Here is a 130,933-nt window from a genome sequence, read left to right on the forward strand (position 1 = left end):
ATGGAATACCACACAGCCATAAAAAAATAACAAGATCCTGTCCTTTGCAGGAACATGGATGGAGCTGGAGGACTCCAGCAAACTAATGCAGGAACAGAAAACCAAATGCCACCTGTTCTCACTTAGAAGTGAAAGCTAAATGATGAGAACACACGGACACATAGAGGGGAACAGCAGACACTGGGTGCTTCCTGAGAGTGTAGGGTGAGAGGTGGGAGAGGATCAGGAAAAACAGCTAACGAGAACTAGGCTTAATACCTGGGTGATGAAATAACCTGTACAACAAACCCCCATGACATGAGTTTACCTATTTAACAAACCTGCACATGTACCCCTGAACTTAAAAAAAAAAAAAAGTTAAAAAAAGAAAAATCACTTGTCTTATAATCACGGGAGAATCTACCATAATAAAATGTATACAATATATACTTACTAATTGTAACTGTTAACATGTCCTACTTTCAAGAGCTTTCAAATAACTTCTGTTTTCCAATAGTATTTTCCAGACAGAACTTAGGCTATTAAATGAAAGGACAGGAAGCATAAGCACAGTGTGAATTTCCCCGAAAATGCATGTGGCGTAACTTAATTGACAATGTGAAGGTATTAAGAAGTACAGCCTTTAGGAGGTGATTCAGTTAGGAGGGCAGAGCCCTCATGGATGGGATTAGAGACCCTACAAAATGGCTTGAGGAAGTAGGTCTGTTTTCTTCAGCCCTTTTTCACAGACACTGAAAGAAAATGTCATCTGTGGAACAAGCCCTCCCCAAACACTGAATCTGCCGGTGCTTCCTAGCCTCCACAACTGCCAGAAACACATTCCTATTGTTTATAAGTTGCCCAGTCTGTGGCATTAATATTTTGTTATAGCAGCACAAATGTACTAAGAAAGTCCTCAAAATATGGCAGCTATTATTAGTGTATCTACTTAATCTAGACACATAAATATTAATCATGTTAAAAAATATCCGCAAAGACAATAGCAAAAATCATCATCATGCTATTGAGTGTCATTTTACAAAAAAGCACAGAAAGGTTAAATAACGCCCAAGGTCATACGTTAGTAAGTGATAGGGCAGGGGTCAGAATTGAGGAAATACGGCAGCCAAATTCACACAACTGGAACACAGGGAACGAGAACATCTGCCAACTGAATGATTAAATTAAAAAGTATTTATTCAGGACAGTTGTGCAAAATGAGGCCTTCTTCCTCAAGAAGCTGAATGTAATATAATTTCACAAGGATTAAAAACACATTTGAGTAAGAAATAACCTTCTCCCTTAAAAAGCTGACAATTTAGTGACAGAGTTAAGGTAGAGATGAGATTTAAAAATTAGGTAATCCAGTGTGTATCCTGGCTGTCAAAACAAATAAATAAACATTAGGTAAGAGATAGGAGTGTATGTTCTTTAAAGTACTTTCCATATCTGGAAGATTCTGTAATTCTCTTTGCTTTAAGTTTTGCCATGAAAAGTTAGAAAAATTTTAAAAGCCAGCTATATACATGAACCACAAGCACAGGGATTCATTCAAGTGAATCAGGAATAACCTCTGGTTTGGTATTATAATTCTGCAAACTGCAGAAGTTGTCTGAATATGAACACCAAATCAGCAAAATCTCATTCCCCCTTGCTAACAATAGAACTAGTTTACATCATATTCGTTTGCACAGTTGCTTTGAGTCCAGTCTCTAGAAATGCTCCACCTTACCTAAGTATCAACAAAGGCAGGAAAAACCTTGTCCAAAGATATTTTTAAGTGGTTGATGTGGGCAGATGGAAACAATGGAATACTAGATCTACAGAATAGCTGGTAGAGAATCTGGATTTTGATTGTTTGTATTTGATGGGATTTTTAAATTACTTTTAAAAGTAAGTCATAAGTGCCAGCCTGAATTATCGGGGGAGGACTCTCTAGGGACTCCTGCCGTGTTTTGAGAAATGTGCTTGGGAGCACAGTGCACCTTATCCCCACAAAGGAAAAGTGCCCTTGAAGACTACAAGCAGCAATTTCTATCTTGCCTCCAATATGACCAGAATAGGGTGGACCCACAGGATTTGACTCCCCCTGGCTATCATCAGGGGCCCAATTACTATAATCACTAACTTAATGGGATCCTGACTAACATCATTAAGGGCACAGTAGGCAATAATGATTATAAAATAACCTGGTGAAATTCCCTAGGTAGACCATGCCTGGTCTAGCTCCCTTATCTAATACCATCTGTGGATGCATAGATGACCTGGAAATGGAAATTGTGTAACTAATAACTTCTAATTGAAAGAAATTTAACTGAAGTCTATTTATACTGCACGGCATGTTATATCTTAGTTCACACCTAGGGAATCTAAACTAGTTATTGCCAACCTCTCTGGAACCCCAAAGCTCAGCCATCATTAAATTTCACAACACTTACTTGTACTAAGTGAAAGAGTATTTTAAAAATTCAGTTGAAGGGTAACAGTTTTTGTTAGGAGAATTTTGCAACCTCTTGAGAAATGAGTCAGGGTGCCAAACAGAGTGGGTTTGTTTTTAAAATGCAGATTCTTGTCCACTCCCCAGACCTAATAAATCAAAACCTCTGAGGGCTGGGGCCCAGGGACCTAAATTTTAACAAGCTCCCCAGGTGATTCTTATGTACACTAAAGTTTGAGAATGTCTGCCCTAGGGTATCACCAACCTAAAGATAAAATCACTTGTTACTACCAAATGTTATAAAATGTTGCACTGCTAGCACAACTTTAACTGGCTATAGGAAACCAGCAATTCTTAGCATTAGAAAAATTTCCATCACAATTTGACTTTCTCATACTTAGGGGTGTGACTTTATATGTAGCGATGCTGAAGAAATCTGGCCCATCTTGTAAAGGCTGCTGGTAACAGGCTCCTCTTCTGCCCATGCATACCACTGGTACCATGATTGGTATGTCCCTAATGTAATCACAGTCCTCCTCCTTCATGGCATGCTCTGCTCTCTCCTCATCTCTAAAGTAAGGACAATTGTTATTCCATGTGCAACTGCTGAAAATTGTTTTTAAAAAAGTAAGGACAATGTTAATTTTGCATAACTCATAAAAGCCAGTACACCTTTCCCTTATCAATATTTTAAAATTTATATTTCTTATTGTTCTTTCATTATATTTACAACAGCTTGTCCTTATGGTTGTAAACCGCTTCAACCCCTTAACAAACTTTGTTTTTAAATAATATTCATAAGCTTATCAGAGCTAAGAAAATGACAAAAACAAAGCAAAGGATGAAACTGGCTTCAATAGCGCAAGAGAAAGGCCATCCCCTCAAGATATATGAAGCTATCTCCTCAGGCACTCAATAATACTTTCACCAAATCCAAATGTAACAAGTCATATCTTAGGCTGGAAATGTTTTGCCTTTTGCAGAATATGAGAAGCCAGAAAGCTTGGAAAACTATTAAAGAATTCATAACGCAAGTATCTTTTTTAAGAGAAGTTACCTTGCTTGTTTGTTTTTCAGGAAGAAATAATAGCCAGTACAAACACTTGATGAAAACAACATTTATCTTTCTATTGAATTTCCACAGAAACTGGAAATTGGAGCGTACCTGTTAAAATAAAAAGTTCAGTTGCTGAGGCACTAGAAATCAAACTGCTTTCAAAAAGAAAATTCTCCCAATCAGACACCATTCAGCCAAGGTCTATTAGCGTCACTTCTCAAAAGGCAGAAATCTTAAGTGGGATGAATCATAACAGCTGGTTCCCACCAACTGACGCTCCACCAGACAGGAAGCTGGTTATCAATGGATGGTAAGGTGTCACCACTGTCCAGGCAGCTTGGTCAGAGTGATGGGGCCTGAAAGAGGTAGCTCCCTGGGAAGCCCCTTAAAGGAATGTCTGCAGATGATAGCTCAGTAGATGGTTTTTGGTTTGCCTGTGTGTGTGTGTGTGTGTCTGTGTGTGTGTGTGTGTGTATGCACGTGCAAATTTTTGCATTTTAACTTCAATACAGAGAAAGCTCAACTTAAATGCTATAGTGTACAAGGGTCTTTTTTCTATCCAGGGAAAGGCTACAAGTATGGCTACAACCTTTCTGAGTCAATATATAAACTGAATGAACATTGAAGATAAAATTGTTGAGAAATAATCCATTTGCTTGGATAAGAAGACTGAAAAGGAAACTGACTAGGGTGCTTGAGAGAATTTGTTTCTTTCTCACAGAGATGTTCTAAAGTCAACTGTACTATAAAGCTACAATAATTGTGACAGTGGGTACTGATGAAAGCAGAGACACGTAGATCATATAGTATAGAGTGCAGAAATAGATCCATACAAATACTGCAGTCAACTGATTTTTTACTTGGGTGTAAACACAGTTCAGTGGAAAAAAAGATTGTCTTTTTAACAAACAGTACTAACCCAAATGCCAAAAAATCACCCTAGACACATATTTCACACCTTATACAAAAAACCTGGCTCAACATCCTACCCCCACCCCTGAGCCAGACCCTGCTCTGCTCACACACCCATGCTGGCCATCATTCAGCAGCTGAGAGGACAATAGCATCGAGTGGATAGCAAATGCTTTGATGAATACATGATGGAACTAGGAGTAGGGATAGTTCTGTGAAAAATGCATGCAATGGCCAGAACAGGTTGTAACATTTCTTGTGACAGCAAAAACCACCATAAACACTGAGAGCACTCTGAAACCAACACAGTTCTCTCGTACCCTGAGGGAGAAGTTTGAAGAAACTACAGCTGATAGCAGAAAAACACAGACTGTCACAACTTCATACATGGCACATTGGTTCAACATCAGGAATGGAAAGGAAAGGAAAGCACAATAATAAGAAAGTTAAAAAAACGGGAAATTAATGGTGGACTGCATCCTGAACAATGTCACCTGTACTCAGGTCTACGAAAAAGTAGAATAAAAATTCTGTCATCACTTTGGAAAGTAATTAGCTGAGAGAATGAACAAGTTCAGTTCAACAAGCAAATCTCCACAAGTATCTTATGTGGAATTATTTTAAAGTGCTGGTTTAATTAGGATCATCCCTTTGGTTAGTAAAGAAATATACTTGTGCTAATAAAAAATTAACTTGAAATGGTCCATAAACTTAAATGTAAATGTAAAACTGTAAAACACTTTGAAGAAAATGTATAGGAAAATATTTGTGACCTTCAGCTAGGCAAAGAGTTCTTAGATTTAACACCAAAAGCACTATAAGAACAAGGAAAAAAAACTGATAAGTTGAACTTCATCAAAATAACTTTTTTTTTGTTTTGCAAAAGATACTTTAAGAGAAAGAAAAAACAAGGTAGGGACTGGGGGAAAATGTTTTTGAATCATATATCTAGATTACATAAAAATCATCAAACCTTAAAATGAAAGCAACTCATTTTTTTTAAAAGGACAAAAGATCTGAAAAGACACTTCAACAAAAAATATATACTAAAGGCAAACAAACACACAGATATATGTTCTATATTACTAATCATTAGGGAAATGGAAACCAAAACTACAATGAGATACTACTATGCATGCTCTAGAATGACTTAAAAAAAAACCTGGCAATGCCAAGTGCTGACAAGTACACAGAAAAACTTGAATTTTCAAATGCAAAATGGTACAGTCACTATGAGCAATAGTTTGGCGGCTTATTATAATGTTAAATATATACTTACTATACACAACAATCCCACTTTTCAGTATTTACCCAAGGGAAATAAGACTTGGCTGAGCATAGTGGCTCATACCTGTAAACCCAACACTTTGGCAGGCAGTTTGAGACCAGCCTGGGCAACACAGTGAGACCTTATCACTACAAAATAAAAATAAAATAATTAGCTGTGTTTAGTGGCATGCCCTGTAGTCCCAGCCACTAGGGAGGCTGAGATGTGAGAATGGCTTGAAGCCAGGACTTTGAGGCTGCAGTGAGCTATGACTGAGCCACTCCACTCCAGCCTGGGTAACAGAGGGAGACCCTGCTTCAAAAAAAAAGAAAAAAAGAAAGAAAGAAAAGAAATAAACAAAGAAGACATATTTACATAAAAACCATTTGTGAATGTTTATAACAGCTTTATTCACAATCACCCAAAATCAGATATAATGTAAATATCCTTCAAGTGGCAACTAAACTGTGAAGGACCCGTAAATGGAATAGTATCGAGCAATAAAAGGGAACAAACTGTGGGTACCTGCAACAACATGGATGAATCTCAAATGCATTATGCTAAGTGAAAGAAGCCAGACTCAAAAACCTACATAACGTATGACTCCATGTATATGACATCCTAGAAAAGGCAAAACTATAGTGATGGAAAACAGATCAGTGGTTGTTAGGGGTTAAGGGTGGGGGGTAGGAGGATCTGACTACAAAGGGACAATGTATTTTCAAGGAGTTCCTTTGGGGAGGTAATAGAATTGTTCTGTTTGTCGAATTTTTGGTATAAAATATATACCAAAAAGAGTAAATTTTACTATATGTAAATTAAAAATACATTTTAAAAAGTTTACCTGCGGTAACGCTTAATTATTTTATAGTAAATTTTCTGGGATAATTGTCATTGCAAACTCAAAAGTGCCTTCAAATTTTCTATTTTTAAAGTACATTTCCAATGCCATGCTTCTGTTTTGGCAAATATTCAAAAATTACATTTAATTAATCTGTGCAAACCTATATGCTTACAATGAGTATATAAAATATAGGGTAATTTTAAAAATACAAGATAGAAACTTAAAAAAAAAGATTCAGGAACCTAAAAATGAGGCAAATATACTTAGTCAATATACCAAGTCAGAATCTATTTAGGAAAGACTTTTTCCTCTGTGCAAAAACAAAATTTTTCAACACTTGACAAAGCTAAATCATGATGCTTGGCTTTCTATGCTATTGAAGTTTACAATCTGCTGACGCTAGTCTCAGTATGCTCATCAGGGGTCACAGTCATAATAGATCATCAACATTACGAACTGTTGTTTTTGAGAAATGTGGATAATCCCCGTTAGAGGCTAATACTCTTTCTGCAGGTAAATCAAATTATACCTTATACTTCTTATATTTTTGTGCTGGTTTAGTTGAGAAATATTGGAGAGAAAAGTCACAATTCAAATACTTGATGCTTTTAAATTATCCAGAATCATTTTATACATAAGTGATTTATTCAAGGCAAAGATCAGAGGGACAGAATCAGAAACAGAGAGCAGTTCTCCTTATTCTCAGTTAATAGCCCAGCTTCTAAAATCAGATCACAGGTTATTAAACATATTTCTGTTCATTAGTCATCATTAAAGTTCATTTGTTATGACAATTTGAAAGTGGCCTTATCTCTGTTAGTACTATGCAATAATATCAGCTCTCAGAGATAATTGTATTCCTTTCCTTTTCCAGTTGTATAATATTCCCTAGGATGAAACTGAAATTTTGAGTCATTTAGGACAGATAATATTCAGTGCACACTCAGCAAACTTTATTCAATATGTGGCTACTACCAAAGGCAATGATCTTTCATTAAATGCTTGTGGCAAATTATCATTTAAGCTTCACATTGTTCATTAGTTACACTGGTAGTACCCTATTTCAGATTCCCAAATGACACAGAGCCTCCTCTGATCATTGGTCTCTCTACTTACTTTCTCCCTAGTAAACTCTTTTGTTCCCTTTACTTTCCAGATCAAAGTGCCTTCAGGCTTCCCAGTAACTGCCTACAACAGTGAATGGCCTTTTCTGCCATTCCCAATAAGTAAGGTAAGCAAAGTGAACACATCACGATGGGTGTGCACCAAATAAATGCAATGCGTAAGGAGTGGTTATTAATTCCAAAGCTTTTTCCTTCACTCAAAAAACATGCGTGAATGCAAGTGACTTAGAGTGATGTTATCACTAGGAAAATCTTGGAAATATACACAGGGATACATGCAAACATCCCTCAGGCATAAGATAGCTGTGTCAGTAAGAGTGGTCCACCATAGTCATAATTCTAAATAAGAAGGAAGTGTGTCGCCATTAGAGTGGGCATGAGATTTAGGAATATTCCCAATTCTCTTTTTCTCATCCTCTTTCCTCATAACCTCCGTCAGAAAACTGGCCCAATTTCACAATCTCTACTGTTATTCAATGGGTTGACTCTGAGGCCTAAGACTCACATTTTCAAATGCCTGCCAGACATTTAATCCACTGATACCACTAACCTAAAAAAGGTCTTTCTCCTGATTCCCTTGTTTCTCTTCATATAATATTATCTTCTAGTAAACCGAACTTGCAGCTGGTAGTTATTTTTAATTCCTCATGCTCACTCATCTCTCATACTCAAATAAAGCTGCTAAATCAACCAACTCTACCTTCACAGAGCCATGATATTCTCCTTTTCTCCATTCCCATCATTATACCCTAGTACAAGGCCTCATTACTTTCTGCCTCCTAACTCTGCTCTCTTTTGTCATTATCACTCCCCCTACACTGGTAGTACCTTATTTCAAATTCCCAAATGACACAGAGCCTCCTCTGATCATTGGTCTCCCTGCTTACTGTCCCCATAGTAATCTCTTTTGTTCCCTTTACTTTCCAGATCAAAGTGCCCTCAGGCTTCACAATAACTGCCTAGAACACCGAATCCATTCCAATCCATTACTTATACTTTTGTCACTGAATAGTCCTAACATATAGATTAGATCATGCTACTTCCTGGTCAGAAGCCTCCAACAGTTCCCCATTGCTCACAGATCAAAGTCCATATTCCTTAGCCCAATACTAAAAGCTCTTCTCACAATGTGTCTCCACTCCAATCACCTTTACGCACCACATATTCCTGTGAAAACAGATCACTGTCTTTCCCCCAAAACACCTTATGATAGCTCGTAAGATCCTCAAACTTCAAATATTTTAATACTCCCATTATCACAGCTAGAAAACTTTGACATTCCAATGCTAACTCTTCCATGGAGCTTTTCCCAACACCCTGAGCTGAATATGTTCTCACAATCCAGGACTCCTACATCACTGAATTAGTCCCTGAACAGTGCTTATCACCTAGTAGGTCTTATCTTCACCTCTTACATCCTATATTAGACTATACTGCTTGTTTCTAATTCTGTAAGTATTCTAACCTATAAGGGTCATATTGGTTTTTAATTTTCCAAACCCCAAAGCAAAAGCAAACATTCCCAATATTGGAGGCCATAACAGATGCAAAGGTCAAAGATGATAAATATGATACTTGAATAAATAGCTGAATGAGAATAAGATGAAATCAGCTACAGCTACAATTCTAACTCACTAGGTCACAACAAAAAGGTCTTCTGTGTCCATATGTGTTCATATATTTCTTCTCTGCTTTTTGTCACATGTTCTGGAAACCATGTCATAAAGTAAGAGATATAGTCCCATGGGAAAAGTGATATTATAGGGGATGTGCTTTTGACCAAAGATTCCTTATTAAATAAGCCGCAGATATGAATAACATGCAATAAAAGCAAAGATATAACAACAGTAAATCTTTACAATAATTTAAAATCATAATCTGAGCTTTTTCAAATGGGCACCTATGCACTGTGCATATTTGTTATACCAAGGGTTCTAATATATCACAAATTATATGTATCACACATAAAAATAGAATTAATTTTCATAAATCTCATTAAAGTCAATATGCTAGCTATAATAAACCAAAGCTGAATGGATCATTTTATTTGCCTTGTTGCTATTTAGAAAGATATTGGGTGTTTGTGTGGAAAGAGTGATTCAATGACTTAAGTCTTGCTTTCAAGACCAACAAAAAAACCAACCCCCAACCTGCCCACAGAAGTAGAACCAACCATTTTAAAACTATTAATTTCACTGTGATAATCCAACACATTTATTATAATTCCTCAGACCTTAGGGTCATGTTCAAAGGTAGATATACGAGATTTGGAAAAGGAAATCTCAGGTTCTAGCCTGGCTCTGTCACTTATCAAGTGGGTGATACACACCCTTTCTGAGCCTCAGTTACCTAGAAGGTAACTATAGTATAAAACAATGGCTACCTTAGAGTTATAGAGAAAATTCAGAGATAATGTAACTAAATTGCTTTTAAACTTCAAAGTCCCATCAAAAATAAGATTTTTTTATTTATGTATTAGTCCGTTCTCACACTGCTAATAAAGACATACCCAAGACTGGGTAATTTATAAAGGTAAGAGGTTTAATTGACTCACAGTTCAGCATGGCTGGGGAAGCCTCAGGAAACTAACAATCACGGTGGAAGGGGAAGCAAATACGTCCTTCTTCACATGGCGGCAGCAAGGAGAAGTGCCAAGCAAAGAGGGAAAACTCCTTATAAAACCATCAGATCTTGTGAGAACTCACTCACTGTGCCCATGATTCAATTACCTCCCACTAGATCCCTCCCACAACATGTGGGGATTATGGGAACTACAATTCAGGATGAGATTTGGGTGTGGACACAGCCAAACCACACAAATTTACTTCTTTCTTTATTTATTTTAGAGATAGGGTCTTACTACATTGTCTGGACTGGAATGCAGTGTCTATTCATAGGAAGGATCATAGTGGACTGCAGCCTGAAACTGCTGGATTCTAAGAATCCTTCTGCCTGAGCCTCCTGAGTAGCTGGGACTATAGTATCACACAACTGCACCTGACAAGAATAAGCTATTATTAATTATCAAAATCATTCTTGAGACTGATGGCTTTTGGTCCACTATTAGCATGTTTAAAAGTGAAAGGCTAAACATTCCCTCCCCACCCCATGTCTTCCTAACTCCTCAGTTTATTCAGAAATACATGTGTTCCTTTTTAGTACAAAACAGCATGGAAATGGTAATAGTTGTTAGGTCATTCTTTACCACTCTTCTCCTTTTCAGAGCTGATAAGATATCTTTCAGGGCACTTTGCACTATGGTGAATAGCCATAAAACAATTATCATGTGGGAAAATGGCCACTTTGGTCACTATGCTGGACACAGTTCAGTTCTGTGGACAGGACATTTTCTTCAATCAGGGAAGAAGGGGAGAATTTTCTTGGTGTTTAGAGGAATCAAATCCGAGCCCTTTTGCCTCCAAAGGACACAATTTCCTAGAGACTGCTCTTAATGTAGAGAAAGGCAAGGAATAGAGAGAGGGGAAAAAAGCTAAAAAGGTATTAATGAAGACTGAGTATCACCATCTTAGGAAGCTAACGTGTGTGTGTATTCAATACATGTGAAAGAAGGAGAGATAGCCCTGGCCACCTAGCCTTCTATTCAGCCCCACTAAGAGTGAAGAAGGGCTTTGAACTGGAGGGGAGGAGGGACCTTCCTCACTTTCAGATCACAATTTTTTTTTTTAATAACCAGACTGTTCTAGAAAGAGAAAGGAACTTTGGAGAACAAGAAAGTGTAGAGGTAGATGTCCAGAGATGGGTTAACATCTCCTAATCCTGGGAAGAAGCTGAGGCTGCCAGCCCCAGGAAGGGTATAGCCCAAGTCCAGTGTCCTTTCTGTACCTCAATAAGTATACACCTGGGGAGGGAGGCTGGACTTTGCTGAGGTTAGTACCCCAGGGCTGCCCGTTTCAGCAAAGTTCTCAGATAAGCGATTCCTTTCAGAAAATCATGTGGACGTGGTCCATCATCATATTACAAGGCTAGGGAGAGTTTCAGCCTCCCTTCTCATAATCACCATGAGTGCCACCCTTAACCCTACCCCCATAAAAATACACAACATAAGTAAATACAGTATGTTTGTTCTACAAATGCACTTTCAATTCAGGTCCTCTGTTGCCTTCTATCTAGGTTGTGTTCCATCCCAAACCCTTCCTAAAAAGAAATTCTTGAGCCTCTAAAGGAGTATAACAGCAGAGATAGACCTAGATTAGAGAACCCTCCCCATATATTCTGGAACCTTTGAATGACTTGTAAATTTACTGTCCTACTACTCAGATGGGGAACTCAGAGTCAAATTTAGCAATAATGATGATAATAATAATAATAAACAATGCAATGTAACATTTCTTGTACTTAAATATTCACACAATACAATAAAAATTATTCAACTTAAAACCTGTGTTTATATAACAAAATCTATGCCCTAACTATAGGTATCTCACTTTTATTCTCTATAAATATCTGCTGAAGTACTTTTTAAACTATCAAGCTTCTACTTCAATTGTGTCCAAGGCAAGGAAATTTAGTACATTTTAGATTTTAGTATATGGCTGGGCAGTCTTGAAGGGAGAGTGGTGTAATAGTTGGGTCAAACACAACCATTGCACAAGGGAGCAAGCAGCATTGGGGAAGAGAATTCAAAAGGGAAAGATTTTCTCTCTGGAAATTCTGCATCAAGAGAGCTTCTGTGCTATAACTCTATAAGGTTCTATGTTCTCTTTCTGTAACAGAAGCCATTGCCTTGTATTAAGACATTAATAAGCATTCACTTTTTGTATAGATGGGTTTGAGAAATAACCTCCAAACTGCTAACACAGGTATAAGACAGAATGCACTTCTGCATTGGCAGTCACTACAGAAGATCTGGAAAACTAGAAACCTGTGGGCTAACTTTGGCCTAAAACTTTTTTAATGTCCAGAAAATGTTTATTAAAATTTTTACCTGGCAACAGTCAGCTGAACCAAGATATCACTCAGCCCTTAAATGCTCCCAGCTCACTACAGTCCAGCGTCTTCAGTGCCTATGACATTGTATCTGCCCTGTTTCACTCATTTGCGTATCCAATAGTCCCTGAAGGCATCTGAATTGGTGACCACTGCACCAAAGATGTGAGAAACAGTCATTAAATATGCAGCAACCTGGAATGAGGGGTGGCCCAGTATTTGAAGGCCAGAGAAGGCCTTGATGTTCACATATCCCTTGCCAGCACTGTATATTAGACATGAGAGATGGAGCAGGCCCTGCATCAGATTCCTTTTAGCCTTTTTCCTGCACTGAACTGTCTTATACGACAGATTTCTTCTCAGTTATTAAATCTAATCCATAGCTACTCAGTGTATATAAGGACTGGAAGGACACTTAAAGAGCTGATTCCGACCCTGCCTCTCCTGGTTATGTTAGGCAGGTTGCTTTTAAGTTAATGGGAGTCTCCGTTCCTCCTTCATAAAACTAATGTATTCACCTGGAATCATCATTAAGATCATTTTTAGTTGGCCTGTCTCCATCTATACCACCTCCAACTTATCTAGAATCTACTCAACCCTCAAGAGCTGTTCAAGTACTATCACTTTCATGAAACCTCTTCAGACTTCTCCTTTCTTTGAATTTTTGAGCTTATCACCAACACCATCCAAATTAGCATTTACTAATTTTCTAATTGCTTTGCTTTCAGTATACTGTCCACTTGCCACATTGAAACAGAAAATTCCTTTAGACTTTACAGTTTAATTTTTAAATCCTCTACAGCATGTTATACTTAACTGACATTCAATGATAATTTAATTATCTAAATCAGATAAAGATACAGAAAACACGTATAAAATGGCAGCCTTCCCAAAAAGCACCTTTCATAAGCCTCCTCAAAATAAATTATCCTTACCAGCATCATAACCTGACCATCTGATTCAGGCAGGCATAGTGTACTATACCTGTGATACATCAGTGAAAAGACGCTAGGAGATTTACCATATTGCTTTGTACTTGATCATTTCCTCCTTCCACAGTTGAAAAGCTCAAAAGGGGAAAAATACAAACAAACATGAACTCACTACAATAATATGTTAATCCCCGAAAGATTTGTTACCCACTAAAATAGGGCATGGGAAAAATTTTCCTACTGTAATTTTTCTTAAAAAATCAATTACTAGTAAGAAGCTATAGGTCAGATATTTGAAAACTACAACGAAAACCATCCTTACTCCTCCCCCACCCGCTTGGATGTCATCAGAAATTCTGAGTAAGAGTAGGCCAAGTTAGGATATCATGTGGGTGGGGATTTACCCACATTCACCGGAAAAGCAGTAGGATACAGGTTTTACTTGTTCCGGTCAAACCTCCCTTCCCCCTCGCCCCCCAAATAATTAAGGCTTTAGCTATGTGCTCAGTCCTTTAGTATCAAAGCAAAAAAAAAAAAAAAAACAGAGAGAGAAAAGAAAAATTCAAGTACAGAATTATTTTTAGACTACAGTCCGCTTAGAGATGAACTATTTGAATAAGGTTTCTACTTTTGGAAAGCTGAGAAAACTAGGTAATAAAGCCTCTATTTCCCTTTTAAGAGTAAACTTTTTAATCCAATTTGATGATTCCTTAATTTCTCTACTCAATGAATTTAAGATAACTTTGTATCACCAAAGTAAATGAAATTAGCAAGCGTTAATTACGTCTCAACAGCTAGCCAATCTTAGTGGATTGAAATTAAGTCAATTTACAAACTGTTTTCCTGTGATGGAGCAATGCTTAATACAGGTGTTTCCACTTAAACCATGGAAAGAGAATTCATTCTGTAATTCACATTATACACCTACTTTGTTTGAGAGTCTGAATCAAAAGGGAGTGTACACGTACGGTGGGGAAGGCATTTATTGGGAGGGGAGGACATGGAATCATAGCCATAATCCTATTTAAAGTAATGAAAAACACTGATTAAATACCTATAAACTTTCCCGGGGGATCCCAGTAGAACAGAATAAGGTTTTATAAGCTGAGGGTAAAAACAAGCGTCTCAGTTTTTTAATTAAAAAAAAAAAAAAAAAAACTTTTTAAAACTGACTTTCAACAGTTTGAAAGCTTTCAATGGTTTGTTTTATCTGGTGTTTCTGATCACCCAATTAATCCATCCTCTGACAGGAACCCATCTGTCAGTCTATCCACACACAACCTGAAAGGGACTGCAGATTAGGCTCCCTCTTTTAGCCACGCCTACACAGGAAGCATCCTGTGGATGGAATGGAAAGTATGCCAGGCCTGTGCACACGCCTCACGCCCCCATCTCCTTCGCTTATCCTCGACAGCCTATCTCTTGCCTTTAAACCCTAGCTAGGTTTTCACACAGCCCTATCAAATAAAAAGGACAGAACTCAAAATGAATCAGAGAATGAGAACTGTCGACGTTTCTTTTAATTTAGAACCATGCCAGTTTTACTCTTCCAGAGTCCTTTTTAAGGAGATACCATCCCAACCAGTTGTGATCCCAGAGAATCACAACAGGGCATGGCGAAGTAAAGACCTCGAACTCAATGATCTATTATACCATGCCCACCATACGAAAGGCATTTAACTTCCCGCGTGATTTTGTCCTTAAGATGCTCCACAAAATCTAACGCAACTCCTACATCTAACAGTCAACTCACTAATTTCAAGGGTTTTTGGTTTTGTTTTTATAAGCTCTGCGTGTAGCACCCGACAACTTCAAGTTTCGGGTGAGCAGTCTCCTCCCAATCCCGTCTGCTCAACTACAGTACCAGGAGTTTTGAGGAGCAGATCTCTAGCGAGTCCGCCTACTGCGTCCTCCCCCACACGCACGCACCAAGTTCCACAGCTTCCGCAGCCGTCGGGGAACAAAGTCCTTATTTGGTCACGGCCATCCCCTTACACATCGGAGGGGGAGATCCTCCTCTCCAAGGACCACCCGCGCAGGGCGAGATTCCCCAATTCTGACTTTCCACTACCATCCCCTACAGGGGCGGGGCTCCAACTCCAGGTAACCAGACCAGGCAACCTGGACTTCCAACTAGCAGGGGAGTCCCCAAGCCAGCCTGGCCAATCGCGGCCGGCGAGCCAAGACGACCAGACGTGACGTCAGACGTGATTAAGTTGGCGCGTCACCGAGACGTCAGCCTGTTACCTCTCGGACGTCCCGTCCCAGGAGCAAAACTCCGGCGACTTTGGGCCCCGCCCCAGTGAGAGCGGAGCGCGGCCGATGAGGGCGGCTCTGAAGGGAACAAGACCAATGAGACGAGCCCGGGGCGGGGCGCGGGGCCGGAGGGTGGGGCGGGTGGCGGCGGTGGCAGTCCGAGCTCTGGCTCCGCGCAGTATATGACAGTACGTCAGCAGCGGGATGGCCCTAGCAGTGGCGGCGGCTGCTGAAGCCCAAGCAGCCGCGGCCGCAGTGGAGGCTAGAGCCGGAGCGGCGGCGGCACCCCGGGGAGTTTAAGATGGCGGCGGGGGGGGCGGCCGGCCTGCGGGAGGAGCAGCGCTATGGGCTGTCGTGCGGACGGCTGGGGCAAGACAACATCACCGTACTGCATGTGAAGCTCACCGAGACGGCGATCCGGGCGCTCGAGACTTACCAGAGCCACAAGGTGAGGGCTGGGGGAGGCAGAGCGCACCCCTCACGGCCTGGCCGCGTCTCGCCCTGCCCGGGTGCCGGGTGCGGGGCCGGCGGAGCCGGAGCTGGCAGCTGCCGCCGTCAGCGCCCGCAGCGGCCAGGCAGGGCAGGGCCGGCTGGGTGGCTGACGCCGCGGTCCCGGGCCAGCCTGGGCGTTGGGGAAGCGGGCAGGCGGGCGGCCCCTGGCGGCAGGGCCGAGGCAGCCGCAGCCCTGGGTCGGCTGCCGTGCCGCTGCGGGACTTTCCGACGGCGCACGCGGATTTCCTGGCTTGTTGGGTCCTAGGGAGGGAGAGAGGCCCCGACGAGAGAAGTGAGATGACCACGCTACCCTCTGCGGGGAAGGGGGTGGCGAGCAGCGTGCGGACAAGGAACCAGGGACCACTCGCGGACACCAGCTGTCCGCGTTTTCTAGTTACATGGGCACGGTGGATCCGCAGAGACTGGACTCAGGCGCTCCGCATGTGGGGGTGGGACACACCTTGTATTCCCAGGGACTTGGGGACACATGCGCTTCACGTATCAGGGGACACACGGTGTGCTCGAAGGGATGGGGACTCGGGCGCATGGTGAGGGGCGCACGGTGTACTCGTAGAGATAGGGACTTAGGCAGTCCGTGTAAGGGGGCGGCGCACACTGGAACGGCAGGGACCCTGGCGCTTCGCGTACGGGGGGGAGGGGACACACCTGCATTCTCAGGGACTCCGGGACACGGGCGCATCGCGTTACTGGAGACGCGCCGTGTCCGGGGGCGGACACAAACCAACACGGCGTCCCGGGGAGAGACCTGAGGACTCACACACACTTAGCGCTCCCCGGGAGTAAGACATCGGGTTCTGAGGATAGAGGTTCACCGACGCTCTACGTACCCGAAAAAACTCCCGGCGTCTCGGGTTGACTCTGGGACGTGTAAACAGGGAACGAGCCAGAAGGTGGGGGGAGGATGCAATGCATCCCGGGCCTGTCACCCCTCGTTTTCGAGAGAAGCCCATGGACATACACACCCCTCCAGTACAGAGAGAGGCTCAGATAGGCGCACGTTCACTGTAATTGCACTACAAATCCAGACGCTTTCATGTTGGAAAAAAAGTGGGAGAGAGAGGGAGGCACCGAGAAGGGACGCAGTAACCAGGGTGCATGGGGAAGCAGTTTATGGACATGCAGTATTGTGTGCCTATGAGGGAGACCGGAGTGGATACATTGCATGAGGGAGGGTTATGTCATATGGGGAAACTTGTAACGTTTTACAGGAGAAGAGAGTCGGAAGGGAGATAGAACCCACGGGGCATCTTACAAATAGCCCATTCTAGCCTGAGGAACACACTCCAACCAGTCTCATAAAACAGGCACAGAGGGGCAGAAGGACACCGAGACAGACTCACATAGTTATTCAGCTAAAAGTGGGGAAAAGAATTGACATCTGTTGAGCTCCCACTAATGCCAGGCACTTTAAATACATAGAGCGAAGTCAGAGTCTGAGGCAGAGCGGCAGGAGAGGTGTGAACCCTGGTTCACCGGGAATGTTTTCAGAGAGGCCCCCCCCACCCCGACATAAGTGTGCGCACAGAGGAAGGCATTAGTTGTGCAGGCTTTGGATAGAAAATGAACACACATGATAGGGTATTTGTAAACAGCAGTGGAGACTTTCAGAGGTGAGTGTATTGTTAGGAAGGCACTCAGAATTGGGTGGACACATGAGTGTACGTGCTAGGACACTTGTGTTACTAACCAGAGAAGCATATGGTGAAAAACACTCACAGACTTTGTGTGGTGGGGTGAGGGGGCGTCAAGGAGGAGTGTGCATGCACAGGGAGAAAGGTACCTTCCTACATACAGTGAAATCTCGGGAGAAAACCTCAAGAATGGCTGGGAGAGATACAAGAAATACAAAACTGCGTGTGCCAATAGCTACTCCTAGATAGGTGCACCTGCAGTGAAGAGACCAGCATCAAACGGAGTGGGAGGCCCATTTGGGGGAAGCCAGAAACACAGGCAGAGGGACAGAAGCAGACAGTGGAGAGAAACTCAGCCTTGAAAGATGGAAAGATAAGCTTGCCTGTTCCAAGGGAAGGGCGTGGGAAGGAATGGCAGTGGGAAGAAGGTAGGTCAGGGAATGTAAAGAGAAAACCCAGAGGCCCAGGGAGAAAGAAGTCAGCAGGAGGCGGCTAGCCCCTATTGAGGAGCAGACCGGAGGAGCAGAGAAAGACTGACACACAGTGGGTGGGAAGAGGCATCTCTGGGGGGCAGTAGGTCAGCCAGCTACCTTGGGAAAACAATAGGCAAACTGTACAGTTGATTACAGCAAGATTGACAGTGTACACTTGTGGGGAGAGGGGGCAGATGAGGAGGTCCACTTGGGGAAGGGAAAGTGAAGTGACAGAGATGCCCCCAGTGCCCGCTGACCTGCATGACCACTGGGGGCCCCAGAAGGGAGTGCTTTGTTTTCCTACCTTTGCATGGCCTTCATTTCTGCTTCCTATACCCTAGTGTTTTCATATTTGGGATTAAGTTTACAGTGTTCTAAAAAGCCCTGTATTTATATACCAGTAGCTTCCAGGAGACAGAAGATCAAAAATTCTTTCTCTCCCAACCCACCACTTAGTTCTTAATTAAAAAAAAAAAAAAAAAAAAAAAAAAGTTTTTACTTTTTAAGAGGTACTAAAGTAGTCAGTGGCTTTATTTGCTTCTGACTGCTTCTAGTACTTCTTCCATTTCTGTGCATGCACATTTATAGGTCTGGTTGGTCTCTACAGAGGCAGCAAAGGGAAAGGGGGAAGACTTTTTCCAGATCTCTCTACCTTAAAACACGGAGCCACGTAGATTGTATTGCTCCTAGGATTCCTTTTCTCCTGCAAAACTGATGGTAGAAGCAGTGGCATGGGGGGGATGGTACATGAGCTGACCATTCTTAACCAGCTCCCGTCCTCAGGCCTCACTGTCAGCTCAGCCATGGAAACACTTTTTAAGGGGTGTGGAAAAGCAAGCAGGAATTGGACTGAAACTGTCAACCTCAGTTGGATGAAAACTGGGAAGAAATCAAAAAAATGAGATAGATACCTTTCTGGTGACTGAATGTACCATTGGTACTTACTGCAGGCTCCACCCACATATGTGTCCTCAGTGCCCCTCCTTCTGACTCAGACAGACCGGTGCGCCCCTATGGGCACAGTAACAGTTGCTAGCAGTAGGCATCTGGCTAAGCTTTTATCCTCCAGTGGAAGGATATTAATTTGGTCTTTTTCACTCTCCATCGTTATTAGAAATAGGGCTCATGACTTTAAATTGAAGCTACTGTTTGGGAACATGTTCACATGGATTGGCTAATTGGGAAGAGTTTTCTAGTGGTCAAACCTGTTCTCTCTTGGGGAAAATGGTTTTAATTTCTCATATAAAACTGTCCCCCACCATTCCTGTATTCATATAGGAGGGTACTTGATGACAGGTAGCCTCGAAGCAGCTCTGGCCTATGTAAAGTGATGACTCTTATGCCTTCTCTTCTAATGACTAAGAGTCAGAAATTTCAACAGGTTAATTTGCTAAATTAAGCATCAGAGAATTCTTTTTTTGTCCAAATTATTTTGTCTATTGGAGTTACTCTTCTAAATTAACCCACTTTGATGTAAGGCTTCAAATTATGGCTTCAAAGAAGTGAATTTAAAAGTTTTTGGGTTATGATTTAGGCAGAACAGAGAACTTTTTTAGATATAATTGAGCAAATTTACAGAGTTCTTAGGGTTCATGGAAACAGAATATTTGATGAAAATTCTGAAATCTTGTTTTTTTTCAAACTACAATTCCTCACTGTTTCAAAAGACACATAATCCTACTTGACCTTCATTATTCAGGTTTCCTATTTTTAGAGAAGTAATCTTGGGAACCTTTCAAAATAGTCAGAGGGGCATTGTGAGTCCAGCAAGGAGAGTTATAGTTGGAGTAAATATCTTCTAAAAGTTGTTTTCCCACTCACGCTGAATACAGAAATGGCTTCAAGTTGATGCCAGTATCATGTTAACTGGAAAGTTATTTTCATGATTGGCAGAAAAATTTAGAGATGATAATACAGATATCTACAATATTAACCTTTTAAAACGTAGATTAATTTGAATGAGGAAAAAAGTTGCTAACTAAATAAAATCACAAATTACAACTTTATAGTCATTTTAAATTGTTATCTGTGATTGTGTGGTCTACATAAGCTCTACATATTTTAAATGAGCATATATTATTGTAATTACATATTTCTCCCAAATGGAAAACTATATTTAAAATTAAAATCCAACATTTAAAAATACATTTTAGCAAAGTTCCTCAGTAATGCAGCTGGCTTTATTTTGAAGTTTGAGTAATTTACTTTTATAACAAAAACTTTATCAAAGCATTATTTTCAGATTTTGTTGTTGCTGAGCCTGTCAATTTAGTTTTTAAAAAATGTTTACTCAAAGTTTCAAAGGTAGTGGCTCAAATACCGTTACCATATTTGCTGAACTATTACATAAAAAGTCTAGCATAGTTGTGTTTGGGGGCAGGGGCTGCTCCTGCTCTCTCCCTGAAGATCAGAAAGCAGATGCCTTTAAGTGGGATTCTGCTAGCACATTTCTCTTGTCAACTCCACTGAATTGAAATACATTTTTCTGCCTTTGTTAGTGTCTTCTGGGAAAGTGATAATGTTTTTAAAATTTGTACATATATATTGCCATTTAATTTTTCATAATTTTAGATGCTATTTACAAAGCATACGTTCTTATTTAAGCCTCCAAAATTATTGTCCTTCATAGTAGCTCCCTTCAATGTGTTACTTGACCTTTTGTTAAATCACTGAGTCCACAGGTCAGAGGGTAAGTGACTTCCTTGCCTTATCCTTTTTTTCTACCAGGTGAACTTTTTAGCATTTGATTCATTATAGTTTAAGACACAGAAAAGACTCATACTCTGCTGTTTTCTCTTTCTTTTTCTGCCTGCCCATATTTTGTGTGTGTTTTCAATAATCTGCCTTATAAATACAGAAGATTGTTCTTAAGCCACCACTTGAGCATCCAGACCTGCCAGCACAGCACTGCCACCACTGTTGGACATGTTTATTAAGTAAAACAGTGAGGTTTGCTTTAGCAGATTCTATTTGCTCCACTTTTAAAATGTAGCCAAGTTTAATTTAAATGAATTAATCCTACTGACTTTTAACTTAGACCCATTTTCAGTCTGTGCTTCATTTTAAAATGCTTTTTATCAAGTGAAGTCAAGTTTGTGCCCCATCCTTCAGTGTTTGGAAAGTGTATTCAAATGCCCAGTTGCTCAATGCAAAGGAGGGTGTTCCTCCCTGAGAAAAGTAGTAGCCAGATTGCCTAAAAAGATAGACAGGGAAGCTTGGCACCCGAATTGGGAAGAGAAAGAAAGAACATATGTGAAGGATTGGAACATGTTCAAGAAAAGAATTTAAAAGGAAAGGGGCGTAGAATTCTTGGAATGACTTACAGAAAAGCTTACCAAGGACAATCACCAGATTCAGCCTTTCCATTTGCTCCATTTGCACTTGTGAAAAATTACAGAAGCTGTGCTCATAAGGCTTATTAGGTAATTGGTGATAAAGCCAGCAGAGAGAGGAAAATGAGAATTTCAGCTGAACCAAGGCTAGGTCACTTTTAACAATTTGTGATGACCCTTTTCTCTGCAACAGAGAAGCTCAGGAGTCTGGCACTAGATCCAGCCCACCATTTGCTAGATTGGGCCAAATGTATTTTGGATTGTTTGAGAAAATGTCCCTAAAATGTGATATTATGGCCATCCTACATTGAAGATGAACTAAGTTTTATAATAAAACAACACGTATATAACCCAACATCTGACTGCCCTGCATACCGCAGCTCCATACAGAATTTCCTATGACTTATGCACAAATCTCCTGCAGTTCTGGGGTAGAATATAATAAATTAATGTCCATGTATTTAGAGCAAATTAAAGCTGGAAAACACGGCATAACTTGGGTCAGGTTACCAGCAAGGATTTCTGTCTCTGTCTTTTTTTATCTCCTTCCTTCTTCCTTCCTATTTCTTTCTGTGGCAGTATTATGGCTCTTGAGAGCTATGTTGAATCTTCAAGAATAACTGGTTTAAGAGTTTCCACTAATACTTTGCCAGCAAAGACCAAAGCTGGCATTTGCATGATTTAATGCAGGATATAAGAAAAGAGAATTTTATTAATTAAGCTATAAACTCCTTGAAGATTCGTGGATAAAATTATCACCTCGAATTGACCTCTACAGTAAGGGCATTTGGCTACTGGTTTCATAGTAACTAGATTGTTGAACAAATGGGATGAGTTTCTTTTCTTTGCGGGGATCCTATATGTTACTGGTCTAAAATCCTTGGGTCTTAGAGGATTTTAGCAAGATTTTAGCAGACAGAAACTGGATGGGGACCACATCTCCAGCAGAAACAATGGCATAGGTAAGCAAAGAAGAGTGGTAGCTAGGGCAAGCTCCAAGAATTGCCGTAAAGACCCTGTTCTGCTTAACATGGCGGTCAGGAGAAAAATGTAGTTGAGTTTAAGAGAGAAAAAGTAGGTCAGAGAGGATTCATTACCTTACTAAGAAGTTTGGATTTTATTCTGTGAACACTGAGTAGAAACATAAGGTAATTTGATCTGTGTTTTAGGATTATTGTGGCCCTCGTGTGCAGGATGACTATAATGTGAATCTGGAAGGGGATAGACAAGTTAGAAAGAAGTTTGTGGTACAGGCCAGAGATGACTGGAGTCCACCCTAGGGTGTTGGTGGGAGATGCAGGAGATGAATAGAGTCTATAGAATTTAACAAGATATTGGCCGGGCGCGGTGGCTCATGCTTGTAATCCCAGCACTTTGGGAGGCCGAGGCGGACGAAACACGAGGTCAGGAGATCGAGACCATCCTGGCTAACACAGTGAAACCCTGTCTCTACTAAAAATACAAAAAAAAAAAAAAAAAAAAAGGTAGCCGGGCGTGGTGGCGGCACCTGTAGTCCCGGCTACTCGGGAGGCTGAGGCAGGAGAATGGCGGGAACCCGGGAGGCGGAGCTTGCAGTGAGCCAAGATCGCGCCACTGCACTCCAGCCTGGGCGACAGAGCGAGACTCCGTCTCAAAAAAAAAAAAAAAAAAAAAATTTAGAAGCAGAATCGAATTGAGATTTCTAGCCATTGGCACTAGGAGGAGTACCCCTGATAGAAAAAGGGAAATTGGAAGCAGATGGGAGAGTGGAGTTGGGGGTAGGGGAGATAAAGATGTGAGTGCCATTTTGGTGAACATTCACTCAGCCTTTTAATTTATAATGAGGAGACTTGGGTTTGATTAGATGTTTTATATTTGAGAAGTATAGGAGTTTGAGGCAGACAGATATATAAAACGGTGCTGTGTTGCTTAATATGTCTTATATAAACTGTTTTATTTGGATAGAAATTTTGGAGATTGTTGATGTTTTGAAGAAAGTTGAAATTCTTTGGGAAAAAATTTGGTTTTGAGCAGGGCATTTTAAATTTTGTTTGTATTTCTATAGACTTTCTTTATTGAATAACCTCTATAAATTGTGCTTAAGGCACTGATAATATGAAATGTAATTTTATTTTAACATGGAAATCAGATCTTCTGTGGTTTCTGTCCCTATTGATTAATGAAACGTAAGTAACTCTATATAATGTGCCTGGATTTACATTTCAAGTTTTATTTTGAAATAACATAATTCCTAAAGGCCTTGAAGGAATACTTTCAGTTACCTCACATTACCTCTATTTCTGTTTTGGTGTTTTGATTCCTTTATTTCTTTTTCGTTGGTAGTTCCTTATGAAAAACAAAACAAAGGAATCATGAGTGCATAGAACTTTTGCTATACATACACATTGTAATGGAATGGACTACTGTGAGCGTTTGGTTCTTGATTCAGGGAGATAACCTAGTCTGGAAGACTTTTTCACTCAACAGTGAGCTTATTCAAGGGTTTGAACTTTCTTATAAGATTCACAGATACTTTTTAAGACTTAAATATGCTTAACTAGAAACTTAAGTATTAGCATATTTTAAGATAACATTTAATATCATTGCTTTTGGCTCCATCATTAGAAACCATGATTATTAGAAACCATGATGCCTCAAGAACCAGAAAAGGTGTCCATGTAATAAAAACTCAGCTGAGTATCTTAAGATGTTTTTTCTTTAATAAAAAATTAAGAGGTAGAAGAGTTAAACTACCAAATATTCGTTTGTTCATTCAGCAGACGTGTATTTATCTTCTGACATTTGCCAGGGATAGAACTAGGCATTGGAGATATAAAGCTGAATAAGTCATGAATGGTCCCTGCCAAGAAAGTGCTTGTCATTTTAGTAGAAGCAGGCAAATGTGAAAAAATACACGCTATAAAGTTTGTGTTCAAGGAGATGTCTTCTTTACCTGCCATCCTCTGCTCAGCCCATTGTTTCCACCACACCCGTGAGGTTATACCTGACAAAGTCCCTATTAAAGTCCAGTGGTCATCTCTTTGTTTCCATCTTACCAGACCTCAGCGGTATTCCATTCTCTTGACCACTTCTTCCTGTTAGAAACACATTCCTGATTTTCCTCCTACCTCTCTGCCCATTCTTTCTCATTCTCCTTCGCCTGCTTTCCTCTGGCTGGCCTCTGAATGTTGGAGCTCTGTCTCTCTTCTCTTTATCTGTTCAGTCTCCCTAGGTGAGTTCATTTAGTCCTTTGAATTTAAGTGTCATCTATATGTTAATGACTCCCAAATATTTATCTCCAGATCTATTCTTTTCTCCAGCTCCAAGTACTGATTTCCAATACACTGCCTCATCAAAGTTTAATAGACATCTCAAATCTTACATATCCAAACTGTGTTTTATACCCCTGTAGGAGTTTTTCTCAAGGGTATGGCTAATCATTGCAAGGAGAAAACTATCCTCTGACAATCAACTATTTCAATAAGTACAGACATAAAGGAAATTATAAAAGCATTACCTGATTTTGTTATTATAAAGGATCCTCTCCTTTGTTGATATGAGAATCCATGAGGGATCAAGTAAGATTTTTTTTTTTTAACTGTTATTTTAGGTTCAGGGTACATGTACAGGTTTGTTATGTAGGTAAATTGCATATCATGGGGGTTTGGTGTACAGATTATTTCATCACCCAGGTAATAAGCATAGTACCCAATAGGTAGTTTTTTTGATCCTCACCCTTCTTCCACCCTCCACCCTCAAGGTAGGCCCCTAGTGTCTGTTTTTCCCCTCTTTATGTCCATACGTGCTCAGTGTTTAGCTCTCACTTATTAATGCAAACATGCGGTATTTTTTTGTTCCTGTGTTAGTTTGCTCAGGGTAATGGCCTAAAGCTCCGTCTATGTTGCTGCAAATGACATGATCTCATTCTTTTTCATTGCTGTGTTGTATTCCATGTATATATGTACCACCTTTTCTTAATCCAGTCTACCGTTGATGGGCATTTAGGTTGTTTTCATATCTTCACTGTTTCTAAAAATAACTCATTATTTTACTCCTCAAATCTCTATCTACCTAAGTGTTCCCTATCTCAGTAAGTGGCAGAACTCTCTATCAATTGCCTAGAAATTGACTAGCAACCCTTGATTTGTCTCCTGTTTTCTTGACATATTTGATCTATCAGCAAGTACTGCCAACCTTCAAAATATCCTGAAGCTAACCCCAGCCATTGCTGCTATTCCAGTCCCAGTTACCATCATCTCTCCTCAGGATCACTGCCGTGAACTTTGAGGTGGCCTTCAAGTTTCTACCCTTCCCCCATAATCCACAGCAGCTAGAGTGATCTTTTCAAAACATTAAGTATGATCAAGTAGTCTCCCAGTTTCAAGCCACCAATGGTTCCCTTTGTAAAAAATGTTTTAGATGCCACATTTTATTAATTTCTAGTTTAAAAAAAAAAAAAAACTGCATCTTCCAGTCTAAGCTTATTTTACCACTTCTCCTTATACTTCTGCTTTAGAGATCATGATCCCAGGAAACAAATCTTTATTTGCATTTACAGTCAGATTTGACATATAAGCTAATTATACAATTATAAAGCCCACATTAAATCTGGGGAAAAAATGGTGGGATACTATGCTTCAAGTGTTGATTGATTGATTGATTGATTGATTGATTTAATTTTTGAGACAGAGTCTCGCTCTGTCGCCCAGGCTGGAGTGCAGTGGCACAATCTCGGCCCACTGCAAGCTCCACCTCCCGGGTTCATGCCATTCTTCTGCCTCAGCCTCCAAAGTAGCTGGGGCTACAGGCGCCCACCACCGCCCCTGGCTAATTTTTTGTATTTTTAGTAGAAATGGGGTTTCACCGTGTTAGCCAGGATAGTCTCGGTCTCCTGACCTCATGATCCGTCTGCCTCAGCCTCCCAAAGTGCTGGGATTACAGGCATGAGCCACCGTGCCTGGCCAAGTGTTGTTGATTTAAAGGCTGGTTCACAGTAACTAACTTTTTGGCTAGTTGTTTAGTTTAGATTTTTGCCTTCCATGTTCAAGAGCTATTTGAAATCCTAAAATTTAAGACAACCATATATATATGAAGATTATATATATATATATATATATAAAGTTTGGCATGTATCAGATAGCCACCGTTTTCTAGAAGCTATCTTTCAAAACAGGGATTGTGCTAAATAGATGTTGGTTTTGGTAATCCCTTATATTTCACTCTTTCCATGTGTAGTGGCTAGAAAGAAATTATTCTTTACTTCATATGTTCTTTAATCTGGTTCTTCCAAATCTGTAGAAAAGGAATTTCTTTTGAATCTAGGGTTACATTGACTCACAGGGCAAAATACTAGATTGGTTTGTGAAGCTTAATGACTTTCTTTTTGGCATCTAATAAAAGGTTTGAAGCAAAGAAGAAGATACCATTTTTTAAAGTAGTTTTGGATTATTTCTGAATTTCATATCATGTATTATTCTAAGCATGTTACTGGCTTTTAATAAGAGCTGAGTGTATTTTATTTCTTCAGGATCAGCTGATGTCATGTGCTATTTTCTACTTTTAACTCCAATTTTCTTTCTTCCTCCTCTCTCTTTGCCTAGATATTTTTTTATTACAGTGGTTAAAATATAATTATTAGATAGTCGTCTTTGGGTTCTCTATCAGATGAAGTCCTAAAGAACAAAGAAAAAAGTGACTCTTGTACAAAAGAATCATTACTACCAGTTCTTAAATAGTATAGAGGGAAAGAAAGATGATCTATTTTATCCAAGTTGCATCCCAGGGATAAGTGTGTCCACTTATTTACTTTGCAAGTAAAAACAAGTTCCCAAATTGTGTGGTATTTTCCTTCTGCCATAGTGCAAAACCAAAAAAGTGATTCTAAATTATCTGACTTTCAGTTTCAAATTTCATATTACTATTGTTGGAGGGGGACAGGAAAGACTAACTATATAAAATGCTGAATAAGAGCACAGTTCTGAGCCCCAGGTCACTTATTAGCTGTGTAGCCTTCAGTAATTCACAGGACTTACCTGAGAAATAAGAATAATATTATCTACCCCACAAGGGTGCTTCTGAGAATTCCCAGAGGTGGTAGTAGAAATTGATAGTGCCTGACACATTGTAAACACTCAGATAGTAACTGGTTAGCTATAACTGTTTGTTTAAACAATCCACTTTAAGTACTCACTTAAACCATCACCATTTATAGAAAGTTTTTTTGTTTTGAGCAAAGTTCCAAAATTATATTTGACATTGAATTTTTTTTTTTTTTTTTTTTTTTTTTTTTTTTTTTTTGCGGTATCTGTATCATGGCTTATAATGCAGCTTAGATACATAGGTAGATACCAAGTATTTAATAAATACTTGCTGATTGATTTCAAATAATTTAAGAATTCTCAAGAGTTAACCTTTAGTTAACTCAAAGTTCCATGATGGGTTCAAAAGGGAAACTAAAGGTATCTCAAAAACATCTCTAACCGTAGAGAATAAAGTTGGAAAGATCTCTATAATATTTTTTAGGAATATTGTTATTTTCTAGACCCAGAATGCTATTTCTTGTTTGTTTATTTGTAAAACTGACGGTTGTTGATAAGGGATAAGGGAAAGGTAACCACACATTTAATTTGTATACATGGATAAGCAATATGTATATAATCAAGAGATGGTTATAAACTACCTTTATAGGATAAGTAACTTTTTTGTTCAACTCCAAAAAAGCAGCTGTGCTCTTCTCCCATCCCAAAGAAATCATGTCAGAATTAACATTAGGAAAATTAATATTTCCTAGGAAAATGACTCAGTAAATTATATATTACTTTTATAGTTCTGATATATTGTGAGGAATAGTCAGTCCCTGGAAATAAGTGTGCATAGATCTCTTTGGTCATGGAGCAATTCTTGTTGCAGTAGCATTGGCTTGTAAATGCAGATGTCAAGAGTATAACCAAACTTAAGAGCATTGTAGCATTGTCTGTACTACTATTCTGTGCTTAGGAATGCCCAACATTTCATAAGAGGTATAAAGCATAAATTCAAGGAGCTCTAAGAGCAGTGAAAGTACTAAAATTTGACAGAATCTTTTGACTGCAAACCATCACTTTTGTCAGGATTGTTGATAAATCCTGTTGTTGAAGAAGTTTCCCTAGCCAATTACAATCTGCCTTTGTGTTCTTGGTTGGAAATAGATACCAGATCACTCTCTTACTTATAGCTCAAATACTATTCCCTTAAGCCCTAAAGTAACTTGATTTTCAGAAGAGCTACTTGGTGAAAATATTTAATTAAAGCAAAAGTTGAAGCCTTACCTGAAACTCATTTCTAATGGGAATGTATTCACCAAATGTTTAAAAATACAATGAGTTGAGGTCATGTTTATACGATTACACTTAGGCTAAAAAAATTTTTGGATAAAAAACTAATATGCTTTAGACGTTTGCTTATAATGGTATTGACTTCTAAACTTTTTCCTGGTGTCTCTCTTAATAACATAATGAGTGATCAGATGCAAAATAAGTGGTGTAGAGTTTTGTTTCTTCCTGTGGCATTTTTAAAAACATTCAAGAGCTGTAGCCTAGTTAACATGTTCTTTTCTAAAATTGGGATTAAAATCCGTAAAGCATTTGAGGTTGTTTTAAGTATTTTTCTAGATTGCTAGATATCTTAAAAGAATTTCTGAGTGACAATGAGCTTGTTTGGATAAGTACATACAACTCTTCCATAAATGAGGGTTTTATTATATATTAAATAAAATGGTACCAAATATTTATGTATGTTCTTTCACTATACATCGTCCTTAAAGGAAAAAAAAACTTTTTTTTTTCAGTTTTTAATCAGAAACTGAACTAAATTTTACTTTAGTTTTTTTGGAAATTTTAATTACTTTATGAAATTCATTTTCCTTGGAAACAAAATGCCAAAAGAACTGAGTGAACATTTAAGGTCTTTTAAATGTTTAGCACTAGGGGGTAACACACTTCAGAGGCAAGAGAAAGAAAGAGTACTGTATTTGGCATTCAGAGGACTGGATTTAAGGCCCAACTCTGCTAATCACCAGGTCTGTGATCCTGAGTGATGTACTCTACCTTTTAGAGACTCATTATTTATTCTGTCTCTGAAATGGGGAATAATGATGCTTTCCTACCACCCAGAGCTGGTTTTAGGAGGCTCACTTGAGACAACAGATATAAAATGCTCTGTGCCATACATTAGAAAACTAGGTAAATAGAAATTATTCTTGTTGAGGAGTCAAGCTCTATAGGTAGAACTATACACATGTCAAGAAGTCAAGTTCTAAATTCAGGGCATGAGGAAAAAAATTGTATATAGTCAAAATTACTCTTGCAAGTTTCTAAATTGTTATGAAGAATAGTACATATTGTCTTATCTGTACAGCCCTGAATAGTAATCTGCATATGTGTACAATGTATATAGTGGTACACGTCATATATAAGGAGAACATATACAAAATGATTTCACAATACTTTTTTCTTGTTTAGCTGAGCACATAATACCTGTAAGTCACATATGCCTAAGACTCCTGTGTCATAGCAATCAGGAATGAGACAACCTGTGAAAAAATACACCCAGTGTAGTGGAACAGCAGATGCTGGCATCTGGACAAACAGCTAATGAGATTTAACTCATAGTTACATAGTTCCAAGTTAGCAAAATGGTGGCACCAGAGTTTTGTTTGGCTAGAAACAGGTTTAACATTTTTAAATTTGGATATTTTTCCTTTGGGCATTCATTTTCCAGGTACTTACCACTCCTTGTTGCCCTACATCCATCTGTTCCAAAGACCTTTGGGTCTTTGAAGACATTGAAACATTGAGTCTTTGACTCCTGGTTTATCCAAAGGAAGGTCTCACTGAGGAAATTAATTTTGAGCTTGAATGTTAAGTAAGCAATACGTATGGATTGGCAAAGTAGATCTTGGGAATTTATGCCAGGTTGGAAGAACATGAAAGAGTTAGAAAGGAAAGTCTTTGCAAAACAAACAAACAAAGGTTAACATAGCTGAGCTATTGTTGGGAGGAAATGGAAGATGAACTTGGTTGATTCTGGTCGATCTTGGTTGATAGCGGATGTGTTTTCTATTTAGTAGTTGGCTTTGTTTTGACAGACAGTGATAAGAACTACGGTGGGCCGACAGTGGTATATGAGAGAGGTTCTGCCGGCTATTTGAACAATTTGGAAGGACTTCAAGGAAGGGAGAAAGCCATTATCTAGTTGTGAGGTGATAAGGGTCTTGCTTTCAAAATGGAGACTAAGAACTTAATTTGAGGGAGTTTGGGGCAGAGTGGCCAGAGTTGGTGACCGGGAACCCTGGAGCCACGTTGGCATCATCTTTCTTTGGTGTCTGATGTTCAAGCTTTCAGCATATCTTATCATTTTTCCTGGGGAATGTCTGCTGTGTCCACCATCCCCGATTAGCTGCAGATACAGTCATACTAATTTAGGCCTTTTTTACCACTTCCAGGGTATTTCTAAGCATCCCCCCGAACTGTGCACTAGCTCACTTCTCCAGCCCTGCCCTGCCCTGATCCGTCTCTCTCCATCTATTTTGCACATGACTGAAAGAGCTTCCTTCCCCCAAAACACTTCTGTGAGCAACTCTCTTATTCAGAAAATTGAGAGAGCCTCCAACTGTTTATCAAGTTAAAGACAAGAGTACAACCCATCAGTGAGGGGTTAGGGAGGGGATTAGGGCAGGATTATTTCAGAGTGATAAACTTTTTAAACAGAGTCATCCTGAGGTCTGAAATTTAAATTATTGCCCTATTCTGTAGCAAATAGAAACTAAAAATGAAGACACATTTTGAGGATAAGGAAAAATTAGGCAGGAATTTGCAGATCGGATCTCATCCTTGCTGTTGTATATCAAGTGGGAAAGAAGCGTACACATACAGACCTGCCCTCTGACCATACAGTGTCCATTCCTGTATCCTTGCTTTTTTCCTCAGGGTATTGTCTTTCCTCGGAACTTACCTTTTCTAAACTGTGATTTAAGAGCCACCTTTTCTGTAAACAATTATCTATTCTAACCTGTACTCTCCTTTTTGAGAATTCTTACTACGCTTCCCACTGCTACTTAGCCTAGTACTTAATCATTCTCAAATTTTCCCCAACTAAAAGATGAACTCTCTGGCGTGAGGGATTAAGCCCCCACACTCTTAAATACCCCATTAGCAGATGTGTGTGGAACACAAGGTAGTAGAAGAAAAGCAGCATGGCAAAATAGGGAGATTGAGTCTTGGGTTCTGGTCCTGTGGGGGATAGGCACCAACTGTATTATCTCTAAGGCCTCATCTGGATTTGGAATCCTGTGATTCTAGTGGCATGTAGTATGTAAATGACTAATAGAATATGAAGTCAGGGAGAGAAGAGACTGTAAGTTAATTTTAAGGTGGTGAGCCTGGAGAACCAAGAGGATAAAAGTACCTTTGCCAGAAAAGTAAGAAAGAGATGATGGTTTGGTTGGGAAGGCTGGGGATAGGGGAATTAGTTTCATGTTTGCCAGTCATTGAGATTTGCTGCCATTGTGAGTTTCTAATGCAAAATGTCCTATCGGCAGTAGTAAGTAGCAGGCTATGGAGAGGTGCCAGCTGAGGAATGGAGAAGAGATTCAGAGTTATCACCCAACAGGTGCAGTGAGCCTCCAGGATGAAGTGGATCTAGAAAAAGAAAAGGAAAGGAACTTGCCTTTTGGAATGAAAGGTGTGATCAGAGAACTGGGAGGACTGCTATCTCTAAGTGCAAGAAAGAGGTAATATCCAGTGGGGATATCAGCAATTTGAAAACTAAGAAGAAGTTTGCATTTATCTGACCAAGAAGAATCAATGAACTTGATGGAGAGAGAATTTCAAATTTCAATGACAAGCTGAAGACAACCTCTGAGTTGCCAGGATTCAAGGAGGGAAGTGTAATGAGCCTGAGGTTATATTCAGTGCTTCTGATTTGGAGGGACATTCAGAAAGCAGGGCTGATGGAAATATTGTGAAAGCTGGAACCTGAACCTGTATAATCTCAATTGTAGGGCCACCTTACTCTTCCACATGAAGAGGGGTCCCAAGGCCCCTGTGGGCTTGCTTTCATTACTTCAGGAAGAGTGAGTTTAGCCATGGAAAGTAGTTTGGGGGTGGTGTTTTTCCCCTTAAGAAAGTTAATGTATGTTTATATTTTCATAAAAGGCAATGAATTAGAATGAAAATCTACTAAAAAATTAGGTTTTAAAAATTCAGGTGCTGCCTTTTTATTTTTCCTTTTTAAAAAGTTCACTTCTCCCATACCAATAAATGAATTTGTTATTCAGTAGTACTTAGATTCTGCTGATAAGTCTAAAGTTAAATGATCTTTTATGGTAATAGAACATTAACAGTATCCATTATAATGTTTTCTCCAAAAAGATACTTGTTTATTCATTTTTATAAATAATAATAAGATAGCTAATGTTACACTTGATTTTACATTAAGGTGGTCTGTCTTTTAAAGAAGTACTTATCTTTATTTCTTTTTCTCTTTCATTGATTGTAATCCCTATTAGTAAACTTTTAAGTCTGCAGAGAAGTTTTGGGAAGCGTTTGGAAGTAGTAGGTGATGTGCTGTAGCTGAGGTGAGGAACATTATTAGTGCCTCTATATTTTTATTTGGGGTAGAGATGAGACCAGAAACCACTGTTTTTGTACATTGGATTTGAATATGAAGGTGTAAGTAGTTTACAGGCTGATGTACTACCATTAAACATTACCCAAATCTGATTTCTTCATGGGTTTCTGTTGGCAATTTGGAAAAGCTTTCCCACAGAAAAATATGCTGGTGACTATGAACACAGGAAATCATGCAAAAGACTATGGCTGACATTTACGATAACAGCTTTTCTTCCAAATGCACAACTCTATGATAAAATATTGAAGTTATCAAGAAGAAAAAGCTCATAATAAAAAACACTGATCTAGAAATTACGTTCTCCTGGTGAGAATCATATGAGAGAACTGGTAACCTGTTTGGCTGTCTATTAAAAACAAATCTCTGATAAAATGTCAGAAAATGGAAAACAGGTTTATTCTCAAATATTTAATTTTATATTTCTAGCATCCTGTTACAGTATTGCAAAGTTCCTCCAATTATCTCTTCCCTCTTCCCACCCCTATTAAAAATATACCAGGAAACTATGCAACAATACACTTTTTTTAAGGTAAAATTGAATTGGTATACTAACCATTTTTTGCCAAATCATGTTGGTCAGTTTCAAAAACATGATTAGCTGCACTGCCAAAAACTGTATTTTGTTTGTGTGGTTCAGAGAGAAATGTAAATAGTGTGATATTGTTCATCCAAGGTATCTTAATATAGTAACATGCAAAAGAATGTATATAATGAAAAGAGATTTTCACACATTATGACACTGACCAAATACATATTTTTTTTTTTCTTTCTTTCTTTTTAATAGACATGGGGTGGGGGGGGTCTCACTGTGTTGCCCAGGCTGGTCTTGAACTCCTGGCCTCAAGTGATCCTCCTGTTTCAGCCTCCCAAAGTGCTGGGATTAGAGGCATGAGTCACTGTGCCTGGCCCAAATAATATAGATTTAAAGTTTAAACATTTAGTTCTGTGTCACAGTAACCAAGGTTTACCTGTTTGTTTCTTTTAATAGAATTTAATTCCTTTTCGACCTTCAATTCAGTTCCAAGGACTCCACGGGGTGAGTACTCTTCTTGATTTAACAAACAAATCTAATGTTCTTGCACACTATTCAGCTTTTAAAATCCATTTTCAGTTGACCCTTTTATTATAATCAGCCACTCATTCTGTGAACTTTGTGACTAAATGAAAATGTCTGACATCTTTAAGATGCTTGAATTCTCTTATTTTCTTAATCTACTTTTTAAAAATTCATATATGGTTATTGATATTGACAGTCTTTTTTATCCATATCATGAATAATTGCATGTTTGAACCTTTTTATTGAAGTATAACGTACATCAAGGTATTATGTGAGTATGTTTTATCACAGCTTAACATCCATAAGGGATTATTTATTTCAAGCCAGTTATGATTATGATTGCTTTTACTATTAACAAAATTTTGTTGTGTGTGTACTTTTTTAAGTTGTATGTACTAGGAAATGAAATATGTAAGTAGAAATTGAGTTTTTCGTATGTACAGAGTAAACAAAGTTTTCTGTGTATTTTATTACTGCATTTAAAAGCACAATAAATGATAATGCCTAATAAAATGGACCTATGAATTTTGTCTTTATAATAGATGATAAAGTTTACAGGAATAGAATCAGTACTTTAAAATTATTATTAATATTTCATAATAATAAATAGACTCAATTATTCTTTTTGCTTCCTCATTTAAATTAATATGTATTCTATATTTGCCTCTATATATTAGCTATAATATGGAAATTTGTAATTTCTGTAAATGGATTTTTAGAGCTATAGAGAAAACATAAGCTGAGGGAGGAAGATTCTTGATTATTGTAAATCTGCAGACTTCTGAATTTTTGTTGTCACAAAATGCGAAAGTGTCAATTTAAATAAATAGTCTTTCTAACCTTTATAACTTGAAAACAGTTCAAGAGTCAGATTAATTACATCATTCAACACAGACCAAGAGTACTTCTAAATGTGTTGTGTAATGCTTACTTGAAGGAGATGTTTGTGTGGATGTCAGAGTTTTGCTTCTACATGACAGCTTTACAATGAAGTCCTGTTTTTCCTCTTCAGTGACTAAGTGTTCATGAATGGGATCCTAATTGGAATAAGTATTCTTCTGAATTTTGTTGTATAGCTTTTTAGTAGGTAGTCATTAGCACATGCTGATTTTCTATTCAAGGGCTTAGTTCAGGTGTTTGTTTAAGGCTTCTTGAGTTTTCCTGCAAATTTTAATGACATCAATAATATCTGAAGAGATGTGCCAGGGTCAGGCCTAATTCTACCAGCCCTGGAGGGCTCCATGAATTTTCACTAAAGGATTATCTAGGGAGAAGAGGGCTAGAGGAAGACTGTAAGGTTTGAGCTGCTTTTCTCTTACTGGGAGCAGTAGGGTTCTGGGGCTGATGCTTCCCTTAATTTTTTCTGCTGGGAAACGCAAGTAAAGGATGTTTTCTAAGGAGGCATCAAGTTATGCCGAAACCCTAAATCATGGAGCACCAGTATGTGCAGACTTCCAAACTCTCCATTCTGACCCTTGCAGCTTTTAGCAGTCTAGGAGGGAGTATGGTTTTCTCTAGCATACTAGTTGCCCCTGGGCCCTAAGCAGCATTGCAAAGCAGGCAGTTTATATTTGAAACCTTAGACCACCTTTTCTAAACTTTCCTCCCTTCAGCTTTCCTGTCCCATGTGTCCAAGTGCCCTCAGTTTATCTTTGCCTGCTCCACTTTCTCCTCCTACTTTATTCCTTGCCTTGATATAGTTCACTGATGGAAACAATTTAGATATAAATGACTGATAGGTTTAAATCTTAATGGGTGTTTGGATTTTAACAGATAAGCTTTTTAATCCAAGGGAATAGTAATTAGATTTGCTAGAATAGATGAGGAGTTGGAGGTACTATAGACTGAGAGCTATAGGATGTTTGATCCTACCTTGCTTATTCTAAGTCTGTCTCTTCAACCCCCCAGTCTTTTCATTATTCTAACTGGGAACAAAATATATGGACTCAGCATTGTTTTAGAGCCTGCAGCTGCATTCCATCCACCCCTCCCCCCTTCTTTTTGCAGAGCTCTCCCCAACCCTTTGGGACTTAGTAAAAACAAAGAGGCATTACTGGGGAGAGAGTGGGTTGGCACAGCCCACAGGGAAGACGCAGAGCTACCAATGTGAGGGTCTTCTGTACACTGCTCCTCTGTTTTTCTCAAGAGCCATGATAATTTAACGTTGCCTTGCTATTGCTTTAAATCCTCTCTGAAGAAGTATGCTTACAGATTTTTTCCTATGTAGAATATGTTTAGGACTTTAAATTAAAAGATTTAAATTTTCCACAAAGGGTACTTTTCGTTAATGAGAAATTTTATTTGTCTTTTTATATCAAATGTGACTGAAAATGTACCTTAACTGTCATGATACTGTCATATATAGGCATATTTGAAATATGACTAAGCATTTTTAAAATATCGTTTTAAAACTGAACATGTAGTGTTAAAATCATTTTCTGTTTCCCTGATGAGACTCACGCTAAGCACTGCATCGTTATGTTCTTCCTTGTTAACTAATTATAAGTATTTTTTTTCCCTCAGTTATGTCTTTAGAAGGCCAGAATATGGGTCTTGACTGGTTAGCTTTTAAGCGTATTTGCCTCTGTGCCTGAACATGTTCTCTTAGGTTGAAGTTTTCTTCTAAATAAATGCAGACTGAAATATTAAAGTATAGCAATATGCTGCTAAAGAATAGAAATTCTGAAAGTCATTGATTACCTGGATTTTTATTATCACAGTTGGGCAGCAGCCTTTTTGCATTAAAAATATAAATTATGACTTTCACTGTTCATTCTACATCTGTTCCTTAATGGAAAAAGGTGCTCAGAAAGTTAGATGGTCATTGAGGGCATTTTCTGGATTCAGAAAAATGAGGAAATATCTATGGTAGCAGTTGATTCTCATTTCTAAACTCATGAATATCAGGAGGTGAGTAAATCATCCAAAATTGCTTTGCTGATTCTGAAGAGTGTAAATCAACCAATTCTCACAGTTCTAATCTATACCTAAGATACTTATAACTAAAGGTTTACTAGGATTATAAATCTCTCTAGACCAGCATATTTAAACAGAAATGGTAGCCAGTAGATTCACATGGGCTACTGCATTGTGATCTTCAAGTTACAACATTCAGAGGGGTGTAATGGTATAATGCACCCAGTTTCCAAAGGCAACATTGTGAAGTAAGCTTTTTAAAAACCAAGATGGTTCTATCTACTGATCTGATGCTGAAAATGTGACAGGTGAAAATTTTCCACAGATGTTTCAGTACATTTTTAAAAACAAAACTGTATTTGCATGCTTGTTGAAAGTTTCTTGTCTAAAGACACACAGTTAATAGTGGCAGTGCCATAACTACACTCTTGGTCTTCACACTGCTAGGGAGAAGTTCTTCCTGCCATACTGTAATAACAGTTGTTACTGATGCAGTTATCAACCAACGTAATTGTTCTAAGCAATAAACTATAAACAGGTAGCCTAATCAATGAATGTGCTAATAGGCTAATTTATTGTTCTGCTTGTTTCTTATTCACTGTGCAAACATTCTTTCAGCCTTTACTAGTGCCAAGTGCTTGTTATGTACTTTGTGTGAAAAGATGCAGGGATGGGCATGGCATGGGCCCTCAGAGAACTCACAGTCTTAAGAAACACATACAGACTAATACTTAGAAAATAATTCATAATGTAGGATTCTTCCAGAACCCTCCACTCAGAACTTCTATGGAAATGGGGGACTGCCAGGAACAAGGCGTATTTCTCATTGGTATGAAATAGCCTTTTAAGCAAGGGTTTTAGTAGATATAAAATGTCACATCTTGGCAACAGGTTTGTAAAATTCCAGAAGACCTATTTAAAAACTGTGTGTATACATGTGCACACACACAAAGGTAAGTGTGTGGTATGTTATAATTGAGATAAAATCTGAAATGGCAAGATTTTCAAGAGTGAATAATGCCCACATCTGCTGGCATATAGTAGCCGTACAGAGTGGAGTTGCCTCAGGCCTCAGTGACTCATGTCCAGGGAGTGATTTCCCCCGGGCAGTGAGAAATACTGCTAACTTTGTCACAGTATATGAGATTCTAGACCTCGGTATTAACTCAGTATTTGTTATGAGAATATTGTTCTAAAATTCTTTCTAATTTAGTTACTTACTTTCAGATTCAGCAATCCCAGGGGCTTTAGAAAATAGTTTTACATAACGTAATTTTTAGAAATAATAAAATAATAATTATTTTTTGAGACAGTGTGTTGCTCTCCAGGCTGAAGTTAAGTGGAGCAATCATAGCTTACTGCAGCCTTGAACTCCTGGGCTCAAGCAGTCCTCCCTCCTCAGCCTCCCAAGTAGCTAGGATTATAGATGCACAGCCATGACTGGCTAATTGTTTTTGTTGTTGTAGAGATAGGTCTCACTGTGTTGCCCAGGCTGGCCTCAAATTCCTGGCCTCAAGCAATCCTCCGGACTGGGCTTCCCAAAGACCTGGGATTACAGATTTGAAGCACCATACCGGGCCTAATTTTTAGAAATCATTTTTAAGAATTTAAGAAGAGGACTGAAAATAGAAAATATTTTCAATAAGTACCATGCAGTATCTCCTGTGAAACACTGAGTCACACACACTTTTCCCAGAATGAACAAGGAATAGCCAGCCAAACAAGTTCTAAATGTATGCCTTCTAAAAAGGCACAATGACCTTCCGAAGATGAAATTGGCATTTAACTGGTAACTTTAAAGGCTTGAATAGTGCTATAAAACTCTTTCAGTAGAGTCATTAAACAGAGGGTTGGATTTTTCTTCTTCTTCTTTTTTAATCCCCAAACTTAGCAAAGCCTTCAGAGATATTTTGTTAATTATTTATTTTACTTTGTGGGGGTTGTGGAGAAGATTGGGTTTGAAAAACTAAATTATACAGTATTTGAAGTTAGTAGGCAATTTCAACCCCCTTGAAAATGCTTCCTGCAGACTGTCCTTCCCTACCCTACTTGGTTCCTGGGGAAGCAAAGATAACTATCAGCTTGAAATACGCAGCAAAGGTAAAAATAAATCCCCAGAACTGCCAGTCCGTCTTAGATGATATGCCTTCCCTCTGACTTCTTTCCCTTGACGTTTTGGTTTCGCTAACCTACTGGTTTTGCCAAGGGTTGTGTTTAGTCAGTCAGCTCTGAATGTTGCCGACTAACAGCTACCTTGATACTCTCGGCTCTGAATGTAATTAATACTAGAAGAATGTTAAAATTATATTTCTTTATAATGGTAGTTCTGTTTTAATTTTTTTAATATTACAGACACCATCTAATATTTTTGCTGAATTACAACTCTTTAGCCACATGTTAATTTACTAAGGTGTTAATAAAATAGTAAATTACCTAATTTTTAAAAATTTTTAATTTTTATATATACACGCACACAACACATACACACACTTTTTTTTTTTTCTTTTTTTTCTTTTTGGAGACTGAGTCTTGCTGTGTCACCCAGACTGGAGTGCACATTTTTAAAAATCTCATTTTACCCAGGAGATGGGCTGCCCCTGGGGAACTCTGGAAACTGCATATTTTCTCACCCAATAATTGAATCATACTTTGAAGCTATTGTAAATTGACCAGGGGACCCAGCCTAGCCCACCCCTTGCCCTTGAAGAGCTCAGAATAGCAGAGGGTAGGAGGGTAACTTTGTATGTTTATGGTGCCTGAGGAAACTATCTCAAAGTACTCACGGATCATACCCTTACACAGGCCCCACTGTGAGTTACAGCAAGAGAAGCCCCCCAGAACATGAGCACAAACAGGGGTGCTCACCCTGCTCTGTCCTTCACCAAATTGCATCACCTTGGAATGCAGCAGCTGGAGCCATAACTAATATCTGAAGCTACCACAATTGCCATAAATTGTATTCTTAGCAATGAATGAAGCTTACTGCCTTCACTTAGCAAACATTTGTGAGTACACGATGTATACCAGGCACCATGATAGACAGATAGACAGTGTGTAGACAAGGTAAAATAGCCCATTTGTATTCCTGATATTATCTGTTTGTCAATAAAATTTGTCACTAATTGGCTTTGCTTTTTTGTTTCCCACCAAAAACTGAACTTGTGGAATTGAGTTACTTATATTGCAGGCAGTGTCACTTTAGTAGTACTTACTTATTTAAGCTTGGAAAATAATATTTTACCAGTTCTGTGATACTTTGTGGTCCCTTAAAGTTAACCATCCTTTACTCTGTCACCTATATTGGAGTGCAGTGGCTCAATCGTAGCTCACTGCAGCCTACTGGGTAGCTGGGACTATAGGCATGCATTACCATACTCAGCTAATTTTTTAACTTTTTGAAGAGACAAGGTCTCCCTATATTGCCCAGGCTGGTCTCCAACTCTTGGACTCAAGTGATCCTCCCACCTCAGCCTTTCAAAGTGCTGGGATTACAGGGGTGATCCACCACCCAGCCCCACCTTCTTGAGGAGTTAGGATTTCACCTTGGAGATCACTGCTGCTTATCTATAAAATTTCCCTGGAGAGCTATGATGAGGTTTGGAGACCTGGACTTAAAACACATTTTTTTCCCCCAGATTTTCTTAGGATAGCTCGATTCACTCTCATAAGAATGAAGAATATACATATGTATAGATATGTATACATTCTCTTCTCAAAAGAAGCTTATGACTTCCATCAATTTCTGGATAACCTCTGACCTCTCTAATGTGAGAAAACTACATCGGTAAATGAGTGCCTTCAAACACATTTACAAATAATTCACAGTAAGGCAAAACTGTTTTACATAGCATAGCTTTACACATATAGATGTAGACATTCACACTACTGAAACAAAAGTTCCACAACACAGTCTTTACCCTTACTTCATCAATGTACCCTGATATTTTCTGTTCCATTCTCTTTCATTTAAAAAGAATCCTAGTCACAATCCACTAAATTAATGCCATGACCTTCCAATGGGTCACAATCTATTATAGCTTATCAAACATGGTAGGAGATTATCAACTATTTAAAAAATTTTAGCCAGGGAGTCATGTGGTCAGATTTGCATTTTAACATGCTTCTCCAATGGCTGCCTTGACTTAGTCATTCCTGATATATGGAATTCCTTACATATGGGAGGACAAGAAGAAGAAGAAATAAGGATGGCTCTGTATTTATTACTTGAGCATTTGGTTAGGCGGTGAGGCCATTATTCAAATCTGAAATAGATGAAAGAGCAGGTTGAGAAGGAGATATGGGGTGTGTTTGGTTTGGAACATGTTATCCATGAGGTGTTCAGGTTACACTCCAATCCTCATTCTGTCAGAATGGAGCTGCCTGGGGGTATTCCCATTGGAGAATTGGAACAAAAGGATTTTCAAAAGCAACTCCAAAGGACATTTTACTGGGTTTAATTATACCTGGAACTCTAGTCGTGAGAAGAAAGAAAAGGTTGATTTACAGATGAAATTCTGATGTGAAGCCCTATTTAAAGAGTAATTTTTTTCCTAGCTGTTAAAGAATACTGGTTTACATATGAATACTGTAAGCATGAGTATTGTTACCTTTATTAATTACTAACATTTAGGGAATTTGAAGCTCCTTTTGTTAAATTGTGCCCATACTAATTAAGAACAATGACGGGCTAATAGAGATTAAGTGTGATATATTCATTTAGTGTAAGAGTATACAACAGTGAAAAGCAGTAACTTATAACTCTAAGCAGGCAGAAGAATACATATGGTATGATGCTATTTTTATAAAGTTTAATAACAGGAATAATCACACAATCTATTGGTAGGTTTACATATGTGATAAAATTATTAAAAACCAAAAAAGGGATGACAATTATGAAAATGAGAACAGTGGTTACACCCAAAGGGAAAGGCAGGCAGAGGGAAAAGGAGAGGAGGATGGGTGGATGTGTTATTGCTCACATGCTTGTTCTTGAATGGTGAGTTTACAGGTTCTCATTATGACATTGAACTTCATAACGATCAAGCTATACTTACTTTGCAGAAACAAATATGTTAAAGTTTGTTCTCATTATCATTAAAGATAATTTGTCATCTTTATGGGTTAAATAAGAAAAACCAGAACATGTTTCAATAGATGCCAAAAAGGCATTTTGAATCTGTATTTCCTAATTATTGGAGAAACATAAAAGAAATTTTTGGAGATGCCGAGTTCAAATATGACAAGACTCTAAGGAGAAAAACTGGATATTAAAGGTTTTAAAAAACAAGTTGACAAGGAGAACAGAGAAGGCAGGTCTTGTTATCTAGAGCTAGACACCAGCTAATATCTTGCTAGTCAACTACTTGATAGAGTTGCTTTGTCATCTATCAGTGGAGAAAGAAAGTTTTCTCCATCTGTGATCTGTCTCCCCAGTGGAGAGAAGGTGCAGGCAGAGTTGCTGGTGTTATCAAGGGTGTGGGAGTAAAAGCTACTTTCCTTTCTGAGTTAGCATTTGATGTTTTGGAGCAGCGGCATTGTAAAGTGTCGTAGGAAAAAGTCCAATCTAGAAAGGACAGATCAGGGAAATGAAAAGCAGCAGTTAGTTGAATTTTAAAAGATGAGGTTCTTAGGGGACTTAGGGTAATAAAACTCAGAATGCAATATGCAAGTGATTAAAGAACAAAATTGAGCCCACATCAGGGGAGGGTTGGTACATAAGCAGCCATAGGAAAAGGGCAGTTCTTTATAATACATGAAAAGCCTGGGGTTTAATAACCACTTAGTAAGTTATGTTATGGATATCTTATTTTAGAGTGAGAATATAAGGCATAGCCATATTTATGAAGGTAGTAATATTCTGCTAATCAATACTTAGAAGTTTTTGTTATGACTAATCTGAATGCTTTTTAGTTTTTCCTTAATCTAGTCATGTTGGTAATTTATAAGTCAGTTTTCAGATTAGGAAGGAAGGTATTTAAGGGTGTTCCATTTCCACTGAATAGTAAGATGATGCTTACTTACGTTTCCACAGCTGTTTGAAAGCTCTGTATTTGGCTATAACGAAAAACTTTGTTAGGAATGTTTGATGTTTTGTGTTTTGTTTCTAAAGGAAGACAGTGTTTTGTTCGTTCTTTAGAAAACTTGAAGAATAGCATAATGAGTCAGGATTAATTTGGGATAAAGTCTTTTACTTCATAATTTCTGATTCTGGAAAAAAAATCTCTAACTTCTTTCAATAGTATTTAAGGTAATTGAGTCAAAGGGTAAGTATCAATGATAACCTAAAATCTAGTTATTATTTTTATGCAGCCTTTATTGTTTTTCTGATTGAAAAACAAAGTGAATAAACATTTTTTAAAGTGTATAAAATACACATAAGAATAAAGATGAATAATAAAAGGTTCCTAAAAGTGAAAAACGGTTTTATTCAATTTCACTCTAGTCTTTTCTTCTTGCTGACATACATTTTAAAAATTGCAGTCTCAGTGTGTTTCTTGCTTTTTATATTCCTTTTTTCATTTAGCATTATCATGAGCATTTTCCTATGTTATTAAATAGTACAAGTTACTTTTAAATAGCTACCTAATATTTCATTTTATGGATGCACTATCATCTCGCCATTCTCCTATTACATGTATGGTTTCTGTATAACAATAATGGTATGATTAAAATCCATGTGCATAAATTATTATTGCTATCTTTATTTCCTCGGGATAGATTCCTAGATATGGCGTTTATTAGGTGAGAATACTTTTAAAGTTTTCAATAACTGTCGCCAAATCATTTATCCCATCCGCATCCCCCACCCCCAGAAAGCTACTGCTGTCTTATATTCTCACAGCTGTTCAAAAGTGCCAGTCACGAGGGGTTTTCCCCAGCCAATACTGGATATATGTTTTTTGAATTTCAAAATTAATCATTTGATAATGTTTAAAAACTGTTTGACAGTGTGATTTGTTTGATTATAATCTGACATGAGTAAAATATTGCAATGTTTTAAGATAGTGTGAAGTAACATCCAGTGCCTTGCTGTCTCCATCTGGTATTGCTAGAAGGAGTGGTTTTGAGTTTTTCATTCCTTTATATTATTCATGTTTTCTCCCAATATGGTGGGGAGAGTTTTTATTTTAGTAGTTCATGAATTCCCTTTGACAAAATTACTCTATTTCTCTAACTTTTAAAAATAATTATACTACTTATATAACTTTTTACATACTGTATTTTGCTATTTTGACATTTTTGTTTACCATTGTTTGTGGCCGTAATTATTTAGCGCTTTTGAATTTCTACCTTCACCTTTAGATGCCTGTCTTCTTTAAAAGAACATTGCAAACATCTCACAAAGCCTAGCGGTATGGATCTCATTTTTTCATGGAGCAATGCTGTGAGTTATTGGCCAGGGGATAAAATGTTTTACTACTTTACATAATTTCATTATTTTAGAGGGACTCTGTGGTGTGTGGTTCTACCTCCTAGCAGAATTAAATTACTATCTAAAAGATAAACAAAAGTTTTGTAATATTAGTTATTCAAATATAGTACTTGCCTTAATTACCCATACGTAAACCTTTGCCCTTTCTTTGCCAAAGTGTCTCTTTCTCTATGTGAAGGCATAGGTTTGATGACTTTGCCAATAGCCTAACCATCCTTAGAAATTTTTACGGTCCTGTATTTCTTACAATTACAAATCAGTCTATGTAAGAAATTTGACAGGCCCTCTTATTTACATCAGACATGCCAATCTCTTAGAAATCGGAACTGTAGTCTCTAATTTAGCTTTTGATGTGTTGTGCATATCAATAGCTTTATACATGTGAAATTAGAAATAGTTTTATTTTCTTTATAGGCTTGAAGAAAATTAACAAACAAATTTGACTTACAAAAACTGAATAGAAATAAATTTTATGGAGTAAACCAGACACTGCCTCAGGGATGTATTTTCAGAGTAGATGTTCGGAGAGAGATTTATAAAAATTAAAGTACTACACGTTTGGTTCATTTTTAGAGCTACCTATAGCTTGATACAAAAAAACACCCCCACAAACTTTAAAATACTGTTTGTATTTATGAAGATTGAATGCTTTCGAGTCGTAAAGTTGTGATTCCCATGAGAACCCTTAATTCTATTTTCTTTGTTTCTTTGTTGTGCGGTAGCTAGTATCTGAGACTCTGGGAATCTGAAGGCAGCTTTTTTTTTTTTTTTTTTTTAATGGATAGGGCACTTGGGAAGCAGTGCTTGCTACCCTTCTAGAGGAGCAGCAGACATCTGTAATTTTTCAGCCTTCCGTGGACACCTGTTTTAGCTGATTCATTCTCGTACCTTATCTTTCTGTATTTTGAGTTTGAAACAGTTGGAAATGTTGCTAGTTGTTTTCATTATTTGTTTATTTTTCCAGATAGTTTACTTGGCTTCCATTTACACTAACACTTAAGCTTTGACCCAGAAGACTTGTAGCCCCTTATTTTTCTCTAAATTATGAAGATTCAGAATGAGTATAGTCAACTTTTGATTATCCAAAGAGCTTGTTAACAGAAATTACTTTAAAAATCAAACACCTCATTATATTAAGGAAGGCACGTGTGTGTTAGAATCAAACAGGTCAGAATTGGAGTGGGAACTCCCCAATATTGTCTTTGTATTATCAAAGCAAACCTTTTTTGGCACTTAACTGTGTACCGGACCTTGTGCCAGACACCTTAGATGGGTTATCTCTAAACTTCACATCAGTCATATGAATTGGGTAATATCATTATCTACATTTTACAAGTATGGAAACTGGGGATTACTGAGGTTATTTGCCCAAGGTAACACAGATGGTAGATTCTGCAGCCAGAGTTGGAAACCAGGTAGTTTGCTCCACAGCCAATGATCTACCATCCTAGATGTGGTCCATTAGGGCTCTCTCTTTTCATCTGTTTGTAAAAGAGAGGTTTTCAGTTTCTTCTCAAATCATTGCGAGAGAAACAACTTGGAACTGGAAGTGCAAAGGGAAAATTCTAAAGAAAGCATTTTAAAAAGAAGAAGGAACAAGACAGCGGGATACCATTTCCTATCTCTGGTATTCTCCAAATAGTTGGCACTAATTCTCATTTAAAAAAAAAAAAAAAAGGCACAAAATGGTGCATATTTTTACACACACACTTTTGTAATGTTCATTTAAGATGTGACTACAATTTAATTAATTAAAATGATATACCCCAAATATTGTCTGTCTTGTTGCTGTTTCTCCTTCTTTAGCATAGACTGTGGTCTTGTGCCTTTGGTCCCCGGGAGGACTTACCACAGTGATCTTACCACACTGGCTGCCTCAGCAATTCCAGTCTCTCATCATTCTTTCCTTAACCAGAGCATTTCTGAGTCTGTTTGTAATACATGTTGGGTTTCCCCATAAGATTTATTTTGAAAAAAGCATTCTGTAACTTTACCCAAGTAAAGCTCAAAAACAATTGATATTGAAAGCAGAGAATTAAGAACTAAATATACTTCTAAATCTTTATGGAAATATTCTGCAGACTTAACTATTGTTTATCTTGTTGGACTTACAAGTTTTCTTGGTGACATTGATTAGTTTGGGGTGAAACCATGTATTTTACAAAATCTAGGTCTTGGGCTTTTTGAGACTTCTGTTAACCTTGAGGACTTGCAGGTGTCAGTTACCAGTCTCCCCCTAGATTTACACAACTGCTGCTGACTGCAGGCACGGATTCTAAGCCCACTTACGCTTGCCAGCAGTTCTTCCTGGCATAATGCAAAAGAACGTTGCTCAAGGCTCCAGGGTACACGAAAAGGAGATTGGCAATGAATTGGAAGTTGCCGTTCATATTTAAGATTTTTTTTCCTTGTAGAATTCAGGTTTGGGCTTTGTTTCTGAGCAACCATTTTTTAAAACAAAATTCTGCTTCCTACTTGACAAGAAGAATTACTAAACTTAGAATTATTTAGTATGGTTAAATTCTAAATTCTTTAAAATACAAAATGGTTTTAAAGAGGTTGGGTCATACTTTCAAATGGAATTTCGTGAAGCCAGAGTATTCGATGAGTGTTTTAATAAAAACAAAGATACTTTTTAAAAACAAAAATGTATAATATGAACTTAAGTCCCACAAACCCAAGAAGCCACTTGGCCTAGGTTTTGGGGCTAAACATAGCACAAGAGAGGTTAGGAACTTTCTCATCCTAACATTTGTACCACACAGCAGGCAGCTGTATGAGTTTTTTGGTTTTTCTTCCCCCCTTCCTTTCATCTTGTTATTTATTTTTGCCTTCTCTGGGGAACCCTGGTTCTCAACAGATTCTTAAGTCATGTATTTCAAATCCATTTGTAATTTTTTAGTACCCCTGACATAAGGCACCTTCTGAGTGAATTTAATCTAAGTTCCTTCAGATAAATCCAACAAATATTTATTAGGTATCTACTCTACTGTGTTTCAAATATAAGTGGGTAAGACCAGCTGGGCGTGGTAGCTCACACCTGTGATCCCAGCACTTTGGAAGGCTGAGGCGGGCAGATCATGAGGTCAGGAGTTTGAGACAAGCCTGACCAACATGGTGAAACCCTGTCTCTACTAAAAATGCAAAAATTAGCTGGGCATAGTGGTGCACACCTGTAATCCCAGCTACTCAGGAGGCTGAGGCAGGAAAATCGCTTGAACCCAGGAGGCGGAGGTTGCAGTGAGCCGAGGTCACGCCCCTGCACTCCAGCCTGGGCGACAGAGCAAGACTCTGTCTCAAAAGAAAAAAAAAAGTGAATAAGACCATGGTCCTTGCCTCCAAAGAACTCATAGTCTGGTGGGAGAGAAAGGCAAATAAATGAGTACTTAGCATACAGTGTAGTGAAGGCAGCAATAGCGACGAATACCTGGAGGTGACGAATACCTGGAGGTGACGGGACCATGGGGACTCAGAAAGGGGGCTTCTAAACGCACCTCACTGGGAAAGCAAAGGCTCCCTAAGGGAAGGACTGCTAAGCTGAATCTCACAGATAAGTTAGCATGAGCTAAGGCAAGAAGTGGGGACACAGAGTAGCGTGTTCCGGCACCCAGCAAACACGGTATTGCTGGAACATGAAATACAAGGTGGAGATGAGGCCCATTTAAACTGGTTTAGTAGTAAGAGTGCTGACAAGGAAACTCATATATACTATTAAGAAGCTTTACATCTACTACTGGTAAGTAGTAGGAAGTCATGAAGAAATAAATGACCCTTGAGACTGACGGGGTCATATTGACATTTTATAAGAATAGTTGTTGATAAAAACTGAATGATTAGATGATGGGATTGAAAACGGTTCAAAAGTAGAGGCCAAAAGCCAAGTTGTCCAAGCAAAAGGTAATACTGAGCCAAAGCAGAGGAAAGAATATACATTTAAGAAATATTTCAGAAGGAAAAAGCAGTAAGTCTTACGATTATGTGCATGTTGAGGGGTGTGGAGTAGTGTGAGAGAGAGGAGTCAAATTTCACTCATCAGGGTGCCAGTAATCTCAGCACTAAATGAATGATGGCTTATTAACTGGGCAATGTGGGAGGTGGAAAGATTCAGGAACGAGATGATAATTTAGTTCATATCAGCTTTGTATATTTAAATTTTGGAAGGGACTGGTTAATAAAACAAAAATGAAATGCAGCTTTATGATAAGTTGCTGAACCCAGTGGGAGGTTTTAGTTTTTGCCACCAAAGAAGAACTTGTGGCTTAGCCCAGCCATGACTGCATTTTGAAGAAACTATTTAGATTTTCTCGATGGCTGTCTCACTTCTCTTCCAAAACCACTTTGCACTTGGTTCAACTTTGCATTCATTTCTAAACAAAGTTTCTGTTCTCTCATGCTCCATAGTCTGTATACCTTTTCCCTGATGCAGTATCTCTAGTATCTGGTGTTTCCATCTTTCCCCTGCCAATAACTGTCATCACCCCTTTTTTCCTGGAAATACTCAACTACCAAACAACACACACTCAGACACCTGGTTTCTTCTAAATACTTTTTAACCATGAAGTTACAAAAATGAATCATAACAAAACTCCCTTTGAAGCCCCTTTTTAGCTGGCGAAACCAACATTGGTCAGTTGTACAGTATTTAAAAATAAGAAGTACACTTAACCAGTTAATGGATTCATTTACATTAAGGTGCTCATTATCACATTCAAAGTAAAAAATATACATATATGTGTGTGTGTGTGTGTGTGTGTGTATGTCTATATGTGTGTACACACAGACATACACATACTGAAACAATTCCTTTCTTCCAGGCAAAATACCCTGGGGTCATCCTTGATTTCTCCCCTTCATTTCTTATATTTAATATGTCTAGGAATCCTGCTGCCTATACCTGCAAAATACATCCCAAATCCATCCATTTCTCCCTGTCCTGGTCCTAAGCATCACTATCTCGTTCCCGGACCTTTATTCTTATGTGCCACAGTGGCGGGAATCTTGATCGGTTTTATTCACTACTATGTCATAGAAACCTAAACAGTGCCTAGCACAGTAGTACTCAGTTAATATGTGTGGAATAAGTGAATTAAGTGAAAGAATCAATTAATCCATGTCATCTTATCAGACACACTATTGGAAGGCTAGTTTCACATTAATAGAGAAGCCATATTAAGAAAGCCGAAAGTAGTTTTTTGTCATTTCAGTTACATAGCAACTGAGTGTATTGGGTGTATTTGATTTTTAAAAATTACTACTTTACTTCCATCGTTGTTATTGTGTATTTGTAATTAAAATTGGTTTTGAAATGTTGCCATCGATGATATTTTCTCCAAAATGGTCATAAATTTAAAAGAATACATTAGGGATGAGTATGCAGTTCTCAGGAATTATTTTTATATTAAGACTATATACTACAGAAATAACAGAAATAGGAAACCTCAGTATTAGGCTGCTCTACTGTTTAATCCAGAGCTAGAAATTTTAATACTGGATCCAGGGGAACTATGTGAAAAATAACAGGGAAAGCATTTCACTTTACTTTTTCCTTAATATACATCTTGCTAAAGAGGAACAATGGAAGGAAATAAATTGACTTATTTTTTCCTGAATTATTTACATTAATTGCTATATGACCTGAATTTTGGAGATAACTGCCAATATTTCTTTTTGTGCTAGAAAAATTTCAGATGGCTCTAATATGTGTTGGCTCCTCTCTACCCCCTGCCCTTCCCTGTCAGTAGGAATGTTTAGCTCTTACTGATTTCTCTAATACTTAACTTTTTCTATTGCCAGCGAAGGCTACCCTCCCCTCCCTACTCCTCCACCCTCCAGCATTGGTTTGCACATCTGGGCTGATCTGAGAGGCTTTTTTTTTTTCCCCCCTCAACCCATAATGTTTGGGCCTAAAGTCATAACTGCAGGTCTAGTTTTAAAAATAGCACATGTGGCTTTCAGGTTGAAGTTTCTATTTTCTGTTCTGATTCTAGATTATTCTGTCCCTAAACTGTGGAACCTGAATAGTGCATGCAAATATATTTCTGTAGCTTAAAGTATATTTCTAGATTTTAAGGAAATCACAGAATCAAGAGTCTAGAAATAATTTGAGAACAACAGAGAATTCTAATGTTTAAATGTTTGCAATGAGTTTATATCTAAGCTAATATATGCAGTCTATATATAGTCAAATAATAGATGTTAGATAAAATTAAGAGATGGACTGGCCTCCTGGGATGCTGGAGGGGAGGTGGTGGGTTCTGAGGCCATATAAATTGGGAAACTATTCAGTATGGAAGGACCCACAGCAAAGAAAGGTATTTTGTTTAACTTGGCATTTCCTAAATTTATTTGAGGAAAGAACCCCCCTTTCACATAAGGCAGCTTTTCAGCATGCTTCGGAAATGCTGGTGGAAAGAAAGCAAACACTTCAGTTCTAGGCCTGGCTCAGACATTAATCTACCTTTTCATTTAACAAATATGCATCGAGTGACTAGTTTGTGCCACACACCACTTGAGGTGCTGACAATATATTCAGGGAACACAATAGACAAAAACCTCTGTCCTTACAGAGCTTACATTCTAGTGGAGGGAGAAAGACTATAAACAATATGTTAATATTACAAGGTAATTAGACAGCCATGGAGCAGGGTAAGGGGATTTGGAGTACAGGGATTGTCAGTTTAAATATGGCTCTAACTTGAACAAACCACTAAGCCTTATTGTCCCTAATCTATAAAAAAGAAATTATAGATGATCTTGGTCTGCTAGGCTATATGAGTCTACTTTAACACCAGGAATTGTCATATCAAACCATGGTACTGCTGGTTCATGAGTATTTCATTGAGTGTTTACAATCACCTTATCAGAAAAGGTGTCTGTCAAAGAAGAGTTCTGTAAGTTTGAATGATTTGTAATTCCACAGAAGAACAAAACACTTAAATAAATGAAGAAAACCCTTGCTGGTTCTATTTTTAATCTAATGTATACCTCAATCCAATACTGAGTAGAAAGTATTTGACTCAAGGACAGGAAACCTGCAGTAAAGGTACCAACAGCTTTTCAGCAGATGTTAGCATTCACATATGAGAAAGTTGCAGCAGTGCGCACATTGTGCTTCTGCCCTAGATCCTTATGTAAATAGGACGTCCGTGACTTGATGTTGAAATGACCTTTCAGACAGTATTCTATTGCCACATGCCTGAGCTTGTATCCCAGAGTAATTAGACGTTTTGACTTACACATCTTGGTATACAGTGTTTATGCTAATTATAAATGTCTGAAAGTTTCCTGAAACTTTTTCTCTGTAGCTTTTTATCGAAGACAGACAGGAGGTCGGGAGGAGGGTTGTGGATTGTGGTCCTAAGCCTTTGATTTTCAGTCTCTCATTTTTGGAATGAAAATTAAAATCTGCTTTTCCAGTTGCCAAGACATGGTGGTATATTTTTATATTCTTCATCTTGAACAAGAAACTGTGTGGAATCACAGCCTTTTAATACTTTTTAAATAATATTTTATTCTTAAGGCATTTAGCTAAAAATTCAAGATCGTGAGTCCCTAAATAAAATGTTATTCCCAACTGACCTGTAGGAAAAGCTTAAAATACTAAAATTAAAATGGAGAAGTTTCTATCTCACAAAGGAACAGTCTTCCAATATTGTTTCAAAATCAGACCTCAAAACTTATTTCCTGCGGTGGTTACCTCAGTCCTCAAAAGCGGACCCTAGGTCTACCGTAGCAGTCAGTATATTTTCACTTCCTCCTCCTCGTATTTCATGAACCTGAAGGCTAGTATTTAAAAAAAATGTTTTATAAACATTTTGGAATAAAGAACTGTCTAGATACACTGTGGCATAGGCTCCTACATATCAGAGGGGACTGATGCATATCCACAGGGGTTCCTCTGAAACTGTGTCTGAGTGGCTCTAGATTAGACAAGGTCTCAGACCCACCCTAGCTCTGGCCTTCAACAGTCCCACAGGTTCTGGTCTGCTCTGAAGTTGCCATAGTTTAGTTCTAAAGCTTCCCTCTCACCAACCTGCTCTAATTGTCGTATATTACCTGCTCTTTCCAATAAGTCTCCTGCTTTCCTGTCCATTGGCCAAATTGTTACACAGCCTTACCAGCCATAAACATAAGTGCTACCTTATATACCCATTTCATTCTTAAGATACAATTAACTTAAGAATGAAATGGATATTGATACAATTAACTTTGTATCTAATTAATACATCTTCAAAAAATTAGGTGCACTAAGTCTACAAACCGTTTTGAAATTTTAAGGATGTAAAATTTGCCTGAAAACATCTTGCTCTTGAAAAGCTTCAGATTAGCTCAGACCATACCATCTGCATTGATGCTGCTCTGAAACTACCAAGAAAAGGCAATGTAGAACTCTGATTGGCCTGGGCTCCATGTCCCTTTATTCCCTAACCTCTAAGCTCCACTTCAGCTCCACAGCTGGAAAGAAACTCATGACATGCATCAGGAGTCACCCTTTGGTCCCAAAGTGAACACTATTTGCCCTGATGCCTGCCCCTGCCCTGTCTGCATACTGCTCGAATATATCCATAGTGTTACACATGGGTACGAGAGACTATTGAGAAGTTCTGCTATCAGAGGCGAGGACAGAGGTGGTTTGTTACTGATCTTTAGCAGTCTGAGAATCTTAATTGTGTATGGCATATGGTAAGAACAAGGAAAAATGGTAGGGATTGAAAGCACTCCGCGGATAAATTACTCTGTATTTTTTTAAGCTGAAAACTACGCTACTTTTTTCTACTTGTTATTGCCAGAGGCTTTTAGAGCTTAATAGGGGAACAGAATTCTCAGAGAGTGTCATTCTACCAAGATTCACTTTCATTATCTTCAAATCGTCTTTTCTTATTTTGAGTTTGTTCATAATGTTATATTTTTAAGACCTTTTTTAAAAAAAAATAACCAGAGTAGGTGTTACAATAAAAGTATTTTTAAATAATGCCCATTAAGCCATTTGTTTATTTGCTGGCTTCGTGGTACTTAGAAGAATGTGCAGAAGTTTATTTGCAGTAGGAACTTAATCTTCACATTCTTTCTATAGCTAAATATTCTTTAAATATGGCCCATGTGTGCTGCTTATCTTTGCTTTTCAATTCCTCCTGATTGGAAATTATAAAAGTAGAATAAGTATTTCAAATAAGTTAAAATAGATCCTTTCATTTGAAATAAAATGGGTATTTATTTTAGGGTACCCTAAATAAATATATTTAGGGTAAATATATTTATTTAAATATATATTTGGGATAAATATATTTATATATTTCTTTATATATGCCATTTCTCTCCACTTATTCATTGATTTTCAGAAACCAGTGAAGTCAGAATTCTGACTTCTTTTTTTTTCACTTTATTTTTATTTTTATAGAGGTAGGGTCTCACTATGTTGCCTGGGCTGGTCTCAAACTCCCAGGTTCAAGTGATCCTCCCACCTCAGCCTCCCAAAGTGCTGGGATAACAGGTGTGAGTCACCACACCCAGCCTGTGACTTCTTTTCTAAGGAGATGACCTATTTCTGTTTATAATCCAAAATTTCTCAGCCTTGGCCGAATTGATATTTTGTACTGCGTAATTGGAGGGAATGTCCTGTGCAGTGTAGGGTGTTTGGCAGTATCTCTGGCCTCCCACTACATGCCTGTAGCACCCTCACAGACCAGATGTCCTCTGGGGGACAAAATTGCCCCTTGTTAAGAACCACTGTTCTAATATCTATGTGTAACACAAGTTTCAAAACACTTTGGTGAGTACATAGCATGGATTATGATTTTTTAAAAACTTTGTTTCTTTTTAAGCTGATTCTATTCTGGTCATGATCATATTTTTTAAATCTGTGGCTTTTTTCCTACTGAAGAGACTTTTAAAAAACAAGAATATGAAAGTCTTCTGTGTCTACCATCAGGCCAGACTATAATGGTTTAAGAGAAAAAAAATGCATAGAAAGATAATTATTTTACCTTAAAAAGCATAAATGTTACTTAAGAAGTTAAGATCGGATGGTTTGGAGGATGAGACAGGAAAAAGCTACATTTAAGTAACCCAAAGGTTTGTTAAGAGCTTTCTGTAACACTCTGTTTAGTGGACATTTGAACTGAAGGACTCCAGCCATTAAGTTAAAAGTTTTCACTAAAAGAACACTGCCTATTTGCAGAATTTGAGTACAGACTCTAATCACTCTTGAAAAATAGGGCGAAAAAAACTGTACAATTCAACCTTTTAAAAATGCAATTTAGTCCGGTCGCAGTGGCTTATGCCTGTAATCCCAGCATTTTGGGAGGCCGAGGCGGGCAGATCACGAGGTCAGGAGATCGAGATCATCCTGGCTAACACAGTGAAACCCTGTCTCTACTAAAAATACAAAAAATTAGCCGGGCGTGGTGCCGGCGCCTGTAATCCCAGCTGTTTGGGAGGCTGAGGCAGGAGCATGGTGTGAACCCGGGAGGCGGAGCTTGCAGTGAGCCGAGATGGTGCCACTGCACTCCAGCCTGGGCGACAGAGAGAGATTATGTCTCAAAAAAAAAAAAAAATGCAATTTAGAGTCTCCCAGATGGGATGGTCTTCTGTTCTGTGATAGGTATGGAAGTGCTACTATATTCCCAAACCTGAGCTATGCAGTAGGGTAAACTTTAGGTCTAAACCGATGCTGGAGCCTCATAGGAAGACGAAATACCATATGGAGATGAAACCTCTTTATGGTTTTTAAAACCATATGGTTAGAAACCACTTTAAAAATTTCTCCAACCAGGTTATACAGATCTAGATGAAGGGTTAGAGGAAAAGATGGAAGTTAAATGAGTCATGCCTAGGGAGGGGATTTCATTCAGGTGTCCACACCTTCCTTACCTATCTAGGCATATCCCTTCTCTGTCAGCAGAACCCTGCTCTTCCCAGAAAAACAAAAGCAGGCATTAGTGAATACTGTTCTACCAGTATACAGGTAGACTTATGTTCTCTTGTGCCTGACGCAAGCATTCCTTTGGCTCCTGCTTACCTCTACTGCTATAGGATTAAGAAGTTGCCAATATATGTATGCCAACTAGGTGCTGAGTATGTACACCCAATAAGACAGCCTGATAAGTACCTACCTACAGAGTAAATTAAGACTTGTTCACAAAGTTACAGCACTTTAGAACTGGGGAAGCTTTTGGGAATTAAAGAGTAACGTTATTGTCCTCAAAAGATATTTATAAAATAGGTAAAAACACAGAAACTTGTGCCAGAAGTTGGCTCTTACTTAAAATAGGGAGTCAAAGATAGTTTAAATTCATGGATGATGGAGGCTCTATGGAGTATTACCTATCTATAGTATCTTTGGTGAAATTTGACCTTTTAAAGCTCTACACAAGTTTTCTGAATCTCCTTTGAAAAAAAATTTTTCTTTGACTTATTTCTTCCTGTTCATTTATTCCTTCAACAAATATTATATGGCTACTATGTACCAGATACTACAAATTGTCTCCCTTCTTACCTTTCTTTCTTTTTACCTTTTTTCCAGGGTTGGGAGGAAGGGAGGGCAGGAGTTGGTGGCTGCACTTCTTTCCTGTAGGTCAAGGTTTGGGAGACTTTTAGATTGAGCAAGTCAGAGGTTGCAGGTTGTCTTGCAGGGCAGAGCAAGGGCAGGAATCATATATGCCTGTGCCCATGCCTGTGCCCATTCATGAGTGTGTGTGCATACACACTAAGCAGCAAGTTAGCGCTGAGTCTTCAGCTTATAATGGAAAGGACAGATTTTTTGGAGAATGAGGATTATAAAACACTTTTCCCTTCCCTACTTGTCACTAAATTACTAAGACTGTATGTTTGGGAGCTGAAGTCGTATTTCACATTCTTGCCAACTAATCCCTTTTTTTTTTTTTAATATCACCTAACAGCATGCAGACCCAAAGGAGGAAAGGTTTCAGACATTAGGAAGAGTGGAGCAGTTGAAGGACAAAAGATTCCAATTGTACACACCTTTTTTGAGCCCCTACTGTGTATCAGGCAATGTGGCCAATGCAGGACCTCAGTGGTCTTTAACAACTCTGTCCCTTTGCTCCTGGGACTTCCCATCTAGTAGGGAAGCCAGCCCTTGAACAAGAATGTAGAAAATGCATCTGCCTGTGGTGAAACCCCGTCTCTACTAAAAATAGAAAAAAATTAGCCGGGCATGGTGGCGGGCATCTGTAATACCAGCTACTCAGGAGGCGGAGGTTGCAGTGAGCCAAGATCATGCCACTGCAGTCCAGTCTGGGCAACAGAGCGAGACTCTATCTCAAAAATAAATAAATAAATAAAAATAAAAAATTTAAAAACAACAAAAAAGAAAATACATCTGCCTCTTCCACAGTGTTGCCTGGGGCTCAGCCTGGGAGTGACCTACAGAATCATCTCTATAGGCTGCAGACCCTGTTTCTGTAAACATGAGGATGTATAATGGAATCTTAGGGCAGCAGTTTTTACCTGTGAATGTAATTATGGCATTAACCTTATGCTGTTACTCTTGTTCAAAAATACTACTCCAAGAAGCAGGAATTAAAATGAAATGTGTTTTTTTCTTAAAGGAGCCAAAGATTCGGATATGGACTCTATCTCAGAGACTGCTTCAATATATATAAGCTATTTAGAATGGGGTCATGTAAGCCAGACAAAACTTGTATAGCTCAAAAGAGGAAGAGCTTTTTACAAATTCACTAATAACTCTTTCATAGGAACTGTAACCATTTGCTACTTTGAAATGAAAAGGGTTCCTCTTATAAACTAACAGAAACTTTTGAGCAGAAGTGATTACTGACACTTAAACGTAGAAAATGGAAATAAGAATCTGGTGAGTTATAGGCACGTTTGCCAGATTCCTTGAATTGTTTGGTCATTTAAATGCTGTGAGGATGTATATATCAAAAGGACTTCGGTCTAAAATATTTTCACTAGAAAAACCAGTAAGTCAGTCTTAAGACTTTTCTATGGCAAATTTATAATTTGAGGCATTTCTCTCTTTTCCCCCCATTTTAGCTTGTCAAAATTCCCAAAAATGATCCCCTCAATGAAGTTCATAACTTTAACTTCTATTTGTCAAATGTGGGCAAAGACAACCCTCAGGGCAGCTTTGACTGCATCCAGCAAACATTCTCCAGGTAGGTACTTTTCAAGGTACACCAAAGGGGAAAAATTTTTTAAGATGGTTTTAGAAAATTAAACAATAAAGTACACAGTAGTCATCCATAAATGTGTATTAAATTGAATTACAGAGCTCATTTATCTGAAAAATATTAAGCACCTACTGTATAATAGAAATTTCATTTGTAATGGGGATATAATCACAACAGTTCAAAGATTTTTGGTCTAATGGGGCTTTTAAGGTATAGAAGATATTTTTTACCTATGAAAAATGCAGTTTTTAAAAACTAAAGGCAATTTGAGGATTTTTTGAGAAACATTTAATTCATTGAATTTAAGCAAGAATCTTATAGCATATTTGAGGCTCACACTCCAGAGTAAAGAAGTTAAAAATACCCATCTTGCATGCTTCTCTTCCTTCTTCCCTGTTCAAGCCATGTTCTAAGGTAGAAAGTAGATTTTTAAACATCTTTATTCTACAGCTGCATGGAAACCAGAAATTAACCCAGTAAAGCAGTCTCTTCTTCTTAAAAAAAAAAAAAGGAGGAAGGAAGAGAAGAATGTACACACCCTAGGGTACCATGGAACGCTTATCTACTTAGATCCTCTGTAAACAATAAGCCACTTGTTTCACTCTTCATTGCTTTGGTTGTTTCTGATTAAAAAGGCCCTTGAGCAGAAGGAGTTTGTTCTGCCCCTGGATATGAGACAAGGGAGGTTAGGGTCTCTCTTATTTCCTCATCATGTAAGGTTTTGACATTAGCCCCAGGTATCCTAGACCAGCATATCTCTGCGATTTATCTGTGCAGTACTTGAAACTGTGGAAGTACTTTCTCAATGTGGAGGAAAAGAAGGAAAGTTATGTTTCCAGCAGGTACAGGAGGCAGAGATACAAAATAAGACACTGACAGAGTTTTACATTTATCCTCCCATTTAAGGTGACTAAGTAACTTTTTGTTAATGTGTCATTTTCCCCAAGTATATATTCAATTTGCTTTCTGAAAATTACCCACCTTCAGACTTAAATGTTTTGGTATAAATGGCTGTATTGTAGATTATATAGACTTTTCTGTGCTGTCCACTGTGGTGGCCACTGGCCACATTGGCTATTTACATTTTACCTGATAAAAAATTAAATAAAATTTAAAATGTCATTACACATTCAGACTAACCACATTTTATGGTCTCAGTAGCTACATGTGGCTATCATAGTGGGCAGCACAGTTATATAACATTTTCACTGTTGCAAAATGTTCTATTGATCAGCACTGTGATAGATTATAGAATCACCAAGTGTAAGGGTCCTTAGTGATTATGTGAGTCAATCCCTTCATTTCACAGGTAACTAATCCAGAGTTACATAGCTGGCTAGGCAAAATGAGAACTGCGTTCTTCTAACTCCCACCCCAGTATTGTTTATACACTACATGGTACACTAATTTTTAATTGTGGTGCTTGTCTCTAGATTGTTGTTTTATTATAGTGAGCACATTTTGATAACAAATTGAACAGTGTCCACTTAGGAATTTTATTAAGGAGCTTAATTCTCTCTTCAAAACCATTCATATCATCGTAAGTAATATGGCTTTACTGTTATATTATAAATACCCTGTGTGGTTATTTCTACCTTCCTTGTTTGGAAAAGGATTTAAGGTTACTTACAAAACTATATATGATGCAGTAAGAGAATAGAAACACTTATTGTGAGAATATTGGGGCAAATGTATCCCCTCTGTTTAATCCAAGGTGCTTTATAAAATGAGTGATAAGGGTATAAATTGAAGTCTGCCACTAGGAAAACAAAAGCACTGGCTTTTGTTCTTCGGTTTTCACTTCGCAGCCTGGCAGGCTGACCTGTCCATAATCTGGCTCCACCTTTTCCATTCAATTTGATTTCCATTTTCCTTATGGATCTTTTCTCTGTGACCACAGCACATGCTCTTCAAGGTCAGAGGCTTTCTTACGCCCTCTTTCTAGTTTCACACTGCCGACTGAGCTCAAAATACATGCTTATTGACTCAACCTGGAGATAAAAGGGTAAAAACAGATGCTCAGTAAATAAATGTTCTACAAATACAAATTAGTCTTCTTCTCTATATTTTTAAACTTCCTTGATTCTCACTTTTCTCATATGTAAAATGAAATCAATCTCACAGTCAAAATTGCCTTTCAAAAATTCCTTAAATCTACCCATTTTCAGGCTTAGTGAAAAATATATAGTCTGGGACCTATAGTGTATAATAATTCACACTTAAGCGAAGGAAACGGTGAGCTAGGCTAGAGAAAGACTAGGGGAACATTTATATACATTTGTCTAAAACATTTAAACTTTCAGGGTAACTCCGTTCAGAAGGGATGAGTGAATAATTCTAGAGAGTACCTTCTTGCCTACAGGGTTTAGCTCCATTTGTTTTGCATAAAGATCTGTTTTCTGACTTTGCATGAGTGGCAGTATCTTCAGCTTATTCTCACTATGTAAATTACTTAGTAAATAATAGGAAGAGATGTTGAAATACAAACTTTCTGCCACCAGACCTTCACTCTATTGCAGTCATTTTCTCCCACTGTCCCTGCTCTCTCCCACTTCCTCTGAGGATGACCTTCTCCTCTCTCAGCATTTCTCTCTCAGTGGTTTTTTTCCCCTCTTTGGCATGCAAACATGCTCAAATCTATCTTATTAAAAAAGAAAATAAAAAAACAAAAACAACCTCTCTTACATTCACTTCTTAACCCAAAGTCTGGCTTCAGTGCCCACCATTCCACTGAAACTGCTTCCCCAAGGGAGCTGTGACCTCCCTGCCCCCAAAATCCAGTGGATGCATTATTGGTTCCTTATTATTCTGGACTTGATGCCAGTGTTGCACACTGTTGACCACTCTCTCCTGCTTAAAGCGTCTGTTCCAGTGGCTTACGTTACATGGTACTCTTCTAGTTTCCTTCCTACCTCTATAGCTGTGACTTTTCAGTCTCATGTGGTCTTCTTTTCTTCCTTTTGCTTAAAACTAGTGTTCTTCACAGTTGCTTCCCTCCTGAGACCCCTTCTCTCCTCATTCCTTCAAAGTCTCCATCTCCAACACTGAACTTAATTTCTTTGTCCCAGGCCTATCTCCCAACCTGTCCATCATCTTGTGTTCAGTGTTTCAGTACATAGCAGCTTCCATATACTTAGTAACCTGGGCATGATCTTTAACTTTTTCCCCCACCTGTCTCTGACCGTGGCTAACTACTGACCAAGTTTTGTCACTTCCACCTCCTCACTATCTCTAGAAGCTGTGTACTACTATACATTCTCACTGCCCTATTCTGGTTCACGCCATCACTTCTTGCCTGTAATCCTTCACTAGCATCCCAGCTAGCCTCTCTGCTTTCCTTCTGGTGTCCCCCTTTCTCTCAATCTGTCCTCCATCCAGATTGAGCTTTCTGCAATACAGATGAGTTATGTTCTCTCCCGATTTCAGCCTCTCGTTATCCTTTGAATAAGGTCCAAAACCTGTAACACATGACCCTCAGAGCCCTTTGTGATATATTTCTCATTCCCTCTTCAGCCTCAGCTCTAATTGTCCTTCCCAGCGTCCTTTGGACAATTTGAAAACCTTCTTTCTGCTCTTCCTAGGCCTGCACAGATTAGTTGTCCTCCCGGAACATTTTCATTCTTCTTCCCCCTTGCCCAGTCATCTTTCTAGATCACCTCAGGCATCACTTTCTCTGTGAAGTCCAGGTGAGATTACCTTTCTGGGAGTCCTCTGCTCCCTGGAATTTGTCACACTGTGTTGTGATTTCCAGTTTGCCCATCCTTGTCACCCTTGAAGGAGGGACCACAACTGTTAGTTCCTGTCACAACCTCTGTGCCTCACACATTGCTAGGCATGCAGTCCCTGCCCAATGAATATTTATGAGATGAATTAACTGGTTTGTTTTTTTTAAATACCATTTGTAAAGACAGTTATTAGCAATTTATGAAGATTTTATCAGCCAGGTGCAGTGGCTCACGCTTGTAATACCAGCGCTTTGGGAGACCAAGGTGAGTGTTCACGAGGTCAAGAGATCAAGACCATCCTGGCCAACATGGTGAAACCCCATCTTTACTAAAAAAACAAAAATTTGCTGGGCATGGTGGCATGCGCCTGTAGTCCCAGCTACTTGGGAGGCTGAGGCAGGAGAATCACTTAAACCCGGGAGGTAGAGGTTGCAGTGAGCCGAGATTGCACCACTGCACTCCAGCCTGGCAACAGAGTGAGACTGTCTCAAAAAAAAAAAAAAATTATCAACCCTTATTTCTTTTATATTCTAACACAGTTACTTATAATTAAGTTTGGAAATAGATGATCAGAGCTGTAGTGTCACTTTCATTAGTTTTATATTCCAGTTTGTTTTCAGGCCATAGCAATTTCTTTATAAAATACCAGTTATGACTGTGACTATGATCCCCCTAATATTAGCATGTTATTTTGAAACAGAGCCATCTTCTAGGTCCATGTTAATATTCATGATTATTTCAATAAAAGTTTTTTTCTTTTTTTTCTTTTTCTTTTTTTTTTTTTTTTGAGATGGGGTCTTATTCTGTTGCCCAGGCTGGAGTGCAGTGGCGCCATCTCGGCTCACTGCAACCTTCACCTCCTGGGGTCAAGAGACTCTCCCACTTCAGTCTCCTGAATAGCTGGAACTTCAGGGACACGCCACCATGCCCAGTTAGTTTTTGTAGAGATAGGGTTTCTCCATGTTGCCCAGGCTGGTCTCAAACTCCTGAACTCAAGCAATCCACCTGCATTGGCCTCCCAAAGTGTTGGGATTACAGGCGTGAGCTACCGTGCCCCGACTGAAAAAAAAAAAATTACTATAAAAATCATTTGCCCTGTGTTTTCTTCAACATTTGCTATAGAGATTTAACAAAGTAAATGCAAATTCTGCAAATTTTTAGGAACTTTTTGGACTAATAATATTAAAGTAAGCTTTAATGTTTGTCAGTATTTTAGCCTTAAAATACCCTATTTAAAATAAAGACTGTGTGGTGAGTCCATTTCAACTAATCAGTCCAAAGCACGTATATTGTGGCTTTACTAAAAGTAAACTTTTTAACTTTCCTCATATCAGTGTTAGATAATTCTTTAAAATAGTTAACAGTATAGAACTACGATGTCCATCGGAACTCTGGTCTCGCTCCAAATACTGATTTTTTTTCTTTTTCAAAATTGTATGGATTTGGTCTCTGAGAGCTCACTTCGTCCATTATATAAAGAATATGAAAAAGAGTGATGTGAAGAGGAGGATCTTAGGTATTTTAAATAACATTTGCATCTAAAAATTAATATTAGTTATTTTAGGATTGCAAACTTATTTGGGCTGTTGATTTTAGGATTATATAATTCTTGTTTGTCTTCATTGTACAAAATGAAGGTCATGTCTAACAAAGCCACTGACTTACTTGACAGCTCTGGAGCCTCCCAGCTCAATTGCCTGGGATTTATACAAGATAAAATTACAGTGTGTGCAACAAACGACTCGTATCAGATGACACGAGAAAGAATGACCCAGGCAGAGGAGGAATCCCGCAACCGAAGCACAAAAGTTATCAAACCCGGTGGACCATATGTAGGTTTGTAGAGATACCTTTCTTCCTCTTGCTGATTGATTGGAATAATTCAAGATCACCATAGGTAAATACCAGTAATATTAACTTATGAAAATACAGAAGCTAGTTTTCAGAACATTTTGGATAACATGGTGAGGAAAACAAAGTTATTTGTACTCTTCAGACTGCCGGTAAATTGAAGAGCATATTTTAAAGTTCTGTGACTTTCCTAAATCCTGAATCTTCTGTTGGCTACTTACTATTATTTTATAGTACTGGGATCTGGTCACATTACTGCGTGAAGTTGCAATCGTGGTACCGTTGTATTTTCTTTGTCACTAGATGATGCAATTTCAGTGATGGATACTATGGTTCTTGTTTTGCCTTTTTGTAGGGCTATTTTTATGGTAAAATCTGTTAGTAGAATTTATGGGTTGATAATCTCATTGTTGTAGACTTTGCTTACATTTTCAGAGCATCTTTGTACAACAAGGATTTTTCATTACAAAAATATAAAATGTGCTTATAGCAAAGCATTACAACAGAACATTAGAGTGATGTCTCTTTGGTTCCTCAGTTGTGATCCTCATCCTCATCTATCCGTTAATTAAGACCCTATCCAACCCCCATCATTTTTATCATTAGCTCACTCAAGGGTCTATCAGATTGAAGGGAAGTGAGACGAGACTTGCAAGATGAATCTCTCCTTTGTGAGCAGTGACCTGAACAAACTTTAAGGAGTCAATTCATGGTGACTATTAACAGTAATAGAATTATCAAGAGTGAGGAGGAACTCTTTGAGTCCTTGGTCAATTTAATAACACAGGTCACTCTATAGTAAATGATGAAAGGATATTAATTTGGAAACTGAAACGCTCACAAAAAGTCTCTTGAAGAATCAAGTCCCTTAACTAGCATCTTTCCAAGGTTTGGCTTCATTCTACTTCTGTGTTTTCCCATTACTGATCCAGCTACAGTACATTCAGCTTTGAGAAGCTCCTGTAGTGTCTTTAATAAGTACTTCTTTGAAACAAAGACAGTGCTCCTGGGGCTTGGTGCTTAGCTTAGATACATTTAGTTTGGTTTAACAACAATTCATCCCCTCCCCAGATATCTGTACCCATGGGGCCTAGTTCCCTGCTCAGTAAGTTACTAGCAATGAGACTTTTCACCTTCTCTCTCCTGCTGAGTGAGGTAGCAACTTCCAGCCTCCTTTCTTTCTCCTTCATCCTCAAAAGTAACTTAATTAATTTTCTGGGCTAGTAGACTAAATCTCAAATTGTTTTTTAAAACACACAAGATCTACCACACTTACATTTAAGCACAAACTATGAATGATCTACCCCTGTTGCTTGGAAAATACTGTTTTCCAAGATGGAAACCACCCAGTACCACCATTTTATAAACAGTGAGGCAAATTGTTGTGTTTGACAAAGCAATAGAAGACTGAAACCATCAAAACAATTTTTTCCTTCCCAATATAACTAGCTGAAAAAAACAAAAAATCCTCCCCTTGATTTATTCCAAAGCTTGAAAATCAGTGATGATGACTGCACTTTTCCATTGAATGGTCCTTGGGTGTCGTCTGTGTTCATGTGTTTTTGTTTGTTTTCAAAGAGTCAGGTACAGTTTGTTTATAGCTTTACACAACAGACTTCAACACCCAAAATCCCACAGTCCACATACTTCCTAATGTTACTGGGAATTTTAGAACTTGTAAGGTTTCTTTTAGGTACTACAAATAATTTACATACATTTTGGAGGTGACCACAGGAAATTTGAGGTTATCAGAGTTTACATGTGAACCAAATTACACCTCCCCTCTCCTAAGAAGAGCTGGCCTCCCTCTATACACCCTCCTCCGCCCTGCAGAGGCCTGTGGCAATCTCTGCCAATCCGGACACTCTGTAGGCCTTTTCTTCTTTGCTTTGTCCTCAGTGTCCTAACCACTCACCATCACAGCAGTGTTCTTATGTGGTCATAAATCTTGTCATTAACCTCCTCAGCCTTTTATTCTCTAGGTCAAATAACCCCAGCTCCTTTTATCTTTTCTTAGTATGGCCTGTATCCCAACCCTTTAATTATTGTATTGCTCTCCTCTGGACTGCCTCCAATTCTTCACCTCAGAGTTCAAAACTGGCCACACTACTCTTAAAAGTCTGAGCAAGGCTGGGTGCGATGCCTCACACCTGTAATCTCAGCACTTTGGGAAGCCGAAGCGGGCGGATCACGAGGTCAAGAGATCGAGACCATCCTGGCCAACATGATGAAACCCTGTCTCTACTAAAAATACAAAAATCAATTAACTGGCCATGATGGCGTGCACCTGTAATCTCAGCTAAGTGGGAGGCTGAGGCAGGAGTATCACTTGAATCCAGGAGGTGGAGGTTACAGTGAGCCGAGATCGTGCCCCTGCACTCCAACCTGGCGACAGAGCAAAACTCCATCTCAAAAAAAAAAAAAAAAAAAAAAGTGATCATTTCTGAATAAAGGGGAGCAATGGATTCAAGTATCCTGATTGGCTTTTTTGTTGTCTGTTTTGATTTTTTTTACTGTATTTTGTTAGGTCATGTTTTGATCTTTTTCTTTTAACCTTATCCATTGCTAGCCCTTTCCCATGTATTGTTTTCCTTCCAGGCAGCTCAGTCTGTATCTTTCTGCCTCTTTCGGTGTCTCAAAACTGTCTGATTCATTCATTTCTTTAAAATAGCAATCACTCTTCAATACTAATAAAACCCAGCACTTATTGAGTGCTTGCTGTGCGCAAGGCACTGGTTAGCACTCACATGTAGTTACTCATTGGAATCTCATAATCACCCTATGAAGAATGTTATGATTCTCTCTGTATTTTACATACCAAATTGTTGGTATCAGCAAATAGCAAATTATATGAGTATGATCTCATTAACAAGTTCTGTGCTTTTCTTAAGACAGTAAGATATACCCCTTTAATTAATAATAGACTATATCACATAAAATGACACCAAAAGTTCACCTATGCCAGCTTAGAGGTACCTGCATGATAAGGTTTCTTTCAACAATGTAGGCCTGGGTAGAAGACCAGTGAGAATAATGCTGACCCCACTGTGGCATGGTGGTAGCATGATGCCACCTGACAGCTAGACTAGGGAGGAAGGCCAGTTCGAGGCAGTGAAGACTGTGTTCCTAGGTGTCACCTGGCCTAATCACCCAGGAATATGAGTTTCTGCAACCCTCTTGTGGGCAGAAGAAACCAAAACCTATTTGCCTAGAGAGGAGCAGGAAAGGCTTTAACCTAGAAAACATTATCTTCAAGTAATATTTTTACTTGTAGTCATGACATTTATATCAGTGGTAAACTATGTTGTATTGTTATAATTCCTCTCCTTTGTTAAAAAAAAAATCACTAATCACCACTGCTTCTAGTTCACCAATATTTTAAGTCTGCTCACTGACTTCTGCCTAAATTCTGAAAGTGTCTTAAATTATGAATTTTTATATGTACTAATACTTATTTAGGTATACAAAATAACCAGTCTAATTTCTAGGATTCTGTTTCCAATTTTTCCAACTTCCAGCCCACCCTCTTTAGTATTTTTTTCAATTTCTACCCTTTGTGAACAAACCTCCTTTTTTTTTTTTTTTTGAGACGGAGTCTCGCTCTGTCGCCCAGGCTGGAGTGTAGTGGCCGGATCTCAGCTCACTGCAAGCTCCGAAACCTCCTTATTTTTTATGACAGACAGACAAATCATTTAACATCTTACTTTTCTCAATATGACAAAAAAAAAAAAAAAAAGGTGGGTATTTGAACTAGACAAGATCTAAGGTCCTTTATAGTGCTAACATTTTGTGAATGTTCGGTATATATATTTTGGTAGTAAACTTTTTGAAAAAGTAGTCACAAATGCCAAGTGGTGGAGATTTCCCTTGCAATGGATTATGTAGTTAACCATGACAGAGTCATGTCATTGTCATGAGCCTGCAGATGTGTTTTTAAAGCCTTGGGTCTGTGTTGCCAGGGCTTCTGGTCAGGTTTACAGAATGGAAAAACAACTGCAGAAGGTGGCTGCAGTCCCTTCTCTCTTTGTGATGGACGTTTTAACATCTTCCTTTCAGACTGTTTACTCACAGCTATTAGACTGAGGGGCAAATACTTTTGCCAACTTTATTAAATGAAGAAGCTAGAATTGGACTCCTTGTTATGAAACAACAATTTAGTTGTAGTCCCAGATTACCCAACCCTCCCGGAGCCACTGCTACTGTTTATATAAAGAGCCCAGGGAATTGATTAGCATTTGGGTCTGGGAAGAGAATTAGGTTCTCCCATAGGTTTTATTAAAATGGCTTTTTCTGAGATAAATATAAAAAATAAATCCTTTCTTCTGCCCACTTTGAACCTGACATTTTCTTGCTTTACTTTTTCATTTTTTCTTTTAGCATCTCAATTCTGTAAGTACCTTTATCACTGATGTTTTCTTCACCTGTAGCCTGTCTTTCCTTAAACCAGAGGATTCCTTCCTTGTTGAACAGGCACAGAAGAGATAGGGAGGTAGTGAACAAGTGATCTTTGAGTGTCATTCAGTGGTCCAGTGTGGCTGAGTTGTTATTTCAAGTATTTGAATGAAATATGAGGTACCCCTAACTAGCTGTCTAAAAGAAAAATGAGGTAAAGGACAAAGTGAGTGTTTTGGGGGTAGGGGATTCATGGGGAGATGACAGTCTAGCAATGGGCCCCAAGTAAGACTCCAGTTCTGTCTTCTCTCGATCAGGCTCTTACTTTCTTGCCAAACATCATACTTACATCCCTTTTAAGGGCAAAGTTAGCCTCCCTGATCTGTTTTCTCCATACCTGCTTTGGGCAAGCATGGGCATAAACCCAGTAGACCTTGGAGACCTCCTGAGACAAGGATCAGAGGTGAATCAGAGGTACAGAGGAGGTAGGGCACCTGAAAAAGTACTGTTACTTTTTTTCTCTTTTTATTTTTATTTGCCTTGCCACTTGAATTCATCCTAAATGACCAGTCCTAGTGTGTGTAGCTTAGCTAACAAACAAAACAATTCTCTGCCCATCCCCCTTCCCAGACAGAAAGAAGGGCTTCTCTGTTAGCTTGGTTTGGAGAAGAGTTAAACAAACTTCTTTTTTGCAAGACTTGTTAAGGGGGAGGGAGTGTGGAATTTATAGCATTTTCTAAACTTGTGACCTTGACTCTATTTTTAAAAAATAGTATTCCTTAAAATTTTAATAGGAAATAATATTTGTTAACCCTGTTGCAACTGGGAAATGCTGGATTACATGGTTTCCCCATGCCACATTAGAAATTTCAGTGTGTATTCACACTCTGGCAGCCTGGCAATGTGGGGAAATATGGACTGTGTTGATTCCTGCTCCTCTACTTACTTGCTCTCTTGCTGTCATTCATTTAGTCATCAAATATTGTTTCAAGGTATGCTAGTGGACAAAGCAGCCACTGCCCTGCCCTCATAGAGCTTATAGCCTAACACAAAGCAACAGCAAACATTAGGCATTTGTTTATAAAACCTTTCCCACAAAGACTTACAGGCAGGAAAATTAGGTATTAATCAAATCACAGAACCTCCCAAATGCTAAGTGAGGACTTTACCCTTTGAGCATATCCCATTAAAAGCCTCAGTTTTCTCATCTGTGAAAGGGGACGATACCTGCCTTTTCAGGTTATTGTGAGACCTAATGAGATAATATGTATGCAGCTCTTAGCACAGTGTCCCCCACAAAATTGGTGCATAAGTATCCAGCTGACGTTGATCCAGCTGTCTCTAATTTAAGAAAAATACAGAAACCCCAATCTAAATCTATCTCTAAAACTCTAATTATAACTTAAGTTTTTCTTATCATTAGGCAGTGTCCCCTTAATGCTGAGTTCCTTAGTAGTGTAATAGTTTGATATTTGCAATTGGTTTTGTACAGATAGTAAAGAAACATACCAGCCAATAAAGGTTTCAGGTTGAGAGCATTCATCTTTTTTCCCTTACTGGAGGTGGGAGGGAATGAAAACACACAGGCCTTCGGACCGGGCCTGGGGAGCCCAGCATGGACAGAATTACTACTCAGTAAAGCTCCCGCCCCAGTGAGCTGTTTTCACCCCAGACCACAGCTTATAGGAGCTGCTTTTACCCACCCATTATTTCTAGTTGTTAGTCTTGTTCCTAATTCAGTTGTCCATGTTGTATGTCATTACAAATTCTTCCCCTTCTTTAACCAGAGGGCATAGAGTTGGGGCTTGGTGTGTCCTAAACAAGCTAAAAGATTCCACCTGTAAAATCATAAAATGAGAATCTCACACAGTTTCATGCTACTTTTTGTCCCTTCAGCAAGGAATGGTTACTGGGATTGTCAGTGACCAGGCATGTCTGGATAGCTTCACACATACACATAATACCCAGTTCACCTCAGCCCACACATGTTCTAGAAGTAGCCACTTGCCAAGTGTCAGTGTTCAGTCTAAACAGCAAATGGGTTAACCACATGAACAGCACTGGCCCATGTGAGAATGGTGTGAAGGCCTCCTTTGTACCATTTTCCGTTTCTCTAACTCACATGTGTAGTCTCAGCACTGCAGAGGAGAGATTTGTTTGTGCCCTCTGAGATTGGTTGGCTGGTTGGTTCATAGTTTTGTTTTATGAATCCTAAAACTTGTCGTGGCCTGTAAAAAAAAAAAAAAGAATATCACTAATGGATGCCTCATGACGTTGACCTCCCCGCCTCTTTGTGACTTCTGAACGTGTGAAATTACTAACATAATGCTCAGCCAAGAATGTGTTCTTAGAGAGGTCTGACAGGTATTTCTGACATTTCACCATGTTCACTGTATTATAGTTTGCTTTTCAGAAATGGCATATATTTATTTAAGATAGAAGTTATCAAGTCTGTGGTTACAGTTTGTGTTACTAGTTATTATCTTTCTGTAGGGAAATCACCAAAATACATGCATAATACATATTATTTCCAAGAAATGATTTTATTAAAATGATTTCTAATTCAAATTTTAGGCCATTTATTTAAAATGCTTTCTGTTTGCATGCCTTCTTAAAGATTGAAATAAAGTGGCCTTTATTATTTCCTCTAGAAATGAAGAGGTACCTAAATCAGAATTGTGGAAACTGAGATGCTCATATTGTAACCCACAAATGTGTAACAATGTCCTTTCCACTGGACTTTAGGGAAAAGAGTGCAAATTCGGAAAGCACCTCAAGCTGTTTCAGATACAGTTCCTGAGAGGAAAAGGTCAACCCCCATGAACCCTGCAAATACAATTCGAAAGACACACAGCAGCAGCAGCAGCGTCTCTCAGAGGCCATACAGGGACAGGGTGATTCACTTACTGGCCCTGAAGGCCTACAAGAAACCCGAGCTACTTGCTAGACTCCAGAAAGATGGTGTCAATCAAAAAGACAAGAACTCTCTGGGAGCAATTCTGCAACAGGTGAGGACAGCTGGAGAAAGGTCCTTCCTCTTACCTTCTTGTTAAAATGTTCATTTAAAAAAAGTTGTTGTCATTATTATCATTATTATTGAGATAGAGAAATTTTAGGATTATTTTGATCAGTGGCATGTGAAATACAACTCGTGAATATTAAGTTAAATCATCTTATTTTAAGCACTTAATTAAAAACTAGTTGAAATGTGAGCATTGTCTTTATTTGGGACCAACAAATTTTGTTCTCAAATTCCATTAAGAAGAAAGTAAGAAGTGTTTGTTATCTGTTTTTAGTCCTGAATACACTAAAGTATTGCCTTAATTTGTATTGGTTATTGTCGGTGAAATTGTGCAGTGTATTCTGTTGGCCTTTGATTGGTATAAGACAGAACATTTTTGCCTAGTAAATAGTTTAAAATGTATCTTGCCCCACATACTTGGTGCTGCCCTTATTACTCTGTCTTTTTCTGCCACTGAGTGTACCAAGATCAGTCGCTTGTCTGCATAAAAGCATATGAAATTGTAATGTGTTAGCAGTGATCCCATGCCTTATCACAAGCTTACATGTAAAAAAGTGGGCCATTGTTTTTTAAAGTCAGTGGTTTGTTAGGCTGTAACCTCCTATATATTTTTTCTTTCTTCCTTCTATCCATCTGTCATAAATGTTTATGAACATTCAGATCCACCATAAAGGGTGGTCCATCTTTTTTATTTTTTCTAAAGAAATAACATTTCCAAAGAAGTTATTCTGAATTTCATCATTTAAAAAAAAAAAAAAACCTACAGGCTTTGATCTGTTATTCAAAGAATAACACTTTCAAGTTTTTTTTTAATCCATTATCTCTTACATTCACAACATAATACTAAATGTTATGACAGGGTAAAACCGTTGGCTCCAATTCAGGTTAACCAGTCCCAAGGTATCTCAATCAATCTTAAGGATGTTTATTAAGTCCTTTAGCACTTTTTGGAAATAATTTAAATCCATATGTCACATAGCAGTTTTACAAGCTCAAAAGAAAGGAGAGAATAAATGAGAATGAGGGTGTGTGTGTTCAGTTTGATATTTGTTGTTTTTTTTTTTGTTTTTTTTTTTTGAGACGGAGTCTCGCTGTGTCACCCAGGCTGGAGGGCAGTGGCGCGATCTCGGCTCACTGTAAGCTCCGCCTCCCGGGTTCACGCCATTCTCCTGCCTCAGCCTCGGAGTAGCTGGGACTACAGGCGCCCGCCACCACGCCCGGCTAGTTTTTTGTATTTTTTAGTAGAGACGGGGTTTCACCATGTTAGCCAGGATGGTCTCGATCTCCTGACCTCGTGATCCGCCCGTCTCGGCCTCCCAAAGTGCTGGGATTACAGGCTTGAGCCACCGCGCCCGGCCCAGTTTGATATTTGGAGAAGCAGTGAGAGTCAGGTTACAAATCACAAAACATTTGGTAACTGTATCTCCTGAACGGTTGTGAATTACATCGGTTTGATAACAGAGAGGACAAAATGACTACAGAGGCAATTCACACATAGACTACTATTGATATATGGCAGTAGTTATGTGATTATATGTACACATATAGATATCTATATAGGTGTATGTGTGTGTGTATGTATATATCTGAAAGTGTAGATATTTACCCCCAAGCAAGTGAGGCATGAGAGTTACTAGTGTTGATCATTTGATAGAATCTAGAGCATCATCTCATCCTGGTAACATATTAGAATCCCCTTGGGTAGCTTTTAAAACATGCCAGTGCCTGAACTCCACCTGAGACCAACAAAAGCCAAGTATCTGAAGGTGGGGCCTAGGCACTCATATTGTATATGGCCCTAATGATTCTAATATATGAGCTGAAACCACTAGCCTCGTGAAAACACAGATAGAAAGGCTAACAACGTCTACCACTTTTTGAGCATATACTATGTGCCAGGCACAGTGCTAGGCATTTCACGTGCACGATCTAATTTAAACTCACAAGGAAGATATCAGGCATTTCAGAACTTTGACATAAACTGATTATACCTAAATTCCCTTTCCTGAACATTGCTAGCAGCTAACAAGAAAAATAACATGACTTTGCTCTAATAAAACTGACCAAAAATAAGCACCAGAGAAAAAGAAAAAGAGCAGCAAGATACACAAATCATCCCAAAATTGCTTATTCTGTCCCAGACAAACTAGTTGGGAAACAAGTTACCTAAAATAATCAGGCTTTGCCTGTGCCAGTAGAGATAATTTGCTTACCTGTTACTTACACAGTAGTTTGTAGAACCCTGTGGACATTATTAATTCATCAAAGTAGTAGGTTTTTAAAATAAACTAAGATGTTGGCTCCCAGTGAAATTTGTACCTAAATTTAAAAGTGCTTAACATCCACCAGGAAATTTGTTCATTGCTGTTTATTATTAAACTGGTTATGTATTAATAAAACCTTTTTTTCTTAGAATGACTTTTTATGAAAAAACTAAATTTTAACAATCAGAAACTAGATAAAGTTGAATAATGTTTCCAGCTTGACATTTGGATGTTTGGTTCAAGCTCAACATTCATTCATTCAATTCAATGTATTAAGTATCTACAGTGTACCAGACACTGTTTTAAATGCTGGAATCCCGAAGTGACCCCAGTAGAAATCCTGTCCTCATGGAGCTTATTCGTGAGACCATTTCAGGACAGTGGGATGCTGAAAGGAGCTGGGGAAGGATCATCTACTTTGAGTGGAGACCAAAGGAGCTGGGGAGGGATCATCCACTTTGAGTGGAGACCAAGGAACTATTTCTCAGATGGCCGTATTGTAACTGAACTGCTGTGTGAAAGACAAGAAGATGAGTCAGCACTTGTAGGTGGGCTCAAGACAGAGAAGGCCAGAGCAGATGGAAGAGGGAGGCAGAGGTTAAATCCCAGAGAATATTTTTAGGCCAATGGTCAAGAAACTGAGGTTTTATTTTGAGTAAGATGGGAACTCATTATAGTTTTAAACAAAGATATGATGTCATCTGATTTATCAGTTTGATAAGATCACTCAGACTTCCATGGCAAGAATGGCTTGGAGGGGCAGGAGTAGAGGAGAGAGACTACTTAAAGAGCCTAATATTTTGTGGTAAGGCTCGCTAATGGTTGGGTGTAGGGAGACAATGAGGGGAAGAACGGAATCTGTGATTATAGCTAGGTTTTTGACTGAGCAACTGAATGGATATTGTGCCATTGACTGAGATGGGGAGGGATAGAAAAGAAGTAGGTTTAAGGGGGAGAAGAGGATCAGGAATTCTGTCTTACATAGACTCAATTTGGAAGATGTCTATCCAAGATGTCTATATCCAAGTGGAGATAGATGTCTATAGATAGTTATATGTAAGAGTGTGGTTGTCAGAGGTTAGTTGGGGCTAGAGTTATAAATTTAGAAATTAGCAGTATATATATTGGGTATTGAAAGTCTTCAAACTTAATGAAATCATCTTAGGAGGAAATGAAGAGAATGAGGAAAACAGAGCAGAAAACAGGCACTGAGCACTTCAGCATTTCAACATATAGAGGATTGAGAAACAGACTTAAAAAACAAAGGTCCTAGGCCAGGCGCCGTGGCTCACCCCTGTAATCCCAGCACTCTAGGAGGCCGAGGTGGGCAGATCATGAAGTCGGGAATTTGAGACCAGCCTGGCCAACATGGTGAAATACATGATGAAACTCTGTCTCTACTAAAAATACAAAAATTAGCTGGGCATGGTGGTGGGCGCCTGTAATCCCAGCTACTTAGGAGGCTGAGGCAGGAGAATTGCCTGAACCCGGGAGGCAGAGGTTGCAGTGAGCTGAGATCATGCCACTGCACTCCAGCCTGGGTGACAGAGCAAGACTGTCTTGGGGGGGGAAAAAAAGGGTCCTAAGAGAGGAGGAAACCAGGAGAATGTCCTACTACAAAAACCTAGAAACCGATTGCTGTGGCGGTAGGGGTGTTAATGTATATAGAGATGAGGGTAAAAGAAAATGGAAGCATTGCCAGTGGGGCGTAGTGGCTCACACCTATAATCCCAGCACTTTAGGAGGCCAAGGGAGGACTGCTTGAGTCTAGGAGTTTGAGACCAGCCTACACAATATGGTGAAACCCCATCTCTACAAAAAATACAAAATACAAAAGCTAGCCAGGCGTAGTGGTGTCCACCTGTAGTCCCAGCTACTCAGGAGGCTGAGGTGGGATTATTACCTGAACCCAAGAAGTCAAGGCTGCAGTAAGCCGTGTTCCTGCCACTGGACTCCAGCCTGGGTGACAGAGTGAGACCTTGTCTCAAAAAATAAAAAAGAGAAGAAAGAAAAAGAAAATTGATGGATTGTGTTTATTCCACCTCAAGAAATCTGATTGTATCCTATATTAACTTATTTGCAAATTTGAATTTTAGGATAAATCTATTTTCTCCTTCATAGCAACATTAATGTTAGACTAGTATTCAGCTAAGCTGTGAGAAGCATAAACTATCATATTTGATAGTACTTTTAAAAGACACAGAAAGAATGATCTATTCCAGTAGGAAGTGATAAGCAAGAGTAATTTTCTCCTAGCCTTAAAAATTACTTTTGTTTGGTTTGACACATGAACCCATATGTTTGTGTAGTTAGTTAATGGCTAAGCCCCGACACTCTAGGAATTGCAGTTAAGGGATGAGAAAAGATTACACTTTGGAATAAACTGGCTGACTAATAACAGTAATTTGGGGGTTCTCTAGGCATATGTTTTCATTTATTGGTTTGGGGAATTTCAAGGACTTTGAGTAAGTGGTTCTTTAGGAGAACTGGCAGATAGAAGGAGCAAGTGTGGTTATCCAAAGACAGACAAGGTTATCAGAATTGATACTATTTATGAAGACAGTGTTTTGTTGATGATTGAAAGGAAAGTTTATAACCCAACAGTTGGTCACTGTTTGGTTTCTACTTAATACAAGTGATCAAGGATTTTTATTGTGACTCAAGAGTAATGGACTCAATGCCCAGAAGTAAATAAGGATGTTGGTAATACAGTAGTCCTTATCTATGGTTTCGCTTTCTGGGGTTTCAGTTACCTATGGTCAACCATGATCCAAAAATATTAAAAGTAAAATTTCAGAAGTAAATATTTTGTTACTTTTAAGTTGCGCACTGTTCTGAGAAACGTGATGAGACCTCACATTGTCCTGCTCTGTCCTGCCCAGAATGTGAATCATCCCTTTGTTCAGCTTTACACTGTAGATGCTACCCACTCATTAGTCACTTAGTAGCCATCTTGGGCCATTATTAAGTACAGTAAGGGTTACCTGGACACATGCACTGCAATACTATGGCAGTGGATCTGATAACCCTCTGTATGTCCCGCATTAGTCACTAGCCATCTCTGTTTTCAAATCAATTGTTGTAATATCACAGTGCTTGTGTTCAAGTAATCCTTGTTTTACTTAGTAATGGCCCCAAAGCACAAGAGTAGTGTTGCCAGCATGTTGGCATAATTGCTCTATTTTATTAATAGTTATTGTTGTTAATCTCTTACTGTGCCTAATTTATAAATTAAACTATCAGGTATGTATGTATAAGAAAAAAACAGTATATATAGGGTTCATTACCATTGGAGTTCTAAGACATCCACTGGAGGTGTTGGAATGTATCCTTTGAAGATAAGGAGGGGACTACTGTACAACTGTTTTGGATTCCTTTGACAAAAATAATTGATTTTTTTTAATCTTCACTTTTTTCCTAATATGGGCTTATTATTTGATTAGAAATATTAAAAATACAATAGCCATTCAGGGGAAAAAACATTAAGCCGTGTATATAAAGCTTTAATTCCCAAAATGAAATTAATGGCATTTATTGAGATCTGGCATGTAATACAAAACTAGCAGTCCCTTTGGGGCCAATTGATGTAATTATTTTCAGTGTAAATCCTAAAGGTTGCCTGTTTTAGGTTAGGAGATGATAGTAAAAATACCTAATGCTCTGTTTTTATACCTCATACTAGGTAGCCAATCTGAATCCTAAGGACCTCTCATATACCTTAAAGGATTATGTTTTTAAAGAGCTTCAGAGAGACTGGCCTGGATACAATGAAATAGACAGACGGTCATTGGAGTCAGTGCTCTCTAGGTGAATTCTTTTTTTTCTTGCTTTTAAAAAAAATGTTTCTTTAAAAATTATGGAAATAAGTAATTATTTTAGTCATTGTTATTTCAGTGTTAAGGTGGGAAAGAGAAGCAAGGCAAGCTTTCCATCATGAACATTTTTAAATCATCTCCATAACATGTAACATGTGTGTCTTTTACAGAAAACTAAATCCATCTCAGAATGCTGCAGGCACCAGCCATTCAGAATCTCCTGTGTGTTCTAGTAGAGACGCTGTATCTTCTCCTCAGGTATTTCATAAACTTATAGAATTATAGACCTAACATAGACATTAGGGGCCTCTAATCAGGTCCTCTGATGTATAAGTGAGGGAAATGAGACCCAGAGAAGCTGGACAGCTTGCCTGCCCAAAGCCAGCTGGTTATGGCTGAGCTTAGCCTAGAATTTAGGTCTTGGCTTCCAGCCCAGAACTCTCTCCACTACACAGCACTGCTTGTCCGAGTACTTAATGTCTACCTTGCTTTCCATTTTTAAAGTTTACGTTTTGTTGTAAGATTATCTACTTTCCAATTTGGTCACTAACTAGAAGACTTACCCAGTCCCATGCAATTATCAGATTATATGGAAAATTGAAGATATTTAATTTTGTCTGTCAACATGTTCCAGAAGAATGTTTTTGGGGGAAATTGGATTTACAATCAACAAATAAACAAAAATGATGGCATGTTTCCATGTTTGCTTTTCCACTGGATCCTTATTAGAGTACTCCCAATCAGATTGTTCTCCAGTTTAGAGTTTTCCCCCAAGAAATTCAGCTTATCCTAGAAAAAGGTGAGAGGTCCTAGGCAGTACTACAGTGAAGCCTGCCTGCTTCTCAGCTGACTGGCGAGGCTCAGAACTCTCTCAGTGTTCTGGGTGCTTTTAACAGACAGTGGGACGGATCTCCCCACCCCAGTACTGCTGACACAGTGTCCTCCCTCTCTCTCTCCGGACCCTACTCCCAAGAATTAGTGAGAAGCCCACAGATGTGTGGAGAACACTAAGCATGCCCTGGGCAAACGGCCGTTCACAGATCAAAAAAATACTAGAAACTTATTTTGAGGAACAGAGGGAGAACAAAAAAGAAAAAGGAAAAAAAGCAGGTCTGTCCTTGCATATATACAATGTCTGTGGAAGTCTCACTTTTAATGCCAACTATTATGAAACTGCTTCTACTCTGATCAGATTATATGCTGGGTGCCAAATAAACGGTGTTAAATTGAAAACAAAATAATGAGTTGATTAACCATTATTTTCTTTCAAGCCAGAATACAAGCCACAGCTTTATATTTAAGCATAAATGTGAATTTATATTTTGTAGTTTTCAACTATCTAAATTTCCTTTTTAACTTAAATACTGTTATTGTTGTTGACAGATTAGGCTACTATTACCTTGATTGTTTTAAAAAAATACTTCCACCTAATTTTAATGGACCAATTATTAAGACTTATCTTCCAATCTGGTAAAGAGATATGTAAGGGTTAAAAAAATTAAATAGCATTTCAACAGTGATAGAGATAGAGAAACTCTTCTGAAAGTGCTGGTCGTTCCCACTCTAAGACAAGTGGAATGATAAATGACAGCCAAAATATTCTTAACTGGAGCATTTTAGCCCATTAAAGATTAAAATAAGTGCAGGCTATTGCCCTTTACCTAGCTGTGTTAGTTCTCACAGAGTCAAATGGTACAAATTGCTTTCTCCATTTAATATAACTAGGTCAACCATGGCCAGCAATGGAGGGTGACTGCCTCTGTTTAATACTCTCCTGAGTGGTATAATCCACATAAATCAGCATAGTCTCTCTTGGAACTTAGGATAAAGCTGTATGATTAGAAAGAATTCAGTAAGCACTTCAAGAAATATTTGCCAGATTCTGGTTTTTGACATTAAACATGAAAATTTATTTCACATTTGGTTTTGTGTTGTTGTTGTTCTGGTTTCGTTTTTGTTTGTTTTTGTTTTTGCTTAAGCATGAAGAAAGGTTAACACAACCCTGGTAATATTAAGTATTAATATTAAGTAAGGTTACTTAGTTGTTTAACCAGCCATGCATGTATTGAATTTATTTAATTTTAGTGCAAACTGGCTCACTTTTTTCCTTTTCCCTCTCCTAGAAACGCCTTTTGGATTCAGAGTTTATTGATCCTTTAATGAATAAAAAAGCCCGAATATCTCACCTGACGAACAGAGTACCACCAACACTAAATGGTCATTTGAATCCCACCAGTGAAAAATCTGCTGCAGGCCTCCCGCTGCCCCCTGCAGCTGCTGCCATTCCCACCCCTCCACCGCTGCCTTCAACCCACCTGCCCGTCTCACATCCTCCTCAGATTGTAAATTCTAACTCCAATTCCCCTAGCACTCCAGAAGGCCGGGGGACTCAAGACCTACCTGTTGACAGTTTTAGTCAAAACGATAGTATCTATGAGGACCAGCAAGACAAATATACCTCTAGGACTTCTCTGGAAACCCTACCCCCTGGTTCAGTTCTACTAAAGTGTCCAAAGCCTATGGAAGAAAACCATTCAATGTCTCACAAAAAGTCCAAAAAGAAGTCTAAAAAACATAAGGAAAAGGACCAAATAAAAAAGCACGACATTGAGACTATTGAGGAAAAGGAGGAAGATCTTAAGAGAGAAGAGGAAATTGCCAAGCTAAATAACTCCAGTCCAAATTCCAGTGGAGGTATTTTACCTTTGTAAAAGTACTGACTACATGTTAGATGAACCAGAAGTGCATGCTATCATGAGTTTGAAATTATACAGTTTATAATTAGTAATTTCTTTAGCAAATGACGTTTCATTTAATTATTAATCTTAGTGTTGTGCTTTTGAGCAGGTTTTTTTTGTTTTGTTTTTCATTTTACAGCAGTTGTTTTCCATCTCTTTTTGGCCAAATATTAAACATGGTTTTTATATTAATAAGAATGGCATTTAAAAATGACTGTCATACTTGAGACTCCTTTTTGGAAGGTGGACCTTTAACATTCTTTTCCATCTCTGTTATGATATTGCGCAGCCTCAACATGACCTATTATATGCCATTCTTGAACTGATTTAACCAGACACAGTTTGCAATAAGAATATTCATTTCCTTCTTTCTCAATGAAACAGGGTCACCCTTGCTTTAATTAACATTAGCGCAGGGGAAATGTCAACTTTTTAATAAATCAGGCCAAGATAAAATTTCATTTGCAGATCCATAACATCATCTTTATTTAGAGTGAAAACACTTTGTCTTTTACAAGGCTGTTCTGGTGTTCGCTTAATAGATCTTAAGGTTTAGGGGTTCCCCCCCCAATTTTGAGAGTCCTGTTTTAGTGAACTAACATCAATTGTTATTTGTAAAATTAACCGTTTCAAGCTTTAGGAGCTTAAATGCTAAATATCTAGGGATCCAAAGAAACTTAAAGCTTTACCTCTAAATAAAGCTAATTCATGAAAAGCTTGCTTGCCTAAGATGTACTGAGTGTTAAAAACTGACAGAATTAGATTTTTCTTATTTAAAAAATATGTCCTCTAAAACTTAATGCCTTGCATGCCATCACATAGAAGATCCAAGTTCACCATTTGGCATTGGTGCCAGTTTTAAACCCAGAATAACTAAGGCAAAATTCCATAGGAAAATATGGCTTTGGAAAAATTACTTTAATGAGTAGAGTTATAAGGAGTGTTGTCTTTTCTGTATTTTGCTCATGATTCTGAAAGTCTGTAATCCTTAGATTTAATTGATCATCTTTGCCATATGAGGGAAGCTCTATTTTCTTTTAGTGTTACTTCCAAAGAAGCCGCTGTAGAATATGATATGATACGTGCTTTTATTGATCTAGATTGGATACATTGCATGTCAAAGCATTTCTGTTTAAATATTTCAATCAATATAATACTATGTAATGGCACAAAAGGTAGGTGTAAGCTTTTTCCCTCAACACTCTTGTAGTTGAATTTGTCAGGTCAGGAATAGAAATGAAGAAGTAGAACTCTATGTTCAGAGTTCATAAGCCACTGGGTAAACTCCACTCTCCACACATTCCACCCTCAGGTGGTGCTTCTGAGTCAAAGGCTAGAGACAGGAAAACTGGATTTCAGTATGTTGAGATCTACATCAGAGTTTCAAGTGTTCTCAGAGTTGGAGACCTGGAGAAGTACACTTAGTCTCTTTGAATTCTTTACTGAGGATATAGTAACTTTCAGAACCAGTTGGGATAATTACAAATTTAGGAAAGCTCCAGACCCACATCTCCTGCATTTTTTGGAATTTATCTGGTGTCTGTGGCAGAAGGGAAGCCAGGTGACCTGCACTTAATGCCTTTCTCTTTAAGACTCAGGCTATTGTAAAAGCATGTTCTTTTACCCAGGCATGAATCAAATATATTTATAGGTGAGCAGCATGCACTCAGAGTCTATGTATTTGTATTTGTTTAGGGTATTTTGTCCTTTAAAATATTAAACCGAGAAATTATCTAACATTCACTTTTATATGTTTTGCCAGTGGGCATGATTAGGGTTCGAGTTATCAGTTTAACCCTACTTTGAATGATAAAAAATTACCCTAATAAAGAATGATAAAAAATTACCCTAATAAAAAGAATATCCTCTGGACATGGTGCATTTAAGCAAATGGAATACTGAGGGATTTACATACTTTCACTGTGTAGCCATAATGTTTAGCACTTTTTTTGTCCTTAAAAAAAAGAAAAATCTGTTTAGTGTTATGAGTGCTAGAGATTACAGGAATATAAATCGACATTCAATAATACCTTATTTTAAATTACTTTGAACCAATGGGAAAACTTTCTACCCAATTCCAGTGTCTGCATACAAAAAAGGGAGACAATAAAAATACAGTGACCAAAGCAGTCTGCTACCTGACTCTATTGTCTCATCCGCCTTGTTTGAATCCCATGAAAAGTAGATGTTGATGTAAAATTTGTATCTCCCATTGTCTGGCTGCATCTGCCACCACAGTCTTTGAATTGCTGGGCAGATGCCACAACTGTTGTTGAAAGAATAGAAGATTGACCTTGGGTTAAGATGGAATTCCTTTATTGTGCAGACACTGCAGTAGCCAGGGTGCTTTAAATGCCTGGCGTCGGTTCTGCTGGCGCTGGTCATAGGGCCTCTATTGTTCGTGTTCAATTGTATTCCTTGCTCACTGTTGCTTATTGAGATGGAAGAATAGAATTTGAGGAAAAGTGTTCCAGATGTTTCTAATCTATTTTAGAATTACAGGCATTTGATAACCTTCCTGGTTGATGAATGCTCTGATTTTGTTTTTTTTCTTTGTAGGAGTTAAAGAGGATTGCACTGCCTCCATGGAACCTTCAGCAATTGAACTTCCAGATTATTTGATGTAAGTTCATATGTCTGCCAATGGAGAGAGCGACTTAATTTTAGAAACTTTGCAAGTTCTTTTCCCATAATTTGCAAATCAGAAAAGTAAGAAGTTCCAGAAATAGAGTCCTGGAGCCACCTCTGCAATTGAAAGGCTGCCATTTAGCCTGCCCGTCCCAAATCTACCCTTGTCTGCATGAGCAGGTTGTGCCTCCCTCCGCTCTGAGTTGTGTTCATTGGCCTTTAACTATAGAGAAGCCTGTCCTTTGTTCCGGGGCCTGGCTAAGCATTTGATTATGAAAGATTCTAGGGATCTGACTCTTCAAAGCTGACAGTCTATCAATGCCCAGTCATTCACTTGGGTCCCCCAAAGGGATGGTTTATTGCTGACAAAGTGCTTGAACCTCTGCACATAATAATACAGTGTTAAGATAGACTGATTTTTATTTAAGTAAAGTTCTGCCCTCAATTTAATTTTTAGAGGAGAGAAGAGTAAAATCTGATCATTTCATTTAGTAATGGTTATAATGTTTTCTTGTTGTGACAAGTTGCTAAATGCTGAGCTAGGGACATTTTTGTAACTGGTTATCACAGAAATTATAACTTGGACACATAATTCTAGCTTTTTTACAGAATAAAAGGTTTCTGTAAGAAGAAAATAATTAAGTTGCAAGAGCCTGGAAAAGTGGAGAGGGAAAGAGCAAACAAATCGGACTTTGGATAGCTTTGAACAAATATGCAAAATAGCTAGAATGAGAAGGGAAAATGGAATCTGGGCTGTCTGAACACTTTTCTTCTATTAGTAGCATCTCATGGTGGACAATGTTAAACTATGTTGTTTAGCCCTTTTTATTTCCAGAGTAAAGATCATTTTAGATTTAAAATGTGTTACTTCTGCTTAACAGTAGTGTGAAAGCTATACTTATTGGGGAATGATACAGTATGAAACCATAATGCTGGTTATCATCTCTTAACTAACAGGAACTTGAGAAACCTCGCTGAGTACCCTCTCATCTGAGGTAGTGTATGTAATGGTTTTAGAGTTCTGTAGGAGGGCCTTGAAAGGCAGCTATGACCTACCACTTAGTTGGCCCAGGAAGGGTCCGTTGTCTGCAGTCAGGCTTCCAGGACAGCCTCTGGCTCTGCTGCCGACCGGGTTCACCTCTTTAACTGCAAACCACTTCTCCTTAGAAGTCTTTAAATGTCAACCCCCTTGAATAACAACTGCCAATTCAGTGCTCTTGTTCTTTTTTGATGGATTTTGAATTCTTTTTTATAATAGTGACATATACTTATTATATACAACAAAATCATGTGGGGAAACTAAAAAAGAATGCTAAACTTTTCCCCATGGATTCAAGACTGTTGTGTTTTGCCAAGTTCACTAGTTAATCCCTCCTTTTTTTGTTTTTGAGACAGAATTTCGCTCTTGTTGCCCAGGCTGGAGTGCAATGGTGCGACCTCAGCTCACTGCAACCTCCACCTCCAGGGTTCAAGTGGAGCCTCTCAGGTTGCTGGGATTACAGGTGCCCACTACCATGCCCGGGTAATTTTTTGTATTTTTAGTAGAGATGAGGTTTCACCATGTTGGCCAGGCTAGTCTCGAACTCCTGACCTCAGGTGATCCACCCACCTCAAGCCTCAGAAAGTGCTGGGATTACAGGCGTGAGCCTGGCCTTAATTCCATATTTAAAAGGTTTTTTTTTTTCAGGTTACTTATCTAAGGATGGTTCCTGGATCTGCCTCAGTGCATTTCTGTATGTTTGTCATGTTTCTAGTACTATGTGATTGTCTGCTTAATTTATTTAAATATAATTTATATGTAGCAAATTTTCTAAAAATAGTTAAAAAGCATGGATTTTCAGAAAAATTACCAAAACTACAGAACTTAAGTTGCCTCATAAGAAAACTAAAGGGATATACTATAAAACCTAAATGATCGAGGCCGGGCGCAATGGCTCACGCCTGTAATCCCAGCACTTTGGGAGGTCAAGGCAGGCGGTCATGAGGTCAGGAGATTGAGACCATCCTGGCTAACATGGTGAAACCCCATCTCGACTGAAAATACAAAAAATTAGCCGGGCATGGTGGCGGGCACCTGTGGTCCCAGCTACTCGGGAGGCTGAGGCAGGAGAATGGCATGAACCCGGGAGGCGGAGCTTGCCGTGAGCCGAGATGCAGTGAGCCGAGATGGCGCCACTGCACTCCAGCCTGGGCGACAGAGCAAGACTCCATCTCAAAAAAATAAATAAAAATAAATAAATAAAACCTAAATGATCAACCTTTGAATAATTCATACTTAACCAAAATATTTCTAATTTTTATGTAATAAGACTACTTTTACTTGTAGTTAAGCTGTCAAAACTTATTAAAATTTTTTCCATCACCACATAAAGAGCCAACTGTAGAACTACAACAATTTTTCGTAAAAGTAGGGAAACTTTTCTTAAAAATGCCAGTGTAACCAAATAATTTCTTCTGTAATAGCAACACAGTTGTTGACCACACAATTGTGGTCACTGAATAATTTCCCTAAGGAAATTATTAAATAAAATACTGAAGGTGTGATTTTGAGAAAGCACGATAAATATATAACAAATTCAGTCTGAGTTTCAAGATCAGTTTAGCTGTGTTGCTAATATATGCTTATCCCCAGGGACCTCTTTTTGCCCCGGGGCTCCCTCTGGTGTACAGTCAATACAGCCCGTGCCAGGAAGGACTGCTTCACTGTTTGGCTGGCAGTGTCCCTTTTATAGCTAAGACACCAGAAGGGCAGCTTTACATCAGCGGACTATCACTGTTTCAGTTACACTTAGAAAATTAAACCTCTACACTGTCTAACTCAGCATGAATAAAAATATTAATGAGGACACTAAGTTTGCTCACTGCATCACTTTTCTCACATTTCCTGCTAAGCATCTGTGATATTAGCAATTTAAATGAACTGATGGGCTTATATAAGACCATTTGGAGAGGCCTGAACTCCAAGATTTTATGGCAGTGAAGAATATATGTATATCCCCAAGGGGCATCCTGAAGCTCCTACCACCTGCCTGAAATTGCTTTGAAATCTCAATTTTTATTTCAAAAACTCAAGGGAATTTTGCATTAATGACAGGAACACAGAGTGCAGAGAACCAGGCCAGATCCTTATGTGATCCCAGTTCCCAGATCTACAAATAAGTAATACTGTAATAGGCCAGGCACAGTGGCTCATACCTGTAATCCCAGCACTTTGGGAGGCTGAGGTGGGTGGATCACTTGGGGTGAGGGGTTCAAGACCAGACTGGGCAACATGACAAAACCCTGTCTCTACTAAAAATATAAAACTTAGCGGGTGTAGTGGCATGCACCTGTAATCCCAGCTACTCAGGAGGCTGAGGCACGAGAATCGGTTGAGCCCAGGAGGTAGAGGTTGCAGTGACCCGAGATGGCGCCACTGCCCTCCAGCCTGGGCGACAGAGCAAGATTCCATCTCAAAAAAAAAAAAAAAGTAATACTGTAATGCTAAGTTTAATAATAAAATGCTGTTTTAATTTATTTATTATTGAATAAACCGATGCTCTAGGAAAATGGTCTTCTCTTACCAGTTAAGAGTAATTCACATCCCAAAGTAAAACACAGATTTATGGCATTTTATTAAGAAAGTAAGTTAGACTAATAGTACAACACTGGCTTCTGTTCAACATAGTATGACATTTAAATGTTTGAAAAGAACTAGAGAAATATGCCTTTTTTTGGTCTAACCCTCATTTTACAGAATGGCTGGTAATTTCCCTTTCGTACTTTATATATTTGCTTGGTCAGAAATATGAGGAAAGGGACAGAGGAAGCAAGCCTGAGGCACCTTGTTGAAGATGTCTGCTGGCAGCATGTCTGAAAGGCCAAGCAACAGACTGCCTCTCATAAAGCAGTGGGTCCAGAGAGGGCTTTGACTTTCAGCACTCAGTGACTGCATGCCATTCTCCTGGTTTCACATTACCCATTGAGTCCTTCTGTCTCTCTGTGACTTGTAACAGATGGGTTAGCATCTACCATTAGTGTGGTAGTGAATTATCTTGGATAGAGAAAGATTCAGGAGACTAGATCTGTGTAAATACTGTTTTCTTTTTACTTAGTTGCATTTTAGTTCCATTGCCACCATGTCTTTACCACATTTACTCTCCTTCGTTGAAGCTCTCAAACTCTGTGTAATAATTTTACCTGAAGATGTTTGGAGGAGTGACCTAGCAGCCAACCAGTGGCAGAGTGGCATTAAACATTAGTGACACATGCATGGATCTAATCTCTAAATATTTGGTTTAAATCTCAGACTTGTGTAATCATATTTATTGGATAGCTACTCTCCATTTGTCTTTTTTTCTTATTAGAAAATATATCGCTATTGTCTCCTATGAGCAACGCCAGAATTATAAGGATGACTTCAATGCAGAGTATGATGAGTACAGAGCTTTGCATGCCAGGATGGAGACTGTAGCTAGAAGATTTATCAAACTAGATGCACAAAGAAAGCGCCTTTCTCCAGGCTCAAAAGAGTATCAGGTAAATGGATTTGTAACTAGATGGACTGACTTTCATATTTTACCTTCTTTCTTTCCCTGCCCTGCTCAACCTCAGCCGTCACAGTAGCCTTTAGAGTAAGTACTCTTGCAGACCAGCCTCACTGCTGCTTTAGGAAACTAAATATTTGAAATAGTTCTTGAAAATAAATTAACATAGTAAACCTGTATTTCTACCAGTGGAAAAAAACCTTGTGCCACTATAACATATCACATATTGAGAAAAATACCAAACACAACTAAATAGGAAAAAAAGTTGTATCTTGAGTTTCAGCTAAACATTTGATTAATTACACTGCCAACTTAGACTACAGCTCAGAGGTCTGGTGCTATCCCAAAACAGTGCTATTTCAAGTATTTTTCTTTAAACCTCAATCTGAGATAGAATAGGGAAGATATAGGAAATAAAGAGGGCTTAATACACAGATATTTGGGGGTTAAGTAAAGAAGTTTGGTGCTTCTAGCTACAAAGACTGATCTTTGTTAACCAGCCTTACTCTGTTTTCACTTTCCTACTTGAAGTAGTAATATTACTACCACTGACAAAGAGCAGGAGATGCCTCACCTGTCTCCTGATTGTTTTTTGTAGTTCTTAGCAAAGGGATTGATAGAAATTAGTATTTCCCTCCCATGTGGGCTAGATAACTTTGTCACACTTCACGGACACAGATGGTATAGTGGTGCCTCTGTCCCAGCCCACTACCACTGTTCAGGCTGGAACCTACGGGAGACAATGGATGAGTTTTCCCACAACAATGAACAGCCTGAGAGCATTTGTGTCCTAGAGATTCATTATATCTTCTACTAGAGGGCCTTAATCTTTTTCAATAAGCTGGTGAGAGTTATAGGAGACTGTGCCAGAAGAATCGGTGTTCAGAGGTGCAAGAGGTTGGTGATATGGTGGTTTGGGGTTTATTTTTTTCTATATAGTCATTTATCAATGTATATAATTATACTGAAACTAGAATGTAATTCCAAGGATTACTTGGTTAGGAGCGGTTAATGTTTGTGTGGCCTTGGACAAGTTACTTAATGCCTTTTTGCCTTGAATTCCCCATCCATAAAATGGGATAATCATTGAGTTGTGAGGAATAAACATAAGTAAGCATGAGTAAAGTGCCTGAATCCATGCCTGGTACTTGGTACATACATTAGGCTATTATCCCCCCAGGCACCTGACCCCCCCACACCAACCCCCACAGAAAATCACTGTTATTGATTTCCAGTGTATTCTTTCGGAAGGGTTTAGGTGTGTGGTATGTGCATGTGTGTACACATGGTATAAAATGTACGTACATTTATACACAAGTAATTTCAACATATATACCATATTTAACTGAATCTAAGGTTTCATTTGTAAGATGTACCATTGTTTTATGTCCCAATAACTTAAATTATGATACATTATTATTTGTACTGGTTTCATTAAAATGGGGAGAAATGAGCATCTTGCAAGTAATGAAATTCTTAGAATACTATTCTGTTTTTCTTTTTTAAACAAATGGTATCAAGCTGTCTATATTGTTCAGCACTTTCCTTTTTTCTCTAAACAATATAATGCATCTTAGAGAATTTTTTTATATTGGTACATAAAGCACTTTCCTATGTTTTAATGGCCTCTTAGTATCCTTTGTATAGATTGACGGACATTTCAATTTTGTTTACTGTCTTTTGCTTTACAAACAGCACTATAGTGAATAATCTTGTATATGCGTCATTCACTGAGGGGCAAGTATGTTCATAGGATAAGTAGAATTGCTGAGTCAATTTTGCATCGACTATTTTGATAGCTGTTGCCAAGTTGCCTTCCATAAAGATTGTTTCAAGTTATATTCCCACAGTCAACATTTCCTATACTCTTGCTAAATGCATGTTAGCTGTTTGTATTGCGACACACAAGTTATTCTCTTCTGATTTCTACTATTTAATTTTATAGAATGTTCATGAAGAAGTCTTACAAGAATATCAGAAGATAAAGCAGGTAGGTATCGTCACTGTTGATTTTCTGACCTGTGGTTGAAAAATATTGTAAATTCTGCAACCTCATTCCTCACTGTTTGTTTTTGTTTTTGTTTTTTTTTTATCATCTGCAGTCTAGTCCCAATTACCATGAAGAAAAATACAGATGTGAATATCTTCATAACAAGCTGGCTCACATCAAAAGGCTAATAGGTGAATTTGACCAACAGCAAGCAGAGTCATGGCCCTAGAACTCTGCTTGGACCAGAAGATGTGAATAAACTTAAGCTTATTTATTTAAAATTCCAAATGAGTTGCTCTAGATTCTAAAAAGGTGAAACTTTGGCTGTTGAAAGTTTCAGTATTAGTAAACTTGAGTTACTTTTTCTTTTCCATTTTACTTTGCTTCCCTGCATTTCGAAGCTGCTCTTTCTGGTCCTCCCCACCACCCCACCCCCAAGACTTGTGTTTGTTAATAGAAATAATTTTTTAGGTATTGGGGATCCATTGTCTATATTTCAAATCAGTTTTTTTCCTCAAAAACTTGTGTTTGTTATTAGAAATGATTTTTTAGATATTGGGGATCCAGTGTCCACACTTAAAAGTTGTATGTGTTTTAAAAACAACAACAACAGTAATGTGCAAGGTGAAATGCTTTTGGATAAACGTAAGCCTATTTTCTGACCTTTCTTAATGCAAACTCTTTGCCTTAAATGGTAGGATATTTAGAAATTTGCACAAAATTTAAAAAAAATAAACATTGTCTTGGAGGGTTAAAAATAGAAAAGTGTATGTGTATAGATTCACATACACATATGTATATACAGGCTGACTTGATCTAGAACATTAAATCCGCCCTGCAAGTTAACCCCCCATTGCAATGGTTGCCTTAAGGTGTTTGCTAGTTGTGTACATAGTGTGGTTAATCATTAGCTACACTGCTTCCCACTTGATTAGAGCAATGGGAAGCATATTGTGGCCTACCAGCATCTGGAAGTGTGTGCTCGATCTGTATGTGTGCAGAGGTGGTGTGGATGTGAGCGTGCATGAAGGAAAAAAAGCTGCTACTCCTAGTAGGCCAAACGCTCAGGTTAAACAACTGACGAGTGTTACTGTAGGGTGTTTTTTTGTTTTTGTTTTTGTTTTCTATCAAATTGCTAATTTTGTTGTGGAAGACAAAAGCATTTCCATTTCAACGAGTTTGTCAGCTTTATTAATGTTGGGCAAAAATTGATATGTCATGAAAATGAAACAGATCTATAGTTTTGGGACAAAATTATAAAATTAAATGTGTAGGTAACCTATTTATATACTGCTATAAAGTATTTTTTGAAGAGAGATATGCAAAGAAGCTATTACCTACATAAGATGTATATTTAAAGATTTTTTTTTCATCCTGGTGCCAGGAATATAAAAAAGAGTGGATATATTTAACCATAACATACTGTGATTCATCAAACAGCACAAACTTTCATTTCATGGAGTTTATCTGTTGACGTTGATTTAAACTGTCACTTGTTTTATCATGTGGGAACATAAGTTATGTGGTCAAAAATATAAGGATTTTGAACTAATGTTGATTCAAGTTGTATTGTCTTATTGTATTGTCTTTTCAAAGTGCTGCCAGTTGAAAAGGGAAGCATTATGTTTACAAATCTGTTTTGAAATGTTTGCCAAAATTTTGGTAGTGTCTTTAATAAAGATGTTTGTCTCCAGCATCCAGAAAAATAAATAAATAACTTTGTTGTGTATCACTGTAAACCAGAAAAATGTTGGTTATCTAGAAAACTTGAGAGAGCATGTAGATTAACTTTTCTCTTTGGGGTTCTTCTAAAACATTAACTGGAAAGATTAGATAATATACTAAAATATACGGAAGTATACAGACTATACAAAGACTGAAACAAGACCCTTTTGCACTACCACTCTGTAACATTACCGCAGAAATTTTGTTTCTATGTAGCATAGACCTCCTAAGGAATTCTGTTTCTTTTAGCATTGAGATCCCTGGTGCTCTTTTTTTACCTCAGAATTGGTACAATCATTATTAAACGTTAATTTATTTCAAACTTTTTAATTGAAAAAAGGAAAGGGAAGCTTAATTGGGGATAAATTCGGGCATCATATTATTATGATAGAGTCTCATGAGGGGTTTGTCTATAGGTAATGAACTCATTGGTGTTATTTCTTGGACATCTTGGCCTTTTAATCGAAGACTGTGTGCTGCTATTTGCTATGAGCAAAGGTTTCTCAAAAGCAAAAGGTGCTTGGACCACTTGGATCACCTGAGTTAGAATCTCTAGGTATAGGGCCTAAGTGTCTGCATTTTCACTGGTTTCCTGTAGGTGACTTTTGCAAGCTAAAGTATGAGAACCATTGACTTGGATGTAGCTCTAAACTTTTAGGTCTGTAAATCTTGAAATGTTGAACTGAAGGTCAACTGTTGGCTTTTTTTTTTTTTTTTTTTTTTAATGTCCATCATGTAAGCAGGTGCAAATCACTTTTCCCCTTTGCATGATCTGAGGCACCTCCTCAGTTGTTTCACTGCCAACTCTTATTTCAGAACCTGTTTACAAACAAGCCTTCCAGTTGGTGAATGGTTAGCCATTGGAGCTCCTACCCTGTACATCAGCACATCTGGTTTACAAGCTGGGTAACAATGAAAGCTGGAGATGCTAAATGGAAATCCAGCATTGCATACCCTTAGACCTGATCACATACCAGTAAAAGCCTTAATTTAGATGTTTGTTGTATGTGTTGGACAGATCCTTGCAAAAAGTGTGTCTATTAGTTGTAAATTTGAAAGTTATAAATCTCTGAATCTGCCATTATCCAAGTTTCATCCCTTTTGAAGATGAGGCATGAGCCTATTAAAATATTTATAATCATTTTCCATCTCCTACTGCAAGACCTTTAGATTCTTAAAAATGATTGCTACAGGAATAGTGGCCACTTAATGTCAGTTACTCTGGTGGAATAATTTTTTTTTCTTTTCTTTTTGGGAACGATGGTGTAAAAAATAGCAAGATTAGAGAATGAGTTGTATAGTTTTTTCTATCACATTTCATCTAAAATGATTTGAAGGACTTTTGAAGATTTTTACCAACATCCTTAAATCAACTCCAGATTGAATGAACAACTGATTTAAAACAAACTAAGAGAACATTAACTAGATGTGGGCTTTTAAATATATATAGGTATTGCATTTCCTACCTTGTTATTTATTCCACTTTGAATACTTTAGAGGGGTTAACTTTCAACTCTTTAAGTAGTAACGGATGTTTTATACTTGTTCTCACAAAATTGTTATGGTCAGTTTATATCATTGCTCCATGCATTGATTATAAAAATTCAGTATTATTTTTTTCTCTGATTGATCTTATAAGCTTTAGAGTTTTCTTTTCTCTTATAAAGTGTTTCACCTTATTATGTAAAACAAATGCCTGCTTGCATATTGGAAGGTGTTGAAATTAGTTTTAGACAAAAATGGTCCATCAGTTCAGACACTCTGCTTGGATGCCTTACCCTTTTCATTAGTGCATTCTTTGCTTCTGAAACTTGGCAGAAACTCGTTAGCCAGTCCACTGCCTTTCTGAAAATGTGTGGAGTCACGTATGCTTGGTATATGCCTTTACTACTTTAAAGTTCTACAGTTTATTACTTGCCCAAGTATTACTAAATCCTTTTCTTACATGTACTGGATGGAGAAAAAATTATAGCCAGCACTTTGAGAGGAAAGTTTTCGGAAACGATATTAACTGGCACTACTAACTGAAGGCCACAGAAGATGCTATCAATGTTATTTGTAACCTGAAGATTGAACAAGGCTGTGAGGCTCATTTCAAACTATTTTGAGGTGTTAAATTATATAAATGCTGTTTCTCAGCTGTTCCACTCAAACCGTGTTAGGACTCTCAAAGGTAAAATGTCACAGGGGCATTTCAGTTGTTACTGAGCTCAGCAGCTGTGTGGCCCCTGTTCTACACCAATTTCAGTTCAATAAAAATGTTAACTTTGCAATTCTGGTATTTGTTTTTCCTTTGTCTCATTTCAAGCCTCTTTGTCTTAAAAACAAACCAAAAAAAAGCCCATGACAAAGTATTCACAGAGATATTACTTGTTAGGGCTCTAGGAAGTGGGAGCAGGGAATTTGCTCCACGGAGCTGCCTTTTTGTAAGTGCAGGACATGCCCTCCGGGGCAACTTCTACTAGGGGAAAAATAATCATATTTCCCATTTATTGAGGGTTTCCTCTTTGTTACACGTTTTTGCTGCATTACCCCATTTCTCCTGACCACCTGTTATCTCCATTTTACAGGTGGGTAAACTAAGTCATAAAGAAGTTAAGAAACTGCCTATCACACAGCTAGTAAATGGCAGAGCCTGGGAAGTCTGACCGCAGCATCTGTATTCCTAACCACTTCTCCATCGTGGGCCTCATATGTTTATATAGGATAAGACTAATCTTTTCAAAGTGACAATTCCAGTGATACCACATAGGCTAGATAAGTCCTTTTGGTCCCAAAGCCTAGAATGTGGGGGTCGGAGTGATTTCTAGTGGATTATTTTGGGGGAGCTGATTTATTGGAAATCACAGAATACATTTGAAGGGAGACTGGCACACTTTTTGAGAAAAGGTTGTTTCCCCTGTGTTCGCTTTACTTTCAAAAGTGTACAATGTTAACAATGGGGTATTTGAAAGTGGGCAGTGGAGGGAGGAGGGAAGGGTACAGTCTTGTAATCATCATACCAAAAGGCTATCTCAGGAACAGACTCCAGCTTAGGAGTCTTCAGTCTGAGAAGACACAAGGGCGTTCTCCCAGCTGAATCCTTAACCTCCAGTTTCTAAAAATCTTCTGAAGGAGCAATGGAGGAGGAAGGGAAGGAAGCCTCAGTCAAACACTGGTACTAAAACCCAGAGTGAGTAATGTGGGCAGTGCCTCTGGTCATATTTACCAGAAGCCTCGAGGATGAGTGAGTTTCACAACATCGGGACTATCAGGAGCCCTCCCTCGTCCCTTCTCCCACTGGACCTTTAACAGGCTCCTGTCCTCAGCTGTAAAATGAAAATACGCTTTTCTTACTGAGGCATGGAAGGCTTTCACTATTGTTTATAAAAGCACTTAGGAATTCTGTGAAAAAAAATCGTTCTTTAAACGACAGATTATCTGCTGAATGCAAGGAGTGTTGAAGCATTACTTTCTGTGTGAGAATGAATTCATTTTGACTGATTGCAAAGGGGACAAAGGCAGAAGCTAGAGGTTTCAAGGTGAGACGCTGGGTTTGTCTGATTGAATGCTGGGTGCACACGTACCTGCTCTACTGGTTTTACCTTTTTCTGAGACTGGGACAGGAAGCTCACAGTGGTAGTGGAAGTAGGAGGCTGTGAGATGATTGCTTAATTCTCAAGTTAGGGATCAGATGATTCTGCCGGGTGCAATGGTGGAGATGTGTCATTTCAATTCCTGCCTGCCTCATTCAACTGACCAACCTGGCTGGTTTTTCTTCCTGTAATTAAATGGTTGGTACAATGTGAGCATTTGTAGATGGACAATAAGAACTTCACATCTGTCTAGGACTATAAATGTAGAAGTGTGCTTCCTGCAGATGAGCCCACATAATTGGCCAGCATGTTTGAGTTCTACAGCTGGGGCTTCTAGAAGCATGCTGACTGCCCTTCCATACTTCCCGAGTTCCAAATAGGCTTACAGAATCCCACTATGGAGTACATGGATAGCATGATCTACCTTACCAGTCTCGCTGCCTGTTCCTCCCACTCTCCACACACCAGTCACACACACCTTCCTTCAGGCTCTCCAATACTCCTTGCTCCTCCTATCCGAAAGTCCTCATGCGCTAAGCAGACTGTGTACCACCACCACCACCCTCCACCCCTTCCTCACTTAGCTGAGTCCTCCATATCCTTAAGGTCTCCACTTAGCATCACTTCCTTCAGGAAGCATTTCCTAACCCACCCCTGCCCCTGCCCCACACTCTCCAGGTCCTCTGGGCATATCTCTCTCTCGTTCTATATTTCTTTGTGGTGTTTGTCATAATTATAACTGGGTACTAATTGCATTAGTAAGTTCTGTGGGAGTAGAGGCTGTCCTGTTCACCAGGGTGTCCCCAGCCTCTAGACTAGTGTCTGCCATATAAAATGTTCTCAGCAATAATTTATTGAAAGAATGAATGAGGCAAACTATTTCTATCAGTCATATTTAAAATTCATGTGGCCCAAGGATTTGGATTACTGCAAGAATCTGCTGTCTCAGTCAAGTTTGTGTTTCTTGCCACTTTATCTTCCCAAAGTCATGATTAGGAATCAGTTAATGATGGCAGACTGGTGCCCATGACAAACCAGCTGATAGAGTTTGGATATTTGTCCCCTCCAAATCTTATGTTGAAATGTGATTCCCAGTGTTGGAGGTGGGGCTTGGTGGGAGGTGTTTGGGTTATGGAGACAGATTCCTCACAAATGGCTTAGTGTCCTCCCCGCCCCACCTTGGTAATAAGTTCATGGGATGTTAAAAAGAGCCTGGCGTCTCCTCTCTCTCACCATGTGACATACCTGCTCCCCCTTTGCCTTCCACCATAAGTAAAAGCTCCCAGAAGCCCTTCCCAGAAGTGGATGCTGGCACCATGCTTATCGTACAGCCTCCAGAAACATAAGCCAAATCAACCTCTTGTCTTTATAAATTACCCAGCCTCAAGTATTCTTTTATAGCAATGCAAATGGACTAAGACACTGACCTGACTTTGCGAGTCCTTTTGCCATGTGTTTTTATTGACATTTATTTTATGCCTAGCATTTGTGTAATCTTCCAAGTGCTTCCAAGAACTAGCAGAGCCCAATGCTGTTGATGGGCTCTGCTAGTTCTCCAGTTACAGGAATCCCAACCCTTCACATTGTAGATGGTGAAATGAAGATGTCTAAGTGACAGCACATGGGAGGGCAGGATGGGACCCCAGGAGCTTACACAGTCTTCCTAGGTGGTGCCGAGAACAGTCCAGCAGCCACTTCCAAAAAATGATATGAAAACAAGGAGTGGTAAAGTGCCAGGCAAGCTGTGCCAGAGCACAAGCAGCGGGCACAGGGCTTCAGAGCAAGGAGTCAAGCCAGACAACCCGGCTTAGAGTCCTGCTGGGCCACTCACAAGCCACAGACTGTGGGCATGTTTATAAAGCCCCAGATCCTCTGTTTCCCATCATGAACAGGATATTACCTGCCTTGGAGGTTGCTGGGCTGACACATACGTAGAGAGGTGCCTGGCACCTCATAAGTCCACTATATGTATTTTTATTGGATACTTTAAAATTATTTATTTCCATCTTTTATTCAGAGATGGAAAGTTCTGTAGCAATATACATAGCAAAGCAACCAGTCAGAACTGAACAACCCTATTAGGTTAATTTAGATTTTTACATAAGAGTGATTGAGCTCCCCTGGTAAATGGACACAGCCCATAACATTTTAAAGGCTCTGCTATTGATTTCTCTATGAAATACTTTTTTTCCTGTGAATCCTTTTTTTGTTTTTTTTTTTTTTAGAGGGAGTCTCATTCTGTTGTCCAGGCTGGAGTGCAGTGGCACAATCTCAGTTCACTGCAACCTCCGCTTCCCAGGTTCACACAATTCTGCCTCAGCCTCCCAAGTAGCTGGGATTACAGGCACACACCACCACACCCGGCTAATTTTTTGTATTTTTAGTAGAGATGGGGTTTCACTATGTTGGCCAGACTGGTCTTGAACTCCTAACCTCGTGATCCGCCCACCTCGGCCTCCCAAAGTGCTGGGATTACAGGCGTGAGCCACCGTGCCCCGCCCTCTGTGAATCATTTCAAGTCCCACATTAGCTTCTCTTGGCATCTTGGCTACCAGTAACTTAGACACAGTGCTGATGCATTTGTTCTCAACTTGAGCTTAACTTTGAATATTCTCTCTATTCTCTTTTCCAGTTGTCTTTATAGAGGACAGTTTTTAAAAGAGCCTTTTTGTCTGGAAGCTTAAGTGCTTCTTGCCACCGAGTTACTAGAGGGGGTTGTTCATTACAGATAAGATGCTTTGGATAAAAGGCTGCTGTGAAAATCACTCTTAAACCTGTAAGTTTTTCCTTCTTCTCCCAAGAATAGAGTTCATTTAAATCAGCCTTGTCAATGGAGTGCCAAGAGGGTCTCTAGGGATCTCATGGCCACCTGAGCTTCAGAACTCTGCAGCTGAGAACAGCTGTAAGGGGACACTAGGGACTGTCAGCAAAGCCACCTTTTTCTCCACCCTCCTCCTTCCCTCCTCTCTCTCTGCCCCTGTTGACAAATCTTTATTGCTGTGGTAGCCAATTACCATCCACCCCTCCCTTCCTTAACTCACCCTCCCCACCTGCTCCTCTTGACTGAGTGAACGACCCTGGCTCCCCTCTTCTGTTAACATGCACATCTTAGCATTTTCCCCTTGTCTTTGGTTAAAAATGACCTGATGTATAGATGGTGACAAGGCCAGGTCAGAAATAGGGACCTAAAAGCATGAAAAATTGGGGAAGATAGAAAATGCTTTGTGGTATTGGGGGAAAGAACGGAACATGGAGTCCTCTACACTGGGCCTGAGTTCAAGTTGTGACATTCACCTACCTTTGACCCAGGGCAATTTGCCTAAACCCCTAGATCTTCTTTCTTTCATCTCCGGTAATGTAGGATAATGCCTGTGAAGTTTAAAGACTGTCACATTGACCATGAGGGACAATCATAAAGCAACAGCGATTATCATGTGTCCCTACAAATCCACTTTTGGGGGGCTGTTTGCCTTCGGAGATGAACTTTATGGCAGTTCCCAGAATTCCTCAGAGACAGCTACTTTTAAATAAGCCCTGTATTCACTTTTAGCAAGGGTCTCATTTCAGTAACTTACAAGTCCAGTCATGTAACAGCCACAATTCTGAAATACATTTAGAATTGAATATTCTCCCCTCATCCAGGTTAGGCCTGCTTTAGGCTGGAAGCCAAGAGCTTTTTGCTATCCTCCCCACTCCTCCCACCACCCAGCATTTCCCAGGATGAAAGGGCAGGAAGGTAGGGAGGAGAGATAAGGAGCATGAGAGGGCTGATTGAATGACACCTTTGAAGTTCTTGGCCTAGGTTTCCTTTGGGCTTTGTCAAAGCCCACCCTGGGTGCCTCGGACTCCTCTGGCCTCTCCCATGGCTGGCCCTTGCAGTGCCTTTCAGCATCTGCCTCCAAAAGACTACCACCGTCACTTCAGGCAAGAAGCTAGTAGGCTTACTGCCCATTTTAAAATGATCACACCAACATGCCAACTCGAGGTGTCCCATCTGGTCACTCACCCACACTCCCACCCCAGTCATAGACCAATCAGCACCTTTGGCCTGGGATCCATGAGTGTAGTGACTTCCAAATGCATCCTCGACTCCGCTAGACCTTTATTTTCAGGCACAAGTCACATACCAGCCCTGTGTGTCCCCCAGGCTTGAGGTGTCACAAATTACTTTTTCTAAGTACTCTTTATGAAGCTCTTCTCTCTAGCCTTGTGGCAAGAGGGAAGCTCACTGTCAACCCTCTGTAGAAACCCTGATTTGTAACATGGGCTGACTTTTCTACCTCCACCCCTTACACTAGTGAAGAGCCAGAAGCGAAGGGAAGAAAAACTGGCTTTTTTTTTTTTTTTAATACCCTCCTCTGTGAGTCCTGCAAATATAGGGTTCAGAATCTGAGTTACTAGTGTGGAAGTTGTGGATGTAGATGGCGCATCTTGTGACTGCAACCAAAGCTATCAGCAAGTCCTGCGTGAAACCCTCTCACATATATTTGTGAGTTCCTCAGTCATAGAAGCCGTGCATATTTGTTCCACAAATATTTACACAGACTTTGTGCTAGATGGTGGGAATACACCGTTGAACAAGAGAAAGGCAAATGACACAACTTGATTCCAGTTGTGGTAAATGCTCCAAAATAAAAGGTTGGCTGTGAGAATTAATAATAAGAGGACGTGGCACAGTGAGGGAGTGGGGTCTGGCTTCCCCCAAGAGGTGGCTAAAGCTAATATTTGTTGATGAGAGCAGAGCTCCATAAAGAACATGGTAGACAGGCCCCAAGGTAAGACGGCCTTTAGGCCCGCTGAATGTACCTGTATCCAAATCACTTCTCATTAACAAAAGCAAGGGCCTTGCTTTTTTGTTGCTGAACTTGTTCCTTCAATGGCTTGTCTTTACTAGCCATTTCTGGGGACATGAAGCCCAGACACGATTCCCTCCTGAGGTCTAGGCATGTCAGGTTAGTGCCTTATCAGCAGTGTTCTGGTATTTGAGATTCTTATCTGTGGCCTTCTCTTGTTGCTAATTAGTTCTAAGGAACGTTTCCAAAACAGAGAGATTGCATTTTAGTGGCCAGTGGACCTCAAACTGGCGCACGGGATTTCACATGGGGAAGTTTGAGCTGGGGAGGAACCACGACCGCCTTCCCCAGCGCCCTCCATCTTCCTGGAGGCCAGAGGCTGGTGCACAGTGAGTGCCAAGAGCGGAGACTGGCTGGCCCCTCCCTGGTGGAGGTTTCTGGGATTATAACCCCATCACTGTGGGGCTCTTAGAGGCAGTTTCTCTGAGAAGAGAAATAACATTTGTACTGTTAAAATTGGCCTTGAGCTCTCTCTGTTGTCACCAGTAGGCGAACCATGTGTGTGGTGTGAGTCTGACGAGGTTATTGGTGGGCAAGCAGGAAGCGAAACAAGGGGGCTGGGAGAAAGAGGCCCAAGGGGCAGAGAACCTGAAAAGGAGCCCTTTCCGGAATGAAAATGAGCAAAAGTAAGGACGTGCAGTATTTTCTTACGAGACCACTGGACAATCAATGCTTTATGCTTTTTTTTTTTTTGAGACGGAGTCTCGCTCTGTGGCCCAGGCTGGAGTGAGCGGCGCCATCTTGGCTCCCTGCAAGCTCCGCCCCCCGGGTTCCCGCCATTCTCCTGCCTCAGCCTCCCGAGTAGCTGGGACTACAGGCGCCGCCACCTCGCCCGCTAATTTTTTATTTTTTTAATAGAGACGGGGTTTCACCGTGTTAGACAGGATGGCCTCTGTCAGGCCTCTGAGCCCAAGCCAAGCCATCGCATTCCCTGTGACGTGCACTATACGCCCAGATGGCCTGAAGTAACTGAAGAATCACAAAAGAAGTGCAAATGCCCTGCCCCGCCTTAACCGATGACACAAAAGAAATGAAAATGGCCGGTCCTTGCCTTAAGCGATGATATTATCTTGTGAAATTCCTTTTCCTGGCTCATCCTGGTTCAAAAAGCTCCCCCACTGAGCACCTTGTAACCCCCACTCTTGACCGCCAGAGAACAAGCCCCCTTTGACTGTAATTTTCCTTTACCTCCCGAAATCCTCACCTCCCTTGGCTGACTCTCTTTTCGGACTCAGCCCGCCTGCACCCAGGTGAAATAAACAGCCGTGTTGCTCACACAAAGCCTGTTTGGGGGTCTCTTCACACAGACGCGATCACGCGCATGACAGTGTCCATCTCCTGACCACGTGCGGCTGCACATCTCGGGCTCCCAAAGTGCTGGGATTACAGGTGTGAGCCAAGGCGCCCGGCCGCATTATGCCTTTTACAATGTTTCCAGGCATTCCCAACGGGTTCTTCTTTTAAACTATTTTTAGCATGAGGTGGGATGAACCACCAAGAAGAAACAGGCCAGGAAAGGTCCATCGGTATCAGTGCTAGACAAGAATGCAGGTCTTGGCCGTGTGTGGTGACTTAAGCCTGTAATCCCAGCACTTTGGGAGGCCAAGGCGGGCGGATTGCCTGAGGTCAGGAGTTCGAGACCAGCCTGGCCAACCTGGTGAAACCGTGTCTCTACTAAAAACACAAAAATCAGCCGGGCGTGATGGCGGGCGCCTGCGATCTTAGCTACTTAGGAAGCTGGGGCAGGAGAATCACCTGATCCCGGGAAGCGGAGCTTGCAGTGAGCCAAGATCACGCTCTTGCACTCCAGCCTGGGCGACAGAGCGAGACTCAGTCTCAAAATAAATAAAATAAAATAAAAAAACCAAAACAAAAAATGCAGGTCTTGTCTCCCCACTGTACCCACCTCCTGTCAGCCTGCCTTAAGAGCTCATCCTCTCAGGCTTGGTGCTGAGCCCCAAAATTGGCCTGATTACAGGGGGAACCCAGCAAGGCCTCCTCACAGCCCAATCATGTTCTGCCTCCTTGAAAGTTAGTTTTTCTCCTAAGAGTATTGATATAAACCCCTTTTTAAAGGAGGTAACATTTCCATTGCCCTGCTCTGCTCTGGGCCAGGCATTCCTCACTGCCTCGGCTTCTTCAACCAGGTAAACACCTCAATCTGCTATGAAAATGCCTCCCTTCCTGCTAACATCACCCTTGAGTTGAGGCCATTCCACAGACAACTTGACAGCCCTTAGGGCCCCCACCCACTATTGTAACCACCCCTCCTCCTGTATTCTGCCTGGAGGTGGGATGCAATGGGTCACGGCCAAACTCAGTTTCCACCTATTGGTGCAAGGTATGGTAATTGCTGTTTGTATTCAGCTCAGAACAAAGGGAAATCTGTACTGTTCTACACCCTTGTTCTGATCCATACTCTGAACTATCAGCCATACATACAACTGACACTGATGATAAGGATAGCCTAACAGCCATGCTTACCCATTGTTCGTCAGAGCACCAGTTCTCAGAGGGTGTCCTCTGACCCCCGGCAGCAACAGCAGCACCTGGGAACCTGTTAGAAATACAAATTCTCAGGCTCTGCCCCAACCCTGCTTAATCGAAAACTCATGGGGCAGGATCCAACAATCAGTGCTTTAACAAGCGCTTTAGGTGATTCTTACTTGAGGCTGCTTGTGTTCTCCACCATCTAGTTCATTAGAATCACCTGGGGAGAGTTTTTAACCCACACCGTTGCCCAGGCCCCCACCCAGACCAAGTGAACCAGAATCTGTTGGGGTGAGGCCTAGGCAGAGGGTGTTTGTAAAATTCACCAGGTGATTCAAATGAATGGTGAAAAGTGAGGATCAGCTTCCTAGGTATTTATTTGTAAGACTGGCATCTCCCAAATAAATGCAGGGGAATGTAGGCATTACCCAAAAAGAGTTCTGTAGCATTTGAAAAATGCTAGATTTAATAGTTAACACTTTATTTATTTGTTTATTTATTTATTTAGAGATGGAGTCTCACTCAGTCGCCCGGGCTGGAGTGCAGTGGCACGATCTTGGCTCACTGCAACCTCTGCCTGCCGAGTTCACACCATTCTCCTGCCTCAGCCTCCCGAGTAACTGGGACTACAGGTGCCCATCACCACGCCTGGCTAATTTTTTGTATTTTTTAGTAGAGACGGGGTTTCACCGTGTTAGCCAGGGTGATCTCAATCTCCTGACCTCGTGATCCGCCTGCCTTGGCCTCCCAAAGTGCTGGGATTACAGGCGTGAGCCACTGCGCCCAGCCAACATTTTTGTTTTTATGAAGGACTTTTTACACCTTTAATATGCTGAAATGTTCTCCAAGAGGGCAAAGAGACCACAGTGTGCCCATTTTATCAGAGTCCCTTAGAATCAATTTTCCAAGGAACACAGATTTTGGAAGTGCTAAAGTTTTATGCAAAAACTATTTCTATAGCAAGTCAGGTCCCCAGAATGCCATGCACCTGTGCTCTACTTCCCTGCCTCTTTTGTTTTTTGTTGTTGGTAGTTTTTTTGTTTGTTTGAGACAGTCTCTCTCTCGCCCAGGCTGGAGTGCAGTGGCACAATATCTCGGCTCACTGCAACTTCCACCTCCTAGATTCAAGCAAGTCTCCTCCCTCAGCCTCCCGAGTAGCTGGGACTACAGGTGGCCCCCAACAAGCCCAGCTAATTTTTGTATTTTTAGTAGAGACGGGGTTTCACCATGTTGGCCAGGCTGGTCTTGAACTCCTGACCTCAAGTGGTCTGCCTACCTCGGCCTCCCAAAGTGCTGGGATTACAGGTGTGAGCCACCGCACCCAGCCTAGTTCCCTGCCTCTTAAGCCATCTCTTTATCAGAGCTAAGGCCCCTGTAAGTAATGATGATATGAGGAACATCCCTGTTTTTCGATTGTTTGTACAGTTGCTCTCAACAACTCTTTGTTATCCAGCAGCCTTTATAAAGTTATATAACAAAGTTTTCTTAGAATTTATGCTGGGGGAAAATGTATATCTCTCTGGGTGAACCAATGTACCTCCTTAAATTAGATAATGAGAACTTTGGTGCCCATGTGTTGTGTCAGAAACTAAATATTGAGTTTTGTCCCCGATTACAATTGATCAGTTTGAGTATATTTTTACCTCCCCACAACTGTAGTCATTGGTGTCATGTCATCTCTTTTAATGGTTTCGTGACTTGGTAATATTTATCACCATCTATTTCTAATCCCTTTTAGAAGATTAGAGAGATATAGCTTTGGTATAATCTTTAAAATGAAAAAATAGAGAGGTTGGTACTACTGCAAATTTCTCTTTCTAAAAACTCCTTGTGCTATCTGTACACAGAAGAGTTGAGTTATAGAAGTGCAGAGAAAAACTCCAAAACTGCCATTGTTCCAACTGTTACCTCCTGTAAAATCTAAGATAAAAATCTGAAATTTGTAATGGCCATATGTTTTAAAAGATTATATAGTATTTCTGGAAATGTGACTACATATTTGGCCTCATGAGTATTCTTCATAAATACCTCATCATCCCAGAAATTCTGCAAGAGTGGACTGAATGTCCTAAACAATACTTTTGAAATGTACATCTATTACTGTGTAAAAAAATATCCCCCAGAATTTAGCAGCTTAAAACAACAAGCATTTATTATCTCACACAGTTTCTAGGAGCAGCTTAGTTGGCTAGTTTGAGTTCGGGATCTCACACAAGGTTGCATCCGAGCTATTGACTGGGATGGCAGTTGTCTCAAGGCTTGACAGGGGCTGGGGAATCTACTTCCAAGCTCACTTACATGGTTGTTGGCATTGGTCGTTTGACTGGAGCCCTCTGTTCCTCACCATGTGCAGCTTTCCACAGGCTGCCTGAGTGTCCTGACACATGGCAGCTGGCTTCTCCCAAAGTGAGAGTGGAAAGAGAGAGAACACAGTGATCGCACTTAAGATGGAAGCCACTATCTTTTACAACCTAATTTCAGAAGTGCAGATTCTGATGTTAAATAACGTTTCTCTTCACAGCTTCCCTTTAGCAATACTTCCTTTAGGACAGGACCACAGCCCTAAACTTATGAGTTTTTGTAAAAACTACCATTGGGATTCTTCTTATTTCTGAGAAGCTATTTATCAGCTGTAGAGTGTTAGCTGATTTCCGGATGAATGAGATATAGAGTCTGTGATGCCATTAGTCAAGGTTTTGCCTCTGCCAGCCTGTCCTAGGAAGAAGCATCTGATGTAAAAACATAAAGGAGAGAAAAACATGTGAGAGAAGACAGAACTAATAAGTAATCAACTCTTATGATTGTGATGGTTTGCCTCCAGAATCCCCATTCATTCATTAAAACCAATAGTTATGGCACATTTCCCATGTTGTGACACCATTCTAGGTACTGAGGATGGCACAGTAAACAAAACAAAGTCCTGCCGGCAAGGGGCTAACAGTCTGTGAATGTCAGAGCCAAGCATTCCCAGGAGAAGAATACAGAGAAACCAAATATTTTATTTAACAAACACTTAAATAGTTCTTCCTGTACGTCTGGCACTGCTGCAAGCACTTTGAAAATAATTAAGGCAGCTACTTCTCCTAATAACCTACAAATGTTATCCCCATTGTAGGGATGGGCCACAGAGAGGTTGAGTACTTTCTCAGGGCCACACAGCTATTACTAGATAGTAAGTCCCAGAGCTGGACTTTGAACCTAGGCAGTCTGGCTACAGAGTCTATGTTCTTCACCACCCTAGGCTAAAAAGTGTTGTTCTCTGATTTTTGAGTAATCACTGGTGCCAATTGTAAATTAATCCACAAATAGTAAATTTTGATCACTAAGTACTGGTGTGGAAATCGACCAGTGACCTAACATTATAAGTTCCTCTTTTCAGAAATCAGCCAGGCACGGTGGCTGGCCGGGCACAGTGGCTCATGCCTATAATCCCAGCACTTTGGGGGGCCGAGACAGGCTGATCACTTGAAGTCAGGAGTTTGAGAGCAGCCTGGCAAACATGGCAAAACCCCATCTCTACTAAAAATACAAAAACTAGCTGGGTGTGGTGGTGTGTGCCCGTAATCCCAGATATTCAGGAGGCTGAGGCACTAAAATCGCTTGAATCTGGGAGGTGGAGGTTGCAGTGAGCTGAGATCACACCACTGCACTCCAGCCTGGCGACAGAGCAAGAATCTGTCGAAAAAAGAAAAGGGAAAGGGAAAGGAAAGGGAAAGGTAAGGGAAGAGGGAGGGAGGAGGGAGAGAGGAGGGAGAGAGGAGGGAGGGAGGGAGGAAGGAAGGAAGGAAGGAAGGAAGGAAGGAAGGAAGGAAGGAAGGAAGGAAGGAAGGAAGGAAGGAAGGAAGGAAGGAAGGAAGGAAAAAAGAAAAGTTAAGTTTCCTGTAACCTGTGTCCTTTCGCTGCATGGATAATCACTGTCCCCAGAAGGGCATTCCAGACATGTCCTGAGACAACCAACAGGAGAGGAGAATCCAAAGTTCTCTCAGGCATCAAGTCCAAATGATGAGGTAGGGATGGAAACCAGAAACCAAGCAGTGACATTGGAGGCCCGTCTGGTCCAGAGCATGACAGGATGAAGCAGGATGAACAGGTCAAGGCAAGAGGGTCAGGCTGGAGGCTGTGGACAGCAGGTCCTGGATGGTACCTGAGAAGTGCTGCCAGGATGGGAATAGAATCTAAAGGACACTCATGAGCAAATCAGTTTCACCAGATTATCATCCTAACTCACTGACCATGACTATTATGATGATCCAGTAACAAACAAAAATGTGTCATCTTTTTCTCAACATGTTGTAAGAAGTCATTTCTGCTCCGGTTTTTTCTTTTCTTTCTTTTTTGTTTAGAGATAAGGTCTTGCTCTGTCACCCAGGCTGAAGTGTAGTGGCGTGATAATAGCTGACTGCAGCCTCAAACTCCTAAGCTCAGGGGATCCTCCCACCTCAGCCTCCCAAGTAGCCAGGACTGCAGGCATGCCATTTTGCTTCACTTAGTTCATTCAAAAACACTTACTGGGAAGAGAATAGATGTAAAATGGTATGTAAGATGCTGCTGAATATATAAAAATGAGTAAGGCTTGAGACCTACTTTCAAGGAACATATGGTAAAACTAACATGGGTAAGAAGAGAAATCTATAATAAGATGCATTAAATGAGGTCAATGAATGATCACCATTATTATGACAGTGATGATGACGGTGAAAGGAGCTATAGAGAGTAAGATGAGTGTAATCACATTCAGATGAAGGGATGGCAAAATCAAAAGGAGAAAGAAGAAATCATGGGCAACATTTATCCTAAATAATGAGGTAGGGTGTAATGGCAAGACATGGGCTCACCTCTCAGATCGTACAATTTCCATGTGCCTCAGTGTAACCACTCTTCTTTGAACTTTAGAGGTTTTTTTTTCTTTTCTTTTGGAAAATTAGCGAATACTACTAACCTGTTATAAGGATCGAGTGGAATAATGCATGTCAAGATCCCTGCACAATGCCTGGCTCATAGTAGCTATTTTGTAAATGTTTATTTTCCTTCCAAATTAAGTCTACCTGTGTAACACGCTTCATTCCTTAATTGTCATTATCTGTTGTATTAACTATCTAACATATATAAAGACTTTTAAAAAAACAAATGTTCTGGCTGGGAGTGGTGGCTCACACTTGTAATTCCAGCACTTTGGGAGGCCGAGGCAGGCAGATCACTTGAGGTCAGGAGTTCACGACCAGCCTGGGCAACGCAGTGAAACCCCATCTCTACTAAAGATACAAAAATTAGCCAGGTGTGTTGGCTCAAGCCTGTAATCCCAGCTACTCGAGAGGCTAAGACATGAGAATCGCTTGAACCCGGGAGGTGGAGTGCAGTGAGCTGAGATAGCGCCCAATGCACTCCAGCCTGAGTGATAGCATGAGAGTCTGTCTCAAAAAAAAAAAAAAAAAAAAGTTCTTACCTCTTGTTAAGTATATCTGTTATGTAACTGATTGATTAATTTTATCTGTATCATTGCTCTTGTTCTATTAACCTTATGTCTAAAAAGCAAATGATGTACAATGTACTTTCCTGGCCAAAAACAAAAAGAAACCACAATAAACAAACAAGAGAACCATTGTGAAAGTGGTTTTCAAACTGTCAAGTGTGGGAAATGGTATTGTCATAATGTGTACCTTATCTTATATTCCCTCATTTAGAAAGAAATCCCTGCCCTCTACCCTTCGAGTGGGAGACACCTTTAGCAGATTTGAACTGGGTTTTTACCCTGGTGTGTCTCTGGGCAAGTTTTGCAGTAACTGCAGGCTCTTTCTTTGGAATATTTAGGGTCTGCTTGAGGCTGACTTGGAACTTGGCCAGTGCTTTCCATAGAGGTGCAACATTGCACATGTAAAAAGAAAATAGATCAGAATCTCCTGTAGCTGTGCTGTCTCGTTCCTCAGCTAAAGGTCATTCTTAATCCTTCTATAGCTCCCAGAATGCTGTCTGCAGTGGTTTTTTAAGTTCTCCGGGGAGGAAATGGCGTCTATAAAGCAAAGCAGGAAACAACCTCTTCACGGGAGCAAGAGACCACAAATGTTCCAGAATTCCATTTAAAACACTGCAAAGATGAGTTCTAGGGAAATTGATGGTCGTGTTTTTCCCATAGTTAAATTTTGGAACTATATTCCCAGATAGAATTACGGATGGGACTTTAGCCATCAGCCTTCTGTGAAAGGGAATGGAGAAAGAGACAAGTCCACGAGCCAGTGTCACCACACACGCAGAGGATGGTATTAAGCATGGCTGGGGAGTTCCCAGTAAACCAAGGAACCACCAAGCCGAGATCAATGTGAGACTAATTGCTTCTCAGAAACATAGAAAACAAAAGCAACACCGAGAATGTCACACTCATACTGCTGTGAAGCACGGGGCATTGAACACTGAGAACCCGTGGACCTCACCTGCAGAGCTGACTGCTTCCTTTAGCAGCCCCATTTCTCAGGAGGAGCAGCAAACCCCCATCTCCAGTGGAAGGCAACCAAGTCCATTTCCCATAGCCATGGGCAGCCCCTTAATCACTCTGAGTATTTTCCACAGGCTGGGCTATATAGAACTTACCCATTCAGAGAAGGGGTTATTTCAAAACTCAAAGTAAATTTGTTCTCTGAATATGATCTCATTTCCACATTTCCTAAGCTTACCAGCAGCTTGAGTTTCCTTTTTTCTATTCATAGCAGTTCCTTCATCTACTTTTGACTCAACCCTTATCAAAGCAGGTATAGTTCCCTCAGACATTTGTCTGGAAAAACCATGTAAGTGACTCAAGAACAAACAACTAAGGAAGCATGAGCACTCTTGTATCATCTTTTTGGTTTAGTATCCTTTATTTTCTAGAAGTGACGCTTTTGTATCTAGCTTCTTTGTGTGTATTAACTAATAAGACAAAAACAGAAAAATATATACAGATAGAATACATATTTTACACAAATATATATATGTATGTATATAAAATGTGTTGGCCAACACCATTATAATTCACTGCGTAAGACGTACACATTAAAAGAAAAAAAGATAGCAATGTCTCCTTTAAAAGTTATGCCAAAATTAAAACCTATGCCACTTGAAAAGGTTAAAGCATACTATTTCTAACACCTATTAAACTTCTTTGCTTTCTTAAAACATTCTGTACAGATACTGCCTAACTGTGGAAATACAGTACATCCTTTTCCACTTTTTAGCCCCTAAAATAAAACTAGCTCTCTCAAGGCAAAAAAAAAAAAAGAGGTAGGTTTTGTTTTGATTTCTTCTCATGCGGTATCTCAGCTCGTGCTAGGGAAGTGGCTGCAAACGTGCTCACTGTGCCCAGTTCTGTGAAACTTGGTTTAGCCTGGGCTCATTTTGGTGCCTGAGCCCAAATATTTCTTGCCTCTTTCTGCTCCTACTCTCATGCCACTGTTCATTCTTTCTTTCTTTTCTTTCTTTTTTTTTCTTTTTTTGGAGACCGAGTTTTGCTCTGTCACCCAGGTTGAAGTGCAGTGGCGTGATGTCGGTTCACTGCAACCTCCACTTCCTGAGTTCAAGCTATCCTCCCGCCTCAGCCTCCCAAGTAGCTGGGATTACAGGTGCATGCCACCATGCCTGGCTAATTTTTTTGTATTTTTAGCGAGCTGGGGTTTCACCATGTTGGCCAGGCTGGTCTCAAACTCCTGACCTCAGGTGATCCTCCCATCTCAGCCTCCCAAGTAGCTGGGATTACAGGTGTGTGCTGCCATGCCCAGCTTTGTTTGTTTGTTTTTGTTTTTGTTTTTGTTTTTGATGGGGCAGGTCTCACTATGTTGCCAAGGCTGGTCTTGAACTCCTGGCCTCAGCCTCCCAACGTGTTGGGATTGCAGGCATGAGCCACCATGCCCAGCCTCATGCCACATCTTGATGTGGGCCTTCGCTTATTTTTATGTAGCTGTTAGCCCACTTTTGTACTTGCCTTCTCAGCTTCCCTCAAGGGGCCTGGAAGGCATCAAGTCAAGACAACTCTAAAAGTTTATTCTGATGAATAGTCTAAAGCCATGACTATCTGTTGTAGAACTATCTGTTCACTTTAGCCAAAACACAAAGCAAATATACATTGGCTGTAGATCTCACATGAATTTTATCATTTCTTGCCATTAAGCTTATACTATAGAAGCCTGCCAGTTGGGGACAAGCTGTGAAATTTGGGTTTTATAAGTAGATAGATAATACCATGAAGATACAGGTAATACTGTTCTTTTTAGTTCTTGTGATTGTCCTTTGGGCCAGTAGCAAAGAAGTCATCCTGGCAGAGAGGCTGACTTTGGGGTCTACAGACACCCAAAGGGCTCTTGGATAGAATCCCAAGGTTCTATAAAATTGGATGGGGAAAGACTCACTTATTTATTTTCACTAACCTGTAACTAAAATTCAGCAATTTTTTTGATTAAGAAAGCAGGTAATTGTCTTAGTCCATTTGTGTTACTATAAAAAAAATCTGAGTCTGAGTAATTCACAAGGAAAAGAGGTTTAATTGACTCATGGTTCTACGGGCTGTACAAGAAGCATGGTGCCAACATCTGCTCCTGGTGAGGGCCTCAGGTTGCTTTCACTGAAGGCAAAAGGCAGTGGGGAACCAACAGGTGCAGAGATCACATGGCAAGAGAAGCAGCAAGAAAGAAAAAAGGGGGAAGTGAGAGGCTCCTTTTTTTTTTTTTTTTTTTTTTTTGAGACTGAGTCTCTGTTTCCCAGGCTGGAGTTCAGTGGCACGATCTGGGCTCACTGCAATCTCCACCCTCCTAGTCAAGCAATTCTCCTGCCTCAGCCTCCCAAGTAGATGGGATTACAGGTTCCCCCCACCACGCGTGGCTAATTTTTTGTATTTTTAGTAGAGACAGGGTTTCATCATGTTGACCAGGCTGGTCTCGAACTCCTGACTTCAAATGATCCACCTGCTTCGGCCTCCCAAAGTGCTGGGATTACAGGCATGAGCCCCTGCGCCTGGTCAGAGAGGCTGTTTTCAACGACCAGTTCTCTTGAGAACTAAGAGTGAGAACTCACTTCTGCAAGAATGGCACCAGGTCATTCATGAGGGATCCACCCCCATGACCCATATACCCCCCACCAGGCCCCCATCCCAACACTGGGGGATCACACTTCAAAATGAGATTTAGTGGAGCCAAAGAAACCATATCCAAACCATAGCAGTAACAAACAACAATCAATACCTGTGACTCAGTCACCAACAGCTGTTGCTAATGCTTTGAAACATCATTTACGTTCATCACCATTTTGAAGGTACAATACTTATTTAAACTCATCAGTAGATCTTATTTAATGTATTATTAAAGAAGCATCTAACTATATCACATATTTTTAAAAAGTGTTTGATAACTATTCTTCAGTATAATTGGTTTCTTTGGTATCCTATGCATTTAGTTTTATGCTTTTAAAAACAGCATTCTGAGAAAGAGTCAAGGGTTCTACAAGACTTCCAAAAGACACCATGTTTTTAAATCAAAGATTGGCACTCCCTGCACTAGGTTTCTTGAACTTTCAGTTATAGATACATCAATCACAACAGAAACATGGTGGATGATAATGGCCAATGCTTAAGGAATTTAATTTAGGCATGGGCTTCTAATACGGGTTCAACCCTCCTGGCCTAATATGCTTCAATGAAAGGGTGGAGAGAAAAAGAACCTAGTGTCAGCAAGCTTTCAGAACTGCAAGACAAACCATTGCGTAACCACAGGCTTGATTCACTAGTTGGGCACCTTTATTCAGCTTGTTGAGATTATGATATTCTTGTCTTCAAGGATGATTACAGGTTACCAGGCCTTGAGGTTCAAAATTGCCCTCTGCAGCTTTTGTGAACTTCCCTGACTCCCTATGTATTGCCCATTGAGTTCCCTGATTTTTTGTCCTAGAAGTTCTAACATAACTTTGACTTAGGGTTTCATTTAGAACTCTACAAGAAATAAGGTTCTTTGTCGCCAACAGAAATTGACTATAATGTCAGGTCCTACTGGACTTGAGATTATTTTTCCCTCAGTTTCAGCTGATTCATATTCTCAATGGCTGACTCAGTTATGACTCAATAATGATGACATAGTTTTAAATTATAAAATTTGAAGAGAACCATGGACAGAAATAGAAGGGGAAAACATGTAAAATGAATAAGAATAAAAAGAAAACATGTCAAATGAATAACAGTGTTCCTTTGTCTTGGTATAAAACGGAAACTTTTCTAATAATAACACATAATTTACATGAGTGCTTTTATAGTCATTATTTGGTTTGATGTCCATAGCAACTCTGTGAGGTAAGCAGCTGCAGAAGCTGAATCTCAGAGAACCTAAAGGACCAGTTGGGGGCCTCAGACGAGAAAGTGAGTCCTGACCCAGGCTGGGGATTCTTCTGCTCTCTGGGCCTGCTCTTCTTCTCACAACACAACATCTGAGGAACCCAGAGCCCTTTGGTGAAACTAAATAAAATGACATAAACAGAAAGAAAGAACTGTGTGCTGACTGAAAACTGAATGAGATTGAGGAGCAAAATACCAAATACAGACTGGCTCACGCCTGTAATCCCAGCACTTTGGGAGGCCGACCCGGGTGGATCGCCTGAGGTCAGGAGTTCGAGATCAGCCTAGCCAACATAGTGAAACCCCCCTCTCTACTAAAAATACAAAAAAATTAGCCAGACATGGTGGCGTGTACCTGTAATCCCAAGTACTTGGGAGGCTGAGGCAGGAGAATTGCTTGAACCCGGGAGGCAGAGGTTGCAGTGAGCTGAGATCGCACCATTGCAATCCAGCCTGGGCAACAAGAGCAAAACTCCATCTCAAAACAACAACAACAAAAACTAAATATAGGCACAATGCCCAAAAGTTTTCTGGGAAAGCTCTTAATGTTCATAACACTCACAGAAGAGAAAAGAGGACAGAGAAGTATCATTGGCCATCCTAAGGAAAAGAAAGAGATGATCATGTACATGGAAGGGAGGATCCAGCAAAAGAACCTGGAAATCAGAAACAACAGAGAATCTACCTTAACTTCTATCTCAATTTTTAACAAGTTTACTGCTGATCTCCTCATAGGTTTGCTTTGTTTTGATATACATACACACACACATAAATATATAAATGTATATTTGATGCATTTCTGCATGTATATTTGATGCATTTCTCATGCTGCCACTACATAGTATGATCTTTGATGCAAATAATAATGGCTTGGCTTTGTAAATATAATTTCTATATAGTTTGTTGAATCACATGCAACAAAAAATATCTAACATATTTGGTTCTATTCACAAATAACTCTAGGTCTTGGTTGTTTTTTATTGCAATTAGGACAGATTTTTGTTTTGTTTTTTAATTATCTCTTTCCCATCTACAGGGAAAACTTCGTGCTCATAAAAAGAAGAGGAGGCTGGAGGGCCCTGGCTGGTCGCTAAGCATTGTACATGCAGCCAGTTGCTACACAGGTTTCCCGGTCCTGATTTGAATCTCAGGGGCCAGAGCTGTGTGTGTTCCACAAAAGGCCCTTTGAAACTCCCTTCCCTTCCTGGTTTGACAAAGCCCTAGACGAATGACCTTTGAGGGACGGACGCATTGGTTTGGCTTGGCCTCTGATCTCTCATGAAGGACTGTGAGCCACACTTGTCTGGCTGGGATCTGCTGCCTACTTCCTCCATTTTATTTAGCTCTTTGGTTATTTTCCTAATGAGCTGTCTGTTTGCCTCCAGTCTTCTAGCCAGAAGATGAATGTTTGGAAATCATAAACTAAGTATGCAGCATTTCGGACCTAAAAGGAGCCGTTCCATACATTGTGAAATCCACCTACTCTGGAGCACTAGCCGGGGCTGTCCCTTTATTCTATCTGGCTGTTGGCTGGGCAGTCATGCTACCCTCCAGTGAGAGCTGTCCCCAGCCTTGCATTTACATTCTCCCAAATGCCCACCTCCATAGCTGCCCTTCCTCATCTCCTCGACCTTGCCAGATGTGCTTAGGAAGCTAACAGGCAGACCATGCACATGTTTAGGGCAGCAGCAATTCACAGGAGAGAAGGAAAAATTAAAAATATTTTAATCAACCAGGTGGTTACCATGGGAGAAATTTTTCTATTTATGTTCTGGCTTTGAATAGCTTTTATTTTGAAGATGGGGTAGCAGAAAATGAATCTTAATATCTTTGATTCATGGAAACTTTAAAGGTCTTTATCAGGTACTGCTTTCTAGAGTTCTACAGACTAATTTTTGCTACTCCCTGCTTCCCAGTGAGTCTTGCACCCCAAGCTGATGTGAATCAGGAGTTAAATCCTGCTGGAAATCTGGAACTTGTCAAGCCTTGATCTGCCTTAACATGAACTATTCAGCTCTTATTGTTCCACCTTTGCATGACCCCAATTAAGGCAATTATAGAACCCAATACTTTCAGAGTCTTTTGGAGTAGTTTGGAATCTTCATTTTTGTGGAGTTGATGAACACTAAGTATTTACTCTCTTCACATATGGAAAAAGAATTGTATGACCTCAATCTCTCATGTCTTCTAAAAGACTTAAGTGCATATTTTCACTAGATCCTACATAGACCCACTATATAAAATGGGCATTGATGTTTTTATTTTAAGACGTAGGAGGTACTATATAACCAAATTATCCTAAATTGTAAGATGGAGTTTACACACCAAGGTAGAAGCACCTGTGGACAAAATGCCCCTAGGAGTCAACTTGGGTGGGTACATGTTTGCTGCGCTGGTTGGACCATTTCTGCTCTAAGTCACACCAGATGAGGTTGAGAAGATTAGGGATCGACTTAGCAGCTGTTAGTTACTACCAAATACTGTATGATTTCAAAAATCATACAGTAATCACTAGAGTTCATTTGAAATCACTAGATTTCAAAAAACTTTGAAATATATACGTGTATATATACATGTATGTGTATATGTGTAAATATATATATAGTGTATATATACATATTTGCACAAAAATTAAACCAGGTAGACAGTGTACATCTCTTAAAGGAATTACAATAGCACTTTAAAATAAAATTTAAAAAACTAAATTGCCCACAGCATTTAAAATATAGTGTAGGTATTTTTGACAGCTTTATGAAGTTTTGGAAAACATAGAACTATATGCAGAAGACCTAATGATTTCATTTACAATGCCAATTTTAATATTGTATTTTCAGAGTTCAGACAACCAATACATACCCTCGCCCCCAGCGCCCCACGTATCCTTTCCTTGGTAGCCTCGTGCTGGGCAAGAACAAAGGGACTGAAGTGGCAAGATCTACTCCACATTCTGTCCTACTCCTTCTCCTTCTACCCCGACAGGAAGAAATCATGGGGAGGGAGATTTCTGTAAACATGAGGCTCTTGCTCAATGCTCTGGGGGACATAAACCCCAAGTCCTGGCAGAGGGGAAATCTCCTCCCACTTTCTAAAACTAGACAGTCGGGCCTAGTGTGAACCGTGGAGCTCAGCAGCACCGAGCCATCCTGAGTGGTCCCAGTGTGGCCACATCAAATCGAAACACACAGGCAATTTGAGTGTATTTCCCCTGCCAGTTTAGGATGGAAATGAGAGTGAGTGGAAAGGCCCCAAGAGCCCCAACCTTTTACCCCCCAGGTCACTGGTCGCCTCCTTAGGACCTCCAGGACAAACTGCTCCTCTCTGTGGTGTGGGATGTGCTTGCGGAGACAGCGCGTTTGTTTAGCCTTACACATGAATGTGGAGCATATGGAGAAGTACACCTCACTGACCACTGCTTCCCCAAGTGACTTCTCTCCCACGCCCCTCATGGAAAGCCCTACAAAGGGAAAATCAATCTTCTCAGCTGTAAACCTGCCTTCTGTCCTCATCAGATGTTGCCAAGCACGAAGCGTTACGGGGGCTCCTATCACAAAGCAAACAGAGCTGGAGCAGCCGGAAGGAGAGCTGCTCTCTAAAAGCTTTTAAACACTGTTATATTTTTAAAACCACTTACTGAAGAGGTGAGTTATTTTCTACTCCTCCTTCCCCAGAAGCACAGACATGAAGGTTACCTAGAAACTTGTCCAGGAAAGCATGTGGCAAATAACAACCATGCAATAGAAACATCCGGATTTGTCATCTAATAGGAGATGGTATCAGCAAGGTCATATCTGGGTAGAAGTGGAAGATGAAACTTCATCAGCTTGCATGCCCCAGCTATTGGGGGGCCATTCCCACGTGCTCCGGAGGAAGGAGACTTTGCTTTTATCTTCGCTGGGAGGGCCTTTGATTGGTACAAGTTGGAATTGAATAAGATCTGAGATCGATGCGTCTCATACTGAAGACTGCCTATGGGAATAAAAAGCAGAGGGAGAATAAAAAGACATGAGGTGGGGTCGCCTCTACCCTGGAAGAACATCTAATCCGTAGGATGGATGAAATGGGATGTACACAGAGAATGACCTGAGAACAAAATTGTTTTTTTAAGTTTCAGAAGCAAAATAATATTCCGTGAAGGACCAGAAGGGGGCCAAGAAGACTTCTTAGTGAAGGTGGTGTTAAATCAGGTCTTGAGAGACAGTGAGAACAGCAAAGAAGATGGGAGAGAAGGGATGGGGTGGCTGGCATGGTTAGCGAGTCACATGTCCTGAGGACATGGATGCGGTGCCGTTTACTTTGATATTTCATTTCCATTATTGTAGGAGAAGGAAAGGGAGATGACTCCTCTTTATTTTTATAACTTTAACTCCAGACTTTCTAAAAAAAAGTCTTCATTTCATGAAAGCAGTGTTGCTGTTTCCAAAGAGTTTGTTCCTAATGCGTATTTCCAACCAACACCCTCTCTCTGTCAGATGAGGTGATAACACTTGTAATTGCAGAGAAGCAGAAAAGTGTGACTCACCTGTTTCACCACGAAGACTTTGCCGCAGACGTGGGGCTTGGGGAGATTCAGCTGGCATAGAAAAAGCAGAAGGAGCAATGGGCCACTGGGAAAAATGGTCTAGGGATCTTTGCTGCACCCAATTCCCTTTTGCTTTACCCCAGAATATACCCTTTTTCCAATTCATCATAAAGAAGGGGGACTACTGAAACTCAGGAATTCTGGAAGTTAAGCTATCTGCAAACTTGTTCTGAGGAATCAGTGCAAACCCACAGGGCCAGCTATGGGACAGTTCCTGGGCTTTCCACACTGACTTCTTTCCATTCAATGGTCATCAGTTTTATCAGGGGCATCAGGGCTTCTGCGTAAGCCAGTAAAACATGGCTGAAGGTACTTGAGCAACCACAAAAAAATTTGACACTAAAAATACAGGCAGGAAATCTCCACATGCAAACAATTCTCAGGAAGAGGAGAGGGGTGCGTCATAAAAGTCCGGCTGACATTCTACACTCCTCTCAAATTACATGCAGCCAGTGCCGTCGACCTGAAAATATTGAGCAATATTCCAGTCATGCTGTTGTCACATGTGCTTCATGAATGCTGGGCTCATCAGGCAGGAGCACCCAGGTGTCAAAACACTCGCCAGGGAACTGAGGAATGTGGCCACGGTCTTCTTGGCGAGACCTTGACTGTAGGAGGCACCTGACCTCAGCTCCTCTGAAAATGGAATGAGGCACTTTACAGATCTGTACCTGGTCTTCCCCTGTCACTTTGAAAAGGATAAGAAGCAGGAGTTTAAAGTATGAGTTGGAAGTTGAAAGATTTAGTGGCCCTTCTGACATCCCATGGTCTCAGGAAATTCAGTTAAGCTCTCTGCGAGTTTCCATTTCCCCATCGCTGAAATGATGTGAATTCATGCTACCTGTTCAGCAGATATGAAAATGCAGGAGACCCAGGCATTGTTCTATGTGTGGGAGAGTGTATGTGTATTGGTAACAACTGTTTTCTTTTCTAGACTTACTGTTCTCACTACCCTGATGTATCCAGATCAGTTATAACCTATTACTTAGCAAAGTTTCAGTTTAAATTTGTGTCCTCTCACTCACACATAAAACACATACACACACTCAAAAAGGATCAGCATTTTTTTTTTTTTTTTTTTTTGAGACTGAGTCCACTCTGCCACCCAGGCTGGAGTGCAGTGGTGCAGTCTCGGCTCACTGCAATTTTTGCCTCCCAGGTTCAAGCAATTCTCCTGCCTCAGTCTCCTGAGTAGCTGCCTACTACTCAGGATTACAAGCACCTGCCACCATGCCCGGCTAATTTTTGTATTTTTAGTAGAGATGGGTTTTCGCCGTGTTGGCCAGGCTGGTCTCGAATTCCTGACCTCAGATGATTCACCCGTCTCAGCCTCCCAAAGTGCTGGGATTACAGGTATGAGCCACCGCGCCTGGCCAGAATTCTTTGGTCTTTTTTTTTTTTTTTTTTCCAACTACAATATGTTTTCCTGACTGAGGAAAAAAGAATTTACATCACAAGGCAAAAATTACTCATAATATTGCATGCATCTATGAGAACATATTACAATACGAGCACCATTTTCCCTGGGTGCCAGGGGTGGGGCAGTTTAGCTGGAAAAGCTAAATTCTGCTCCACTTGGATTGAAAACATTCAGAAGTTTTGTTTGTTTATGTATTTGCTTTCTTGCTTACTCACCTGGGACATCTAATCCTTTAGTCTGAATAGTGTCCAGTGAATACCCTCCTGTCCCTCTCCTCAGTCCTCACCCAAATCCAGTAAAGCAAGAGATCAGTAGGGCAGTCAGTGGGCTCACACCAGTGAGGCCAGGAAAGAAAACAGAGCTCAAGAGGGTCCACAGGAAGGTTTCCTTCCTTATCTAGTCCCCAGAGGCTTTTTTTTCTAAGTAAAACTCCCCAGGAACTAAAAACAAAGGAAACACAAAAAATTCAACGTGGTGTAGATATTTTGGTAGAAGAACTTTTATTGAACAGCAAGATTTAAGATTTCACCAGGTGAGAAGGGGAATTGAAAATTAGGAGAAAAATTCCTAGGGGACCAGTTAGCCAGAACAAGGAATGGGGTGCAGGGAACTTCTTAGGGATATATCTTCCCCGCACTACGGGTAGAGGAGCAGCATCAGAAGCAGGGCACTGGAGAGAGGCATAGGAGAGAATCACCTTCTCCTGGCCCAGGCAAGCTACCTGGTGTACCTTCAAGTTCAGGCCAGCTGCTGTTCCTGTCCGCTCTTGGAGATGAAAAGGTTTCCCATGCCCCTACCTCCTCCTGAGTTAATTCTCTCCAGGTGCTTCTCTTGATGTAAACCCAGGGTGCTATTAGCAGGCTCCTTTTTGTTCTCTTGCTCAAATCCTTTCCAACCTGCAGAGCTCTGCTGTTTCTAATTTCTAACCCCCATCTTGTTTCTTCGCCCCAATATTGAATTCTGCCATAATCTTCAGATCAACTCTAGTTGTCTCCATTTTTTTCTGAATGCTAAAACCTTCCAGCCATCTTCTCTTCCACGCCCTGCCCACTCACGAGTCACCTGCATTTCTTACCACAGTCGTCATCCTTGTTTCCATGAACGATCCTCTCCAGGGCTTCCTGCCAGAAAAGTATTTTGCAAGTTTCACTTGAATTTCTACACAATATAATTCTGAACATGTAAATAACATATAAAGCCAATCTATGTTTGGAGCTAAGAGGGACAACAATCTCTCACACTACAGATCCGTCCCAAATTGGTAATGCCCTAGAAATAATAATAAAAATAAGGTGCATAAAAAATACTCAAATCCCTTCGGTCAGTACAAAAACAACTGGTGACCTAAAAACTCAAGGAATGGCTCAGAGTAAAGGGAAATGGAATGTTGACTCTGGTTTACAGAAAGTGAATCTGAGTCATGGCAGACCCTGAAATTTCACATGAACTCCTTCTGCCTGTAAATGCCCCGGCATCAATAGTGAGCAAACGTGCACTCTGGCCAGCCAGGCAGCAGCACTTTGTTTTCCATTGTGCGGTGACGCCAGATCCCCATTGCTTCTGGCAAAGACCCTCGTCAAGCCTGTGTGTCAAAATCGCTTGCGTTGGCCGCAGCTGCAGCGAGGTGCGTGCAGACCCGCGTCCCGACTGCGCGTCAAACGGACTCCCCCGGGCCGAGACAGGCAAGCCGGGTCCGCGCGGGGTGCACTGCCACCTGCTGGACGTCCTGTGGTGGAGCAGCAGCCTGCAGAGGCTGCAGAGTCCCGAAAGTCCTGTCCTTGAGGTTTGCTTTCAGACAACGGCCAGGCCTGACTGCAGGAACAAAAACACTAGCAGAAATATGCCCCCGTTACGCAAACCAGTCCTTCAGGCTGCACGTGATCCTTTCCTAACTACAGAATGTGGTGTGGCGTGTATGTGTGCACCAGTGTGTATGTGGGGCGGGGAGGGAGGGTGCACCCATTTGTGGTGGGGGGGTATAATGTGGTGTGTGCGTGTGCATGTGTCTGTACATGACCTCTCACAGGTAGGAAAAGTGGCATCGTCGTCATCTTGTTGGATTGGTAAGGAATTGTTCAGTTGACAGAGATTTTTATATAACTTGTTCCATTTATTTCCTCGCTACGCCGTACAAGTAGATAAAATGTTCTCGACCAAATGAATTGCCAGTGCTCTGGCTTTCTAGTAGAATTACTCATGCCCTAATCACACTGGAGGCTGACAGCTAACTAATGATCTTACCCTCTTCTCAAAACACTTTGCCATATGAGAACAAAGACTGTCACGATCCCCCAGCCAGGCAGGGCTGGCCCTGGGCTTGGAGGAGGCGACCAAGTAAGACACAGCCAGCTATGGGAAGAAGTCAACCGCTTCCATGAGGCCAATTGTGGGTGTCTCAGGAAACAGACAAGTTGAGAGTCTAGATTTTTGCCAGATCTTCTGCCCCTTTAGAGACGTGCTCGCGTGTCACATGTATGAGGCAACTTTCCCTGCCTAGGACGTTACTGCATTAAACCCAGGGACACTTCTTGAAGTGGGAGGCCTGACAGACAAAAGCAAAGGTGTTTGATGAATGGCCCTGCTGGTTGGTGATGTGGAAGTGTTTGCTGACAGTTCTGGAAACACCAGGGAGCCAACAGATTGAGTGTTCTATATTTTCCTGGCTACTAAATAATAACAACTACAGTTTCCTGAGGGCTTACTCATGCCAGGCAGAAGGCTAACTGCTTTACCTTTGTATTTTTGTTCATGAAATCCTCAAAATTGCTCTATAAGCCATGCACTATGATCAGCCCTGCTTTCCTGGTGAGGAAGCTGAGGCCCAGAGGGGTAAGTTCCCTGCCTAAGGTTACACAGCTCAGGAGTAAGGGGAGGACTCAGGTCTCTGCGGGCCAAAGGCCAGGCTCCTGATGCTGACCCTCCTGCTTCCCTGCCATTAGAGCCCTGCGAGGCCCGGACCTGCCCTCTATTTTCCTGCTCGTTTTAGGGCCACAGTAACTCACCAGCCACATGCCCACACCACTCATTTTCACAGAGCCCTCGAGTATGAGAGCAGGGCTTGAGGAAAGAGCTTTCGTTCACTTTGTTTTGAGCCAGGGCAACAGATTGGGAAGTGGTTGGAACACACAGTTCTGGGTCAGAGGTCAGAGAACAGACAGGACTCCAAAGGCTAAAACAAACAAGATTTCTCACAGCAGCTCTGGCTGCATTGAGACCCATGGGCTGGGGCTGGCCAATCTGTCCCCACGTGGGATAGACTGTGTCCAGAAGGGTGGCCTGGCCTGTTCCTGGCTAGAGCAGATGAGGAAACCACTGTCCTGGATTCAGCTCCCAGTTCTGCCACATTCCAACTGCGGGCCTGTGGGATAGTCGTGAAGAGCCACATATGGGCAACGTCATCTCTCAGGAACCCAAGACGCCAAGGCTCCTCACTTTAACATGGCAGTAACACCAGCCAGCATGCCGAACTGTTGTGGGGTAATGAATGGAAGCTAATGTACGAGAAGGAGCTGTTACACTCCAGGACTCTAGGTATCGAATTTTATGGTTATCAGTTTCACACCAAAAAAAAAAAAAAAAAAACACCTCTCATTCTCATATTATTCTTATTAGTTCTGGCATGCACTTACATGAGAAATGGCGAAGGGATATTCTGCTTGCAGTCTTTTGCCCTCTGGCAAAAACTTTGCAGACAGGGTGTCATCGTGTGCAGCTTCCATGATGCAGTTTGATCCTGATAGGTAACAAGAGTGACACGTTTTATCAAAATCTTCCTATGTGGCTCAAGGTCACTTCCATTGACACCAGTGCTATTAATATTTCCCCCATTAAGCCAACCCGTTCTAAGAACCAAAGAGAATACCATAGTTCCAGGTTTCGGTTTAAAGGTGCTGATGGATGAGAGTAAGAAGGGAATGAATGAGGAAGCCCAGTCCTCCTGCAGGAGCAGGGAAGCTAAGACCCAGGCCAGCACTGTCCCGCGACAGCCTTCCCAAGGGTGCGGGGCAGCCACGCGGAAGCTGGCACTCACTAGGCCAAGACAGCGCAGCCTCCAACCTTCAGACAAAAGCCTTTTGTCTGGGAGGTGCTGGGGGACACCACACAATGCTGTTTCTTTCTAAATTATTTTTCCCCTGAATGCTATCTAGATCCTGGAAATCTATTTCCATGAAATGATTTTAAAATATCCTATATGATAAGTGAACGCTTGCCATAGACATGAATGTCCAACATCAGGGGCATGGTTAAGCAGAGGATGGTGTATCCCATGATGTTTATGAGAGTTTATAAACATGTGGAGCGAGGGTACAATAGCATAAAGGAAGGCTTGTGTTAGGCTCACATATGAAAAATAAAGAAACAAGAAAAAAAAGCTGCAGGCAGGAGCATACAATGGTGGGGGCTGACAGCACACAAGATACATGCTGAAACTATTCTGCAGGATACTGAAATGGTGGATACTGACCTGCATTCGTCAAAACCCACAGAACTGTCCGACACAGAGAAGAAACCTTAAAGTAAATGATAGACTTTATTTAATAATAATACATGAATATTGGTTCACTAATTGTAACAAACATATGGCACTAATACAAGATCTTTGTTACAAGATGCTAATAATAGGGGAAACTATGTGCAGGGAAGCAGGGCAGAGGGAAACAGCTGTTCTAGCTGCTCAATTTTACTATAAACTTTAAACTGTTCTAAAAAATGAAGTCTATAATTTTCTTAAAACTAAAAATAAATAAAGAAATAACCAGAAGGCAATATATCAAAATATGAATAGCACCGTTTTTGGATAGTGAGATTATGACTAACTGCTTTTTTGTTTTTCTGATTTTCTGCATTTTAATTTTATCAATCAGGTAAAACTAATGAAAAGTTTTACAATCTTGTCTGCATGACTATTCTCTGAGGCAGGAACTGTGTTGGCTCACAGTGCTCCGTGGTCTAGTTCCCCAAACACAGCAGGAATTTAGTAAGTTTTGTTAATAGAGCACATGCACTTTTATATATGTCTTTAACTGTCTGCCTTGCAGCCTGCAAGCTGGTCGCCTCATGGCCCGAGAGAGGGCAGCAAATTAAAGTAATAATTGTGAGAGGAACAGATCAGAGCACCTAACGAGTGGTTGGTTGGGTCACCGTAAATTGAAAATCTCTCCTTAAGTGGCTAGAGGCCTGTGTGGGCATCTCGAGAAGCCTCTATTAAGTGGCATCAATAGGTAAAGTGGTGGGTGCTGATATAAGACCAAACTCAAGATATCATGTCATCAAACAAGAAGCATGGGCAAGGCTTTGGCACACAGAAATTGCTGCAGTGGGATTGGTTTAAGAATTCAGAACAATTATACCAAAAGAATTCTTAGCTGAGTGTCTGATTCTTGGTGAACAGTCAACAAATAGTAACTGATACTTGAGAGCATTAGAGGGGTTTGTTAGATCCTAGTTTTAGGATTATTTAGGAATAAAGCTCAGAGATAAAGCAATCCTTTATATTAAAATTGTTTTACAATTTACAATGCTTCTTGACATTGATCTCATTAACTGCCTTCATTTGTAACCTTGTATGACTGCAAGCTCCTTGAAGACAGGGCCATGTCTTGGTTTTGTATCTCCCCCTCTTAACACTATGTCTGGCACATGGTTGGTTCTTACAATGGATTAAAGGCTCTTACTGCAAATTCACTGATGCCTCCCATCCAGAGGTGATGTCTATATATTTTATTTCCCCTTTTGATTCTGGGCCTGTGACTGTTTTGACCAACTGAGTATGGTGGAATTGACATTATGACACCTCTGAGCCTAGACTTAAGGCAAAGTTGGAGGCTGTCTTGGAGCCCTGAGCTTTCATGTAAGAAGCCCAGCTACCCTGCTGATGAGTCCCTGTGGAAAGGCCTAAGACGACATGGAGAGGGAGTGGAGCCCAGCAGAGTCCAGCCTTCCAGCCTTCCTTGTCAAGGGATCAGATAAGTCAGCAAAGCCATTTTGACCAGTCCAGATCAGATCAGCTGCTATTTAAATATCTCAAAGGACTCCAACTGACTCCACAGGGAGCAGAATCAGCCAGCTGAGTCCTGTGTGAGTTTCTTACCAATAAAAGTCATGAGATACCTTGAAATGATTGTTTCAGCCACTAAGCTGGGGTCGTTTTTTAAGCAACAATAGATATCTAGAACTTACTAGATGTTTGCTGTGGATGAATAAATGGATGGGTGGATGGATGGATGGATGGATGACTTAGAAGGGCCATTATTTTTCCTAGAGGAATAATGCTCAGAGATAAAGCAATTTGCCAGAGTTCCTGTAGTAAGCTTTGTCATTATTTCCTCCTCACTTAGCATCTGAACCTCCTTCTCCTTTTGGAGAATTTTTGGTCTTATTAGGTAGAGCTACTTCAAATTACAGAAACGAAAATACCATGTATGCCCTTCCATATCCTTCCTTAAAGCTAAGGTACAAGCCCGTGATGCAAGATCTTCCAGTGAGATACTCCTGCCTCAAACTGTGAATCAGAAACTGGGGCAGGCTCCATTTCAGTGGCTGGGGGGCAGCAATTGGAGTCCCACCAACACAGACTCTCCAGAAGCCCTGCAGCCATAGCCCCAGCAGCAGGGTCCCATGTCCAGGCTCCCTGGTACAAGCCCCCCAGCCAGGTCCCATGTCTAGTGATATGAGTCAGGGTTGCTGTGTCCGGCAGCAGCAGTATCTTCACTGCATTGTGAATCCAGGTCGTTCTTCCTACCTCCAAGTTTGTCATCTCTCCCTCTCAGGGGTGGGGTGAGCGATGCTATCCTATCTATTTTTAATAAGTTCCCTCTCTGCTGAAAGCTAGGAACCCTGGCTGTCAGTACCAGATGCGGATTTCTCATTCTAGGATGCCATGTTCTCTATGAATAGTTTTCAAATGGTGTCCTCAAGGCCCTAGGGTTCTGCAGAGGAAAAACAATGGGGCAAGAGAGCAGAACTCAGGACCCCCATCCCCCACACTTCCAAACAAGCCGCTTTTACATTTTTTTTGGAGACAGAGTCTCGCTCTGTCGCTCAGGCTGGAGTGCAATGGTACAATCTTGGCTCACTGCAACCTCTACCTCCTGGGTTGAAGTGATTCTCCTGCCTCAGCCTCCCAAGTAGCTGGTATTACAGGCATCTGCCCCCACACCTGGCTAATTTTTGTATTTTTAGTAGTGACAGGGTTTCACCATGTTGGCCAGACTGGTCTCGAACTCCTGACTTCAGGTGATCCACCCGCCTCGGCCTCCCAAAGTGCTGAGGGAGGCTGGCACTTGCCCAGTCACTTTTATATTTTTAACACTTTATATTTTTAATACTTTACATTAAATTGATATTTTTATATTAAATTATTTTTATAAATATAAACATTTTATATTATATTTTAATACTTTATATTTAATACTTTATATTTTAATACTTTATAGTTTTAATACTATGATCTTCTATAAAATTTTCTTTGGAAGAATAGTTCTGTTTCTAAAAAGCAAGGTTGAAAATGACCACTTACACAAATAAAACCATAACCCATGTAATGGATTGTTTGGTGAAGAAAAGAGAATTAAGCAAGAGAAATGGTCACATTAACGTCACAGTGAGCCCTTAAAAGAGATGCTTTTGGGGCCGGGCGCAGTGGCTCACACCTGTAATCCCAGCACTTTGGGAGGCTGAGGTGGGTGGATCACCTGAGGTCAGGAGTTCAAGACCAGCCTGACCAACATAGCTAAACCTTGTCTCCACTAAAAATACAAAAAAATTAGCCAGGAGTGGTGGTGGGTACTTATAATCCCAGCTACTCAGGAGACTGAGGCAGGAGAATTGCTTGAACCCAGGAGATGGAGGTTGCAGTGAGCCGAGATCGTGCCATTGCATTCCAGCCTGGGCAACAAGCATGAAACTCCATCTCAAAAAAAAAAAGAGATGCTCTTGGCCGGGTGCAGTGGCTCACACCGGTAATCCCAGCAGTTGGGGAGGCCAAGGCGGGTGGATCACAAGGTCAAGAGTTTGAAAACAGCCTGGCCAATATAGTGAAACCTCTACTAAAAATACAAAAGTTAGCTAGACGTGGTGGTGGGCTAGTGGTAGTCCCAGCTACTTGAGAGGCTGAGGCAGGAGAATCGCTTGAACCCGGGAGGTGGAGGTTGCACTGAGCCGAAATCGCACCACTGCACTCCAGCCTGGGTGACAGAGCAAGACTCCATCTCAAAAAAAAAGAAAAAGAAAATAGAAAAAGAGACTTTCTTTGTTTCACAGTAGGTATCTCCAGGGTTCCTCCTAGTTAAGGTTGGTTTTGATAGAAAAGTAAAACAGGACATTGCGGGGAGAGGCGATGACAAAGACTGTTTACCAATATACATCTAGATATGGCTACTTAGAAGGTGTAGAAATGGAGCCCCTGGGCCCTTCCTTTTGAAGTTTAATGTTATTAGAACATCTCAGTGGGTAGTAGCAGGGCCCTACACGACCAGCAGACTGGCAGTCACACCAGGGGAAAGGCCCATGAGGGATGATGAAATCTAGACGATGATGCAAGTTCAACCCCCAAGGACATGTCCTTCTCAAGGTGGGCTTGTCCCAGCATGTGTCAGGCTACAAAATCTCCTGTCCCAGGCACCTTGAACTATGGGGAATCCCTCTGGGGCAATGGCTCTGTGTGTCTTTTCATGTATGTGTACACGCACACGGGTGTGCCTGTGCAAACATAGAGATGCTAACGGTAACACCAGCACCTTCACCTGTGGTGGTGTAGAATGATCCCAGCTGAGGTTGGTGAGAAGGGTCATCGTTTCCTGCCCCCAAGCCATAAGCAAAGGCTGCTGGCAATTGGCCGGAGCGTCAGGACTAGGAGCATCTCTAATCTTCAACCACCACAGCAGGGAGCAGGGTCTGCCTTCAACCCACAGGACACCTTGCAAGGCAACGAAAGCCCCAGAGCAGCACAGATAGGGCTCCCTGGACCAGGTGGCTATGGGGTTCCTTAGACTCAGCACTAGAGTTGGGGAGATTCCAGCAGAGGCAAGAAGGACATTCTCTTGACAGTAATATGAGAGCTCGAGCTATTTTATTTGAATATGTTTTAAAGCGTGGCTTTACTTTGTACTCCAAGCTGGAGAGATAGGAAATGTGTTCTATACACTGTCCTTGGGTTGGAAGAAACCTTAGGGTGACACAGACAATGAACGATGTACACTTAAAGCAGTGGCTCTTAACCAGGGAGTGATTTTGACAACAGCTGGAGACATTTGCAGTGGTCACAATGGAGGCAGGGGTCTTACTGACATACAGTGGATAGAAGTCAGATGTGCTGCCAAGCCCTATGATGCACAGCTCAGCTCCCCAAAATAAAGACTCATCTGGCTCAAAATGTTAATCTGAGGTTGGGAACCTTGACTTAGAGCAAGAGAGATCACTTCCAACTGGTTAAAAAATAAACCAAGGGAAAAGATGAGAAATGTGTAAGACACCTTGTCAGGGAAATATGTTCTCTGGATTTGAAATGTGTAAGAATCCACAGACTCTTATTGGAGGGGCTACAGGTGAGGTGCTGCCATGGATCACATGCTATCAAGTGTATATATAATATCTCATGTTTATTTTAAATCCTTGGTCTGTCTGGCTGGACATGGTGGCTCATGCCTATAATCCCAGCACTTTGGGAGGCCAAGGCGGGTGGATCACCTGAGGTCAGGAGTTCTAGACCAGCCTGACCGACATGGTGAAACCCCGTCTCTACTAAAAATACAAAAATTAGCTGGACATCATCCATAGTCCCAGCTACCCAGGAGGCTGAGGCATGAGAATCGCTTGAACCCAGGAGGCAGAGGTTGCAGTGAGCCGAGATCACACTACTGCACTCCAGCCTAAATGACAGAGCAAGACTCCAGAAAAAAAAAAAAAAAAAAAAAAATTCCTTGGTGATTCTGCTCTAATATTTTTGCTTTGGGTGGTATGTATTATATAGTCTTGTGCAGTTGTGGTCTTTCTTTTAATGTAGTTTTCCTACTTAAGTATTGACTTCTTCTGTCCTGTGAGCCTCCTGTTGAAAGGGGGTATTGGCTACTCTGGCACTCTGTATCAGGAAAGGAGTATAAGGGAGGGTAGGTGGTTCTAAAGCTCCAAGCATTAGAACCATCATTCCTACTCCCATTTGCTAACATTCTTATTTGCAACTCCAGGCAGGATTTACCTTTAGCTTTAGGAAGAAGAACAATAGGGGTAAGTGGTTTGTCATCAGTTTCTAGAATCCATGCTTCCTTCTTGCTTCCATAGTTTCTTCAACATTGCTTTGCAGGAAGGAGCTGCTGCCACGCCAGTTGGACAACTAGCAGGAAGTGGAGATTCTGAATAAATGATTAATTAATTTCACCTAGAAGGACAATTAGAAGAGTAATAACTTACACATGAAGCAGAGCTGGGTACCAGCTTATCATGGCCTGGACTGTTGGTTCTTTCTAAGTGATCCCACTATCATCTTCGTCATGCAGCCCCTAATAGTCCTACCCTTGATCTCCAGAAGCTGATGCTACAAGCATGAGGCAGGGGCATCTGGAGTTCCTGACCTCAGTGACTGCATTCATTCCTGTGTTTAAAGTTTCTGAGGAACCTGAAGGCTGACTCAAAACTGCCTGAAATCTTTCTTCATTGTTCAGTTCAAACACGAGCCACAATTGCCTAGGCAAGTAGAAAGGGAAGGTAGATGTCAGCAAAAGCCTGTCTTGCCTGCTGCACTCTAACAAAGACTGGCCAGATAGGCACGGAAAGGACGGAAGAGCTTCACGCTGTACAGAACAGCAGGTCTGGGAAGCAATATAGCCCTGCTGGGTGATCACTTACAGAGAAGTGTCCTCAATATCTCCTTCCTCAGAGAAACAAAGCCATTTCCTTGGCAACAAAAGCCCATACTTGTGTACTTTGCTAAAAATTTACAGTGCAAGGCCAAGGCTGAGTGCGTGTGTGCACATGCTGAGCTTTCAAAACAGGCTTTGCTGATGCCCATTTGCCAACAAACCACCTTTTAACCCTGTGTCCTTAAAAAGCTCAGAGTTATAATTTTCAAAAGTTCGTAAGTTCGGCCGCACATGGTGACTCATGCCTGTAATCCCAGCATTTTGGGAGGCCAAGGCAGGTGGGTCACCTGAGGTCGAGTTCAAGACCAGTCTGGCCAACATGGTGAAACCCCCATCTATACAAAAATACAAAAATTAGCTGGGCGTGGTGGCAGGTGCCTGTAATCCTAGCTACTCGGGAGGTGGAGGCAGGAGAATTGCTTGAACCCGGAAGGTGGAGGTTATAGTGAGCCAAGATCGCACCATTGCACTCCAGCCTGGGTGACAGAGCAAGACTCTGTCTCAAAAAAAAAAAAAAAAAAAAAAAAAAAAAAAAAAAAAAAAAAAAAAAAAAGTTCATAAGTTGGAGAGATTCAGAATAAGTAGTCTTATTCAAACTAAAAGAAAATAGTTTTTATTTTCTTCAAAATTAAAAAATATTTATTAACTTCAAAGACTTTGACTCTAAAGTTAGGCCTGAATATGCCAGCCTTTTTCCCACTGGAGAAACTCAAAATCTTCCCAACCATTCCCCTAGATGCCAGCCAGATGAAGTATTCCTGAACACATATCATTACTTAAAACTTGGGTTAGAAACATTCTGTTATTGAGATTTATATATTATCACTTATGTATGCTTTTATAGAGATACAATTAAAATATTTCAGAGACACATTGTTCTTCTAATACACACAAGACACTGGTGAATTACTAGATCATAAGGGCTATCACATATTATGCTTATCATGTGCTAAGCACTGTTTTAAATGTGTTTTACACATACTAATTTACTTGGGCCTATCAACAAATAAAACAAAGACCAGAGCTAATAAACAAAAAAAGGATGGGTGGATGGATGGATGGATGAATGGATGAATGGGTAGGTAAGCAGCAGGTAATAATAGACCAGATCGATAGATAAAAATTAAAAGTTGAGGCCAGAGCAGTGGCTCATGCCTATAATCCCGGGGGAAACTGAGGCAGGTGGATCACTTGAGGTCAGGAGTTCAAGACCAGCCTGGCCAACATGGTGAAACCCCCTCTCTACTAAAAATACAAAAATTAGCTGGACATCGTCTGTAGTCCCAGTTACCCAGGAGGCGGAGACAGGAGAATCCCTTGAACCCGGGAGGCGGAAGTTGCAGTGAGCCAAGATGAAGCTACTGCACTCCAGCCTGAATGACAGAGCAAGACTCCGTCTCAAAATAAAGTAAAAGCTGAGTTGATTGACCTGTTAGCCACAGGAATACAGGCTAGGGAGAAATTTACTGAATTAAGCAGTAGCTCACTGACAGGGAAAATTCAGAGTTGTTAAAGGGCTTGCCAGGGTAGGTTCATGTGGTTATTGATAATTAAGGGTTGAAATCCAGTACTTTGGAAAGAACAGAATGAATCTAAAGTTCTAAATAGAGTTGGTAAAAAGAAACCCCATTGCTCGCTGTTTGGGAACAAGTCTTCAGTTAGGACCAGTAAGAGCCTAGCGTCCCACAGTTATTCCAAGTTCACGGTCCTTTATTCAGCTTCTGCTGGTTTGGAGCCAACCTTGAGAAACACAGTAGTCAGTTATGATCCATCCTTGAGAAATGCTCCCATAAGGAGAAAATGTTATTTTACATTCCTCACAACGAATTTTTAAGGGCATGCAATTATTATCATCCTCATTTTCCAGAGCTGGAGACTAAGGCACTGAAATATGTAATTTGCCGAAGGTCAGGCTAGAATTCAATCCTGGGATGTCAGAGCCCACACTCTTAACCCCTCTTCTCAGCCAGCAAGCACAGATTTGAAACCAATTGTTGATGTATATGTTGCCTATTTAAAATAATTCATTATTAAAATTATACTTATAAAGTTGCTTTTAATTTCAACTAAATTAAATGATCAAAGAGTATTGTGCATGATTAGTACTATGACTACACACCAGGTTTAACTTGAGATCTGACTTTAACCTTTGCAAACTGCTTTGTAAATGCTGGATATTTTATGAAAAAAATAGGAATATTTGCCTCTTTTTTTTTTTTTTTACATCGGTTTCGTAGGAACC

At 40.0% G+C, this 130,933-nt stretch overlaps 1 protein-coding gene, 1 long non-coding RNA gene and 1 pseudogene across 2 annotated transcripts; 2 read left to right on the top strand and 1 right to left on the bottom strand.

Annotated features, from left to right (window-relative positions):
* Positions 1–4,443: 4,443 nt before the first annotated feature.
* LOC103224931 (fatty acid-binding protein 5 pseudogene) lies at positions 4,444–4,985 on the top strand (annotated as a pseudogene).
* Positions 4,986–15,932: 10,947 nt separating this feature from the next.
* On the top strand, positions 15,933–92,855 carry ELL2 (elongation factor for RNA polymerase II 2). Its single transcript, XM_007978973.3, has 12 exons — positions 15,933–16,203; positions 34,339–34,386; positions 57,770–57,891; positions 63,304–63,467; positions 70,620–70,882; positions 76,843–76,967; positions 77,146–77,233; positions 79,099–79,669; positions 82,273–82,336; positions 86,688–86,859; positions 88,813–88,857; positions 88,970–92,855. The coding sequence occupies exons 1-12, from the start codon at positions 16,057–16,059 to the stop codon at positions 89,084–89,086; spliced, it is 1,926 nt and encodes a 641-aa protein (XP_007977164.1). The 5' UTR covers positions 15,933–16,056; the 3' UTR covers positions 89,087–92,855.
* Positions 92,856–118,322: 25,467 nt separating this feature from the next.
* LOC119628293 (uncharacterized) lies at positions 118,323–121,715 on the bottom strand. Its single transcript, XR_012092833.1, has 2 exons — positions 121,465–121,715; positions 118,323–118,956 (listed from the first exon to the last, which is right to left on the bottom strand). It is a non-coding gene; the product is annotated as an uncharacterized lncRNA (long non-coding RNA).
* Positions 121,716–130,933: the final 9,218 nt, after the last annotated feature.

This window comes from Chlorocebus sabaeus, chromosome 4 (genome assembly GCF_047675955.1).
Source record: "Chlorocebus sabaeus isolate Y175 chromosome 4, mChlSab1.0.hap1, whole genome shotgun sequence".
NCBI classification, from domain to species: domain Eukaryota; kingdom Metazoa; phylum Chordata; class Mammalia; order Primates; family Cercopithecidae; genus Chlorocebus; species Chlorocebus sabaeus.

Coding starts and splice junctions, on each gene's coding strand:
- ELL2 (XM_007978973.3), top strand. CDS start 16,057: ATGGCGGCGGGGGGGGCGGCCGGCCTGCGGGAGGAGCAGCGCTATGGG. Junction 57,892..63,303: donor ATCCAGCAAACATTCTCCAG/GTAGGTACTTTT, acceptor CTTACTTGACAG/CTCTGGAGCCTCCCAGCTCA. Junction 76,968..77,145: donor TTGGAGTCAGTGCTCTCTAG/GTGAATTCTTTT, acceptor TGTCTTTTACAG/AAAACTAAATCCATCTCAGA.